Genomic DNA, 144,179 nt, shown 5'->3' with positions numbered 1-144,179 from the left:
TCACGGGGAGGAGAGAGAGCAGAGGAGAGCGGGTGTGTGAGCGTGGCGCCCCTGGCCCTGGCTGCAGCATCCTGCCACCACACTGTGGGAGTGCCATTATAGAGGGAAAGTTTGGCAGCACGTTCCTGAGCAACGACAGATGTGGAGGGAGCCACTAATACACAGCTACACTGGGGTGTCATTAACACACACACACACACACACACACACACACACACACACACACACACACACACACACACACACACACACACACACACACACACACACACACACACACACACACACACACACACACACACACACACACACACACACAGGTAACCAGGATGTTACACACAGTAGCAGACTAGCACACAAATACACATCCACGCATTTAAAAGAGTAGGCTACAAATGCTGTAAATAGGGAAAGAAATCCATAAACAGTAGCTAACCCAATGCTGGCAGAATTATATGCACAATTGTTTGCATTTAATAATCAGCTCAAAGCACATACATAGGGTTTTGTAGTAGTCAACACAGTTCATAGGTGGGATGAGGAATATTTTATACAATCCTATTTTTAAGCCCTGAGCCTAAGTGTCTGTGGGACTGCTATGTTCCAGGCAGCACAGCAGAGGCACATTCCCCAGGGTTTTAAATGTCAATGACCTGAGGGCACAGCCACCGCATCCCAAACACATATCAGTCATTCAACTAGACGCCTCCCTCTCAGTGACAACATTACCATAGGCCCCCCAAACCAAATCTGTTTTGGGCCATAAATTATGTTGTCGAGTAATTGTAATTCTGGTACAGCTCTGTGAGCTGGCTGCTGTCATGTGGAAGACCCGTGTGAGATGATGTCCATACGACAGTATTCAGCTCATTGTCAGGACAATGTCAGAACGACAGTGAGAGGCTATTTCTCTCTATGTATTTATTTATTTCTCCACCTTATCCACCTGTCTGGGTACTAGTTGTGCAGGAAATGCCACATGTCCTGAACCTCGGGTCAAATTCTATGCTATGAGTCTTCTGGTAATCTTTGTGGTACCTATCACCTCTTACAAGTTTCCCTCTGCTGACATGCCCTGTTATCTAATGAGCATACTCTGAAGTGTGCGTATGTGGGGGGGGGGGTGCCACAGAGTCTATGTATTCCACTCAATCCTGCAAAGCACCAACAATCTGTCTGGCGAAGAAGGCAAAGGAAGCAAAACTCTCCCTGTTGTACAAAAAAACACACAAAAAAACGAGATGAGGCCTTGCAAATTAGGGGAGGGGAGAGACATGAAACAGCATGTGCGCTCTGTTGGTGACGACATCATAGCAGGGGTTAAACAGCCCCCGTTTACCTTGATTTATAATCCTCCACCGACCTAAAGGGCTGCTTCAAAGCGAGAGAGAGTGGGAGAGAGAAAAAGAGAGACAGAGAGAGAGAGAGAATGGGAGAATGGGAGAAAGACAGAGGGAGAGAGAGTGAGAGTGAGAGAGAAAGACAGAGAGAGAGAGAGAAAGACAGAGAGAGACAGACAGAGAGGGAGACAGAGAGAGAGAGAGAGAGAGAGAGAGAGATAGAGAGATGTAGAGAGAGAGAGCCAGAGAGAGACAGAGACAGAGACAGAGACAGAGACAGAGACAGAGACAGAGACAGAGACAGAGAGAGAGAGAGAGAGAGAGAGAGAGAGAGAGAGAGAGAGAGAGAGAGAGAGAGAGAGAGAGAGAGAGAGAGAGAGAGAGAGAGAGAGAGAGAGAGAGAGAGAGAGAGAGAGAGAGAGAGAGAGATAGATAGATAGATAGATAGATAGATAGATAGATAGATAGAGAGTTATAAAACAGAGGCAAACAGAAACAGAAAAGATGGCCAGATGTATGTAGAGCAAGAGGGAGCTGCCGATACAAAAAGGGGATTTTTTTATTTTATTAGGCAAGTCAGTTAAGAACAAATTCTTATTTTCAATGATGGCCTAGGAACAGTGGGTTAACTGCCTTCTTCAGGGGCAGAACGACAGATTTTTACCTTGTCAGCTCAGGGATTCGATCTGGCAACCTTTCGGTTACTAGTCCAATGCTCTAACCACTAGGCTGCAGAGGATGGGACAGACAGATTAAAACACTCCATCTTGACAACAGAGCAGTGACATAAAATGGGGTAAAGGAAGTCACAGAGGGGCTGGCCTGTCCATGTCTGTCTCTGTCCCATCTCTGGTGTGTCTGTGTGAGAGGAAAGCAGTCCCAGTCCAGTTAGCCTGAGGGGGGTTCTGTCTGTTTCCATTCTCCCAGGCAGAGGGAAGCGAGGCAGAGGCCCAAATTCCTCATGTCTACGACAGAACAGGCCGGCATTCCTCCACCCAACCAGCACTGTGGCACCGTACCGCCACCACACAAAGGAACCATTCAGCCGGCTCTGGATTAAAAGTTGAAGAGTATGACTAATTTTGGTCAAAGTTCGTTAGGGAACACAAAAGTGGGAGCTTGCTCAGAACATGAGGACAGTGACAGAGGCAAGCGCTTCATGCCAGAGCTGATAAGGAGAGACAGAGACTACAAAGCGCTCCTTAAGAAGGAGACCAAGAAGACCGAGAATAAGAGGAAAGGGGAAAACATTTAAAGAGAGACAAAATTCTTGGATTGGAATGTGCCATGATTTTAATGCATGCATGTCAATGTTTATTAATGTGACCAGCTAACCTTTCAAAGAGCAGTATTTGAATTTAATTTTGAGCCGCCCCCAAAAAACTAATAGAGTAAAATAATGAATAAAAATAATTGCACTGCATGTATTCTTTTGAAGTGTTAATGTGTAAGAAAGCCTATACTACTATGTGACTTTATGTCAATGTACAGGTTCTATCATGCGTCCTATTTTCAATATTTTCTTATAATAGAATATCAACAGAATCTTTATTGAAAGTGTTTCAGGATCATTTCTACAGGGTATAAAGGAAAACGTACCGGTGGTACGGGTCTATAATTGCTAAAGCGTGCCCCAGTGTTGTAAATGGATATTTGAGATTAGATCTCCCAACTGGAGAGGCATGTCATTTTCCTATTTTTCCTTCATATTGATTTTGCATCCTTTCATTCGGTCATGACCAAACCAGTTAACCCATTCTTAACAGTGGCCCATTCTATCAACACCACACCTGGCTTGAAAATGTGACCCGTTTCAGGAATCTAGGCGTATGTTGCATGTCACTACTTCACAGGAGAGGCATTTGAAAGTTTTTTGGGGGAAGAAATTAGTTCTGGAACATATTAACTTTCATGTGCCTTGATAACAAACTTGTATGTCATCTGTAAATACGAATTCAATTGTTAAAGACTAGTTGGTTTAGCCATGGAAAATGACAGGAACATTCCTGCTAGCCATGATTGGCTGAGATTATGGATGGGCTGGACATGCTGAGAGATACATTATGATTGGTCTGCCATGTAGCATGCTTCTGTCTATGACATGAGCTGCTCAGTATGCATAGATAATCTTGCTAACGTGGCTATAGTAGCCATGGAGAACTGCAAAAGTATTGGTACTGCTCTCAACAATATTACTGCCCTGAATTTAGCAGGCAATGTCGATAAAGATCAGTAGAAAAATGAATCAGACAATGAGGAAATCACTGACTCATGTAAAAACATTTTAATTGAACAATACATTGTGGAGTCTTCTGATGACAGTGATGGGGAGGAAACAGCGATCAACAGTGTTGTTGTCAAGGACAAAGTTGACCGAGTTTTAAAATCAGTGGAATGCCCAGTGGAAGCAGAGTATGAGAAGGAGTTTAAGAAAATTATGGAGTATGATTGCATCCATGACAGAGAGGGAGAAAGATATGATGCATGGCACCTATAATGAAAAAGGTGATGTCGGATATTATTCATCCTGATCAGACAGGTTATTTTTTTAACCCCTCCACCCACCCCCCAATTCGGAGGACAAATATCTTCGTTTTTTACAGCTTTTTTGCTACATATACATACACTTTACCTATACATTTTACATACACATTTTATATACACATTTTACATATACATTTTACTTTTACATATAACAACAATACATTACCAAACAAACTCTTTAATCCCAACCCTCAGCCACTCTCAGCCCTTCCCACCTATCATCATAGACCGCCCTTGTTTGGTTTCCATGTGCCATATATTTTTCAATTGTGCTGTGATGTTTTACAACATTTTTGTATCTTTCTAATCGTATATTATCCACAGATTGTGAGCTAAAGATGAAAACCTTTCCTACGAGTATAATTATATTATTTATTGATTGGCTATGGCTTTCCACATTGCCCAACACTGCTATTTTTAAGGTTAATTTTAAGTGCATGTTGTTATTTTTTAACCATTCCTGAACCTGAGACCAGAAACAAGCTACATTGGGGCAATACCAGAATAAGAGATCTATTGATTCTGTCTCTTCGCAACAAAATCTACAGAGCTGAGATTGTTGTATGTCCCATATACAGTGGGGAGAACAAGTATTTGATACACTGCCGATTTTGCAGGTTTTCCTACTTACAAAGCATGTAGAGGTCTGTAATTTTTATCATAGGTACACTTCAACTATGAGAGACGGAATCTAAAACAAAAATCCAGAAAATCACATTGTATGATTTTTAAGTAATTAATTTGCATTTTATTGCATGACATAAGTATTTGATACATCAGAAAAGCAGAACTTAATATTTGGTACAGAAACCTTTGTTTGCAATTACAGAGATCATACGTTTCCTGTAGTTCTTGACTAGGTTTGCACACACTGCAGCAGGGATTTTGGCCCACTCCTCCCTACAGATCTTCTCCAGATCCTTCAGGTTTCGGGGCTGTCGCTGGGCAATACGGACTTTCAGCTCCCTCCAAAGATTTTCTATTGGGTTCAGGTCTGGAGACTGGCTAGGCCACTCCAGGACCTTGAGATGCTTCTTACGGAGCCACTCCTTAGTTGCCATGGCTGTGTGTTTCGTGTCGTTGTCATGCTGGAAGACCCAGCCACGACCCATCTTCAATGCTCTTACTGAGGGAAGGAGGTTGTTGGCCAAGATCTCGCGATACATGGCCCCATCCATCCTCCCCTCAATACGGTGCAGTCGTCCTGTCCCCTTTGCAGAAAAGCATCCCCAAAGAATGATGTTTCCACCTCCATGCTTCACGGTTGGGATGGTGTTCTTGGGGTTGTACTCATACTTCTTCTTCCTCCAAACACGGCGAGTGGAGTTAGACCAATAAGCTCTATTTTTGTCTCATCAGACCACATGACCTTCTCCCATTCCTCCTCTGGATCATCCAGATGGTCATTGGCAAACTTCAGACAGGCCTGGACATGCACTGGCTTAAGCAGGGGGACCTTGCGTGCGCTGCAGGATTTTAATCCATGACGGCGTAGTGTGTTACTAATGGTTTTCTTTGAGACTGTGGTCCCAGCTCTCTTCAGGTCATTGACCAGGTCCTGCCGTGTAGTTCTGGGCTGATCCCTCACCTTCCTCATGATCATTGATGCCCCACGAGGTGAAATCTTGCATGGAGCCCCAGACCGAGGGTGATTGACCGTCATCTTGAACTTCTTCCATTTTCTAATAATTGCGCCAACAGTTGTTTCCTTCTCACCAAGCTGCTTGCCTATTGTCCTGTAGCCCACCCCAGCCTTGTGCAGGTCTACAATTTTATCCCTGATGTCCTTACACAGCTCTCTGGTCTTGGCCATTGTGGAGAGGTTGGAATCTGTTTGATTGAGTGTGTGGACAGGTGTCTTTTATACAGGTAACGAGTTCAAACAGGTGCAGTTAATACAGGTAATGAGTGGAGAACAGGAGGGCTTCTTAAAGAAAAACTAACAGGTCTGTGAGAGCCGGAATTCTTACTGGTTGGTAGGTGATCAAATACTTATGTCATGCAATAAAATGCAAATTAATTATTTTAAAATCATACAATGTGATTTTCTGGATTTTTGTTTTAGATTCCGTCTCTCACAGTTGAAGTGTACCTATGATAAAAATTACAGACCTCTACATGCTTTGTAAGTAGGAAAACCTGCAAAATCGGCAGTGTATCAAATACTTGTTCTCCCCACTGTATATAGCATTCTGTTGGTGGGAAGAATTTTATTGTGTTGAGTGTTGAGTCAAGTGTAGTTTTTTTGCAGCAGTTCATAAACCATGTGCCATGGAATTGGTACATCGAAAATCTCCTCCCATTTATTTTGCAACCTGTATGGCACAGCTGTCAACATTTTTGTCCTCAGATGAAACTGGTATATTTTTCTATTTATGCCAGTTCCTTTCAGCCAATTTGCATCTTTAATATAGGGCAGGCAAACAAATTCCCTACCTTCTCCCTTTTCCTCTTGCCTCCTCCATTTTTGTGGTAGTGCTGCAATCAGTTGGTTGTAAGATTGGCTTGAGCAGATTGTCACGCCCTGACCGTAGAGATCCTTTTTCTCTATTTTGGTTGGTCAGGGCGTGAGTTTGGGTGGGCATTCTATGTCTGGTGTTCTATGTTGTCCTTGTTTTTATTTCTATGTGTTTGGCCTGGTATGGTTCTCAATCAGAGGCAGCTGTCTATCGTTGACTCTGATTGAGAATCATACTTAGGTAGCCTGTTCCCACCTGTGTTTGTGGGTGGTTGTTTTCTGTTTTGTGTGTTCACCTTACAGGACTGTTCGTTTATCGTTTTTTGTTGTTTTGTCAAGTGTTTCATATTTTAATTAAAATAATGAACACTTACCACGCTGCACCTTGGTCCTCCTCTCCTTCTCCAGACGACGTGCGTGACACAGATATTCCCATATATTTTCGATAACTGCATATGTGACATAACTCCTCCATTTCTATTCATAATATCATTAATAAATATAATTAAAAAACAAAAAACAAATCCATAAATCCAGAATGTTTTTTTATTAATCAATATATTTGAGTTTAACCATAACATTTGTTGAAATATTTGTTCTATCTTTTCTGGAGGATAAAACTGAAATTGTAACCAGCTTTTGTATGGCTTCTTTAAGAAAGGGCGATACTTTAAACAAAATTTAATTTTCAAATAGTCGGAAATGAGAAGTATGAGAATCTATATGAAGGCAAACAAGCCATTTTTGAACAAAGGATGAGCTTTTCTTAATAATCTACTGGAGAACCATTTTGGGTTTAAGTATAACTTATGTATGAGTGAAGCTTTTAGTGAGAGGTTTAAAGCTTTAATATTTAATAATTTTAGCCCCCAAAACTCATATTCATTATATAAATAGGCACGTTTAATTTTGTCTGGCTTGGCATTCCAAATAAAATGAAATATTTTTTGCTCATATGATTTTAAAAACGAATCATCTGGAGAAGGCAATGCCATTAGTAAGTAATTAAACTGTGATAGGACCAAAGAGTTAATCAATGTAATTTTGCCATAAATAGACAAGTATTTACCTCTCCATTGTTGCAAAATCTTATCTATTTTTTCTAACTTTCTATTGAAATTAATTGTGGTAAGTTAATTTATATTTTTTGAGATGTGAATGCCAAGTATGTCTACTTCACCATCCGCCCATTTTATTGGTAAACTACAAGGTAGTGTAAACACTATTTTTTAATGTTCCAATACGTAATATGGTACATTTGTCATAATTAGGTTTTAATCCAGAGAGGCTAGAAAAGTGATCAAGATCTTCAATGAGACTGTGCAGGGATCCAGACACTTGTTTTTATCCCTTGGATTTATAACCCCTTGATGTTCTTGTTGGATCTAATTTTATTAGCAAGCATTTCAATGGCCATAATAAATAGATATGGAGACAACGGACAGCCTTGTTTTACTCCTCTTAAAAGCTCAATACTTTCTGAGAAGTAACCATTGTTTACCATTTTACATCTGGGGTTGCTCTACATAACTTTAACCCAATGTATAAGACATTCACCAAAATTAAAGTATTCCAGGCATTTATATATGAATTCTAATCGTACTTTATCAAACGCCTTTTCAAAATCTGCTATGAAGACCAGACCTGGTATCTTCAATGTTTCATAATGTTCAATTGTGTCAAGTATCACGAACCGGCTCAAAGCCCGTAACAAAAGGGAGACAACGTGGAGATAAGGAATAACAAAATATATTTATTAACTAAGTACAATATACAATGGTGTGTGTAATCAGTAATCAGTAGTGTAAGTGAGTGTTTTGCATGCATGAATGTGATAATGCAGGGTGTTGAAAGGTGCTAAAGCAAACAACCAAAAACCACCAAGATACACAACAAAATCTGTAAAGGTGTCTGCATGGAGAGAGTCTCTTCCATGAATGGGGAAGTGGTGTATTTATCCTATGACACAGCGGGCCCAGGTGTTTCCCATGTAGCTGACGACCCTCCCAATTCCGCCCACCGGGATCCTAATAAGGAAACAAGAACAAAGAGAGAATACGGCAGACAGAGTGGGAGGGTCGTCACACAAGTAATTGACGTATATTATCTCCAATATATCCTCCATGTAAAAAACCTGTCTGATCAGGAAGAACAATATCTGGTATAACCTTTTTTATTCTATATGCTATGCATTTCGCCAGGATTTTCGCATCACAACATTGAAGTGTTAGAGGTTTTTTAAATGGATTGGATCTTTATACTTACAACCTGGGTCCTGTTTAAGTAGTAATGAAATCAGACCTTCTTGTTGAGTACCTGAAAGTCTACCATTTGTATACGAATAATTAAAACATGTTAATAATGGATCTTTGAGTACATCAAAAAAGGTCTGATATACCTCTACTGGTATACCGTCAAGCCCTGGTGTTTTCCCAGACTGAAAAGATTTTATTGCCTCAAAAAGTTCCTCTTCTGTAAGTTGGCCTTCACACCGGTCTTTCTGTAAATTTGTTAATTTTACATTATTATTATTATTAGGAAAGAAATCCTTACAGTTAACATCATTCAGTGGAAATGGAGGAGACTGAAAAGAAAACATACGCTTAAAATATTTTGCTTCCTCTTTCAAAATCTAATTTGGGGAATCATGGATAACTCCATCATTTGTAACGAGTTTCTGCAAATTCTTTTTGGTTGAATTTCTGTGTTGAATTTCTGTATTTTTGTAATACATTGCACTTGATCATTCTTGAATAAGTACCTCCATTTTTTGTACTCTAACCTATTTTGTGCCTCTATAATACAGTTTCCATTACCATCTACCTGCGCTGTTACTTCCTCTATTTCCTTTATTAGTCTAATCTCTTTTGACCTATACTGCTTTTGTTTTAATGATGAGTATTATATTGAATGGCCTCTAAAAGTACATTTGAAAGTGTCCCATAAAATAAGGGGATCTGCTGTACCTATGTTGTACAAAAAAAGGAAATTATGATTTATTTTGTCTTAGTTAAGAACAAACTGTCATCTAATAGGCTTTGATTAAATTTCCAATATCCCCGTACATGTGGAAATTCTGTAAGAGTTACATGGAGGCCAATTAGATGGTGGTCCGATCGCAGTCGGTCTCCTATTAATACTTTTTTAAACTTTTGATGCTAGCAGGAACGAGATTAGGAAGTAATCAAGACGGCTAGCTTGATTAAGCCTCCTCCATGTATATCTCACTAGGTCGAGGTTTTTCAACCTCCATATATCCACTATTTCTAATGTATCCATGATCTTTGTAATCTCCTTAATAACTTCTTTGGGATAGGGAGCGCTGTTTTCACTTTGGGGAAAAATCGTGCCCAATTTAAACGGCCTCGTACTCTATTCTAGATCGTACAATATGCATATTATTATTACTATTGGATAGAAAACACTCAAGTTTCTAAAACCGTTTGAATTATATCTGTGAGTAAAACAGAACTCATTTTGCAGCAAACTTCCTGTCAGGAAGTGAAAAATCTGAAATCGAGACTCTGTTCCAGGGCCTTCCTATTCATTTGCTTGAAGTCTATGGATATACATGCACTTCATACGCCTTCCACTAGATGTCAAGGGGCAGTGAGAGGTGGAATGGGGTGTCTAGCTTGATCTGAGGTCGAATAAGAGCTCTTGGAATGACGTGACCACTATTTCCTTTGTTCAGCAAGGCGCGGGAAGGAACCCTGGATTGCCTTCTGAAAATCTTTCGTTATAGACGGCTTATATCTCCAGCTTTGATTTTATTTGATACATGTGATAATATCATCGTAAAGTATGTTTTTTCAATATAGTTTTATCAGATTATTGAAAGTTTATCGGGAGTTTTGGCTTTTTCCGTTCTCTGCGTTTGGTGATGATGGACAGCTTCGCGCCACTTGGCTAGCTTTGGTTGCTATGAATGAACACCAAAAAACAATAAATATAAACGAACGTAAAGCTCTGTAGCGCTAAACAGCAACTATAAAAAGACAAGATCCCACAAACTAACTTTTCTGTACTCCCTGACGAAGGCCATGCAGCCGAAACGCGTCGGTTTTTAAACAACTTTGTTTCTATTGAACATGCCATACTAATAAAGGCATTTTAATTAATTATATGAAGAGTGCCTTGGTCCTCCTTTCTTTTTGATGACCAATTTACACCTTTTACCAAAGAGCACCTTCTATCTACCAAAATATACTATAGTGTACCTTAGTAGCGCTTCCCTTCCTCCTCTTTCTATCCCACAAACTAGGGTGGAAAACAGGCTGCCTAAGTATGATTCCCAATCAGAGACAACGATAGACAGCTGCCTCTGATTGGGAACCCTACCCGGCCAACAAAGAAATAGAAAACTAGAATGCCCACCCAAATCACACCCTGACCTAACCAAATAGAGAAATAAAAAGGCTCTCTAAGGTCAGGGCGTGACAGTTGCACACTGAGTAGTTTAATTGAAGTTCAGTTTAAGAACATTGAGAACAAAATTCTCGTAACATAACCCCAGGTGTAAAATAGTAAATAACAGCTACATCTCAGAAAGTATTAAAATGTCAAGAGGTGTAAAACAAGGTTGTCCACTGTCGGCATATCTCTTTATGGCCATTTAAATGTTAGATGTTAAAATCATATCCAACAATAATATAGATGGGCTAGATTTCCAGGGCTTAAAAACAAAGGTGTCATTGTATGCTGTCGACTCAAATTTCCCCTTAAATCTGCAATTCAGATCCCTGTACAGCCTCATAAAGGATCTATATAATTGTTTTACAACCAAATTATGATAAGTGCCGCATATTATGTATTGGATCGCTAAAAAATACTACTTTTACATTACTGTGCAGTTTACCAATAAAATGGTCTGACGGTGAAGTGGACATACTCGGTATTCATATCCCTAAAGAAAGAAAGGAACTGTATGTATATGGGGCATACAACCATCTCAGCTCTGCAGATTTTGCTATGAAGAGACAAAATCATTAGATCACTTATTTTGGTATTGCCCCTATGTAGCTTGTTTCTGGTCACAGGTTCAGGAATGGCGGAAAAATCACAACATTTATCTAGAATTAACCCTTCAAATAGCACTGTTGGGAGATTTGGAAAGCCATAGTCAATCAATCAACAATATAATAAAACTTTTAGTAAAAATATTTATCTTTAAATTACAATCTGTATATACTATGCGATTACAGGTTCAGAATTTATATGAAACATCATAGCACAGTTGAAAAATATATGGCACATGGAAATCATAAGATGGCGGTTTACGGAGATAGGTGGGATGGACTGAGAGTAGCTGAGGGGTGGGTTAAAAGCTCATGTTCTATAATAGTTATGAATGAAAATATGATTTATAGTGTATAAGTACTATCTATCGAGATGTAATGCATAGCAAAATATCAAATTACTTTATTCTTTCTATGTAACTACTGTAAAAAAAAAAGTTTGATAAAAAATGTTGCATGTGTGTAAAACGTGTGTAGAATGTACATGTAAACTATTTTTAAAAATACCCTGAAGAAACAGCGATGCCGAAACACTGGTGATTTACCCAATAAATTACTGGGAGGTTATATATGGAGTGTGTGACTCTCTTTATTTTTATAGTTTATAGTTTATTTGCCGTTAGTCAGCACTTCCACCCAAAATAATTTTTCTGGGTGTGCGCCAGGTCATATTTTTTATTCTAGAATGTACATGTATACATACACCTCTGCTGTCTATAACCAGGATCTCAGCGATCACTGCCTCATTGCCTGCATACGTACTGGGTCCACGGTAAAACGACCACCCCTCATCACTGTCAAACACTCCCTAAAACACTTCAGCGAGCAGGTCTTTCTAATCGACCTGGCCCGGGTATCCTAGAAGGATATTGACCTCATCCCGTAAGTAGAGGATGCCTGGTTGCTCTTCAAAAGTGCTTTCCTCTCCATCTTAAATAAGCATGATCCATTCAAAAAATGTTGAACTAAGAACAGATATAGCCCTTGGTTCACCCCAGACTTGACTGCCCTTGACCAGCACAAAAACATCTGGTGGCATTCTGCATTAGCATCGAATAGCCCCCACAATATGCAACTTTTCAGGGAAGTCAGGAACCAATATACTCAGTCAGTTAGGAAAGCAAAGGCTAGCTTTTTCAAACAGAAATTTGCTTCCTGTAGCACTAATTCCAAAATGTTTTGGGACACTGTAAAGTCCATGGAGAATAAGAGCACCTCCTCCCAGCTGCCCACTGCACTGAGGATAGGAAACACTGTCACCACCGATAAATCTATGATAATCGATAATTTCAACAAGCATCTCTCCACGGCTGGCCATGCTTTCCACCTGGCTACCCCTACCCTGGCCAACATCTCAGCACCCCTGCAGCAACTGCAGGGCTGAGAAATAGGCAGTTTCAAATGGGTACGTTTTTTAGCTAAAAACGAAAATTACCGCCCCCTAGTCTTTTAAGCATCTCCAATCAAAAAATAAATCTAGAATCGGCATCCTATTTCGCAACAAAGCCTCCTTCACTCATGCCGCCAAACATACCCTCGTAAAACTGACTATCCTACCGATCCTTGACTTTGGCGATGTCATTTACAAAATAGCCCCCAACACTCTACTCAGCAAACTGGATGTAGTCTATCACAGTGCCATACTTTTTATTACCAAAGCCCCATATACTACCCACCACTGTGACCTGTATACTCTGGTTGGCTGGCCCTCACTACATATCCGTCGCCAAACCCACTGGCTCCAGGTCATCTATAAGTCTTTGCTAGGTAAAGTCCCGCCTTATCTCAGTTCACTGGTCACCATAGCACCACCCACCCCTGTAGCATGTGCTCCAGCAGGTACACTTCCTTTGGCCACCTTTCCTTCCAGTTCTCTGTTGCCAATGACTGGAACGAATTGCAAAAATCTCTGAAGCTAGAGTCTTATATCTCCCTCTCTAACTTTAAGCATCATCTGTCTGAGAAGCTTACCGATCACTGTACCTGTACACAGCCAATCTGTAAATAGCACACCCGACTACCTCATCCCCATAGTATTACTTACCCTTGTGCTCTTTTGCACTCCAGTATCTCTACTTAAATCATCATCTGCACATCTATCACTCCAGTATTAATGCTAAATTGTAATTATTTTCGCCTCTAGGGCCTATTTAATGCCTATCTCCCTACTCTTCTACATTTGCACACACTGTACATAGATTTTTCAATTTTTATTTTCTTTTGTGTTATTGACTGTACGTATGTTTATGTGTAACACTGTGTTGTTGTTTTTGTCGCACTGCTTTGCTTTATCTTTGCCAGGTCACAGTTGTAAATGAGAACATGTTCTCAACTGGCCTACCTGGTTAAATAAAGGTGAAATAAAATAAATGAAATAAAAAATGTAACAACAAAAGAAAAAGCTGTAAAACATAATTTCAAAACGTTTATAAAATTATAATAAAAATAAATCAATAAAAAAGATCTGATGATTATTATGGCTTTGTACACAGACAGTGTGAACAGGAGCGACTTGACACAACAGGCCAAGCAAGCTGTACAAACAAAACGGAAACGACACAGGACGTCTTACTTAGTTAAAGGGGTTCCAGTCTGTCGTGAAGCATTAATCCATGTATACGAGTAAGGGTCTAGCTATATTTTCAAGATATTATTAATTTCAAATTTGGTCAGAAAGTTGTTTTCATTGCAAGTTAAAGCATACTGTTAGCTAGCTAGCTAATGTTAGCTGGCTGGCTTGCTAGCTAACGCTATGTGTATGATCTGTGTAGTAATATTACAGTATTAGTATCTCAGAAAGTCATGTGCATTGCTAGTTATAACCTAATGTTAGCTAGCTAGCTAACATTGAACCTAGTTGGTTATCTTTAGCTACCTGCAGATTCATTCTACAGCATTTCATGCATGGTGGCTAGCTATGACAATCCATTTGTATTTCTAGTACTGTATGGGTTGGGAATATGGTTCATTGTTTAGCTAGATAGCTAGCTACATGTTTAAACAAAAGACTCCTCTTCGCCAGATGATAACATGACTCACCGAGCTAGCCAGTTGTGTCTGGTGGTGATTACGGCCATCTACTGTATTTCATGAGCATGTGAACTACACTACCTTACTCACTCTGTTTAGCACATGGCCTCACATGAATCATTAAAAAGATGGGTGGGGCTTAAGAGGGTGTGAACGATGCTGAAAGGGTGTAGACAAAGAAGAGCTCTCCAGTAGGTGTACCAAAATATTCAACAGCCATCTTCTCAGAAGTGGGGTTAAAAGTTGATTAACTTTCAAAGCAGAATTACTTCCCCATTGTTCCTCATCTGCAGTGTATGATTTACCATTTTGTAGCTCTGGGTCTGTACTTTCATCCCATGTAAAAAAAATAATAATAATTTTAAATGTTGCAACATAAGACTGAAAATGGTGTTCAGTCACATATATCATTGTCCTAATAAGCTCTCGGATATTCCCTGAGACCATTATACTGTATCTGAAGACAATTTACCCACTTATCAATATCATAATCATCCTCGTCCTCATACAGTAGATCCCTCATAGTATCTTCTCTAGGAGAGCTACCAGATACAGTAGAGTAGGCCTAATCGTCTATCCTAATCCACAGTGAAAGCCACCAATTAGACAGGCCCTAGAGGTCTTCTATGGTCTACATGGTCCTAAGGCACTGGATCCACAGCTCTAGCCCCATCTCCATCCTCAGCTCCATCTGTCTCGCTGTGCCGTACAGCTCACACACACATGCATGCACACCCACACACACATATTGTATAGGCTACTCACAGTCTCTAACCCTTTATTTAAGTGACTGAGTACCACAGGCTCATCTTGAATCGTATAGATATCCTTCCCTAGAGTAAGGCAATGGGGTACATTAGTCTGGTGTCAGAGGATGGTGGCTGTCACTACTGCGTTTGGGTTGGACGGGAAGGAAGAAGGAAACTGTACTGACTTCAACACCACAGAGAAAAGGGGTTTCCTCCTATGAGAGCAGTGTAGAAATGCCTCACCCAATGCCATCCCCAACAACACACCACTAGCCAAATCCATACAGGAGCAACAGAAGCTGAGGTAAAAGGTGTGGTACTGAACTCACACAAAGACTGCACTTAAACGTTGCCTTGTGCTCCAAGACACTGACACTCAGACAGTGGTGAAAGTTTGGAGACTTACCAGTTCTACCAAACACCTCCCCTCCTCCACTCGCCGTTATTTCTACATCTCCGTTGCACTCTGAGATAACGTGTTGTCAATATTTAATGGACATACTCCAATGAGAGCGGAGCGGTGACACAGAGTGAATGATATTTGACTGTCACCCTGTTTCTCTCCAAGGCCTGTCTGATTCACCCCTGGACCCAGGAGGAAGGCCACCGGGGGGTTGGAGAAGCCAGGATAAGGATGCTAGGCTAATTCTGTTAGCAGGCCCATCTCTCTGCCCCCTACACTCAGCTACCCACCCCATTCCCCCTCTGAAGGCTTAGACTAGCATCAGGCTAATGAAAACAAATGGCTTATCAACCTCCAGACAAACCTATTTCAAGCATTCATCATCGGCCTCATAGATTTCTGAAATCCCATCAAGTCCGTCCCTATTCTATTCTCACACCAGCTCTGGATCCCACACTGCAGCTGCAAACTATGCTCTGGTTCCAGACGTCGTTTATTCAAACCCCGTGAAGAGTTAGCCATATGACAGTTATCCATATGTCAACACACTAATGACAGATAGATGTGGACAACACAATACAATCTCCGCTAGATGGAATGGATGGGATTTTACCGCTAACTTCCCCCCCAATAAACATTGTTTCAGCACAGCCCCGGGGAGTCGCCTTGTTATACCAAACAATGAATACAATCTCATTTGAAATGAACATTGACCTCAGACACTGCAGTATATGAAGCCTTCGCTATAAATACATAAAGCTATGCTGTTTTAAGTCCAGTAGTTACGCTGCATCATATATCTCAGAACTGGAGCGGTGGTTGCCGTGGCAGCAGATTGAGTGACGGGTGAGAGGACGTGTAGAGGGGGTGAGAGCCCCCCCTCTGAAGTCATCATCCAGTGTCAGTCCTCATCAGGGGCGGTGGATCTCTGCCAGGTTCCGGGTGGTCAGGCCTAACAGATGCACCGTCGCCGATGGAGATCGACATGGCAACGCCACCATTCAGCCCAGCGTAGTCACAATGATGGAACATGACAGGCAGATAAACAGGTGCATCCAGCGGAGGTATTGGAGGGGGTGGGGTGCATCTATGACAGATAGTGGCAGCACCGACACACACACGCACACGCAAGAGCAGGTTCATCTCGACACCCAGCTGTGTACAACCACACATAACATGAAAATACAGAGAGCAGGGAAAAAAACAAATAAGACTTAGACAGGCTTCCCCTTGATATCTCTCTTTGAAAACTAAGGCAATAACAGTCAACGTGTCGGAGGACTTATTATTATTTATCTTCACTACTCCTCTAATCCCAAAGGGTGCTGCTGCTGTCGCTGGGTGTGGAAGTGACATCCCCGTTTTCTAGGTCAGCTGTACCCAGAACTCGAGAAAGTTCCTGACCCAAGAGAGACTGGAAAAGTAGGGTGCTCTCTCTCTCTCATCCGTCATCATTAATACAAGAGGACTGCCATACAGGAGCTGCCACTGGATCTCACAGGCTGGTGAATGGGAACCTAAGTGAGTTACTGAGCCAGGGTCTGCCATTCAGAGCCCTGATACCCACGCTCCACACACCCACTCTGCTGCCACACCTTGGACCCACCAAGCCACCACACAGCCCTGAACACTCCCCAAAGACGACAGATACAACTGGCATCCTAAGCAGCCTTGAACTTGACAATCATCCTTTCCATAAATGCTACAATTTGTTTAAAATACAGACACAATATGTTCTGATAAAAGCATATGTAACACGTTAAAAAGTGGTGAGAAAGTGGTGTTAATGGGAAGCATGCTGGGGTGGATGCTTGTCATTTTAACCAGAGAGCCAGACTGGGCAGAGTAGAGGAGGGAAGCAGAGGAGAGAGGGACTGTCACTACTGTGTATGGGAAGTAGGGTGGAGTGGTGGGATTGGAGAGGGGGGTTAGGACTCCAAGCCAGAGAGCCAGACTGGGAAGAAAAGAGGAGGGAAGCAGGGGAGACAGGGACTGTGACACCAGTGTCACTATGGGGCGGTGCTGGGAAGGAGCCCCAGTCTAAATGGTGTTCCACCTCCAGGTGGCATGGCCAGAATGTTAGGAGAAAACAAAGACTAATTACAGAATAAGGTTAGTGAGAATGGGACGTCTGGGACCCCCCCTTCTCTCCTCTTAATGAGCTCTGTGTCTGACCTTGTGAATCTTTTCCAACACGCCTCTCTCTCTCTCTCTCTCTCTCTCTCTCTCTCTCTCTCTCTCTCTCTCTCTCTCTCTCTCTCTCTCTCTCTCTCTCTCTCTCTCTCTCTCTCTCTCTCTCTCTCTCTCTCTCTCTCTCTCTCTCTCTCTCTCTCTCTCTCATCCTCACTCTCTCTCTCTCGCGCTCTCTCTCTCTCTCGCTCTCTCTCTCTCTCATCCTCATTCTCTTTCTCCGTCTCGCTCTCTTTCTCTCTCTCTCTGTCTCTCTCTCCGTCTCTCTTTCTCTCTCATTCTCATTCCATCTCTCTCTCTCATCCTCATTCTCTCTCTCCGTCTCGCTCTCTTTCTCTCTCTCTCATTGTCTCTCTCTCCATCTCTCCGTCTTTCTCTCCATCTCTCCGTCTCTCTTTCTCTCTCATTCTCATTCCGTCTCTCTCTCTCTCTCTCTCTATATATATATATATATATCAGCAGTGCAGTGAGCCACACACACACACACACACACACACACACACACACACACACACACACACACACACACACACACACACACACACGCACACGCACACGCACACGCACACGCACACTTATCACTAGGAGAAAACGGCTGTGTACTTCTGCACCCTCTAAACAAGCTTGGAGATCATGGGGACCCATCACTCCAGACACAGTTGGGGGGGTCGAAGACAACTGTCTGTCCTAATGCCTGGGAAGACCAACCTCTAGGCTGTTATTGTTAACCAGTTTGAAAAGCTGTATTGTCATCTTATTCTGATACACCTTGCAAAAAGATGTGTGGCCTGATAAGTCATATTACACAGAAAGGACTGGTCATCATTCATGCTGCATCTACCTGATTAATTCACCTTGATCAATCACATGATGTATTAGATTAAACCAGATGGATCACCTGCCTTGATATCAGTGCACAAGGCTATACAGTCATGGGTTAAATGTTTCCCCACTAGCCAATAGTATACTATTATATCCTGAGAGAGCAATGGAAGACAGCTACGGTTGTACAACTTCAATTGGTTCTCTTCCTCCAACATAATCTATACCAGGCCGTAAGAAATGACTACACCGAGGATTGGAACGTATTAGGGGAGAGTAGGGTATGTTCGGCATCACCACGTCAAGGTAAATACAGTATTATTTCAACAAAGACATCTACATATACTGTATTTCAGAATGTTGTGTATCCCTGGAAATAATCAGAATGCATGTAAACATTTTGAAAACATAGCTTGTGCAAAAACAAAAAGTGGTATCTTGGCACAACTTATGGGGTAAATTGAGTACAGGGACAGGGTAAGTTGAGTCGCCTTGGGGTAAGTAAGTGATGGTGTCCTGTGACTGTAGGTGATGATGCTGGTGGATCAAAGCTTAATTCATGGGATGTGGATGTCTTCGATGTCTTAGATAAGATCTCGTGTGTAGCATAGGTTCTCTTTCGCACATGTACATGTTTGCATTCTTTTTTTGTCATTCAGTCTATTTTCTCATCCCTTGCTGCTGCTCGAATGGACTTCTTCCCTTCTCTCACGTCCTTGGCTGCTCTCTCAAGAACCTCAAGGGGGGCCAATGACTGTATATATGAATGGACAAAGCCATCGCTCACGGGACACCATACATTCCTATGTGAAGACACAATAGCGCCTTGGAGCCAAATGAAGTCGGGTTAAGATAGCGGCTCATGGAGACATAACATGCTCAGTTTGAGCTACTCCAGGAAATGACGTTGCAGGCTAGCTCAGTGCTGCCCCCTCTCATTGGGTAACTCAAGTTGAAGGCAGAGCGTACTAAATTATTTTTCTAACTTATTTTGTGTGCGATTTTAAAATAACCGGTTTAAATACATACACTGAGTGTACAAAACATTAGGAACAACTTTCTAATATTGAGTTGCACCCCCTTTTGCCCTCAGAACAGCCTCAATTTGTCAAGGCATGGACTCGACAAGGAGTCGAAAGTGTTCTAAAGGGATGCTAGGCCACTGTTGTGTTAAGTTGCCTGGATGTTCTTTGGATGGTGGACCATTCTTAATACTCACAGGAAACTATTGAGTGTGAAAAAACTCAGCAGCGTTGCAGTTCTTAACACACTCAACCTGGTGCACCTGGCACCTACTACCATACCCCGTTCAAAGACAATTAAATATTTTGTGTTGCCCATTCACCCACTGAACGGCACACATCCACAATCCATGTCTCAATTGTCTGACATACCCAAATCTAGCTGCCTGTAGCTGAGGACCTGAAGCAAGGACATGCATATTCTTGATACCATTTGAAAGGAAACACTTTGAAGTTTGTGGAAATGTGAAATTAATGTAGGAGAATATAACACATTAGATCTGGTAAAAGATAATATAAACAAAACACATATGTTTTTTTATTCTTCTTTTTTTATCATCTTTGAAATGCAAGAGAAAGGCCATTCATTCAGATAGGAGTGTAGGTGTAATTTAGATTTTGGCCATCCGATGGCAGCATTGTGTGTGCAAATTTTCAGACTGATCCAGTGAAGAATTGCATTACTACACAATATTTTGTATCAAGTCTGCTAGGAGTTTGCCCAAATGTGCTGAACTGGTCAACTGATACATTTTTAAAAGTACATAACTAATAGAGAACATACAAAAATGCTATGGTAATAAAAAAATTATGTTTACACACTCCCAGGATTGTCATACATGATGGATCATTAGCTTCCCTACAGAAAAGACACATCTAGATGAATGGGCGGGGTGGGTGTAGAGCCAGAGACAGCAGTGGGGTCAAACTGTAGACCCCAGTTCCTACATTTGAACATAGAAATGTATTTTATCAAACAAAAATATGCTACATTTTATCTCTGGGACCCTCAGGATGACAAATCAGAACAAGATTACTGAATGTAAGTACATTATTTACCTTCAGAGGTGAATGTATCAAACCAGCTGCCGTGATAAAAGTTTTTTTGTTGTTGTGCACTCTCCTCAAACAATAGCATGGTATTTTTTTTCACTGTAACAACTACTGTAAATTGGACACTGCAGTTAGATTAACAAGAATGTAAGCTTTCTGCCCATATAAGATATGTCTATGTCCCGGAAAGTTGGCTGTTGTATACAACGTCATTCTAGTCACATTAGCGCACATTAGCAACAACCGTCCCGGTTTAAGGACACCCATCCCATAGAGGTTAAAAATCCCTCTTTAACTAGTTTCCTCCCCTTCATCTACACAGATGAAGTGGATTTAACAAGAGACATCAATAAGGGATCATAGCTTTTACCTGGATTCACCTGGTCAGTCTATGTCATGGAAAGAACACTCAGTGTACATCTGGTGTATTAGAAGCAATTATTGGTACCATGATTAACTTAGAAAAAAAAGCATTTACAGGAAGATTGACCACATTAGATTTAGATTGTCATTTTTCCATTCACTATAATAGGGGATCCTGTTTTCTGCAAACAACAGTACTGCAGGCAGCCTTGAACTTCCGTGGCTTCAATGAGAGGGGCAGTCATTCTACCCTGGGCTAGACCCCTGCTGGTTTTACATTTGTATACATGGGGCATGATGATGTCTTCTCTGTAACAATAAAAATGCACTATATTGAGTTCAAATGTATGACACGTTGCAAAAATACTATGCATGTTATGCATGAAACGGACTAGATGTAATAATAATTTGTATGGGGTCAATCAAATGTATTTATAAAGCCCTTCTTACATCAGCTGATGTCACAAAGTGCTGTACAGAAACCCAGCCTAAAACCCTGTACTGTACGCTCGCAAAATACTGTACACACAAATTGCCAAATGCTTTTGGGAACTTGGGCAGAAAATGTTCACGTGGATCCACTGAGGCAAAAAGGACAATTTCAGAGTTTAATTCAATAAGAGAAAAGCTGTGAAATTGAGATTTTAAAATAAAGAGAAGGGATGGCCAGAACAGTAGCCTAATGTTTGGGAAGGATTTGGTGAAGTGAGGCACTAAACAAATTCGACATTCACAAGACAGGGACTTCAAAATGCAGGCCCACTGTTAAGATGGGTTAATGGACAATGACAGTAGGTCTATAACCTTTCGCATAGCCTAATATAATATTAACTCCTGCAGAATTAAGCATTTCTTGCAGTAAAGTTATAAACCAAATGTACATTTTGACTTAGGAACAGGAGTGGAGAAATATGATTTAGAGAGAATGAATGTGTGGTTAGGGACCATCTGTAAAGGTGCTATCTTTATCAGCATCAGCTGAAAGTATTTCAACCACATAAAATCAACTCAGCAAAAAAAGAAACGTCCTCTTACTGTTAACTACGTTTATTTTCAGCAAACTTAACATGTGTAAATATTTGTATGAACATAACAAGATTCAACAACAGAGACATAAGCTGAACAAGTTCCACAGACATGTGACTAACAGAAATGGAATAATGTGTCCCTGAACAAAGGGGGGGGGGGGGGGGGGGTCAAAATCAAAAGTAACGGTCAGTATCTGGTGTGGCCACCAGCTGCATTAAGTGCTTCAGTGCATCTCCTCCTCATGGATCGCACCAGATATGCCAGTTCTTGCTGTGAGATGTTACCCCACTCTTCCACCAAGGCACCTGCAAGTTCCCGGACATTTCTGGGGGGAATAGCCCTAGCCCTCACCCTCCGATCCAACAGGTCCCAGACGTGCTCAATGGGATTGAGATCCGAGCTCTTCGCTGGCCATGGCAGAACACTGACATTCCTGTCTTGCAGGAAATCCCACACAGAACGAGCAGCATGGCTGGTGGCATTGTCATGCTGGAGGGTCATATCAGGATGAGCCTGCAGGAAGGGTACCACATAAGGGAGGAGGATGTCTTCCCAGTAACGCACAGCGTTGAGATTGCCTGCAATGTCAACAAGCTCAGTCCGATGATGCTGTGACACACCGCCCAGACCATGACGGACCCTCCACCTCCAAATTGATGCCGCTCCAGAATACAGGCCTCGGTGTAATGCTCATTCCTTCGACGATAAACGCGAATCCGACCATCACCCTGGTGAGACAAAACTGCGACTCGTCAGTGAAGAGCACTATTTGCCCGTCTTTAGTGTCCTAAGTTTTCATAACTATGACCTTAATTGCCTACCGTCTGTAAGCTGTTAGTGTCTTAAAGACCGTTCCACAGGTGCATGTTCATAATTTTTTTATGGTTAATTGAACAAGCATGGGAAACAGTGTTTAAACCCTTTACAATGAAGATCTGTGAAGTTATTTGGATTTTTACGAATTATCTTTGAAAGACAGGGTCCTGAAAAAGGGACGTTTCTTTTTTTTATGTATCTAAGCCGAACTGAAATCAGAAACGTGTTGGGTAGTTTCACGGCTTTAAAGTTCCTTAAATCCAGTCAAACTGAGGTCATTTGGAAATGTTGTACAAAAAATTGCATTTTCTCCCTGTTCCCTAAACATCTTTGCTGTGTGAGAGAAGTAGTGATGAAAGAGAACTTTACTGGTGACTAGATTGAAGCATTCATTCTATCAATTCAAAACATTATACTGTTGAGCACGTTTATTATATACAGTACAGTCAAAAGTTCAGACACACCTACTCATTCAAGGGTTTTTCTTTATTTTGACTGGTTTCTACATTGTAGAATAATAGTGAAGACATCAACACTATGAAATAACACATATTGAATCATGTAGTAACCAAAAAAGTGCTAAACCGATCAAAATATATTTTATATTTGAGATTCTTCAAAGTAGCCACCCTTTGACTCTTGGCACTCTCTCAACCAGCTTCATGAGGTAGTCACCTGGAATGCATTTCAATTCACAGATGTGCCTTGTTAAAAGTTAATTTGTGGAATTTCTTTCCTTCTTAATGCGTTTGAGCCAATCAGTTGTGTTGTGACAAGGTAGGGGTGGTATACAGAAGATAGCCCTATTTGGTAAAAGACCAAGTCCATATTATGGCAAGAACAGCTCAAATAAGCAAAGAGAAATGACAGTCCATCATTACTTTAAGACATGAAGGTCAGTCAATCCGGAACATTTCAAGAACTTTAAAAGTGTATTCGCAAAAACCATCAAACGCTATGATGAAACTGGCTCTCATGAGGACCGCCACAGGAAAGACCCAGAGGATACTCTGCTGAAGACTCTGCTGAAGAGGATAAGTTCATTAGAGTTAACAGCCTCAGAAAGTGCAGCCCAAATAATACTTCACAGAGTTCAAGTAACAGACACAACTCAACATCAACTGTTCAGAGGAGACTGCGTGAATCAGGCCTTCATTGACGATTTGCTGCAAATTACTAAAGGACACCAATAATAAGAAGAGACTTGCTCGGGCCAAGAAACACAAGCAATGGACATTAGACCAGTGGAAATCTATCTTTTGGTCTGATGGGTCCAAATCTGAGATTTTTGGTTCCAACCGCCGTGTCTTTGTGAGACGCAGAGTAGGTGAACGGATGATCTCTGCATGTGTGGTTCCCACCGTGAAGCATGAAGAAGGAGGTGTGATGGTGGGGGGGAGCTTTGCTGGTGACACTATCGGTGACTTATTTAGAATTCAAGGCACACTTAACCAGCATGGCTACCACAGCATTCTGCAGCGATGAGCCATCCCATCTGGTTTGCGCTTAGTGGGACTATCATTTGTTTTCAACAGGACAATGACCCAACACACCTCCAGGCTGTGTAAGGCCTATTTGACCAAGGAGAGTGATGGAGTGCTGCATCAGATGACCTGGCCTCCGCAATCACCCAACCTCAACCCAACTGAGATGGTTTGGGATGAGTTGGACCGCAGAGTAAAGGAAAAGCAGCCAACAAGTGCTCAGCATATGTGGGAACTCCTTCAAGACTGTTGTAAAAGCACTCCAGGTGAAGCTGGTTGAGAGAATGACAAGAGTGTGTAAAACTGTCATCAAGGCAAAGGGTGGCTAATTTGAAAAATCTAAAATATATTTTGATTTGTTTAACACTTTTTTGGGTTACTACATGATTCCATATGTTTTATTTCATAGTTTTGATGCCTTCACTATTATTCTACAATGTAGAAAATAGTACAAATAAAGAAAAACCCTGGAATGAGTAGGTGTGTCGAAACTTTTGACTGGTACTGTATATATTCTAGGGCAACAAGTAATGACAGAAGAGAAGCTGCATGGATACTAATAATAGACAAGTTGACTAACAAAAAGTCTACCAAAATGTTGGAAATGATATGCAGAAACATAGACCTATCTAAAGAGTCCTGTCAAAAAATTGCTCCACCGTCTCTGACTGTACAGCGCATTTTCTATATTTGCAGGTTAGGGTTGGGTGCGGGCCTCAGATTTTCACTTTATCACATATAGTTGGGCGGTTGCGGATGGGTTATTATTATTGTGGCGGGTGCGGGTGAACAAACAACTGACCCGCTTACCCCATTACCATTGGCTCAACTTACCCCAAGGCAAACATTTGGACTATATTAGCCCACACAGCTACAAGGATGCACTTTCATGCTAGGTTTAGGACCTCATATTGAAGCTTATATAGATCCCAATCTTGAAACCATGTACTTTGGTTTCGATAAAAGCATCATGAAACCTATAACACAATAATTCATTTGACTGTGTGAAAAAAAACATTTTGGGACCTAACTTGCTTTTTCTATGTGGTTTCTTGCTTCACAGACTCCATGAAAAGATGACCTATTCCTAAATATTTGATCACATGATTCATTTTGTGTATAGATTCCTAGAAACAAGGAGTGGCTCATCTAACCCTTTGGCTCAACTACCCCCACTCTCCCACACATAAAAAACACCACAGAAAATACAAATCAAAATAGCAATTTTATACTTAAATTAATCTGTTTTCTCTGTATCAAATCAGCGATGTGTTCAATTTGCCGTTTTCTTTTTTCTCCGGCGGTGCCTGGTGTATAGAGGTAAAAACCTCAGCGGAACTGGCGAACAGTTAATAGTAGCACTGCAATAACAATAAAATGTCATCAATCTGCGGTGCCTCCTGCTTCTGTCACACCAAGTTTGTACAGATTAATGACATTAGGCCCGAGTAGCAGGCAGCGCTCTTAAAGGCACAGCGTCCCTCACAAACAAACAATTCTCACGGATGGTACATAGGGAGGGAGGGAGGGAGGGGGCAGGGGAGGAGGGGATGGAAGGGAGGAGAGAAGGGAAGAGAAGGGAGAAAAGGATGGCAAGGCCCTCATCAGCCCCAGCACTACAAGCAGATGGCAGCGTGGAAGAAGAGGGAGAGGGCTGGAGCCATCGGATGGACGCTTCCCCGGATATCAGGGAGGGGTGTGGGGGGAGAAAAACAGCCGACAGATGACTGTTCAATTAAAGAGGGCACTTCAGGGTTGAAGAGAGGGAGAGAAAAGGAGGTAGAGTGAAAAACAGAGAGATATGGAAAGAGAGGGGGAGCGAGACAGAGAGGCAGAAGAGGAGACACTTGAGGATTTTGTGTGACACATTAGTGGAAAAATATCCCAGCAACACACAACACAAACATCCAGAAGCCCTGACATTGCAACCTGATACACTACCAAACACAGCCACACACGTTAGCCTTCCACCGGGTGCCAAAGGTGCTCATTGGAGTGTGTTTACTTGCATCCATCTGTGTGCCTGTTGGTGACAGATCAGCCAAGTGCCTCAATCAATGACAGACTCCGGGGGGGGGCTCGATGGAGAGAAAGAGCACCCCAGCAGGTTTTAACCCTGTGTGGCACGAGGCGAGGAGAGCAGAGCTATGGATCCAGTTACTAATTCAATCCAAGAGCCACTAATGCCAGCCACTACCAACGCCACACAATCTGCTCTGCTCTGGGAGAACCTCACACAGCATCTCATCTGAAACCATTCATCCACTGAGCGCATTGGTGTTACTTACTACCAGTCTCTAACGTGCATAAACACAAGTCATGTGTATTGTGGGTTTTGTATTGCTTATATGTATATATATTTGGGATATTGTACAGGCCAATAACAGTGGATTCTGTAACGTATCAAGATGGTCTGTTCGGAGGGAATTGTTTAGCGTTCAATAGTCAAAGGTTCTTTCTTTCCCCCATTTGGCTTTCTTTGAATATCCTACAGTGTGTGCGGTTCTCTATCTCCCAACACAAGTAGACAGAGGTTTAGATGGGTAAAGCAGGGGATGTGAACTTGAATTCTCTCCTCCTGCTCTTTAATATTCCTATTGCTCTTTATTTCTTACCTCCCCTTGATCCCTCCATTTTGTGCAGCCACAAAAAAAGAGAATTAACGAACACTTGAGCGCTAGCCTGCTGGGTTTAATGGCACACGCCGTACAGCGTTTCCCCTTTGTTTAGCCTCAACATGCCTATTGCTCCAACAGAAAGACCATTAGATTTTTATGATAAGAAATTAGGGCTGTCTTATAATTGCAGCTGGGGGTTTATGCAAGGCCCAAGAGGATGTCAGAGTGGAGGTGAAAAGGGGAGGAACGTCCAATCCTGTGCCACCACACCACCAGACGAACAGACGATAATAAAGAGAGAGAGTAGAAAATGTTATTAAATCCATTCTACACACTGCCTGAAACCATTATCCATCACATATCTACACACACACATGCTTTCTACAAACAAATCACCTTCAAACCAAAAACAGGTAGGCTACACATTGTTTGAGTGTTACTTGGTGGTACAACAGCAGTGAAGGCCTATAAGACAATGCTGACAGTTGCAGTCTGTGTGTGCTCATAGACCAGCCATAGTATCATAGTATTCTACCATATGTGCTAAAGCTAACCTCCCTCCCAGAGCAGCAGTGGCAACAGTAACAGAGGCCTGTGCTCCCCTGATCCAGCCATGTCATGCTACACAGACACTCTCCCCACGAGAGCTTCAATGGGGGAAAAAATGATGGTTGCCTTGGAAACACTTCAGTCCTGATAATTATTACTGTAACTATCTCTGCACATCCCACCTATAATAGAAATGGATCATAAATTATAATCAGTGACTGGCAGCCTTCTGTTGACGCTTCTGCTCACTGCTGCTACCTCCTGGTTGCCAGTGGTACTTGCTGTTATTGTAGAATTCACACTGCTGGCTTTTGGGGCTGCTATTTAATTTCTGTCTCCCTGTCTGAACTGCATCATAAATACAGTTCTCTTTTTAGTCATTTTCAGTCTGAATTCTGAGACTAATAATAATAATTTAAAAACATTAATGGAAAACGGAAATATGGCATCATTCTAAATCTCTTTGAATTTTTATGACAGCAAATTCCCCTGGTTATATCCTAAGTAATCAAAAATCAATTAAATATTCTTCCAGTGTAAAGTCGCTTTTTTGTTTGTTTATTTTAAAAATAATTCAGTAATTCAGTTGTTTGGGGTTGAGTAATAATTGCTAAGTGAGCGCCCTACTTTTCATTCTTCCCAAGAAGTCGAAGGCAAGTAACTAAGAAAAAAAAGAGAGTAAAAAGAAAAATAAACAAATAAATAAATCCATCATTAAGTATGCACACTACCATTCAAAGGAAATAAGATAATTACCAGAATGGGTATCAACTTCTTTGTTTAGAAACATATTTCACATAATTCAGAATTTCTGACTCTGATTGTGATAGATAAGGGGGAACATCTAAATGGCTAGAAGACAGTCCAACATTCAGACTTTCAAAATTATTTTGTGAAAGTGACTTGGACAGCAAACCAGGTCTGGCAAACAGACGCTCAACTTGAGGTTAAAGCCATCTTATATGTGACTCAATGTAAAAGAAAACGGCCTTAAATCAACTACATACAGCTGATTTCAATTCCGCTTTCTCCTCTGAAGTGGAAACGCGTTTTTGAGTGTGCAACAAAGGTCTTAACCGCTGTGCCAGCTTTCCCAATTATTGGCAAACCACAACATCTTAAACCAGCTATCACATGTAAACATTTTTCACCACCCCCCTCCTTATCTGTGCCTGGGTTCTGGCGAGCTCTACATTATGTTAACTGCTGGTCAAAACCATCTGGTCTAGAGGTCTAACCTCAGCAGAGATGGTTGGGAAGTCGAAAACTCCACTAACCTCAGATATTCACTGGAGTAATTGAACCACGGCACTATTGCTAATCTTGCCTTTATAAAGTTTTCACTGTCAGAATTACGCTAATGTCACCATTACAAATCTGTCAAACTCTAAGGATAGAACCTTGGTATCAAAACATTTTGTTCATCTCAATCTCAGTCCATGTCATATCAAAGCAGACTGCAGTTTCTAGACTCTCAGAAATTAGTTTTACTATCTTTTTATTTTCTACACTGTGCAACTTTAATTTTCAACATTTCATAACTTTCAAACAGAATAGGTACGCATTTCAGGAGGCAGCCTTATGAAAAAGTTTCCATCATGTTAGAACTATATGGAGTTCATACAAGACAATGCAAAATTCTCATTAGTTGCTATTGACAAGGCACATTAAAGAGGTTTTTCTGGCTCTACCAGCAACTCAACACAACAGCGTCTATCCGCCTCGCCTCTCCTCTCCTCTTCTCTCCAGCTCCCCCCTCCCTCCACTGTGCATATTTCAGATCAGCTTGACAGACAGTGGAAATTATTTATCCCAGGTTCTGAACTTGTGGCGAGCTGTTTAAGTATTCACACTAACAAAGGGCAGCAGAGCCACGAATAGGCTGACAAGGCCTCTCTTTTACATCTCTCTCTCTCTGCAACACACACACACACACACACACACACACACACACACACACACACACACACACACACACACACACACACACACACACACACACACACACACACACACACACACACACACACACACACATGCGCGCACGAATACGCACGCACGCACGCACACAGGAGCACCTTTTTTTCCCTCTGACCTTTGAAGCAGCTTAAGTTCACAAAACACTTCCAAACAGTTCTCTCTAATGGCCCCCTACTCAAACAATCGGCAGAATGCTCTGACGAAGATGATTGATCTCCGACAAGCGGCTCGATGCAGCCCCGTGAATCATTAGATCAGCTCGGATGGAGAAGAGAGAAACAGGCCAGACGGGTGGGCAAAGGTAACATTAAAACAGGGAGAGACCTATCGGAGAAATCTTACGATTGTGCTTACACCCGATCAGGCATTTATCTAAAGACCAAGATGTGCAGACAACCTTTGATGTTGGAACTGTTATGGAATGACAACCACACGCATGCACAGACCAAACTAGAAAACACACACACAAGTAGCCTACATATAGGATAAACCCATGCACTAATGCTCAATATACAAACAAGGGTAGTTCAGTGGTACACAGAAAACGGTATGCTTTTGAGATATTCTTGTTTTGGAGGATTAAGCAGGGCAGGGCTCTAAGCTGAGACATGCTAACATGCTGTTCAAATCAAATCAACGTTTATTGGTCGCAAACACAGTTTAGCAGATGTTCTAGCGGGTGCAGAGAAATGCTTATGTTACTAGCTCCTAAAAGTGCAGCAGAAATGTCAAACAAGTACACTATTAATAATCAAAAACTAGAAACAAGAAATCACGAATGTCAGAACGAATCCAGTTACCAACCCAAATAACACTGTATCAGTAATCCAAATGCAATCTATGCGTATATACACCAAACAGATATACTAAGAATGACATGTACGTCAGTAGATACAGATAACTGCCAAAATAATGGAAACACTTAAGTAAACAAGGGATACAAAGTATATTAAAAGCATGTGCTTCCACACAGGTGTGGTTCCTGAGTTAATTAAGCAATTAACATCCCATAATGCTTAGGGTCATATAAAATGCTGGGCAGGCCATTATTTAGGCCATTATTTTGGCTACCATGGCTATGCCCCCAAGTGGTCACTGAATGGTTTGATGAACATGAAAACAACGTAAACCATACGCCATGGCCGTCTCAGTCACCAGATCTCAACCCAATTGAATACTTATGGGAGATTCTGGAGTCACGCCCGAGACAGTGTTTTTCACCACCACCAACAAAATACCAAATTATGTCATTTCTCATGGAAGAATGGTGTCGCATCCCTCCAATAGAGTTCCAGACACTTGTAGAATCTATGCCAATGTGCATTTAAGTTGTTCTGACTCGTGGTGCCCCAACACCCTATTAAGACACTTATTGTTGGTGTTTCCTTTATTTTGGCAGTTACCTGCATATTACAGTGAGCTATATCAAATCAAATCCAATGTATTTATATAGCCCTTCTTACATCAGCTGATATCTCAAAGTGCTGTACAGAAACCCAGCCTAAAACCCCAAACAGCAAGCAATGCAGGTGTAGAAGCACGGTGGCTAGGAAAAACTCCCTAGAAAGGCCAAAACCTAGGAAGAAACCTAGAGAGGAACCAGGCTATGAGGGGTGGCCAGTCCTCTTCTGGCTGTGCCGGGTGGAGATTATAACAGAACATGGCCAAGATGTTCAAATCTTCATAAATGACCAGCATGGTCAAATAATAATAATCACAGTAGTTGTCGAGGGTGCAACAAGTCAGCACCTCAGGAGTAAATGTCAGTTGGCTTTTCATAGCCGATCATTGAGAGTATCTCTACCGCTCCTGCTGTCTCAAGAGAGTTGAAAACAGCAGGTCTGGAACAGGTAGCACGTCCGGTGAACAGGTCAGGGTTCCATAGCCGCAGGCAGAACCGTTGAAACTGGAGCAGCAGCACGGCCAGGTGGACTGGGGACAGCAAGGGGTCATCATGCCGGGTAGTCCTGAGGCATGGTCCTAGGGCTCAGGTCCTCCGAGAGAGAGAAAGAAAGAGCGAAAGAGAGAATTAGAGAGAGCATAATTAAATTCACACAGGACACCGGATAAGACAGGAGAAGTACTCCAGATATAACAGACTGACCCTAGCCCCCGACACATAAACTACTGCAGCATAAATACTGGAGGCTGAGACAGTAGGGGTCAGGAGACACTGTGGCCCCAACCGATGAGCACTTGTTGGCTGCTTTTCCTTCACTCTGCGGTCCAACTCATCCCAAACCATCTCAATTGGGTTGAGGTCGGGTGATTGCGGAGGCCAGGTCATCTGATGCAGCACTCCATTACTCTCCTTCTTGGTCAAATAGGCCTTACACAGCCTGTTGGGTCATTGTGCTGTTGAAAAACAAATGATAGTCCCACTAAGCGCAAACCAGATGGGATGGCGCATCGCTGCAGAATGCTGTGGTAGCCATGCTGGTTAAGTGTGCCTTGAATTCTAAATAAATTACCTCCATGCTTCACAGTGGCAACCACACATGCAGAGATCATCCATTCACCTACTCTGCGTCTCACAAAGACACAGCAGTTGGAGACAAAAATCTCAAATTGGACTCATCAGACCAAAGGACAGATTTCCACTGGTCTTATGTCCATTGCTTGTGTTTCTTAGCCCAAGCAAGTCTCTTCTTCTCATTGGATTCCTTTAGTAGTGGTTTCTTTGCAGCAATTTGACCATGAAGGCTTGATTCACGTAGACTCCTCTGAACAGTTGATGTTGAGATGTGTCTATTACTTAAACTCTGTTAAACAGTTATTTGGGCTGCAATTTGAGGTGCAGTTAACGCTAATGAACTTGTCCTCTGCAGCAGAGGTAACTCTGGGTCTTCCTTTCCTGTGGCGGGCCTCATGAGAGCCAGTTTCATCATAGCGCTAGATGGTTTTTGCGACTGCACTTGAAGAAACTTTCAAAGTTCTTGAAATGTTCCGGAATGACTAACCTTCATGTCTTAAAGTAATGATGGACTGTCATTTCTCTTTTCTTATTTGAGCTGTTCTTGCCATCATATGGACTTGGTCTTTTACCAAATAGGGCTATCTTCTGTATACCACCCCTACCTTGTTACAACACAACTGATTGGCTCAAACGCATAAGAAGGAAAGAAATTCCACAAATTAACTTTTAACAAGGCACACCTGTTAATTCAAATGCATTCCAGGTGACTACCTCAGGAAGCTGGTTGAGAGAAAGCCAAGCGTGTGCAAAGCTGTCATCAAGGCAAAGGGTGGCTACTTTGAAGAATTATGTTTACTGAATTACTTATATGTGCTGTTTCATAGTTTGGATGTCTTCACTATTATTCCACATTGTAGAAAATAGTAAAAATAAAGAAAAACCCTGGAATGACTAGGTGTGACCAAACTTTTGACTGGTACTACATGTGTGTGTGTGTGTTTCGTGTGAGTGAGTCTATCTTTATCTCTTACTACAGGAGATGGTGTGATGGCTGTTGAACATGAAGAAAGCACCAGGATGGCTGTCCCAGTCCCAGTCCACTCACCACTGAGAGATTGGGGACAGACAGATGTGTGGTCTGGGTGTGTGGGCTGGGTGTACTTCAGAATCTCACACACAGCCACTGTCTTATATCCAACAGAGAGACAATGTGAGGGATACACTGTAAAGTGAGAGTGAGAGAGAGAGAGAGAGAGAGAGAGAGAGAGAGAGAGAGAGAGAGAGAGTGCGTCAGTGAGGGGTCAGTCAGTGATAACACTTCTCCTTTGTTCCTTTACTCCAGTAGTATTGGACACCATCACTACTCTGTGCAGCTCTCATGCCAACAAGGTCCACCTTCCTTTAATGTGCCACCCTGGTGTGACCACTCGTCATGAAGGACATGGACAATGCAGTACACTAGGACATGGCCAGTACAACATAGCCATTTTCTGATCATATAGGCCTATGGGACAAATGCACAGCACAATTAGACAAAGCAAGTGATCTCTGGCATGTTCCATATGTCGCCATTTCCCCCCCAGCCTAACTGGATCTGAAAGGGATATCAAAGCCAAAACATGACGACACAGTAGAGGTCTTGTCTATTACAAGCAGATGCAGGGAACCAGAAAATGAACAAAAGCTGGCCTTGTCCCTGACGGGGTAGCGTCACCACAGCATCGCGCCGCCTGCCTCCATAATAACCATGCTTCACCCAGGCAGATATGACGAGGGCTTTACACATGCCATTTTACAGACTAAAGCCTGATACAGATGGACAGAGTGTATCGTCGCTCTTGGTCCCGGTCCAGTCACTCTCCCCATGCGTTCACTTTTTCCGTTGATGGTTATCAGCGGGACTCTAGGGCGTTTTTTTGATCACTTTATGGCCGTCTGTCTCTCGTTAAGCTCAAGTTAAGGCTTGAAACATAACCAGACAGATGAAAACACAAAGAACACACAAATAATCTTAGATCTGGAGCATGCGAGTGATTTGGGGGATAGGACGTTCGCCCTTCAGACGATGGGCAGGTGCATGGAGGCAAAGCCAGGACAGACTACCTCCTATGTCACTGATGATGTCACTGCCATGGTTTTCCTCCATTCCTCCCTGGTCAGGGGCTGCCCTGTGCTGCAGACTCCTCTCCCTGTACAGTAGCCACATGGTGGTAACTCCACGACCCAGAACATCAAAGCCTACACATACCCACAATCCCCCCAACTACACACACTCCATGGGAACGAGGTAGAGGATTCAGAGGTCACCAAATCATGTTCCACCTCATTTTCTGAGTGCTTGAGTTTAACCCTCTCCTTTGATATGTCACCCATCCACACCACTGCGGTTTAGACAGGCTAAATAGTCTGTTTTACAGCTTTCCCTGAAATGAGAAGGAACTTTAATCCCTAGCACATTTAGTGGAAAGGGGCATCCTGTAAAACTGTTCAAATCTTACCCTTCAACAAATATCCTGTGAAGTAAATGAGAAATAAATCAAATAAAGACACTACAGAGGAAGCATCTGTAGGACAAGCAAAAAGTCTCTACAGGGTGGGCGGTACAGGACTGATATAATCAGCTAGTCTCAGGGGGGAGAAAGAGAAAGAGTAGAAAAATAGAGAGTAGAAAAATTGAAACGAGGGTGGTGCAGGGAGAGGAAGACGAAGGAGAGAGAAGGGAAAAGAAACTGATAGAGGAGAAAGAGGAAAGAAAGACAGTGGATAAATTAGGGTGAGGAGACGAGTAAATCATGGTGTGAAAGGGAGAGAATGGGGTGAAAAGAGGTGGAGAAGAGGGACTAAGGATAGGGAAAGAGAGAGCAACTCGGAGGCAGTTTCCCAGTGAGCTGTGTGATGAGGCTGTGCCTTGACAGTGGGTGGGTCCCCTTTAAGACCTGGCGAGAAGGGGTGTTGGAGAGGGGTGCAGGGGGGTGAACAGCTCCTACCCCCTCCAGCTGAGAGCCAAGGCAGCACAGATGCAAACTCTCCCCTGACCGAACGCTTGCCAAGACGCGCTTCCGAGCCCTCACCAGCTGGGAGCCCGCTGATGAGGCCAACACATCCATTTCCGTGGTAACCGTGTAGCCCCCCACACACTATCCCATCTAACCCCCAAACTGCCCCCCCTCCTCCTCGCCCATTTGCCAGCCTTATTATCACGCTACAGGGGCTGTACCACAACAGCACAAAGCTAACCACACCACGCTCACAGGTAATACATCTATAGCTAATACAAGCTAGCCGGCCACACTTAATAACATCTAGTAACAACTTAGAAATGTTCCATATGGAACTACCTTTACTTGATTTAGGAATATAGATAAACTAGAATGTTCAATTCCATCATACTCATACTCTGCCAACCCGATGACACCAAATGTCTCTGTCAATAGTAGACTGAACATATTCATATCATGCTGAAACTTCACAGTAGTTGAATCTATTCAAACCCTCTGCAAGTTCATCCCATCAAAGCCCAGTGATTGAAACCTACTGACCCTGCAATGGTATAAACAGTCACAGTCACACGCACACACCAAAAACTATGGGTGTGTGTTAGTCAAAGCTGTTCACAGCCTCTGTCTCTGACTCATCCATCCACAGTGTAATCCAGTAGAGGAGACGAACAGAGAGAGATTGAATAATGGTGCTTTGTAGTGGAAGAGAGAGACAAGACAGTGCTTATCCAGAGGAGTCGGTAAATATATAATCTCCACAAACAGCCAAGGTCAGAAAAACAGCACCTGTTTCAGGCATGCAGGCGAGGAATGGCATGGCATGGAATGAGACGGAACCGAGAGGAATGCAGCTCCTGGAAGGGGATCAGTGACTTCCTGGTAACCTTGGGGTCTTTGTATTGGAGAGAGAGGGCACTCAGCTACTCTCACACATTTACACACAAAGAGCCAAGGGTCTGTGCTCGCAGCCCCTCTCAGAAAGAGTTCAGTGATGTTAATATCGCCAGCGCCTCAAAGCTTTTTCATGTCCCGTGTCTTTTGAGTACACCAGAGAAAGCTGAGAGCGGGCGGGCGAGTTTGAATGCGGTGCCAAAAACAACAAGCAAGAAAGCAGCTGTGTGCAAGAGAGGCAGATCACCCGAGGAATCAAAGATGGCCGACGAAGAAAGGAAAATAGCATATCAAAGTAGGGTCCTACGTAATTTGAGTTACTCAATGTCTTTAAATAAATTAGCTTGGGTGGAGGCCGTGAAGAGTGTACACATGACCATTTTTGCCAATGTAACCATGACTTAAATGTTTTCTCATTCATTTCAAGACAAAAAAAATTGTACATTTCAAATATTTTCAAATGCACATAAATAAATAGTGTCTATGGCTTGTAGCCTTTAGACTAATGTAGTGTTTTCCTGTTCATTGACTCTCTTACTTTACTGGAGGATATGGCTACTAAATATATACAGAATTGCAGTGGGGGTGCAGCTTTTTTCAAAGGTTAAACCTCTCTTTCAGATTTGTCCCTAGGTTAAACAGAGAAAGAGCTGGTTTCTACCGTGGCCATGAGAAAATGGCTGTGGGCCTTCATCCAATCGCCTCTCAATCTCTGTCTCTACTGCAGAAACAATCCACTAAAGTAAACTGAAAGTAAAGAGTACTTAGTGCAGCAAACAATGCAGTGTTCTGTGTTCTACAACTCCATTACTGCAGGAGGGAGAGGCCGCTTAAGAGCAATCCAGACATTTCCTGAGGCTTCATCCCTAGGGCTTCCCTCTCCCTATCGTGGAGGAATCAACAATATCACCATTCTCTTTTCCCACAGCTACCCTGACAATACATGCCTATTGCCTGGGAATCGCATTTCCTCCATCACTTTACACCATCAATTGTTAAAAGCATTTTTTTCACCAACTTTAAGAGAAATAAAAAGATAAAGACAATGGGGAAAATACTAAAATCATTTAGTCAAGACTCCTTATAGTGCTCCATCCTGGGAAAAGAAATGCAATCTTCTACCTCTGTTTGCCCATGTCCGTATGTGGCAAGTGGTAGAAATAGGTACTGAAGCAGACAAAGTTAGTGTGTATATGCCTCAGTGTGTCTGTCTGACACACCCTGGGGAAGAGTTTGGCCTTCAAAACCAGTAGAAAGAAGGGAGGGATGGCAGTTATCAGAGCATCTGTCTGCTCCCCAGCCCTCTGAGGGGACAGGGTGAGGGGAGAGGGCGCCCACGCCATGCCACGCAGCAGCACCCCTCTCTGATCAGCCTGCAACAGGCCGTCGCCACAGGGGCCAGGGCAGCACCTCGGCTCTCATCTCCTGTTACCACAGGACAAAAGGAGTCCTCAACTCCCCTCCACCCAACCAATTACTGGGCCCTGGGGATCTGCTCTCTGTCATCCCCGACACTCTGACTCGTTTTATCTCACTCCTCTGTGACGTGGTGGGTGTAGGAGCAGAATAAGCAGAATGAGGAAACTCCTGCTGCTACTTCCACTGACTGCTGGTTCTGCTTTTACTGCCGGTACTGCTTTTACTGCTGGTACTGCTTTTACTGCTGGTACCACTGGTACTACTGGTACTGCTTTTACTGCTGGTACTGCTGGTACTACTGGTACTGCTTTTACTGCTGGTACTGCTTTTACTGCTGGTACTACTGGTACTGCTTTTACTGCTTTTACTACTGGTACTGCTTTTACTGCTGGTCTACTGGTACTACTGGTACTGCTTTTACTGCTGGTACTGCTTTTACTGCTGGTACCACTGGTACTACTGGTACTGCTTTTACTGCTGGTACCACTGGTACTGCTTTTACTGCTGGTACTACTGGTACTGCTTTTACTGCTGGTACTGCTTTTACTGCTGGTACTACTGGTACTGCTTTTACTGCTTTTACTACTGGTACTGCTTTTACTGCTGGTCTACTGGTACTACTGGTACTGCTTTTACTGCTGGTACTACTGGTACTGCTTTTACTGCTGGTACTGCTTTTACTGCTGGTACTACTGGTACTGCTTTTACTGCTGGTACTACTGGTACTGCTTTTACTGCTGGTACTGCTTTTACTGCTGGTACCACTGGTACTGCTGGTACTGCTTTTACTGCTTGTACTACTGGTACTGTTTTTACTACTGGTACTGCTTTTACTACTGGTACTGTTTTTACTACTGGTACTGCTTTTACTACTGGTACTGCTTTTACTGCCGGTACTGCTTTTACTGCCGGTACTGCCGGTACTGCTTTTACTGCCGGTACTGCTTTTACTGCCGGTACTGCTTTTACTGCCGGTACTGCTTTTACTGCCGGTACTGCTTTTACTGCCGGTACTGCTTTTACTGCCGGTACTGCTTTTACTGCCGGTACTGCTTCTACTACTGGTACTGCTTTTACTACTGGTACTGCTTTTACTACTGGTACTGCTTTTACTTCTACTACTGCTTTTACTACTGGTACTGCTTTTACTGCTACTACTGGTACTGCTTTTACTACTGGTACTGCTTTTAATACTACTACTGCTTTTACTACAAGTAATGCTTTTACAACTAGTACTGCTTTTACTACTGGTACTGCTTTTACTACTGGTACCATTGGAACTGCTTTTACTACTGGTACTGCTTTTACCACTGGTACTGCTTTTCCTACTACTACTGCTTTTACTACTAGTACTGCTTTTTACTGCTAGTACTGCTTTTACTACAAGTAATGCTTTTACTACTGGTACTGCTTTTACTACTAGTACTGCTTTTTACTGCTAGTACTGCTTTTACTACAAGTAATGCTTTTTACTGCTAGTACTGCTTTTACTACAAGTAATGCTTTTACTACTGGTACTGCTTTTACTACTAGTACTGCTTTTTACTGTTAGTACTGCTTTTTACTACAAGTAATGCTTTTACTACTGGTACTGCTTTTACAACTAGTACTGCTTTTAGTACTGGTACTGCTTTTACTGATTGTACTACTGGTACTGCTGGTACTGTTTTTACTACAGGTACTGCTGGTACTACTGGTACTGCTTTTACTGCTTTTACTACTGGTTCTGCTTTTACTGTTGGTACTGCTTTTACTGCCGGTACTGCTTTTACTACTGGTACTGCTTTTACTACTGGTACTGCTTTTACTACTTCTGCTTTTACTGCTACTACTGGTACTAATTTTACTACTGGTACTGCTTTTACTACTGGTACTGTTTTACTGCTACTCCTGCTTGTAATACTAGTACTGCTGGTAGTACTGGTACTGCTTTTAATATTGGTACTTATTTTACTACTGGCACTGCTTTTAATACTGGTACTTATTTTACTACTAGTACTGCTTTTACTACTGGTACTACTTTTACTACTGGTACTGCTTTTAATACTGGTACTGATTTTAATACTAGTACTGCTTTTACTACAATTACCGCTTTTACTGCTGGTATTGCTTGTACTACTGGTACTGCTTTTACTGCTACTACTGCTTTTACTACAAGTAATGATTTTACTACTGGTACTGCTTTTACAACTACTACTGCTTTTACAACTGGTACTGCGTTTACTACTGTTACTGCTTTTACTACTGGTACCACTGGTACTGCTTTTACTACTGGTATAGCTGGTACTACTGGTACTGCTTTTACTGCTACTACTGGTACTGATTTTACTACTGGTACTGTTTTTACTGCTACTACTGCTTTTACTACTGGTACTGCTTTTACTACTGGTACTGCTTTTACTACTAGTACTGATTTTACTACTGGTACTGCTTTGACTACTGGTACTGCTTTTACTGCTGGTACTGCTTTTACTACTTCTGCTTTTACTGCTACTACTGCTTTTACTACTGGTACTGCTTTTACTAATGGTACTGTTTTTACTGCTGGTAATGCTTTTACTACTGGTACTGCTTTTACTAATGGTACTGCTTTTACTACTGGTACTGTTTTTACAACGGTTACTGCTTTTACTGCTGGTACTGCTTTTACTACTGGTACTGCTTTTACTGCTACTACTGGTACTGCTTTTACTGCTCCTACTGGTACTGCTTTTACTACTGGTACTGCTTTTAATACTGGTACTTATTTTACTACTAGTACTGCTTTTAATACTAGTACCGCTTTTACTACTGGTACTACTTTTACTACTGGTACTGCTTTTAATACTACTACTGCTTTTACTACTGGTACTGCTTTTACTACTGGTACTGATTTTAATACTAGTACTGCTTTTAATACAATTACCGCTTTTACTACTGGTACTGCTTTTACTACTGGTACTGCTTTTACTACTGGTACTGCTTTTTACTGTTAGTACTGCCTTTACTATAAGTAATGATTTTACTACTGGTACTGCTTTTTACTGTTAGTACTGCTTTTACTACAAGTAATGATTTTACTACTGGTACTGCTTTTACAACTACTACTGCTTTTACAACTGGTACTGCTTTTATTACTGGTACCACTGGTACTGCTTTTACTGCTGGTATTGCTGGTACTACTGGTACTGCTTTTACTGCTACTACTGGTACTGCTTTTACTACTGGTACTGATTTTACTACTACTACTGCTTTTACTACTGGTACTGATTTTACTACTACTACTGCTTTTACTACTAGTACTGCTTTTACTAATGGTACTGCTTTGACTACTGGTACTGCTTTTACTGCTGGTAATGCTTTTACTACTGGTACTGCTTTTACTAATGGTACTGCTTTTACTACTGGTACTGCTTTTACTGCTACTACTGCTTTTACTACAAGTAATGATTTTACTACTGGTACTGCTTTTACAACTACTACTGCTTTTACAACTGGTACTGCGTTTACTACTGTTACTGCTTTTACTACTGGTACCACTGGTACTGCTTTTACTACTGGTATTGCTGGTACTACTGGTACTGCTTTTACTGCTACTACTGGTACTGATTTTACTACTGGTACTGTTTTTACTGCTACTACTGCTTTTACTACTGGTACTGCTTTTACTACTGGTACTGCTTTTACTACTAGTACTGATTTTACTACTGGTACTGCTTTGACTACTGGTACTGCTTTTACTGCTGGTACTGCTTTTACCACTTCTGCTTTTACTGCTACTACTGCTTTTACTACTGGTACTGCTTTTACTAATGGTACTGTTTTTACTGCTGGTAATGCTTTTACTACTGGTACTGCTTTTACTAATGGTACTGCTTTTACTACTGGTACTGCTTTTACAACGGGTACTGCTTTTACTGCTGGTACTGCTTTTACTACTGGTACTGCTTTTACTGCTACTACTGGTACTGCTTTTACTGCTCCTACTGGTACTGCTTTTACTACTGGTACTGCTTTTAATACTGGTACTTATTTTACTACTAGTACTGCTTTTAATACTAGTACCGCTTTTACTACTGGTACTACTTTTACTACTGGTACTGCTTTTAATACTACTACTGCTTTTACTACTGGTACTGCTTTTACTACTGGTACTGATTTTAATACTAGTACTGCTTTTAATACAATTACCGCTTTTACTACTGGTACTGCTTTTACTACTGGTACTGCTTTTACTACTGGTACTGCTTTTTACTGTTAGTACTGCCTTTACTATAAGTAATGATTTTACTACTGGTACTGCTTTTTACTGTTAGTACTGCTTTTACTACAAGTAATGATTTTACTACTGGTACTGCTTTTACAACTACTACTGCTTTTACAACTGGTACTGCTTTTATTACTGGTACCACTGGTACTGCTTTTACTGCTGGTATTGCTGGTACTACTGGTACTGCTTTTACTGCTACTACTGGTACTGCTTTTACTACTGGTACTGATTTTACTACTACTACTGCTTTTACTACTGGTACTGCTTTTACTAATGGTACTGCTTTTACTACTAGTACTGCTTTTACTACTGGTACTGCTTTGACTACTGGTACTGCTTTTACTGCTGGTAATGCTTTTACTACTGGTACTGCTTTTACTAATGGTACTGCTTTTACTACTGGTACTGCTTTTACAACTGATACTGCTTTTACTGCTGGTAGTGCTTTTACTACTGGTACTGCTTTTACTGCTGGTACTGCTTTTACTACTTCTGCTTTTACTGTTACTACTACTTTTACTGCTACTACTGCTTTTACTACTGGTACTGCTTTTACTACTAGTACTGCTTTTACTACTGGTACTGCTTTTACTGATGGTACTGATTTTACTACTGGTGCTGGTTTTACTACGAGTACTGCTTTTACTGCTGGTACTACTTCTACTACTGGTACTGCTTCTACTGCTGGTACTGCTTTTACTACTGGTACTGCTTTTACTACTGGTACTGCTTTTACTACTGGTACTGCTTTTACTACTGGTACTGTTTTTACTACTGGTACTGCTTTTACTACTGGTACTGCTAGTACTGCTTTTCTCTGCTGGTACTGCTTTTACTACTGGTACTGCTTTTACTACTGGTACTGTTTTTATTAATGGTACTGATACTGATTTTACTACTAGTACTGATTTTACTACTGGTACTGCTTTTACTACTAGTACTGATTTTACTACTGGTACTGCTTTTACTACTGGTACTGCTTTTACTACTAGTACTGATTTTACTACTGGTACTGCTTTTACTACTGGTACTGCTTTTACTACTAGTACTGATTTTACTACTGGTACTACTTTTACTACTGGTACTGTTTTACTGCTGTTACTGATTTTAATACTGGTACTGCTTTTACTGCTTTTACTGATAGTACTGCTCTGATACTGCTGGTACTACTGACTGGTACTGCTAGTACTGCTTTGTACGCATCTGGTACTGCTGGTACTGGTCTGGTATTGTGGGTACTGCTGCTACTGCTGCTAGTATTGCCAGTACTGCCACGGCTGAAATCTAACCCTGTCGGCTCAACCCAACAACGGATGCTGAGATCTCATGATATCACAGCTCTCGCACAGGAGGTTCAGCACAGTCCAGGGTTTTGACTGGTGACAGACAAACTCCTCACTCATTTGACACCTGTTCAACTTAGAAAGTGAGGTAGCGACTTTGACAGCACAAGTACAGCTCTTTGGAGACTCAAGTTCATGCTAAATATACACTTGCAGCAGCATCCAGCACAGTTTGAGAAAAAAAGTGTATTAATTAAACACTTCCTAACTAAAGAGGAGAGGAAGATGATGTAATGAAAAGGGGATAGGGAATGGACAGGTAGGGGCAGGGGGATTTGGGCATTGAATATTGATTATGGACCTAATGCCAGAGAAAGAATACTGTCATTAAAGTTAAAATGTTTATAATACATCTGTTATGAAGTCCTTCACTCATCATCACGTGTGCTGAATTTCAAATTATTTGCAAGTAGTAAGAATTTGGCAAAAACTGTTTTAGCACTTTTTATGCTTACAAAGGCCTGATGAAGAATGAAATGGAGAGAGTATACAAAAGTGATAATGAGTCCTTTTCAGTGATGAGAACTCATTTGAAATCGCCCAGATTTCCTCTACAAAGACTACACTAGGCTGCATGTCCACGCAGTCTCTGCAGAATGTGCTTTCACAGTATCCTCTCCATCATTCCCAGAATTAGTCCTTTCTTCTCTGTAATTCTTACTGCTGTGTCCACCAGTTAGGCTCCAACTGAAGCCTGTTCAATCACAGCCTAGCGGCCTTCATGGAGGATCTCACAGAATCGTCATACAGACCATCGGTTTGTTCAAATGACAGTCAGCAGTGTGGTGTTGCGATGTGACGCATTTTCATACCAAAAATTCAATTTGAAATAAAAATATGTCGGTTACTTGTCGTAAACACTGTCATTTTGAAAAAGAGTTAAGCCCTACAAGGCTTTTCCGCCTAAAGGCTCCACTTAAAGCAAATTATCATTTACCTTTCGAGGCGTGCCAGATCATTAGGCAGGGACATTAAAACCAGCCACCACAGCACCAGAGGGGGCCCAAGTGAACCCGTGCCTGGTACATAGCTGCATATGAGTGTGTGTCTGTGTGCATGTGTTTGTGTGTGTTCAATGACATCAAAGAGCCCGGCAGCCCAGAGTTTGCCATGTGTCCAGAATCATTTGACATGAGCAGATGCATCATTAAAACACTGCCATACTTGCTGGCTGGGCGAGAGACGAGGCAGGCTTTCACACTCCCGGCTATTTGCATTTCCACCCCCCCTATAAACAGTTACAAATTCTACAAATATGTGAAAATCCAAAAAGGTGAGAAAACCACAAGGGTATACTCTTTTCCATTTTAATTTTTCAGCCTTGACTTTTCCGGAGTCATGTGACTTTCCACACATACTTGTAAGGTTGGCTGGGTTTGGATGGGTGTGATGGCAGTGCTGAATAGGCTGGGCGTGTGAGTGACTCTCTGCCGTCTCTGGCCATGGCACCCCAGCTCGACTCATTAAATCAAACGGAGCAGCTCGGGTCGGGCTGGACGCAGCAGGGCCAACGGAGGCTTTCTGATGTGGGGCCAGAGGGGATGTGGACAGACCTCACCTTATTCTGCTTCACAGTGTGAGGCAAGCAGATGGCTGGAGCACAACTGCCTTTCTCCTCTACTCCTCCTCTGGGTCTCTATCATGGTCACACTGAGACTTCAGACAACACCTCAAAACACACAAACACACACGTCCTGGCAGTCCGTAGTTGGAAAGGGGGCCATGCAGCTAGACATCCATGCGGTCACCATGATCTTTCTCTTCGTCGGAGGAAGAGGATGTTGTGTCTTTACAGTCATGTCTGCACTCTGAACGGCTAAAAAAAGAATAACCTAGACTTTTCCAGGTGAAAGCACAGAGCAAACACCACATAGTCGAAAGACAATGAAAATAAAAAGTCATTCAGCTCAACAATGTGTCTATAAAAATGTACGGTGGTAGGCTCCAACAATGCTGTAGGAAGAGCTTCGGGTAAATACTGCCTGGGAGAGAGAACTTGGCTTCATCATCAAAGCTCTGGCACGTACACAGCATTGTCTTTAAATTCACAGTACTGTCTTTAAACACAACACATATGCCTCAACACGTCGGAGGAGATGATGAAGCTGGATATTTTGGGGGCGAAAACTTTTTGTTTTATCACTCAGGCTTCAGACACTGCTGGTGAAGCATTGACGCAGACAGCCCTGTCGATCTGCTTCATCTAGATATTGGGTAAAATGTCAAAAGTGAATTCGAGTTTCCTATTAATGTCCGCTGAAATGTAATCAGTCCTTCTAGTCTGACTGGAGGATGAATGAGTAGCCATTGAACAGAAGCCATTATGATACAGGGCATAACAGGAGGAAATGTAATGATTGCAACAAAGATCATCCTAGTAAAGTTGACCTACACTCTGTGTATTGTAATGTTTTACTGCTGACTGGTAAACTGCTAGATTCAGGATCATCTCAAGGGAAATGGCCAAGCCCCTGCTGTAGATCAATCCATCAGCATATCCACCAGTCATGATGATGGGGCTCTACAGAGGAACAACGCCAGAGAAGCTATCCGTCTCTGCAACAAAGACTCTTCAAAAGTTAAGTGTCACCCTTCTTGAGATTTGTCAATTGAAGAGATGAACTTCCAAGTTCCAAATGCAATTAATAAGCACAAAGAGATGTGCAAAGAGTCTCTCGGCAGCAAAACAAGACACATTGAGCGTTTGAAAAGGCATGGGCTCTTGCTAACCATACAGAATGTTCACAACATACTTAACATGACACATGAGCCTCTGTTACGCATCTTTCAATTGCGCTGGTAATAAAGCACAGATTTATGGGGAATGTTCACATCGCTTCGCCTCTATCAATGTGCTGGCTTCAAATTAACTATTGATTAATCACTTTCTTTTTAAGCAAAAATGCAGACCAGCAATATCAAACTATCACAGAAAAAAAAGATTATGGCCCCAATTCATGTTTATCTGAATCATTCATTATTATTGTATTGACAAGTCCCAACTTGCTAATCACTAAGCCAAAGAAATGAAAACGGTCAGCATTTCCCCTGATCGTACTAAAGCTGAAATATATGGGATGTCTGTTAATGGATAGATCAAACCCAGGCCCAGTGATGGGGACATTAACTGACAAGTTATGGGGGAGGGGAGGGGTGGGTTTCTCTATGCCTAATCCTCAGTTTGTTTAAGTGTTAACTCCAGAGCTGAGCAGTCAGACAGGCGTGAGGACACAGTGTGTATCTACAAATGAACACACAGCATCATGCTAGCAGAGCCGGCCAGTGGGAAAAGGTCAAGGCAAAGTTTAGAGCACATGTGCAGGGCCATAAGATATTCACGGCCAGCTTTTAACCACAAACCGGTGCTCAAAAAGTAATGAGATGGAACTGGTAAATATTTGCTGATGGCCTGAAAAATTCCCATGCTGCGGAACCTATTTTGAATACAAAAGATGTTGGGGAGGATGATAAGGGGGGCACCTGATATCTAATTGGTACATTTGCCCAAATAATTAGAATGAATGCTCATGACTGATATCACACAGGACACTGTGTACGGCATTCCGAATAGGACAATCTGCATTTAAGAAGCTGTTCGCTGGTTTAATCCCTCCCTCTGCGGCCACTAATGGACATATTTACCTCTGTTCCATTCCAGTTAGCCCTGATTAAGACTGACAGGCCGACGGACCAATCACAGTGCACCTATTACCCGTATACCAACACTCCCTGACGTCTACCTTAATCTGATGAATAACTAGACAGGACTGAGGGAAGGCTATGCATTTGTGTAGTAAAAGACCGATATAACAAGCTGAAGATAGATACAGTACATTAAGGCTCTCTCATCTGCACTGCTCACTCATCTACCTCTGAGCACTGTAATGCAAATCCAGTCTTTCCCCTCCTCTCCTGTTCAGACTTTATCCTGCTGGAGGAGAATGTCTACTAGAAGACGTTTGAGTCTCTTAGCGCTGGCTGGAACACACACATTACGCTGTGCAAATAGATATTCCGTCTCATTATCCTGTCTTTTAAAGAAAGGGAGAGGCAAGGTGCTTGTGGTGCCCGCGCATAATTTCCCCTTCACTTATAATTCAAATATGGACAGTCAGGCAATAGAGAGACAGAGAGAAGCAGGGTAGGGGATAGAGTTGATTGCTCTATCGGCTGCTATAGCAGGCAGTCAGACGGAGGTGGGGCTGGGGCTGGGGCTTCTTATGAAAGGGTTATTATTGAGTTACTGTAACTTACACCTGAAAGTTTTTCAAGGTCTTCTGCGAATCCGACTCTGACTTCGAAATTCTTCACCACTTTGTACAAGTCATCAAGTACGTTTTTTTTTTATTTATTTTTTTTTTTTTACATCTTGAGCCAAGACCAGTAGAGAGGAGGGAGCAGAAGGATAAAGAGGGGGGTGGGGGTGAAGTCAACATACTGTAACTGAAATAGAGATCTGAATTAAAAGAGGAGAAGATCCAAACGTAATCCTTCTTAGGGACATGCTTTAGAAGGCAGGATTACGCGATACCTACCATATCTTTACAATTTGTTTCTGCCAGCGAACTTCACATTCACATTGAACAACTCCCTAACAGGGTCAAGGAAAAGATGATTTAAACGTCTATATTTATGTGAGGGCTAAAACAACATTGTGCAATTTGTCTCCGTCTCACTATATTCTAGCAACATCTGGCGCAGGGAGATTTAGGTTAGACAAGTAATTAGTGCCACATATTTGTCATAAAGACGGGTGTATTTTCATTTAACAATCACTTCATCACTTTTCTGGATGTAAGCCTGTTTGTTGCACACACTACAGATGCACGCAGGTGCATTTCGGTGGGTCTACATTCAATGTCAAACCTTACAGTAACCTTGGGTCACCCAGAAAATAATACTTTGTTACCAAATCACTTGTGTGAACTTTTTGGTTGAGAAATGTGGCCACATTGCCATGTCAAAGGGAGGTAGTATTGCTCGTGTACTCTAGCAAAACAACATTTTCCTCATAAAACCCTCACATGATTGCAAAGTTTGGCCTTGAGTGCTCCAAATGTTTTCCCCCCTTAAATCTGCCATCTTACATACTGTATGGTAAGAACTGCACCCAGGATTAAATATTAAACATCAATGTCCCTTCTACAAACACAGTCTCTCTCTCCATCTCTCCCTCTTCTCTACACCTGGCCTATTTCACAACTCATCTAAGTCAGCCCGAGTCTCCTTTGCTCTAGCTTTGGAGCGGCCCCTCCCCTCCTCTGGCTGAGTTGTTTCTGCTTCTTAACTTTTCCAGATAGAGCTGTAAAGTCCTTTAAAATGGAAATGTACTTCATCATGGTCATTTGGCACACGGTGCTAATAAATCAAGGCCTGGCCGCCACTCCAGCAACTTAACGCAAAACAAACAGAGCTGGACGGCTCTACTTTCCCTGGACCTAATGGGGGTCACATTTAGAGAGACTCATTTACCCAACACACACACACATGATTGAATATTCTCAGGCAGGAAAAGGGACAAAGCCTTAATTTATTTGTTCAAAGACAGATATGGATAGGGAGAGAACATAATATGTTTTAGGACCGTCTGACTATATTTGGAAAATTCTGATTGATGTATATGAGGATGTGATGTGTGCATAAACAAAAACTCGAGAGTGATTACATTTTCAAGTGAATCAAACAGTTATCAAATATGTACATACTGTATAAACCTATAATAGCCTGGCCATGCAAAATATGTTCTTTCACATTTGATTGTGAGAGAAAAAAGAAAACAATGAGATCAATTGTGATTCAACTCATTCCTCTGAATGGAATTATCTTCACACAAAAAGAAAATTCAAAATGTCTTCGCTGTATGGGCTCAATCAAAATATTCTGATCCTTGTTACCAAAACTGAATATGTATGAACATCTCAAATATGCTGAATTTATTTTGAATATTTAATGAGATATAAAATATAAGTCTATTTAGGCAAATAATAAAATCAGTCTCGTATGAATGTGCCATAGATTGAAAATGAATGGTGAGCGGAAGAGAGACGAAGGGTGGGGGAGGGAAAGGGGAAAAAAACAGGGTGTCTGAGGTTCATCAACATTCTATAACAGAACGCCACAGCCATATTCTCCAGCATCACGCACAGTCAAAATACCAATGTACAAATCTAAGCATCTCCAACACCCCCTCCATCTCTATCCCCCTCTCTCTCTCTCCCGCTCTGTCCAATCACACACCAGTCCTTCTCAATAAAACAAATTAACTGATTAGACATTTTAATCTCAGTTGTCTTTGACCTTGTAGAATATATTACTGATGTCTACATCGTTGAGGCGATAATGTTGCTGGTTTTTCTTAAAGACAGAAGTGCCCTTTTTTTAAAGGCGCCAGACATGCAAACAGGTTGAGGCAGATTGCTCACACAGACAGCAGCAGCAGCAGAGAGCCCCCTCTCCTCCCTTCAGGCATCCAGCAGGGAAAGGGTTAAACTGGAATGCATTAACAAAAGAAAATTATAGCGTAAACAGTTCATAAAATCTCACAGCCCCTGATGTCGCGCTAGATCATTAAATTTCTGCAACAATTAGACCTTTTCTCACGGCGGCAAATTGGACCCGTTGCCATGGCAAATCTGAGCCCTTAAGTCATATATCTTTGATTGCGGAAAGGTCAGACGCAGACAGCCTAATAACTCAGGGAGCTGTTTGACAGATTTCATCCAAGCATGATCACATAACAGTGCAAAACTATGTCGGCAGTTGTTAAAAGCAGGGAGGGGTCAGGGAGAAGGTTGAGGTTATGGAATGTTTTTGCTTCACTGAGCCCAGCCTGATAATGTGCCTGACTGAGTTTAAATCCGGTGGAATAGCATTTTTAAGGGCATATTTGTTACACAGATCAATGGGGGGGTGGGTCTTTTGGTTGAACAAATCTGGATTAGCCTATATAATGTTTTTAAGGATGGGTAATTTAATACACACATGCTAAAATATATACTCATTACACAATAGAATAGACTGAAAGGAATGGCAGTGTTTTGAGACCACAATGATTCATCATGATTTATTTAGATGATGCCTTACCCCCTGATCAAACACATATGTTCAGGGAATTGAGATGAATGTCTAATCATGTCTTTTAGTTACAATGGCAACACAATTACATCTCACCGTTTGACTCACTAATGACCTTGACGTCACAACATTGAATAACAATAAGCTTTCTTTACTCCGTTAATTCCAAATGTCTGATGTGTTTTTTGTGTGTGCCTTCTTTCTCCATTCTGTAGACAGTAGTGGCATTTCAACTCTCTATCCCACAGGTGCTTGGTAAACCAATTGCAACACCCCCCCCTGCTGGACAAAACAGGAATCGCTCTGATAGGAGGGACAGGTCCCCTCTGCCATGTGAGACATTATCAGTAATGTAGCCCTGTGGGAACATGTGAGAGTATGACAGAGAGTGTGATAGACAGGCTTTCTGTCGGTCCACATCCTGCTTCTCCCCTTCAGCAGAGAGACACTGAAGACGCAATGCCTCTTGGGAGTTATTCTATGACAATGAGGGGGTGTGCTGGAGGCTGAAGGGGAGTAGACAAGGCTCAGCTGGACAGCAGACGCCTACCTTCTAGTCTCCTATACCCTCCCCATCTCAGACTGCCTCAGTGATCTTCCCCCTAAGTCTCTGTTAATGACACAGTCGAAGTCTCTCTCACTGACCCCATCTTTGAAGGCCGGATTCTTAACTTAGTTAAGTGAAGGACTTATGATGTGCTATACATCAAATAGAAATGTGGGCCCTCTGTAACAGTCTCCCTCTATGGGTGCCTCCTGCTCCTCTGACCTCCTGTTTTCCTCTCCTGTCTGTGGCCCAACCCCTGGATCTAACACCACCTTCATGGAGTAAGAGGGAAAATTACATCTTCAAATCGCCAGCCTTTTGGCCCTTGTAACATTGTGGATGTACAAAGCCATGAGGAGTGCCCTTGGGGCAGCCATAATAAAGTCAAACGTCTGTAAGAACTAAAACTGCTGAACTGGAACATTACAGGACTAAGGATCCATGATTCAAGAACAACAAAGTAAAGTGACACTGTGTACAACAGGGAGCTAGTGAGGGTGGGGGGGGGGGGTTAATTAATACAAAGCATTTTAAAGCAAACCCACCGCTTCCCCATTCGGAAACAGCAGGAATCCATGATAAGCGGCTCATCACACACACAAGGAGAAGGTGTTTCACCGCCAACACTCTCAGATTAATAGTGCCTCAGGTCCTGTGGCCTCCCGTTGCTCCCCAGCACTCCAGACTTCTTAACCAAGATAATTCACTGACACAATGTCACTTCTGATAATTGGGGCGCGTCACTGAGCTCGCTCACCTGTCTCTTCACAGGTGCAGAGGTGTCATCGCTGGAGGAGCAGGATATCTAGTCTTTCACTCCTACCCTCTGAGCAAAGAACAGCTGCTGCAGGGCCAGAAAGAAGAGGAGGAAGAGGAAGACTAAGAAGTTCCTCAAACAGTATAACAGTGTTATATACCATCATAATGACACGCTAAAAGGTGTCAGAGAAGGAGAGAATCGAGGAAATAAAGAGAAGCAAATGGAGGGAAAGAAATTAAAGAGGTAAAAACCACATCACTTGGGATTAATTGCCTCAGAATATTTCCACTGTGGCTCATGAACACTAAAGGCCAGGGGTCTCACTTGTTGTTGGGGCGGGGGTCATGAGCGGGTCGGTTATAATGGCGTCGCCCGGCACGGTCGCGATTCCACATTCATTACACAATTTACAATTACTGCTACCTATTTCCCCGAGAGGGGTGGGCGAACCATTACCACGACGACTCAAATGAAGTGGATAATTGTGTCTCTCTGCGGCATATTGGGAGACAAGAGAAAGTGGGAGAAAGAGACACAGACCGAAGAGAGACAGAGCGAGAGGGGGACAGTGATGTCGTCGGACAAAAGCACACCACGTCAGGGATCCTGAAACCTTGACTGAGAAGAGGACTGAGTTATCTGGCCTGTTACTTCCCCATGCAGACGGACTCAGCTTAGACACAGTCTAAACAGAAATAAAAGTGATGGGTCTCAGATCTAAATAGGCCACAAACTGCTATCCAATCCAAATGTAGGATCGAGCAGTCGAGCACGGGAAAGACTAGGCTATAATTCAGAATGTAAGGACGTGTATATGTTTGCATGAAAGTCAGAAAACAAAAACAGAATACATAAATAGAAAACGAACAAAAATAGAGATTTGCCATTGACATCTCTTGAATGATAAATTTATGATGAAGGCCAATGATTTTAGAACAAGCCTACACAGACTTGTCAAACTTTGTGCCATTACTATCCTTTGTCTTAGTACAGTTGTCATGTAAGGCTTGTACCCGTATGAAATATTAATTCTGCATAATAACTTTCAAAGGGGAATAAAGTATGGAGTTAATTATTAATAATATGTATATTCAAGGCATCTCTTTTTTTCAGATGCACAAAAATATTCCCAGACAGTTGCCACTCGAGGAGGAAAAAGAATCCCTGTGACACTAAATCCAAGGAAGGATGTTAACTAAGTACTGATAGTACTTCTAGAAAATGTACCTACTTACAACATCATTTCGCAGGCATGAGGGTCTATGTAGTTCAAACAATGTGCCTAAGTACAGCAAATGCTGGCAAACACACATTAAACCCATAGTTTTGACCAACAACACAATGTAGGCTAGTCCGAGAGGACAGTGCAACAAGGTCAGCTAATTGGCCTACGTCATAACCCATCAACGGTAGTGGGGAAATAAAGCAACACTGATGAGGGGAAGTACTCATCATGGAAACGATGAATATCTCATTTACTGCATTCTGTCCCATTTCAACACAATTTGCGATGAGACAGTTAATATGCATGTTATCCGTTTGAGAGGTCATTTGAGAGGGTGCGAGACGAACCATTTCAGTGTCAATTTACAGAAATCCTCATTGTCAAATAGAGGGAAAGTGAGTACTTCCCAGTCCCATTCTTCAGAGCTCTTTAGTTTAATTCAATTTTACCTTCCAATACCTTATGACATGCAGGAAGTCTTCCCCATATCGCATTGAGAGTGAAAAGACATCAAGCTGATTCTGTAGGCTTTAGTATGCTTTTATGCATGTAAAAAAAGAAGGTTAATTTTTCACCTTGTTCTTTAAGTGTGGAGTAGTGAAGATGATCCTTTCTGAGTGATTCAAACGACTCTCAACACTGTCTGAGAGGTCACTCCCAGCTATAGAATACACCAGACAGACGTTACTTAGTCTTGCTCGCCAGCCGTGTGCGCCTTGGACACAATCTTATATATAAAAGACTTGCAAGCGACTCCAGACAGAACTGAACTTCACCTAGTAGGAGAGTTTTGTGTTCTCATTTACGGAGAGAAGCCACAGCAAATATTGAGAGACTACATTATATACAAGTCTGTAAGTCCACAGAAACCTTGGGAATGCTAGCAAAAGATGTCTGTGGAGACATAGGGAAAATTATGACATTGATTTAGAAGTAAATACCATGGGCCAGAAAACGTTGGCCATTGGTGATAAAACAAATTTACTTAAGCCATTTCTTAGATCGGGGGGTGTGTCTGGCTCACAAGAAATGCAACTTTTCTACAACACATTATGGGTAACAACAGGTTAAACCAAAGACTAATAAAGGGAGAGAAATCATTTTGGAACAGACACGGGTAACATATTTCTCCTGCCTTTGAGACAGAGCAATAAAACAAAGAGACATGGCCACCCACTGGTAGTGTTTGGTGGAGCATATGGAGCTATGAATCAGAGTCATCCTGCATAGTGCTAAAATACCCATTCTCTAATTCCCTCAAATCTTATGCTTTATATGTTAGCCATGCAGGACCACTGTCTCTGATATCAACTGTGGTCCTTTCCGACAGACACAGATGCTTGCTTTGCCTCAACAAGCCCTTTAACAGAAGAAAACAACCAACGGAAGAAGAACTAGGCTAAACGTTCCAAATGCAAGTTCCTCAACCAATAAACCAGTAGTCTTCCCTCCATTCTAAGATCACAAAACGCAAGTCTTGAAAAATCATTCACCCGCTTCCCATGGTGGTATTTGGAGACTGTTGATGAGTGATCCATGAGACGCGAGGTGAATCTTAACGAGGCTAAAGCAGCAACTCTGTCCTTCTCCCAATTATGTTCAAACTTCTCTCCCCTCTCCATCTTTCCCCCCCCCCCTTTTCTTTTACCACATGAATAATAGGTCAGATGTGATCGAACTACACCAGACAGCTCTTCCCGGATTCACAATCAATACTGGTCACTAATGTCTGAGACGCTTGATTCCATATTTAAATAACAGGAAATGTGATGGCATTGTGGCACGTATCATGTCCCCAAAGTCATATACGATTAGACACGACTGTTTCATCCACTGCCGAGCAGGGGGGGGAAATACATTCAACTAATTAACAGGGGCTCTAACCATTGCACTGCATGTCTTATGAAACGTTTAAAGCACATAACACATGCAGGCACACCAGATACATATAGAACTGGAAAAGACACTGCACGGGAGTTGACAGATATAGAATAATAAAATAAAACAGTTTCTGAACACGTTTCCTTGCTCAGTACATTATGATGGCTGCAGGCGCTACCTTTGTCTCCATCCCAGCATTGACTAAAACGGTGTATTGTAACACGACACCCCTGATTTCATGCAATATGGAGGATTATGGAATTGAATTGAACGCTCAGCTTTTTTGTTCACATTTCTAAATTAGGATTTTCTGCCTCCATAATGACATAGAGTAGTCTCTTTTTTGTCAAATCAATGGCAGCTATTTATGTGAGCAATAATCCCTCACCCAGCACTGAACTGCCAAAAGAGTGATGGTTTAAAGTAATGCCTAAAAACACAAAAAAAGGCAGTAAATGAATGCAAATTGGTTTCTCTCCATTTAGAACGTCCATCTTTGAGAACATATCCAGTGGAAACAAATCATAGCACTTGAAATAATTAAAAGGAAAAGAAGCTCACTTTGATTTGCGAAAGAAGAGAATGGACCCCTGTGTTCAGTACAGTAAGGTTATGATAGAACGTTCAGAAACCCTCGTGTCTCAAAAGAACATGAATGCCTTACAAGTACGCTATCATCCAAGAGATCATTAAGCAAAAGGGTTGAAGTGCCATCTCCAATGTGTGGGGGATGCCATGGCAACAGGGTTCGCCCTGCTTGAGAGACAAGATAAAAACAATGAGGCAGGGTGCAGGCAGGGCGCTGAACGATTGGCACTGATCGATGGATTCTCTCCTCTCTGTTATCCCCCCTTCAGAGAGGAGGGAGGGAGGGAGGGAGGGAGGGAGGGAGGGAGGGAGGGAGGGAGGGAAAGGCCAACCTGCTTTAGGCTTCATAGGTGCAGCAGGAATAGTGGGAACCTTCTTCAAAGCCCTAATTGTTTCCTCACAAGGGTCCAATTGAACATGCTATACAGTGTATTTGCATATAAGCAATTTCACACCATTACTTCATACAAAGGCTAGAGAACATCATGTCAACAAAACTGGACTGAACGACCTGTGAGGAGGCTTCCAGCTATTTTACATTCTGCAATCATCCTGCCTCTTTGACTACAGGAAAAAATAATATTATGCATACATACTGTATACTTCTGTGTAGTTACTGCACTTTGAGTTTGAGTGAGGTGAGCCTTGAGTCTCTTTTCTGCATTATCTTTTGCAGATGTCAGCACAGTTAGAGTGTTGTGCTAAACCCCAGCAGGATGCCAGCTAAATGCCATCATGTTACGGCTGTGGTTGTTTGCTTCTTTTAATTTTCAGAATGATAAGCACCCCATGTCCCCCCCTCTCTCAAAGGCGCTCGTGCACACACACACACACACACACACACACACACACACACACACACACACACACACACACACACACACACACACACACACACACACACACACACAGAGTTCACTTACTAACAACATGTGCTAATCAATCTGGTGAAAGCAATCTGTCAGGAAATCTTTAGCATTAAGAAACCCTCCTTGAATAAGGATAAGGCCCATCCACAGGGCAGGGCACGGCAGGGATTTAGAAATAGCTGTCTTTACGCATCCCTCTTGTCAATAAGGATTATGAGCAAGCTTTTATCTATTCAACCACACATACCAGCCACTCACTTAAATGGATGAATAGTTTAGTTATAAAATAAAAAAAATACTCACATAAATACATTCAAATCCTAACCCAATTCAAATTCCAACACCATATGCCTAATGTGAGATCAAATCTTTCTTTTTATTCCTCGGTAATTCACTGAAGGCAATCTTTTAACATACTTATTTAAGACCTCAAAGGATAAACATAGCCCACCTATTGTTGACGGCACAGCACCTTATTGCTCAATTTAAGACCGACAATTCCTTTGAGAATATGCCATTCAGCGACCGACAGAAGCCGCATGCAAAGCAGGAGTATTGAAGAAGGATGCCGAACAAAAGAGACATTATTATGATCTACCAAAATACTGCTGAATATTAAAAAACGAACTGTGTTTACAGATATTTCAATAGAGCAGAAATGGCCTCATTTATATCTACGCCATCAAATAAATAAAACCAAGAACAAATAGTGAAGAACAAATAAAAGCAAATTTTGACATTTTGCATTCAACGCCTTCATTTATAGGTCAGAGGGAACAGCAGCCGACCTCACATTGTTTCTAAATGCCATTTTGTTAAACAGGGACACTGGAATTAATTAATGCGCGGGTAGCTGCCACTGTCAAGAGGCGCGCATTAAAATCAATGATTAATAAATTCTAAACACACAACAAACTCAGAGGGGAGATGAAAATAGTATTGTGCTCCCTAGGAAGCAGCCCCAGTGCGGGTCCTCCAACCAACGAGGCGGCCACTCAGATGCCTAATGGAAAGTAGCCGACGCCAGCTGTGTGCCTGTGAATAAAATCACTTTAATTAAAGGAATTACAATGGAAAGAAACCGGGAATATGTGGAACAGAATTGACAGGAAGCGGCCCTCGTGTTCGACACACACTCCCTCCAAAAACATAAAGACTTAAAGGAACAAGAGGGCCTTTGTGTTGCCCTTTTCAAATAAGCCTATAATTCCCTCATGCTTTATTATACACAGCACTGTACAGTCTGCTTTCAGATTTGATCATATCTGTCCTCTTCAATTTAAAACACTAGGCCAAAGACTGGTACTATGGCAACTACAGATATAATGTTAAAATAAGACAAATGAAATGTTTGTTTTTCATTATTAACAAGGATGATGCAATTGATAACCCTGCTGGTTTGTTTGTGAAATGACAGCAAATAAGAATAAAAGGGTCATAGGAGATTTTTTTTTTTCTGACATTGAATCAACACTTCGTTAGGTTACACATCATAGCAAGATTTCAAATCACAAATTACACTACTGGCAGTTGTGAGAGCTATTGTCGTCCAAACACTATGGAGGCAGAATATGGGCCTACTAAGAAAATATGGATCATATTAGACTTTCATTAAATATATAATCACAAGAGAGGAGAATATTTAACTCCAAATGTGCAGATGGAGCAAAGAATAGGGGAAATAGTCACAATTTCCCTCCCAAACTGCTTTTTGTAGAACGCCATGGCTTCACTGACCCTGTAGCTAATATGAGAGGCCACAAGGGGGTGACAGATGCACACTTAAACAGCATGACAAAACCTGAGCGATGTTCAATCTCTCTGCTCCAGTGTCTGTTCAACAGAGATTTCACATAAAGGAAGAGCACTAGATGAACTAGATCAGATCTCTAGTGCTCACAGCTGTTGATCACACCACGAGAGCTTAACAGTGGCCATAAGGATATTCAGAACTACATGTACCAAATGCAAAACATCCGGATTCTTTCCTGAATATAGTCCATATTCATCCATATTGCCTTCCTCTAGAAAACCAAATGAATAGGGAGTAATAAAATAGCGAATACACTCAAACTAATACAGTTGCAGCAGTGCAATTCTACTATTGCATTATAATACTGAGACCTCACTGACATTTTACTGTGCGTTAATCTCCTTTATCAACACAGTCGTTATTGTCATTAATAACAATTACCACTATGATAAGGTTCATTTTACCATGCCACGCTCCTTAATGTTTCCCTCAATATATCAGTGAGATAAGCCTTCACAAGATGTATAGCAACATCATAACCAAATCAAGATTTGTGTCCTGACAAAAATGATGTTGACGGCATTCTGTATTATGTTGACGGGCAAATGCTATCTTGTTCTGACTACGTTATTTGAGGGAGAAGTGAAGTGAACTGATTATAATGAACCAAATTAACAAATTAGCAAAAATGAAGTGTATTATACTGTAATTTAGTTGCAATAAGCTGCCATGGCTTTGATGCAAATAGCACAAATGGAACTTGTATTCAAGTATTCAAGTAGTAGGAACCATGCTTGGCTAAGAGCATGGTTCCACTTCCATAACCTAAATATAAGCTGAACTGTTGGCTAGCTGAGGCGTTACATTTATTTAATATCTTCATGAGCATTGCTTTATATCGTAATGATGAATATAGTTAATAAAATATTGAAGCGTAAGAGAAGATACTAAATCAGTGACATCAAAGCATATATACACACTGTAGCAACTTGTTTACAAGAGCTAATGTGTCCCTGAAGGGAATAGCCTGGTTATTAGCAACCAAAAACAAGTGCTGTGAACAGCCTCTCGCTGTGGGAAGTATGAAATACCAGCAGAGAGAACGGCGGTGTTTTCTAGGACGTATCATACCCACCTCCACCCTCAACCCACTTCTGACAGTTCTGGGCAACATGTAACATAGCAGTAAAAAGTTGTAGCCACTTGCAGTTGCCATGCAGATGGTGGAAGATGGATAAAGGCTATACAGTAAATATGCATTGAGTTATGAGGGATACTGAAACCAGTTTAGATAAATAAGTGAATAAGATTATGCTTAGAACATTTTGAGGTGATATCTGTGGCACAGTTACAATAATACTGCATCTAAAATCTGTTGGTTTTCCATGATCAGTTTTACCAGTATTTCCATCCTAACTTCCTGTGGCTCCATTGTGGCTGAGATCAGTATAAAATCACCTCATAGTATGTAAATGTATAGTAGAATATCTTCAAATATTCATATTTTCACAGTAGAGTATATCACGAACCTCTTATCCGATGGGTAGGGCTTCATCAGGTGTCTTTGATGAATGCTTCAAGATCAACTGTAATCACACACCAAACACAAATCTAGCTTACTGTCTTTGCATGGGCTAGAACACAACAAACACTTTTGTTGACACTATTTATATGTCATAGGCCTATGGGTCTACAAATAGACAATTTAAAGTGTATACTTTTAATAATCCACAACATATAAAAGTATATACATATGTAAGTTAACAAAAACCAGTCTGTAGGAATATAGGCTAATTTGAATTATAAAGTGGTTTATAAATAAATAGTTTGCACATCTATATGTAGATAAAAATACACTTCCCTATTGGACAGTGAATCTAAACCTTTAAATTTGGCAAAAAAACGTAAGCATTTTTTTATGTTTCAAATGTTTCAAATAAACACCACCTCTTCAAAGAGTATCTTAAATAAGATGTCTCGAGATTGAAATGTTGTGTTTGTCAGCAGTCTACCGGTATAATGTTTGTAGGCCTACATAGGCTCTTTGACTGTATTTATTTGTCACTTGCAAGTGCAACCAACAACATATGTGTTTGACTTGTGAAAAACATATATATTTTTTTGATTCGGCGGCACTACCTTGGCGACTGACTTCCTTCTTGCTATGCTGTCTCAAAAATGACTCCACTTCCCTCTCTCAACTGCTACCGGGCGGGAAAATTGAACGTTTGCCGTTCAGTATAATAAAAGGTTGCAAATCCATTCACTTTACATTTAACGCGTGACACAACTCTATCTTCAATTGTAATCGACTTCTGGACACAACACATTTTCTAAATTAAATGGACAAGGACAGCGTCAGCCCAAGATTTCGTTCTGCTCAGTGCTCAGGGACGTTTTGCTCATTCTAAATTGGGGTGTAGTTTATTTAAATACAGTTTCCCCGCCCCTCCCTTTTGTGGGCGTGAGGAGAATTAGAGGGCGTGTTTCGTCTAGTCGCATGTGTAAACACTGGCATGCCGTCTCAAAGCCACGTGGTCCCTTATTGACAGCTCCTGTGACAGTGACAGATACTGTAGCTCTCTCTCTCTCATCTATTTGTTTTGCTTGATTATCAGGATTTTTAAAAACTTTTTGGCATTATGTCGTTTCCACCCGTTCTACTATTTTCATATTTTTGTGGGAGTTGATGATTTAAAGCTATAATCCTTTATTGAATGATAACAAAGCTTTCTACCTGCCCCTTTTCGCTAAAAAACTAAGGGATGGGGCTGGAGAAATGTAACCACTCTCAAATTTATACACATGGCTATGGATGCAAAGGCTGACCATCCATGATATCAAATGTATGCTTTGAGGCTATACAGTGTTTGTTTCCATTTATGTTGTTTACAAACATTGGAGCTTATATTTTGGGTTCTGATGGGGTACGACCGTTGAACTAAACTCATCAGCTATTTCTAAGTTATATTCTTCAAGAATCAATGGGTATACATGATTAATGCATAAGTCAAATCATTTATGTAGCAACTAAAGATTCTTGCTTTAAACTGTGGTATCATAGCTTATCGAGTGAACTAGTATACTGTTATAGGCTGAAATGTAAATACTGGCCTTGAGGTCAGAACTGTAGCTCTTGTCTTTGTAGTTAATTGATTGACTAATATTACTGATTAGCCAATGGGGTCCCAGGACCCAATCAGTCCTAGAGGGGAAGGATGAAAACCAGCAGTGCTACGAACCTTGACGCCTGGATTTGAATATATCATGCAAAATAGCATCTAAGCCCTTCTATAGCGTGTCCCAAATTAGTATAACATTGTACTGCATTACTGTAATAACGATATCATTTTTGTTTCATTTGCATGAGAGTAGGACAACATGTACTGTATAGACCTATGTGAACAGCTAGACAGGTCACCCCCAGAGACCGCTCACAGCACTTTATCCTGTTCACTAAAGGTGCACTGACTGAATGAAAGTTCCTGTGGAATGTGGTTCATTAGCACCACCTCCTAAAAAGACAGCAGGGGGGGGGGGGGCTTTGGTGAGGTTGGCCTGCTAACAACAGCCTGATCTGAGGGCCTACCCTATAGGGTACAACGAAGTGGGCCTACAGTATAAATCAACCTTCCCCTCACCCCTCTGTGCTGTTAACTTTCTAAAAACAATTGCAAAATGAATTGAGTGCACATAGATAGAATACTTCCATATCTTTCTCTTCATGTCTCCCTCTCTCTCAACCGCACAGTGCAACTATGTAGACTTACAGTACCAGTCAAAAGTTTGGACACAGCTACTCATATATTTTATATTTGAGATATTTCAAAGTAGCCACCCTTTGCCTTAGATGACAGCTTTGCACACTCTTGGCATTCTCCCAACCAACTTCATGAGGTAGTCACCTGGAATGCATTTCAATTCACAGGTAAATGCTAAATGTTAATTTGTTGAATTTTGTTCGTTCTTAATGCATTTGAGCCAATCAGTTGTGTTGTGACAAGGTAGGGGTGGTATACAGAAGATAGCCCTATTTGGTAAAAGACCAAGTCCATATAATGGGAAGAACAGCTCAAATAAGCAAAGAGAAACGACAGTCCATCATTACTTTAAGACATGAAGGTCAGTCAATTCTGAACATTTTAAGAACTTTGAATGTTTCTTCAAGTGCAGTCGCAAAAACCATCAAGCGCTATGATGAAACTGGCTCTCATGAGGGCCGCCACATGAAAGGAAGACCCAGAGTTACCTCTGCTGCAGAGGATACGTTCATTAGAGTTGACTTCACCTCAGTATTGCAGTCCAAATAAATGCTTCACAGAGTTTAAGTAATAGACACATTTCAACATCAACTGTTCAGGGGAGACTGTGTGAATCAGGCCTTCATGGTCGAATTGCTGCAAAGAAACCACTACTAAAGGACACCAAAAAGAAGAAGAGCCTTGCTTGGGCCAAGAAACACGAGCAATGGACATTAGACCTGAGGAAATCTTTCCTTTGGTCTGATGAGTCCAAATTTGAGATTTTTGGTTTCAACCTGTCAGGACCCGGTGCTAGAAACAGTCACTAAATCGGCAGAACCCAGAAGATGAGGCAGACACAGCAGTACTAGAGATGGTGGTTTAATAAAAAAATAGATAACTTCCAAAATACAAAGAAAATCCACAAAGTGGTAAAAACAGCAAGGGAAAAAACAAACCTAAAAGACTAATCCAAAATACAAAAGAACAAAACCAGAGAACCTCTGGAAAATCCAACAAGAGAAAAATATATGTTCACAACAAGGCTTGGGCTGGGGCTGGGTGCTAACATACAAACACTGAGCAAGGAACTAAGGAACACACAGGGATTAAATACTAACAAGGGAACGACATACAGGTGCAAACAATAATAGAGCAAGGGAAAAACAAAACGTACAAAAAAGGTGCAATGGGGACATCTAGTGACAAAAAACCAGAACAGTCCTGGCCAAAACCTGACACAACCGCCGTATCTTTGTGATCTCCGCTTGTGTGGTTCCCACCGTGAAGCATGAAGGAAAGGTGTGATGGTGTGGGGGTGTTTTGCTGGTGACACCGTCAGTGATTTATTTAGAATTCAAGGCACACTTAACCAGCATGGCTACCACAGCATTCTGCAATGATACGCCATCTTGTCTCGTTTGCACTTAGTGGGACTATTATTTGTTTTCAACAGGACAATAACCCAACACACCTCTAGGCTGTGTAAGGGCTATTTGACCAAGAAGGAGAGTGATGGAGTGCTGCATCAGATGACCTGGCCTCCACAATCTCCCAACCTCAAGCCAATTGAGATGGTTTGGGATGAGTTGGACCGCAGAGTGAAGAAAAAGCAGCCAACAAGTGCTCTGCATATGTGGGAACTCCTCCAAGACTGTTGGAAAAGCATTCCAGGTGAAGCTGGTTGAGAGAATGCCAAGAGTGTGCAAAGCTGTCATTAAGGCAAAGGGTGGCTACTTTGAGGAATCTAAAATATATTTTGATTTGTTTTCATTTTTTGGTTACTACATGATTCCATATGTTTAATTTCATAGTTTTGATGTCTTCACTATTATTATACAATGTAGAAAATAGTAAAAATAAAGAAAAACCCATGAATGAGTAGGTGTGTCCAGACTTTTGACTGGTACTGTAGGTCACATAGTTTTGTTCATTCCCTCCATTCTCTCTAGCTCCTTGAAGAACAGAAACTCACCATCCAGTCCAGATAGGCAACATGGGTATGTATGGCTGTTGTGTATGTCATCTCTGTGAGTCCTTTGAAGGTCTTCAGGGTTGAACTGCCCACTTCTCTGATGGACATAGCAAGGGCAACCATCCACCTCACACACACTCTTCAACATCGGACCACTTCAGAGCTGCACAGATCAAGAGGGTCTGGTTAGGGGCCAAAACTGACTAAATAACCTAGGTAGATATAGATTATTCGTATAGGTATGTATTGCAAACCAATAGAGCTTAACTTATAGACTCATTGTATTGAATATGTTGATTGATATTAACAATTTAAAAATTAAATACTGCATGTGGGTCTATGGGAAACTTGAATACATGATGAATATCAGTGCTATATTACTGCTATCGTCCCTCTGCTGCCCCCTGCCTTGCCTCAGGGAAAGAATGTCACCAAGTGACCTATTTGACATGACAAAACATGTTTCCATCGACCCTAAAGTGTCACAGTCAGACTCCCAATTGAAAAATATGTAAGCAAATGTTTTCCCTTTTGCACCTTTGACCAAATTTGTATTATTAAACATGTACCCTTTTCTTGATCAAAGCAGAATCCTTACATCAATTTAGTCATTCCGATGTTGACACATTCTGCCATTTTAATTGTAATTTTGAATGATATAAAACACAAACGCTGGTCTATGACTGTTACTATGTAGGTGGAAACCCCTTTAGCATTTTCAGTGATTGGTGTCTACTGTACCCCCTATCTAGGTGTGAACTCTGGTGGTGGCTGGTGGTTCAGCCAATGGGCACCTGCTGCTGCCACAAGCGTCTGAGCTGCGAGAACAAAGGGGCCATTGAGTGCATAACAGCTGTTGTGCTGTTGCCTGCCTGCCTGAGGGCCCTATGCCCCAAGAGCCTGTCTGATGGGTGAAGCCCCCCTCTCTTTAAAGAGACAGCAAGGGCCCCTGCTGCTTTAATGCAGCGTTAATTACTGAACATTGATGCAGAACAGTCGATGGGTGTGTAGAGTACCAGAGCAGAAAAGGAACAGTCCATATTTTTTAAACAATGGTTTGAAATGGTTGAGAAGGAATATAGGGCATAACTTAAGATGGCATGGTTCGTCCATATTCTTGCAGAATTGATGTAGACAATATCCAAATGATTTAGTAAGACAATACTATCAATCCATTTGAAATATGCATCTGAAAAATTCAGCTGGCCGAAGAAAAACAAACCCTTAGGTGATCCAATCTGGTTTGTGACAAAGTGAAGGACAAGAGAATTAGACAAGTCCAAGAATTACTCCCAGCAGCATCTGTCGAGTAGTCCCCCACAAGTCTTAGGAGAGAGCAGCTTTGACAGTGGAAGCGTCATACTGACATCTAGTGGATTAGTCCTGTGTATCTTTAAGCACACACTCCTTGACTGCAAGCAGAGGGCACTGTCTGTCAGTGAATGCATGAAAGAGACAGCCATTATAGAGACCATCCCTATGCTCCATTTTGTTTTCATTCAGATGACTTTCATTTCCCCCCCCTTTGATTGCCCATTATGGCAAGTTACAGTGAACACAAACATATGACATTGAATATGTTTACATCTACACCTTTCACATCTCTCCTGTTTTCTGTACTTTACATTAGCCCAATGCAACACTTCAGATGTCACCTTTATGGCCAATCCATTACCTTTCTACAATATTTTGTGAGTTTAAAGAAAAGCAGCCGTTTCTAGCGATTTATATTTTATAGAAACGTGTGCTTATAAATTACTGTTAAAACATTAAGTCTTATGTTATGCACTTGAATAACTTTCAGTATAAACTTTAGTTTTGCAAGAGGCAAGTATAAAATTGGGAAGGCTTAGGGCACCCCCCCCAGAGTGGAGCAGCAGTCTAAGACACTGCATTGAAGTGCTAGAGCCTTCTCCACAGACTTGGGTTCGATCCCGGGCTGTATCACAACCAGCTTTGATCGGGAGAGTCCCATAGGGCAATGCACAATTGGCCCAACGTTGTCTGGGTTTGGCCGGGTGGGCTTTACTTGGCTCATCGCGCTCTAGTGACTTCTTGTATCACCGGGCAGCTGCAGGCTGACCTCTGTAGTCCGTTGAAAGGGGTTTCCGCAGACACACTTGTGCGGGTGTTAAGAAGCACATGTTTCAGAGGACACATGACTCGACCTTCACCACCCGAGACCGTTGGGAGAGTTGCACCGATGAGACAAGCTCAAAAAACAAGGGGGGGGTAATCTGTTATTTTTTTAAGGCGTTAAAAAGGAGCACCTACGGGTACGGCCACATTGAGAAGCATGAACACTAATGAAGTCGTAGATGCACATCATTGCCTGTGAAACATCCAACTCCTCTCTATATATTTTTGTATGAGTTACACCTACAAAAGTCATATTGTGCATGCGTCTCTAATCCAGCAAAGAGATTTGACAATTTCAAAATACAACCACATGGATCACGCATTTAAAGGTGATGACAAAAGTTCTTATTTCATTTCCATTGTGGTACTATTAAAACAAAAATGTTTGAGATGGTAGACCTATGCCTAGTAGTCTACTGATTACACATACACTGTAACACATGACAAAAATAATATGACATCGATGGCATGCTACAGCAGGACTTCCACAGTAGATCTGTGATCTCAGGCTCCCAAATGGAGTCAGACGGTTAAGCTGTTGGTTTGCCAGCTGCTTTCATTGGCCTCTAGCACGTGATGCCTTACTGAAACCATTGGCTCCATGCAGAATTCAAGACAAATCGCAAACGTGGCCACACCCGAAACATTCACCAACCAGCCGATGATCTACTGCGCACGACCGACATGCATGTTGACCCATCCCTGTAGCTTGGTGGAACCAGCCTGATCATTGAGGTCACCAAACCATTTCACTTGCATTAAAACAATAGTGAGCACAACAGTCAGGCTTGTTCAACCAGGCTACAATCCCAGTCCATGGCCAAAGCAAAGACCAACAACATTGTAAAACATAAAAGCTGTCTGCGACAGTGACTTTATTTAAAAAAATAAGATATAAAGTAGCAGCATCTCATTTCACAAATGTATGACTGTTTTGAAAACTCAAACGTGAGAAAAGAACTGGAGATAAAATCTTAAATACAATCCATATTTCTGCTTCTGATGCAGGCTGTTCCACTTGTCCAATTTGGCAGCAGAGTTACTGGTCCCACAAGCAAACCTCAAAATGGCAAGCATTAGCAGCACACACACACCCATCCACTGTTCCGTCAAGCCAAGTCCACCTTTTTTAGCAGCACTCAGAGCCAGTGACAGCTCTGGGTTTTTGGCAGGTGGTCCAGCTTGGCATCACTCCAATTAAAAACTGTCACTCACTCAAAAAGGCAGACATCCAAAAACGGCCATTCACCTTTGCACCAAAACAACTCATGGAATAAAACATGCGCACGCACATAGAAAAATCATGTGAGCGTGTGAAAGGCCATGGATTTCTCCCAAACCTACAATATCTTGGTCCCGTCTTGAGACTTCCTCAGCCCGTGCCCATACTAACCCAATGGAAATCAAGAGACTGTGCCCTCTGGTTTCTCGCTGCTAGGGGGCGGAGTGAGCACTCCGGACGGTATAGGTGAACTCTGGCTGCGATCTACATCCACTTGTGGGTAGGAGCATGCCTTCGCCTAAAGAAGAAACCAACAGAGCTCTCAATACAGGCTGCAATTGCACACAAGAAACAATGCCACACATAGGTATAGAACATTGATTGAAAACCATACAAACAAATGCCCTCACCATCCAGTCCAGATAGGCAGCATGGGTCTGGATGTTATGCATGTCGTCTGCTGGGATTCCTTTGAAGGTCCTCAGGGCTGAGCTGCCCACTTCTCTGATGGACATGGCAAAGGGGACCATCCACCTCACACACTCCTCAACATCAGACCACTTCAGAGCTGCACAGACCAAGACAAAAGAGATCTGGTTAGGGCTAAAGACGCCTTCGGCAAGTCTACCAAACCACTATAACTCAGTGGTTGGAATGAAGATGTTGATTGACCTGAACAGCTTCAGAATGAAACGCCCTACCTGAGACTTTCTCCACCAGCTCCAGCGAGGAGAAATGGAACAGGGCAGAGGCAGCTAGCACCCCGTAGGAGAACTCCAGACATTTCACATCCAATACACAGAGGTCCAGGAGCTATAGAGAGAGCACAACACCACATATGTACTTCCACAACAGAGGCAATGAGCCATTCTAAGGGGAGGAAATGGGAAACCATTGTCTCACAAATTCAACTTGTATAAGCAATAACAGTCAACTGAGAATTAACATGATATTTTGCCTCGTTGATCTTGTGCATTTTGTTTCAAGACAAACATGAATCACATGCAAGTGGCGGGAAAACTCAGTTGTAACCTTACCTCGGCAATCTGCACAAACGTAGTTTGCGGGTACTGTGGGATGAGAACCTCTTCGGACTCTTTCAGGTAGGCAACCTGCATGTAGATGTTTAGCCAGGACACAGGCGTCAGGGGACTCAAACGCCACTTCAGCTCCTGAGCAAAGGGGGACAGTAGAAACAAGAGCCACATGATGATTTCATTCCACAGTGAAGTGTTCCCCAGATCAGATATTAGGAGACAAAAGAAACATGCGTCCTATCAAGTTAGACAGAAACTACCATTAGGAATATGTAGTAATTTTTACTAGTAATGGCTAAATGTTGCTCATGGCTCAACAAGCTTCAGACAACAGTAAGGATTTGTGACCAATCCGTAGTGAAAACCACTGGGACGTAAAGTGTTTGAGGGGCATACCTTCATAATGATTAGCTCCATACATAGGATATCATTCTCAGTGCAGGCACCATCAGTAACATAGGCAAATTGATGCACCTTTGGAGGGTAGATTTCCTGGGGGGAAAAAGCAGTAGTAAACATGTTTTAAAAAACTTGCGCTGCAATATGGAAAATGAAGAAACCTTAACGCAGGTCGTAGAAGAGGCTTCTTCCTACCTCCATCTTGGCAGCTATAAACAGAGAAGAGATGCCGATGAGTTGTAGTGTGCACTTGAAAACATTGGTCTGTGTGGCCATGAACCGATCAAAGTAATCCTGAGCCAGGTAGAAGGTTTCTCTGTGTAGCTTGTACACCTCGCACACCTGAGAGAGAGAAAACAGTTGAGAACACAACTCCAAGGCAATATCACAGAGTAGCTATGGAAGATTTCCCCGTGTAAGAGCATTGATCATAGTTCCCTATACCATAGGTTTGAAACGATCCAACTAAGATCAATGCTGAGTCAGAGGAGTTGGGTTAAATGCTAAAGACATTTTGGTTGAATGCACAGTTGTGCAGCAGACTATGCTTCCCGTTAGAATCTGTTAGAGCTCAGCTAATACACATCACCTGACAGCCATTTCCCCAATAGGTTATGCTAATATTGTACAAACTACAGTTAACTGGGGTCATACATCTACTGTTAAAACTAATCCACTCACCACCTTAAGATAAACATGGACGACACTCATCAAGTAACATGAGGGATTTGATCAAAGTAGCAGATACTGTGGGAAAGGAATTTAGTCTAGGACTTTGATACAGAGGGCGCTACAAACCTCCATTAGCCAGTCGAGAAGAATAGCCCTCATCTTGGGTTGGAGGTGTGGGTGTTTCTTCATGACGTGGATGTCTCGAGAATAGGTCTCGTCTTTCTTCAACAGGTTGTTCCATACGTCGTCTCCGCTTGCCCAGCTACAGAGAAACATATCCAGATGGTTGGCGTCTAGTTCATTTGTATTTATCAAATCAATGGGATAAACAAAGAATCCCGCAACTAGAGAGAGTGCAAACACAGAACTTTAAGATGAAACAGTATACAGGTACACATAATATGAGTGTCAAGGAGGGATATATAGCCGTTGTTATAACAGCAGATCACACTGAGACGATAGTGGTAAGGACTACATTGTGTGTGTTACATTCAAATGAAACAGATGAACACATTGGTCATCATAATGCTTGGCCTTAGACCGCGCAAGTGCAGAGCTCAAGGTATGAGTTCAAGTCATCTCCCAATAAAAAGCATACATAAAATGTGGCAAGTAACCACTCCTGTTACTTAGCAGCGTCATTGCATCTTGCCCACGTTGTCCCAGATACCAGAAGTGACTCACCATAGAACAGGAAGAGGGGAAGACCTGGTGGGGGTGACAAATATGTTTTTGAAGGTGTACTGAGTAGAAAACCCAGTGGCATTCAAAGCAACTGGTTGATCGACTTCATTGTCAGGCGTGGGGATCCGCCTGCACGGGATCGTGTGAACCGACTCAGGATTCCAGCACGCCTGCACAGAAGAGGGATAAGAAGAGGGGAGGATAAGAAAGTTGACCAACTGATAAAAATAAACAGCATGAAGAGGATTCTGAGACAGTGCCACTGATAGCAACTGATTAAACAATTGTCATTTATTGAGCAGTCCTGATTAACCGGTGTAGGTCACTGCCTGGTGTGTGTAAGCTAAATCCAACAAATGCATGGTCTGCAAGGGAATGCCACGGAATAGTAAAATGCATATAGTCACCAAAGTTCCACACTGGTTCTTTTTCGTCATCTCTGCCACTTCATCTGGGTCTTGTAAATACTGAGGATTTAATAATGAGAATGTTCATTATGATAAACCATTTAAAAGACAGCCATGCAACCATCTCGTTACAGTAGCAAAACGCAGATCGCAAGAACTTACAACGGCAACGTCTGATTTTCTTTTATTGGATCTCACTGCAGTTTCCTTGGGCATCTCATGATGAATTGTCCTGGATTCCACATTTTCCCTGAAATTACAGTAAATATTGAATTATGATATGCGTGTTACTGAAATGGTAAGAAACGTTAGTTATTGCAGGCTAACTAGCTAAGTTGCGGCTAGTTAGCCAGCTATCTGTTAACGTGACAACTTTTTTTCCCGTCACCTAGCTAGCGACATTGACAAGACTAGGTCAAACTGCAAAACTGAAACTTACCCTTTGCTTGGCATTATATCCCACGTGTATCCCTCCAATATATAGAGCCTGGAAACATGAAATATGCATTTTATTTGTTTAGCTAATAACCACAACCAACCCCCCACGTAAGTCTCACAAAGCCAACTCGTCAAAAGATCTGGGCGCGGGCAAATGGAAGTGGGACAATGTTAAAGGACGACAAACAATATGAAATACTGCAATAATTGTCACAAAACCACGCATATTGACACCGGATTCCACACTATCACCTAAACCTAACAGTTTGACATACAGTCGATGGAAACTAGTTAAATTTCTTCTAAATTAGAGAGAAGCTGGCCAGAAAATGGCCGAGCCATCAAGTATGCCATTTTCCATTCACCCGCTCTAATAAGCTTTCTCACAAAAACAACTAGCCAGCCAATGTTGTCCGTCGTCTTTCAAATTCAGAATATTTACAATCTTCTCACTAACACGTTCATTTCGAATCACGTTGAGGGAGTTTGATTGAAAAGTTGCACGACTGCTAGTTAACAAGAGATGTTTCAATTTCTTGCCAGCTTACCTAAAAATATTCCCCCGCGAAGAAGTCCACACTTGGTTGAAAGGATCAGAGAAAATATGGCTAAAGTTACTAGTCAGCTATTCAATTGTTATTCGATTCGTGGCCTCTGTTTGTCATCAAAAATTGAGCTGAGAGTTCGGCTAGCTACTTGTTCTATACTGGCGCAATGAGTTTTGCGCCTTGGCTTATAAACTGCTTGCAGTCTACATATCGTAAGGGGCGGTCCGAGCGGGTGATTTAAATACTTGACACTGTTCATTAATCCTTTGCAGTTACATTTCAACGAACATTATTATTAGTCATTAATTGTTCAGACGTGAAGAGTTAAATCATCTGAAATATTATGTTGTGTGAGAAATATACAGTAAAATGGTGTGAGAAATATTGCATTTTGCCGGCAAAAGGGAGGCGTGGCCGGCGCGGCGACAGCTCAGGGGCGGTGCTTAGAATCCGGAACCACAAAGTACCGCGTGGCTAGGGAAGACGGATGTAAACAAAGACTGTGTCCCTTTCAAAAACCTGCAAATCCGGACGTTATGCCGATTTTGACAGAAATATTTTAAAATGTTTCTCTATCAAGCCGACATAATGGACTTTCACTGTCCATAATTCAAGAGGTATGTCATTATTTTTTTAATCAAATTAATGCCGCGCAATTTGTTCAACGAGAATGGTGATGGCGCGCGGCTCTGCACTGGTGCATTAGCTACGTTTAGTGGCTTCCTCCTCGTCTCCTTCCTCTTGTCTACACAAATTATTTGTTGGAGAAAAAAACAGTGCAGGTTTAGTAAAATACATTTTAGGCACCATCTAATGCTTTCATATATAATTCTTATCAGAAGATAAAGGAAATGTAGACAAGGTGGAGGCTAATCTGCAACCTATGTGTCTTGTCTCAGTCGTAACTGTTAAAATTGTGTTTTGATATGTTTCATGCGCCACACGAAAAAAACACTGGATTGGGTGATCATCACTCAGAGATCTCGAAACCTGTATTAACCTACACTTTGACCAGGCACGTGATCAAGCTAGCAGCTGCACGGGAACGAGTCTCATTTCAAAGCTACTTTTGCCTCCACATTGCAACTGGTTTGAAACAACAACAAAAATGAAGTTTCTGAAACTCTTTGGACGTGCTAAATCTGTGGTTATTGGAATGATTCATGTTCAAGCCTTGCCAGGTAAAGATTATTGGGACGCATATGTCGTTTTTTACTCTCTTTTTGTTTTTAACTTTGATTTATGTTTTTCAGGCACCCCTTTAGGAAACATGGCCATTCCTCAAATTGTTGAGGAGGCATGCCATGAGGCAGAAATCTATCACAATGCGGGTATTGTAAGTATAAGCAAAAACACAAGAACTCCTTACTTTTTGATGTTACTAATACTGTAGCCTCTGACTATGTAAACCACAATATTCATCCTCAAGGGTGACTGGAAATTAATTGTTTGTTGTCTGTTGATCTTTTGAACAGGATGGGCTGATCATTGAGAACATGCATGACATTCCATACACATTCTCAATTGGACCAGAGGTGTGTGCCTCTATGACCGCGGTGTGTGCAGCGGTGAGGGGGATCTGTCCGTCTCTGCCTCTTGGAGTTCAGATCCTGTCTGCAGCAAACAGCTCAGCTCTTGCTGTTGCACTGGCTTCAGGTTGATACAGCTGGCATTGCTTATTACTGATTAATACATGTATGCAAGAGTGCTTCAGGCTAGCCTTTAGTTTAATCGAAAGATCCGTATTAAGAGGTTGGGAAAAGCAAATGTTTAGCTACCTATTCCATTGTTGTCTTTTTCCAAGGTATGGATTTTATCAGGGCAGAGGGATACGTCTTCTCACATGTTGCTGATGAAGGCCTTTTGAATGCCTGTGCCGGAGACCTTTTGCGATACCGCAAGCAAATTAAGGCTGAACATGTGCAGGTCTTCACTGATATAAAAAAGAAGCACAGGTGAGCAATTGCTCAAAACACTCCAGTCAGACAACCCCACTGGCTAGCCTAGATGTCCTGTTATGGTATTTCAGAAGGTTTTCAACATGCAGGTAATGCGGCTAATATTATCCATAAACGATACTGCAAGGAGATGAAAGTAACCTTTCTGACTTGTAGTAAGTGTAATTGGATGTTTTCTGATTTGTGTTTGTGTTCCTAGCTCCCATGCCCTGACTTCAGATGTGAGCATAGTGGAGACGGCCAGAGCAGCTGAGTTTTTCCTCTCTGACGGGCTCATCATCACTGGAACAGCCACAGGGGTTCAGGCAGATCCAATGGAGCTCAGAGGTGTGTCCTGTCTCTGAATTCTCTGGCACATACAGACCTGTATGACACATACGCACAAAGTATGTTCCGTCACTTCACTCAATTTCATACCACTCCCACTGCATACCAGTCTATTGCATACGTCCTACATTTGCAAGGGAATATAGTTCCTGGCATTAGTTTTTCATGTAGCCCAGAGGTTAAGCTGCCCTAAAGCCCATGGAGCCTCTGAGCCTCGTTGCTGGCCTTATAAAGAGCAGCCTCGTCTGGGGAGAGGATGGCAGCCTCATAGTCCCCCGAGTCTGGATCGTGCTGACCATGGGCACACAGCCCGGTCCTGCCCTTGCCTGCCACAGCCCTGCTTGGCGTAATATAGACACCAACATCGTCTGCTATTTTTAAGCACAGCCTACAGATGGCTGACTTACACAGAAGGCTGTAAACACAGGCAGGCTCAGGCCAGACTGCTACACAACCCTGCTGCCTAGTTTGGAGGTGCTCCTACAGTCTCCCAGTACGATTCCATTGGGCTGGCTCTGTTGTCAGATGGGTAAATGGAGCTGCCAGAGTCTGGATTTATCTCTTCATGTGTTTTTCTCATATCATCTCTGGACCTACGTTCACCATTTACTTATCAGAGATGATGCATGACACTTGCAATGCATTCCTAAATCCAACCATTTAGGTATTCGTTTCATATAAGCTCACGCATAATGTAGCATCACAAAACATTTACTCAACAATCCTTTCTTTTCTATTTGCAGATGTTGCAGGGTCTGTAAGACTCCCAGTTCTTATTGGCTCAGGAGTGACCTATGACAACGTGGAACACTACCTTGATGCTAGTGCAATGATAATTGGCTCTCATTTCAAGAGGGGAGGAGTTTGGGCAAATGCTGTTTATCCAGAAAGCGTTAAGAAGTTCATGGGGAAGGTGCATTTGCTTCGAAAATGAAATCCACCAATTTGCTGCTAAAATAATTGAATGCAGAACAATGACATTTTGTGGTAATAATACATGTAATTACTGAAGTTATGTCTCATGCTATTTAATAAAACACAAATAATACCTAAACAAAACCGATTTATTTAACATCTTTTAACATTTAAATATACACCAAAATACCAAATAAATCTGAATATATTTACAAACCGGGCTTGTAGCAGTACAACAAACATAATAACACACTGGGAATAAATGTATAAAAACAAAGTGAATCACTAAGTACACTAAGTACAAAACATACATTAGTAACAGTGTTTCATCATTATTTGGTAATCCTTACCAAATATAGCGAAAGAGGTCCAATTACTCAAGAGTGATGTTTTGTGTCATCAAATATATACAAATTAGCTTTTCATAGCTATGAAACATTTCAACTTTCCTTAAAGCAATATACCCACAACGTATCTAAATCTAAGGCACGCAAAGTAATACAAAAAAAGTATTCTATATACAATAGAATTCATATTTGCAAGTGCTAAAACCTTTAGCATTTTATACACTACATAAAAGTTTTCATCAGAGCCATAAGCCTTAACCGTTACAAGCCAGTTATAATACTTTTCACATGCACACACATCTACTCAAGGCTATTTCACTCTCAAACTGGGCTCGGTATGTTAATAACATACTCAGCAAAGGGGGTTCCCTTGATCAGGGTAAAGAGATTCACAGGGTCATAGGTCTACGGTCTGTGTGTTAAGTGGGTTCAGACAGGGGCGTGGTTACTCAGTAGACACTCAGTAGTTGTACAGACGCTGGCAGGGTTGTTTGAAGTGACCAAAGCGTCTGTCAGAGGGGGAGAAGCGCATCTTGGCAAGGTTCTGTCTCTGGAGAGCACTCCTGGTCAGCTTCTTGCACTCCACGTGAGTCCTGGCTCGCTGTATGGCAAGCAGTTGGACATTGCATGGAAGCGGGCTGCCCCAGGCAGCTAGCCTCCAGGACACATGCTGTTTGACTGGCACAGGCCTGCAGGGGGGGGGGGGGGGGGCAGAATAACTTTAAAATGTGACACTCCTTTCTCTAGGATAATGGTTGTGTTATCACACTGACTACAGTAGATGGATCCCCTGGATGAAAACTGACCTGGGAGAAGCATCCTCTTCATCTGAGTGTTCCTCATCGCTAGGCTGGTGTCTGATCTGGTATACAGACATACTGGGATGCTCAATCAGCAGGTTTTCCAAAGGGTCTTCCTCAGGGGGATTCAGGGAGTTGTTCTCTGGAAACATCAGACCACAAATGTACTAAACCGAGACCAAAAAGGAAAAACACCAGTGAGACCTCTAATAGTGACCATTAGATCTACTATCCAAATAACTACAATACTACCATTTACAAAACAAGTAACTGCAGACAACAATGCCCATACCAGTTTAACAACTAACTTGTGATTTCAACTTTCTGTGAACAAAATTATCGGCTTACCTTGAATGTTGATAACGACCCATCCTCCCTCCTCAAACTCAATGAGCTCCTCATAGGTTTCATTGTCATCTGTGGGAAAATCGCCATCTGTGCTACCAAGGAAATGGGCAAGTATCTTTCCAATCATTGTGTATATGTTTTGCCTCCCTTGGCCCTCTTATTGCAGTCTGCAAAGAAAATGAGTTAACATAGTGTTATAGTATGTTGCCCCCATAAGGAAAATGTGCAAACCAGCTACAATTACTGCTAAACTGGTAAAATTGCAAAACTGATCATAGTAAAACATTGCATCAAATGCAAGAAAACAGCAGAACCTGAAAAGGCATGTGTAGTTTAATATCCACATTGACAGAAGATAGATCTGAAATTATTTCCGGAAAGCAGACTCTGAACAACACCTTACATTATGACCTTTAGTTTTTAACATTGTGTCCTTGGTTAATGACCCTGCCAGCACAGCAGAATCAGGAACAGCATGCCCCTTGGAAGCTATTTGCAGACTGAAGGTCATGGCATCCTTTTTAGACCAGCAACTCATTTCAAGCCTGTGTCTGAATTTTAAGATGTGTTATGAATAAACGAATGTGGTGAATATGAAGCCAATCGGCCAAACTATGGTGAAAACAAATGGTTTGTAAAAATATATATATATATATATGTATACATTTTAGTGTATATAATTGTATTTTGACATTTCTGGTCAAATAGGCCTATTAAAAATAGAATCAGGTATAAACAGTATTGGTATGTCTTTCAGGCTAAAGGTGTCATAGACTAGACAGAATACCACAGCATCCACTTTTAGACTTGGACAGCCACGGTCTTTGAATGCCTCGGTGTACTTGTCAACCTATACTGTCAATATACAGCTACACCCCAGCTTGCCAGCAAGGGAAGATCGAATAGTGTCCCGACAGAATTAGCTCATAAGGTGCAAAATGCAGAGATTACATATACACTTGCATATCTTTTCTGGTGGGCCATCAAAAAGTCCAGAAGTTGGAAGTTTAAAGACATGTAAGACAATCCTTACATTAGCCCTATTCAATATATAATAAATGTGTGATAGAAACAATCAAATCCTTAAAAAACACAGGAAGGTAGTTTGGGTGAACTTGATATGGCATTAATTGGGTTTAAACTTCTTCAATAAATAAGTTAATAATTAAGAACCTGCATTTATGTAATTCACTGACAATCAAACAAATAACCCAACCTACTTACAAAATGACACATGACATGGTTACAATTACATGGTAGTCTACAAAACTAAAAAGTTGGCCTAATAGGACACTTTTGGGATGTAGAAATCAATAAAAACATGCAATGGATAGATAAGTTAGTAGGCTAAAGAAAAGTGTCTATGCTATACACATGAACTAAGGCTAAAAATACAACCTCTCGCACAATGTTGAAGGCTACAATGTATTTTTTTCTTACCTCACAAATGTATATTTAACAGGTGGTGGCCGACGGTTAGCTTGAAACTATAACTGATCTGTAATTGTTTTGATACAGACTTGTTTATGAACACCAACTCTTTTGCTATGGTGGGTGGTGAACGTAAATAAAAATCCCAACTCGAAGGCGGGGCTTCGGGAGGTTGCGCACAACTAACCTTTGTCCTCATAACTAGCTGTCAAGTGAATAAATGTGTCCTTACTTGAAACATACTTAAATACCTGGTTTCAACCGACGTCCAAATATATTAGAGTGGAAGATTATTATAATTTTTTTTAAATGTACAACGGTTTGCATTTCACAACAGTGGTCGACTTCGTTTTGCATGGCCCGGTGGTCCGTGTGAGCGGAGTTTGTTATTTTTAGATAATTCTATTGATTCTTAAGGGAAATCTCCACCCACCCCGGGCACCGGGCCCTGCAAAACGAGCCCCACCAATGTTATGAAAAGGGGGGGGTTTGTATTAATGACTTTTCTTGAAACATTGTTGCAAATATTTGCCGAGTAAATGACAATTATGCCAGGTTGCCCCACTGAGATCTATTTATTAGGCTATGTTTGTTTTATTGTGCATCTAAAAACAACCGCGAATCGTTTTAACAGGATGTGGGATTGTTCTAAACGAATGTCCCGTCATTCACCGCGGTCATAGTTTTTACCAACACTCAATATACACAGACATTAACACATCATCGAAGTGCGAGATCTGACGGTAGGGATTCGCCACCAATTTGTACTTTAGGCTATTTTCATGTAGGCCAACGTCAGAGTCCGTCCTGTGGGATGGGGACAACTATGTCGTTATGTAAAGGTGATTGACACACTTTTAACGTAGAGAGAATTCTGATGGCCACATGATGACACACTAACACTATCTTCTATTTTTCGATGTCGTCTTACGCCATTATAAAAGGCCTACATATCAGAAGGGAAGTATAATTATCATTATTATTAGCTGCGGTCGTTATTATTGTGGTTATAACATAAATCCGAGGGAAGCATTTCGAATCTCTTGTGTGAGAAGTTTTTGACTAATGACAATGGTCTGCATTAAGTCATCAGTTATTTTCCCAGTCTCTGTCTGCTAAATATGATAACTGAATTGATTACTATAATATAGTTTCCTGGTTTTGTCAACATTTGGAGTAAAAAGGGCCTATAACATTATTTGAACAATAGTTTATTTTACTTTTGGTAGAGGCTACTCTCAGCAGTGTAATGCAGTTCATTACCAGAAGATGGCTTACTCCTCCTAGTCTTCAGGATATCTGACAGAAGTCAAGTCATACATCTCTTCTAGTATTAAATTGGTAGTGGCTATTTGTACTTGCAATGTATACTAGAGATCGATGAGTTGGCTTGGTTGCAAACTGATCTTCAGTGTGTCTCTTATCATCACACCAGGGAGAGCAGCTACGATGGCTCCACGTATGGATGATGTCATGCAACTATGCTGTAACTTGTCTGAAAATCAGCAGATAAAAGCAGCAGTGAAGAATTCTGGGAAAGGATCAGCAGTGGCAGGAGGGACTGCATTTTTAGGGGGTCTTCTAGGTGGTCCCCCAGGGATTGCTGTTGGTAAGGATCCTATCAATTTAGTAAGCGAAATTATGATCATCATCTGCTCTTCCCTACTTCAACCACAAGGTGGAGCCATATCCTTTCTCAAACCTATTGTATTGAGTGCAGCTATGAGATTTTTAGTGTATATGTGGTAGGCCTATAAAGTATGGCGTTAGGGTAGAATAATTCTCAGCCAATGTTGTCTTATGAGTGGGGAGGTCGATTTTGATAAATATGGCTGTTTATTTCTATTTGTAGTTATTATGGATCCCCATTAGCTGCTGCCTTGCTCTTCCTGCGGTCCAGCAAAATTAAGGCCATTCTACATTTTAAAAACATTACAATACATTCATAACAGATTTCACAACATATTAAATGTCTGCCCTCAGGCCTCTACTCTACTAATATTTTTGCTGGTATGTCATGCATAAGTTTGCTAATATTGCCAATGAAAAAATTATTAAAGTAGTTGGCAATATCAGTTGGTTTTGTGATGAATGAGCCATCTGATTCAATGAATGATGGAGCGGAGTTTGCCTTTTTGCCCAAAATTGAATTGAAGGTGCTCCAAATCTTATTAATATCATTCTTTGTCATTTATTTTTGTTTCATAGTGTAGTTTCGTCTTTGTTTTATTCAGTTTAGTCACGATTTCTCAATTTGCAGTACATTTGCCAATCGGTTATACAGCCAGACCTATTTGCCATCTCTTTTGCCTCTTCCCTCTCAACCATACAATTTTTCAATTCCTCATCAATCCACACTTATTAGTAACTGAGATAAGCAATTTCATAAATGTGTCAAGTGCAGCGTCTGGTTGCTCGTCATTACAAACTGCGTACCAACAAATATTCTTCACATCAAGAACATAGGAATCACTACGAAACTTATTGTATCACCTCTTATACACAATATTATGCCCAGCGTTTGGAACTTTGGTTTTCCTAGATATGGATACTATATTGTGATCACTACATCCAATGTATTTGGATACTGCTTTGAAACAAATTTCTGCAGCATTAGTAAAGAAATGATCAATACATGTTGATGATTTCATTCCTGTACTGTTTGTAACTCTCTGGTAGGTTGATTGATAACCTGAACCAGGTTGCAGGCACTAGTTACAGTTTTTGAGCATTCTCTTGAGTGGGCAGCTTGATGAAAGCTAGTCAATATTTAAATCACCCAGAAAGTATACCTCTCTATCGATATCACATTCATTATCAAGCATTTCACACATGTTATCCAGATACTGACTGTTAGCAATTGGTGGTCTATAGCAGCTTCCCACCAGAATGGGCTTTAGGTGAGGCAGATTAACCTGTAGCCATATTTCTTCAACAGCTTTACAGGAATGTGGTTCTGAATATAAACAGCCACACCTCCACTTTTGGCATTTCTGTCTTTTCTGTAGATCTTATAACCATGAGTGTTTTAAATCTGTGAGCTCTTCTCCCCTCTTGATCTTCTGACACAGATCTTGTTTGTGTTGCTCTTTAGGTGGTGCAGTAGGTGGCCTGTTGGGATGGTGGATGACCAGTGGACAGTTCAGACCTCTCCCTCAGATCATCATGGAGCTGCCCCCCCACCAGCAGCAGAGGCTCTATGCTGATATCATGGGCGTTTTGGGCTCACTGAACTGGACAGACCTGGCCCAGCTGACCGCCCTGGTCATGGGGAATGCTACTCTCCAGCAGCAGGTCACTGCTGCCCTACTCCGTTATATCACAAAGGAACTGAGAGCAGAGGTGAGATATGGGGACTGATCTACACAGACTGAATATCTGGAGATACTCCTTAGAACACACATTTGTACTCAAATTCAACTCCAGCTTATTTCTGGAGACTGAAAGAACCTTTTATACTGTAGGTTCACGGAAAGAGGCCTTATGAGGGTTACATTGAGACTCATGTCAGACCTGTCATGTTACCGAATATCTGATCATGTCCATTTAATATCCTTTGATAAAGCGCTTAAATGACAATTACGCCACTTTTTAAAAAACGTAATTTTCATCTTCTCCAGCACAACACCAGTGTCTACATATGTGAAAATGGCACATTTCTACGTTTTGTAGAAACAAATATGAAGTTAAAAGTTCTACCCAATGACATCATCAAAAGTAAAACGTATTTAAAAACAGTGATTTTCAGGCACTAGGAGATTCACAGTGATGGGAGGAGCAAGAAAATACCCTCCCTCTGGCTAGAAACTTGTTGAAAATCACTGTTTTGAAAATCACTGTTTTGAAAATCACTGTTTTGTTACTTTTAATGCTACCATGTGATGTTACAGAGAAGCATTTGTTTAGCACCTTCTTATCTTTTTAACCACAGATCATAGAAATGCGCTGTTTTCACATACTGTATGTAGACACTGTTATGGTTTTGGAGATGATGAATATGAGGTGGAAAAGTGTCGGAATTGCACTTTAATGTACACATTTGTTTTGTTTTAGATGAGAAATTGTTATCTCTGAATGTTATCTCTGAATTATATTGTAGTGGATAATTTGTTGCTGATATTTTGCACTGAAATGTACACATTGAATATTGTTGGGCATTTATAATTTACATTATTTGCAACAAATGCAAGATGATGAAAAAAGGACCCTGATCACTCCTCTTGTAAGTTTGCCTGGGATCTCAAGCGATTCATGCAATGTGAATACTCAAATGCAAGACAATGAAAAAAGGACCCTGATCACTCCTCTTGTAAGTGTGCCTGGGATCTCAAGTGATTCATGCAATGTGAATATTGTAAGAGATGAGTACTTCTGAGAAACCGGCCTTGATACTTCTGGCGCATAATGGTGATAAGTCCCACCTAGTCCTATAATTAACTAATTGGGAAAATCTTGTAGTGCTCTGTACAAAAGTGTTTATATGAAAATCATGATAAATGAAATAAAGGATAAAGGTGACTTGTATGATCACCACATGCTTTTAGTATGACATCATTAAGCCAGAAAACATGTTGTTTCAGTGAATCGACTGACATTTTCATGAGGAGAATTCAACCACTTAACACATTCTTTGTAAGAGAAGGAAGACAATGCTACGCAATGTTATCTCCTGGACAGATGCATGCACGTAACATATCTCATCTGACGCAATTTCGCAAGATTTTTTTGTTCTGGGTTTGCGAGACTATACGGGATGTAATATAGTTCCTCAATGTTTCAAATGTAGACTTTTGAATAATACTAGAATCTTATTAAGATATCAGAGCTCTTTTTGAAGTATTTGCAAAGGTTGTTATGACACCACTGTGATTTCTTTGCCCATTAGTTTTTCTAGATGTTTCCTTGTTCCTTCTTTGCAAGCAAGTTTGGACCTGCGGGTTGTCATAACATCAGACAGCGAAAGATAGATTGTTAATCTTGAGGGGAAATTTCATTAGAAGTTATGTCATTCGTTTCTGAGAGATGGTTGTCAGTCTTGTACCTATGGCTTACTAAGAAACAGTGTCTTAGCAGCTTTTTCAAATTCAAATGGATTGAAGTCACAAGATATCATATTCCATCACCACTTTATTGGTAGTCTGGGATGTGAGAGCAGTCTTATATCTTCATAGAAAAACTGTTTTAGACCGTTCTTTTCAGAAACCAGAGAGCACGATTTAAACTGATTTTGTTTCAAATGCCTATAAAATGTTAATGATTGACATGTTGCATTTGACTATGTTCTTTTTAAAAATGCCATTGGCAGTTGGCCTGAGTGTTGCCATTGACAACACTAGAGTTAGGAAAATCAAGTGACGCAAGAACTTTCTCTAAAGGCTTATTTACTGCACCTGTTGCCTCAGGACTGGTTCATGTGTCTGCCGGACTTTGTAACACCTAAGCACTGAATAGTTTGATTACAGCTGTTTTGGGGGTCAATAAGCAGTCTTACCAGGTGTTCAGGACAAGGTTGACAAAAGGTTGCTATCAAAATATTTCATTTCAAGATAAATGGTTGATGTGAATGTGATAAATAAAGAGGTATAGTTATTGCTGCCATATTAGAGTTATAATTACAGGTACACTTAATATAGGCACATTATCGTAGTCAACATGCCTTTTTTTAAACAAGATAAGTACAGGACGAATATAAAAGTATTCAGTGCGAAATGTGTTTCATGTAAAATAAGATGCTCCGTGTGTGCATAATGGCCAGTCAACAATGAATACTACAGGTTAACCTTTATCAGAAGGATAACAAAAATAAGCCCCCCAAAACACTCAAAGGTATATATTATTAACAGGAATATATTGATCCAATGCATACATTATATGAATAGGATTAGTGTTCATATTTGTGCAACATTTATGATTACATGTGATCATGTATCGTCTTGATTTGGCACTCTTCACCACATACTCATTCAGTAAATACTTTTCAGGATCCTCTCACATTGTCCAATTGTCAACCAAGTCAAGTCAAGTGACTTGACAATCCAGTGAGATTGAGACTTTGATGGTCCGGCTTTAAATAGTTATATGGGGACCAAGAGTTGTGACACTCAACCCAGTTGCTTGATGCGTGGTGTTGTACCCGCTCATCCGCCTCATCGTCGCTAGTCGCCTCGTACTCGGGCATGACCAGGTCAGATTCATCAGAGCAGTTCCTCCCATCACTGTCCCCCCGTAGATGCACCTCATCCTGAGTCAGCTCCCCATGGTCCTGGAGACTGAGGTGACACAGTCGACACACCCTCACAGGCTTAGTAGAGATGTGGCAGATCACGGCCCGGTTCTTGGAGCAGGCGTTGCAGACGACAAAGCCGCAGCGACGACAGTGGTGGCGACGTTTGTTGACCCGAAATATTTTAGAGCAGCGCATGCAGATGGCGGACACCCGGTCAGGGATCCAGGTGGTGGCGAAGGTGCACCCGGGCTGGCAGCCGGCATGCTGCAGCTGCTTGGACCTGCAGTCCTCAATGTGCTTCATCCAGGCACGCTTCTCCTCAGCGGAGGCAGCTGCCACATAGAAGGACTTCTGTGGTGTGCGGATCAGCCACTGGTTCTCCATGATGACCCCGTCCTCCAGGTCCTCTAGCTGGATATCCTCCAGGGAGATTACATGCTGATTCTTGTGCCAGCGTCCATGAAGGATGATGCTACCGTACACCAAAATGTCATTAAACAAGAAAAATACTTTAGGCTGGGGGTGGCGTCGACACAGCTTCATCAGCCGCCCCTCGCCTATCAAGACCCGGTCAGGTCTGTACAGGGACTTCCCAGAGGGACCAAAGGAGTTCTCCACTGCCCGGATCCGCTCTCTGTTCTCTTGCGTGAAAGCCAGCTGGTCCACCATGATGAGCTAGATTACAACACTACAGGAAATTAACAAAATTGAAATAACAAAAAATATATATTTCTATTTACATTGAGACGAAACGGTAGGCCTATGTCACTAATGATCAAATAAATGGCTAGTGAAAAATAGTTAATTTGACCTTTTACTCTGTTTTGTGATTTCTATCTTGTTTACGCTGCAACAGTCTGTGTCTTGGTAGTAAGTCGCTTAGTTCCCGTCTGACCACCATATGTTTTGTCAGTGTCAAATAGTAGTTTCTGTATTGAAGAGTGAGTTGCCACGAGAGGTCCTTTAGATGTGCAAATCACATTTCCTGTTGAGCCGCATTGCATGGGGAGTTCCAAAACAACTTGATGGGGAAAGAGAGAGAGAGAGAGAGCAAATAGAAAGAGGGAAAACGGGCAATACCAGTTTGCCAAACATGATGGGATGTGACTCAGAGCGTAGAGATCCTATTAAATTACTGTAAACAAAACTATTGCTAATTCTAGGACTATTAATACATCACAGAAAAAAACTGTTGGACAGTTTTGGTAAAAAGCTGAGGGACGGGCCTTGGAGAAATGTAAACACTCTCAAATTCATAGACAGAGTTATGGATGCAAGGACTGACCATCCATGCTATCAAAATTATAGTTTTAACCATGTTTTGAGGCTACACAGCGTTTGTTTACATTTACGTTGTTTACAAACGTTGGAATACAAAACAACAGTTGAACTAAGCTCATGTGGAATTTCTAAGTTATATTCTTCAATAATCAATGGGTATAAGTGTACAAAACATTAACACCTGTTCTTTCCATGACATAGACTGACCAGGTAAATCCAGGTGAAAGCTATGATCCTTTATTGATCTCACTTGTTAAATCCACTTCAATCAGTGTAGATGAAGGGGAGGAGACAGATTAAAGAAGGGGTTTTAAGCCTTGAGACATGGAGTGTGTATGTGTGCCATTCAGAGGGTGAATGGGAAAGACAAGATTTAAGTGCCTTTGAACGCTGCTGGGTTTTTCAGACTCAACAGTTTTCCGTGTGTATCAAGAATGGTCCACCACCCAAAGAACATCCAGCCAATGTTACACAACTGTGGGAAGTATTGGAGTCAACATGGGCCAGCACCTTATGGAACGCTTGACACCTTGTAGAGTCCATGCCCTGACGAATTGAGGCTGAGTGTACAAAACATTAAGAACACCTCCCTATATTGAGTTGCACCCCCTTTTAATGGACCATTCTTTATATAGATGGGAAACTGTTGAGAGTGAAAAACCCAGCAGCATTGCAGTTCTTGACACACTTAAACCGGTGTACCTGGCACCTACTACCAGTGGTGTAAAAAGTACTCAATTGTCATACTTGAGTTAAAGTAAAGATAACTTAATAGAAAATGACTCAAGTAAAAGTGAAAGTCACCCAGTAAAATCCTACTTGAGTAAAAGTCAAAGTATTTGTTTTTAAATATACTTATGTATCAAAAGTAAATGGAATTGCTAAAATGTACTTAAGTATATAAAGTATAAATCATTCCTTATATTAAACAAACCAGATGGCAAAATTGAATTACATTTTTTATTGATGGATAGCCGGGAGCACACTCTAACACTCAGACATAATTTACAAACAAGCATTTGTGTATAATGAGTCTAACTGATCAGAAGCAGTAGGGATGACCAGTGATGTTTTCTAGATAAGTGTGAATTGGACCATTTTCCTGTCAAAATGTAACGAGCATTTTTGGGTGTCAGGGAAAATGTATGGAGTAAAAGTATATTATTTTCTTTAGGAATGTAGTAAGTAAGAGTAAAAGTTGGCAAAAATATAAATAGTGCAGTACAGATACCCCCCCAAAATATTTAAATAGTACTTTAAATTAGTTTTACTTAAATACTTTACACCACTGCCTACTACCATACCCCGTTCAAAGTATATAATTAATTTATAGGTTCAAACATTTATGTAGCAGTTTAGGATTCCAGCTTTAGACAGAAATATTAATAACAATGTAACGATAGGAAATAAACCACATGGCTATAAATTAGAGGAGTATAATTATGATGGTTCGTGATACTAGATAATGGTTGCAACTGAAAAACAAAAAAATGTACTTGCTATAATTGACAAGAAGCATTGAATGGAAAAATACAAATGATAGTTGCTGTATGTTGATCAGATTTTCGCTCCAGGGAAAACCACAAATATTCTTAAACAGAGTATCAGGTTTCAGGTAGTATGAGAAAGTATTCTCTTGATTGATCACTCTTATGGAATGTTGTTTAAACTAGGTTATACAATGGGTGGGTCTAATCCTGAATGCTGATTGGTTAAAACCACATTCCAGCCGGTGCCTTTTTTCACAAGTTACCACCGCTAAATCTATGCCTGTTTACTCTGTTCCATCTGACCGCACAATCCACTGTCTCATCCGCCCAGCCAGTCAATTTATAAACTTGATCTCCACTCTAAAAAGCATCTAGACATTATCTCACATTTCTTTTAGACTAACATTTAGTTTTCAGCAGCAGAGATTTATATAAACCTTGCTGTCTGTCTCTCCGACATTCGCAACATTGTTTCAATATTCAAATTCGATCTCCTGCTGTCCCATAGTAAGGAACATGTCTGGACGAGACAGACAGGCAGGCAGTGTTTCTCAGCCAGTCGAAATCATGAATCAGCTGGCATCATTTTTATGGATATATACAAAACAATGTCAATTGAAAAAAGGTCAAACTGAACAAAATGCAGCTAGTTTGCAGTCTTTCCAGCTTCCGTTTGAAGTGATTGTGTTACTGTAGCTGTGTTGTTGGCTAGCTCCTCTGAACAACAGTATCCTGACCAGTGAGTACATTTTCTATGAGGTGAAATTGCGCCTCTGTAGCTCATTGTTATGGATGTATCCAAATAAATGTCACTAGAAAACAGCTTTAACAAATGCAAATGCAGCTACTTTGCTGTTATTCTGTTGCAATGTGTGATGTGACTGTAAGTTAGCCGTAGTTGGCTAGCTAGCAAGCAAGGGATAAGAACATTGCCAGCCAGTATGGCAATCGAACATTTATAACGAAGGACTGGGTCGCGTCCATAGATACAGAACAAAAAGACTGAACGACTGGGTCGCTTCTCTGGCACCCGAACCGATAGAACAATTGACCAGCCAGCGTGGGTAGCCACCCTAGATTTGTGTTGGGACTATTTATTGTGGAAGAAATAAATACAATGAATAAATTAATCAAAATAATGTTTTTAATGAAAATATGTAAATCATTATTTTAATATGTTGGTAACCTGTTGTATGAAGGTAATAAAGCCGTCGAAGCCGGTGTCTTTGTAGGAAATATTGGCACGGCTTGCCTCGACTTTGTCTCAGGCCTAACAGCACGTGCCAATATATTAACACCGCTTCTCGGGCATTACACTTAAATATTGGCCTACACGAAGACCAACTTCTGATGCGGAAGCAATAATGCCTGAAAAATGTAATGTCATCACAATTTAAACAATCATAAGGGATTTCCTTCAGTAGGGGTGTCTTCTCAGGCCACGTTATGATGGAACAAGCAGATTAAAAAAGCCAACGCACAAACTTGCCATTTAAACACAACCATCTCCATCTCACCAAAATAATGAACAATGTAATTGTGATGTGTATCATTGAACTAGGTGCTAAGAGTTATTACAGCTAATAAGGTTGTATTTTTTTCAGTAGAAAAAAACACGACATGAATGTACAGTTTGTTTCAAGGAATACTATTACTGACCATTATACCATGACAAAGACGACAGCTTTCCAACAAGCATTGCCCTTTACAAGAATACAGATGTAGAATTTTTTTTATTGTGAAATCTGGTTACTGTGCATCCTGTGGTTTTTATGAGGGAAAAGAATATGTCGCAGTATGGGTATTCTTTAGCGTAGAATGCCAAGTCACCAGGGCTGTACAAATCGACATAGCACGTGCATGCAAGAAACATTGGACTTGAATATTAAACATACGGGGGTTTAATTATATGTATGCTTTTTGCAGCATCAAACATGGTCATAGACGTACATGTTGCATTGTATGGACTGATACACCAGCCCCTTTGACCAAGACCTTACACCTTGTGAAAAGAAAGAACAGAAAGCATATTTGAAGTCCCAGTGAAGAAGTGATGACGTTTAGCAGGGGGGGGGGGGGGGGGTCTCATACCCCCCCCCTGCCCAATCAATGAAATATCTCATGCATCAGCACACTACTTAGAACAGTGATAGGTTTTTTACTGGGAAAATGTATAGGGAAATAAAATGTGAAAATATTTTACAAAACAGACAGCAAATGCTGTCTTTTAAATTGATAAAAAAAATATAAAAAAATCACTCTATTTTCATTATTTTTAAAACATAAAAAGTTCTTATTCACAAAATCACTCATGGTTAATAAAAAAAATTAATATGAGCTATCCAAAAGCCAACAATAAAAGAGACCTACTTGTCAATGCAACTCAACTACCAATTGAAAAATTCAGGTCAGCAATGTTACCAGTACCTATGTCACTTCAATTGACAAACCAACAATATACAACAGCTACCTCAGAAAATGTTGGCCAACTAGGAAATTCCCAAATGACTGAGAAATTAAGCATCTTTTATACCAAAGACAGGCACATTTTCAGATTCCACATAGCAGTATCATTATATTGTAACTCATTGTGTTACTTCAAACTATGTAATCAAGAAAATGTAACCTGTAATTTGACAAAAATGCAAGGAGATAGATACGTTTTTTGTACATACATTAAGGAAGCAGATTGATTTAGTGCCACCTTGTGGACATAGGCAGTGTTGCTCAAAACTGAAGACAGATCATAATGTATTTACAATTATGTAAAATCATTGACCCATCAATGGATACGTTTACAAAAAAGGAAAATACCAACACAAATGCTCTCTAATCACAACTCTTTTTTGATTGCTTTGAGTCTGTCAGGTCTCCTGTCTTTGCCACAGTACGAAATACTATAGAACAGGGCTTGCATCCAAAACAGATGCTGAGGTTCCCGTATGACTTGAAAATAAGAATTGAAGATGGTGAGAGTCCTTATTATAGATCCTGACAGGAGCTGTTTACTTCTCTGTACATTGAGTCTCTGAGTTCAGTCTAATTTCTCCACCTGCAGGTCAGGTCGTCACTCATCATTGTCATTTGCACAGGCGGTACTGTACTCCATCAACACCATCATAGGTCTATGATTCCTTTAACTTTAAATTCCTTTGCTGATTGTTCGCTTGAGCGGAGTTTAAACTTGCTGCCGTAGATATGGGAGACAAAGCCATCAATCTTCACGGAAAACACGCTGTTTCGCTTGGTATGACTGCAGAAAAAGGAGAGATAAGACAGTAAATTGAATGTCAGTTTGGCAGTTGAAAAACAGTTCAATAACAGCAGACTGAACGGGTACCAAAACAAAGTTACTGAAATGTGGCGTACAAACATTTCAGTTTGTCCTCCTTTGTGATGATTTTGAAGACGTTTTATCTCCTGCACTAGGATTCCTGTGGTGCCTACATACAAGGGGCATTTGGACCTGGCCACTGTTTCACACACGCAAAAACATTGGTGATGATTACATCAACAGGATTATGTACAGTGGGGAGAACAAGTATTTGATACACTGCCGATTTTGCCGATTTTCCTACTTACAAAGCATGTAGAGGTCTGTAATTTTTATCATAGGTACACTTCAACTGTGAGAGACGGAATCTAAAACAAAAATCCCGAAAATCACATTGTATGATTTTTAAGTAATTAATTCGCATTTTATTGCATGACATAAGTATTTGATACATCAGAAAAGCAGAACTTAATATTTGGTACAGAATCCTTTGTTTGCAATTACAGAGATCATACGTTTCCTGTAGTTCTTGACCAGGTTTGCACACACTGCAGCAGGGATTTTGGCCCACTCCTCCATACAGACCTTCTCCAGATCCTTCAGGTTTCGGGGCTGTCGCTGGGCAATACGGACTTTCAGCTCCCTCCAAAGATTTTCTATTGGGTTCAGGTCTGGAGACTGGCTAGGCCACTCCAGGACCTTGAGATACTTCTTACGGAGCCACTCCTTAGTTGCCCTGGCTGTGTGTTTCGGGTCGTTGTCATGCTGGAAGACCCAGCCACGACCCATCATCAATGCTCTTACTGAGGGAAGGAGGTTGTTGGCTAAGATCTCGCAATACATGGCCCCATCCATCCTCCCCTCAATACGGTGCAGTCGTCCTGTCCCCTTTGCAGAAAAGCATCCCCAAAGAATGATGTTTCCACCTCCATGCTTCACGGTTGGGATGGTGTTCTTGGGGTTGTACTCATCCTTCTTCTTCCTCCAAACACGGCGAGTGGAGTTTAGACCAAAAAGCTCTATTTTTGAATCATCAGACCACATGACCTTCTCCCATTCCTCCTCTGGATCATCCAGATGGTCATTGGCAAACTTCAGACGGGCCTGGACATGCGCCTGCTTGAGCAGGGGGACCTTGTGTGCGCTGCAGGATTTTAATCCATGACGGCGTAGTGTGTTACTAATGGTTTTCTTTGAGACTGTGGTCCCAGCTCTCTTCAGGTCATTGACCAGGTCCTGCCGTGTAGTTCTGGGCTGATCCCTCACCTTCCTCATGATCATTGATGCCCCACGAGGTGAGATCTTGCATGGAGCCCCAGACCGAGGGTGATTGACCATCATCTTGAACTTCTTCTATTTTCTTCTATTTTCTAATAATTGCGCCAACAGTTGTTGCCTTCTCACCAAGCTGCTTGCCTATTGTCCTGTAGCCCATCCCAGCCTTGTGCAGGTCTACAATTTTATCCCTGATGTCCTTACACAGCTCTCTGGTCTTGGCCATTGTGGAGAGGTTGGAGTCTGTTTGATTGAGTGTGTGGACAGGTGTCTTTTATACAGGTAACGAGTTCAAACAGGTGCAGTTAATACAGGTAATGAGTGGAGAACAGGAGGGCTTCTTAAAGAAAAACTAACAGGTCTGTGAGAGCCGGAATTCTTACTGGTTGGTAGGTGATCAAATACTTATGTCATGCAATAAAATGCAAATGAATTACTTAAAAATCATACAATGTGATTTTCTGGATTTTTGTTTTAGATTCCGTCTCTCACAGTTGAAGTGTACCTATGATAAAAATTACAGACCTCTACATGCTTTGTAAGTAGGACAACCTGCAAAATCGGCAGTGTATCAAATACTTGTTCTCCCCACTGTATATTGTGCCATAGAAGTGCTAATTAAGGTCCTGAAGATTGGCATCGATTAGTGACAGTAACAGCAAAAGTGTTTTGACCAAATAAACAAGCTCTCACCCACCAGGTACAACCCGTGAGGTATAAATCCGTGAACATGGGCACCCTCATAGATGTTATCCTGACCAACTTGCCATCCAAATACACCTCTGCTGTTTTCAATCAGGATCTCAGCGATCACTGCCTCATTGCCTGCATCCGCTATGGGTCCGCGGTCAAACGACCACCCCTCATCACTGTCAAACGCTCCCTAAAACACTTCTGCGAGCAGGCCTTTCTAATCGACCTGGCCCGGGTATCCTGGAAGGATATTGACCTATTCCCATCAGTCGAGGATGCCTGGTCATTCTTTAAAAGTAATTTCCTCACCATCTTAAATAAGCACGCCCCTTTTAAAAAATGTAGAACTAAGAACAGATATAGCCCTTGGTTCACTCCAGACCTGACTGCCCTCGACCAGCACAAAAACATCCCGTGGCGGACTGCACTAGCATCGAATAGTCCCCACGATATGCAACTTTTCAGGGAAGTCAGGAACCAATACACGCAGTCAGTCAGGAAAGCAAAGGCTAGCTGTTTCAAACAGAAATTTGCGTCCTGTAGCTCTAACTCCAAAATGTTTCAGAACACTGTAAAGTCCATGGAGAATAAGAGCACCTCCTCCCAGCTGCCAACTGCATTGAGGCTAGGTAACACTGTCACCACCGATAATCGAGAATTTCAATAAGCATTTCTCTACGGCTGGCCATGCTTTCCTCCTGGCTACGCACCCCCTGCAGCAACGTACCCAAGCCTCCCCAGCTTCTCCTTCACCCAAATCCAGATGCAGATGTTCTGAAAGAGCTGCACAACCTGGACCCGTACAAATCAGCTGGGCTAGACAACCTGGACCCTCTCTTTCTAAAATTATCCACCGGCGTTGTTGCAACCTCTATTACCAGTCTATTCAACCTCTCTTTCGTATCGTCCGAGATCCCTAAAGATTGGAAAGCTGCCGCGGTCATCCCCCTCTTCAAAGAGGGTGATCCTCTAGACCCAAACTGTTACAGAACTATATCCATCCTGCCCTGCCTTTCTAAAGTCTTCGAAAGCCAAGTCAATAAACAGATCACTGACCATTTCGAATCCCACCGTACCTTCTCCGCTGTGCAATCCGGTTTCTGAGCTGGTCACGGGTGCACCTCAGCCACGCTCAAGGTACTAAACGATATCATAACCGCCATCGATAAAAGACAGTACTGTGCAGCCGTCTTCATCGACCTGGCCAAGGCTTTCGACTCTGTCAATCACCACATTCTCATCGGCAGACTCAACAGCATTGGTTTCTCAAATGACTGCCTTGCCTGGTTCACCAACTACTTATCAGATAGAGTTCAGTGTGTCAAATCGGAGGGCCTGTTGTCCGGACCTCTGGCATTCTCTATGGGGGTACCACAGTGTTCAATTCTCGGGCCGACTCTTTTCTGTCTCTATATCAACGATGTCGCTCTTGCTGCGGGTGATTCCCTGATCTACCTCTACACAGACGACACCATTCTGTATACATCTGGCCCTTCTTTGGACACTGTGTTAACCAACCTCCAAACGAGCTTCAATGCCATACAACACTCCTTCCGTGGCCTCCAACTGCTCTTAAACGCTAGTAAAACTAAATGCATGCTTTTCAACCGTTCTCTACCCACACCCATCCGCCCGACTAGCATCACTACTCTGGACGGTTCCGACTTAGAATATGTGGACAACTACAAATACCTAGGTGTCTGGCTAGACTGTAAACTCTCCTTCCAGACTCATATTAAACATCTCCAATCCAAAATTAAATCTAGAATTGGCTTCCTATTTCGCAACAAAGCCTCCTTCACTCACACCGCCAAACATACCCTCGTAAAACTGATTATCCTACCGATCCTCGACTTCGGCGAACACTCTACTCTGCAGTCTATCACTGTGCCATCCGTTTTGTCACCAAAGCCCCATACACCACCCACCACTGCGACCTGTATGCTTTCGTCGGCTGGCCCTCACACATATTCGTCGCCAGACCCACTGGCTCCAGGTCATCTATAAGTCTTTGCTAGGTAAAGTCCCACCTTATCTCAGCTCACTGGTCACGATAACAACACCCACCCGTAGCACGCGTTCCAGCAGGTATATCTCACTTGTCATCCCCAAAGCCAACACCTCCTCCTTGCCAATGACTGGAACGAATTGCAAAAATCACTGAAGCTGGAGACTTATATTTCCGTCACTAACTTTAAACATCAGCTATCTGAGCAGCTAACCGATCGCTGCAGCTGTACATAGCCCATCTGTAAATTGCCCATCCAATCTACCTACCTCATCCCATATTGTTTTATTTACTTTTCTGCTCTTTTGCACACCAGTATGTCTACTTGCACATCATCATCTGCACATCTATCACTTGTAATTACTTCGCTACTATGGCCTATTTATTGCCTTACCTCCTTACGCCATTTTCACACACTGTATATAGACGTTCTTTTTTCTATTGTGTTATTGACTGTACGCTTGTTTATTTCATGTGTAACTCTGTGTTGTTGTTTGTGTCGCACTGCTTTGCTTTATCTTTGCCAGATTGCAGTTGTAAATGAGAACTTGTTCTCAACTAGCTTACCTGGTTAAATAAAGGTGAAATACTTTTATTCTATTTATTTAAGAATGGCACCATGTAAATCAGCCTTCAAAAGCCTCTGCTGAATTGTCTGTGGGTTGCTTCAACATAGATATCATTTAATTTGGATCTAACATTCTAGCCAAACAAAAGGCAGAACATACAAAAAGCTTTGTCTTACATGAGCCAAATACAATGCATTTCTTACCTCTGGTTTCAATCCGTGACACAGATCTCTGACATACTGTCTCCATAGCTCATGCAATGGCAAGAAAAGCTCATATCTACAGGGATAAAATATAATAACCGTGTAAAAAAAAAAAAAAGGCCTTATGTAAACCTCTTACATGACAGAGCAGTAGATGTTAAACAAGATATTTAGTCCTACTACAAGGACAAAGTATGAACAACTTTTGATGCTCTGGTTTCAGCTGAAAGACCTGTTTTGCATTGAGACCCTTGGCTCTCTTTGTCTTCTCCTTTTTAGCATACTTTAGAACCACAGCCTCGCGATGCATGAAGTCGCCTATTTCCTTCTCGCTCATACCCGGTAAACTGTTCTTCAGAAAGCCATTTGTGAACGTCTCCGCCTGCTTATCACTCTGAGGCTGTATGTGCACCTGAACAGACATATCCCATCATGAGACAACTATAACTAACAGGCTAGTTAGGCTATGCCGCTAGCTTGTCTGCACAACTGAAAACAGTTAGGCAATGTGGCGGCATATTTAAGTGATAATGCCTTCGAAGCCGGTGTTTAGAGGATATATTCGTCAAACACCCGCATTGAGGGCATTATCACTTTTATACAACGGGTTACCAACATATTCAAATAATGACTGACATATTTTCATTAAAAACTTTATTTTTATGAATTTAATAATACTATTACATCCTTCCACAAGATATAGTCCCAACACAAATCTAGGGTTGCTACCCAAGCCGGCTGGTATTTCGTTCGGTCGGTTCGGTTGCCAAAGAAAGCGTGCCAGTCGTTCAGTCTTTTTGTTCTGTAGCTATGGACGCGACCCAGTCGTTCATTCTAAATGTTCCGTTGCCATACTGGTTGGCAACGTTTTTATCCCTTGCTTGCTAGCTAGCCAACTATGGCTAACTCACGGTCACGTCAAAAATTGCAGCCAGAATAACAGCAAAGTAGCTACATTTGCATTTGTTTAAGCTGTTTTCCAGTGACATTTATTTGGATACATCCATAAAAATGAGCTAATGAGGCTCAATTTCATCTGGCATAGAAAATGTGCTCACTAGTCAGGACCCTGTTGTTCAGAGGAGCTTGCCAACAACACAGCTAACACAATCACTTCAAACTGAAAGTGGAAAACCTGTAAACTAGCTGCACTTTCTTTTTAAAAACCTTTTTTCAATTGATATTTCTTTGTTTATATCCATAATAATGATGCCAGCTGATTCATGATTTCGACTGACTGAGAAACACTGCCTGCCTGTCTGTCTCGTCCCTACTCATGACATGTTCATTACTATGCTGGAGATCGAATTTGAATATTGAAACAATGTTGCAAATGTCGAAGAGATAGACAGCAAGGTTTATACAAATCCCGCTGTTGAAAACTAAATGTTAGTTTAAAAGAAATGTGAGATAATGTCTAGATGTTTTTTTGATTGTGGAGATCAAGTTTATAAATTGCCTGGCTGGGCTGATAAGACAGTGGATTGCGCAATCAGATGGAACAGAGTAAATAGGCATTTTAATGTTATAGATTTAGCCGGTGGTAATTTGTGGAATAGACACCGGCTGAAATGTGGTTTTAACCAGTCAGCTTTCAGGATTAGACCCACCCATTGTATATTTAATCAATAAGGCCCAAGGGGGTGGTGGTATATGGCCAGTATACCATGGCTAAGGGCTGCAACACTGACGTATCCCAGAGAGAGGCTATGGTTCGTGCTATCTGGGATCCTTGAGACATCCCTACCCTAAACCTTGTCCTTGATCATTACTATTTGTTCCATTACATTACACATAAGAGTCATTGGAGGAGGCATCTTCTGCATGGGGGCGTTTTACGAGATCGGTGACTGAAAAATCAGAATATAAAAAATATATGTGTAACAGGTGTAAAATATACTTTATGAATTTCAGCGAAAATCCCTCATGATTATTTTGATGTATTATTTTAAGATGTATTACACTACTTTCAAGAGTTCACTATTTTAGTGTATTTATTTTCTAAATTGTGTCAATGTTGTGATGTCATCAACGGGAGCCATGCTTTTACTCCTCAGTGTGCTCAAAGCGTGATGAGGAGAGGTATGTGTTTATGTATGCTCCGGTCTTTTGAATGCAGATGTTCACAAATGCACAAAAAAGACAAGCAAAAATTATTTCATCATTGATTTAGTGTTGTTGCACTGCTGTTTGTAGGAATATAGATTAGCGTGAATGGGGATTATTTTCAAATGTAACTTTGATTGCAACTTTGCAAGGCTAGCCCAGCTACCTTTGGGGTTAGGGTTAGGGTTAGGGTTAGGGTGAGGGTGAGGGTGAGGGTGAGGGTCTCTTTCAGGTACAGACAGCGTGAGTTTTCTGACGATTTTCTCACTGGAATTCTGCACTGCCTTTTGTCTTTTATTAGGCAAATATACTGGTGTATGAGAGTCGAGACGGCGGCATTAAAGTTTGCCTTGCGTTTGTATCCATTCCATGCAATCATTAAAAGAGCGACAACCGGCAGAATTTTGTCCAGAGCCTTCCTTTCCACCTACACCTCACCAGAACACAACGCAGAAAGGTACCGGTGCAGAACCAATTACATATACACTACCGTTCAAAGGTTTGGGGTCACATAGAAATGTCCTTGAACAAAAAAAGAAAAGAAAAGTGTTTGTCCATTAAAATAACATCAAATTGATCAGAAATACAGTGTAGACATTGTTAATGTTGTAAATGACTATTGTAGCTGGAAGCGGAGGATTTATTATTGAATATCTACATAGGCGTATAGAGGCCCATTATCAGCAACCATCACTCCTGTGATGGCACGTTGTGTTAGCTAATCCAAGTTGATCATTTTAAAAACCCTTTGCAATTATGTTGGCACAGCTGAAAACTGGTGTGCTGATTAAAGAAGGAATACAACTGGCCTTCTTTAGACTAGTTGAGTATCTGGAGCATCAGCATTTGTAGGTTTGATTACAGGTTCAAAATGGTTAGAAACAAATAACTTTCTTCTGAAACTCGTCAGTGTATTCTTGTTCTGAGAAATGAAGGCTATTCCATGCGAGAAATTGGCAAGAAACTGAAGACCTCGTAAAACACTGTGTACTACTCCCTTCACAGAACAACAACTGTCTCTAACCAGAATAGAAAGGGGTGTGGGAGGCCCCAGTGCACAATTGAGCAAGAGGACAAGTACACTAGAGTCTAGTTTGAGAAACAGATGCCTCTCAAGTACTTAACTGGCAGCTTCATTAAATAGTACCTGCAAAACACCAGTCTCAACGTCAACAGTGAAGAGGCGACTCCGGGATGCTGGCCTTCTACCGTTCACTCATGACTACACACCCAGGCATGACTCTAACACCATCATTAAGTTTGCCGATGACACATTAGTGGTAGGCCTGATCACAACGAAACAGCCTATAGGGAGGAGGTCAGAGACCTGGCTGTGTGGTGCCAGGACAACAACCTCTCTCTCAACGCGATCAAGACAAAGGAGATGATTGTGGACTACAGGAGAAGGAGAACCGAGCACGCCCACATTCTCATTGACTGGGGCTGTAGTGGAACAGGTTGAGAGCTTCAAGTTCTTGGTGTCCACATCACCAACAAACTAACATGGGTCAAGCGCACCAAGATAGTTATGAAGAGGGCACGACAAAACCTATTCCCCCGCAGGAGACTGAAAAGATTTGGCATGGGTCCTCAGATCCTCAAAAGGTTATACAGCTGCACCATCGAGAGCGTCCTGACTGGTTGCATCACTGCCTGGTATGGCAACTGCTCGGCCTCTGACCGCAAGGCACTACAGAGGGTATTGCGTACTGCCCAGTACATCACTGGGGCCAAGCTTCCTGCCATCCAGGACCTCTAAACCAGGCGGTGTCAGATGAAGGCCCTAAAAATTGTCAAAGACTCCAGTCACCCAGGTCATAGAATGTTCTCTCTGCTACCACATGGCAAGCGGTACTGGAGCACCAAGTCTATGTCCAAGAGGCTGCTAAACAGCTTTTACCCCCAAACCATAAGACTCCTCAACATCTAATCAAATGGCTACCCAGACTATTTGCATTGCCCCATCGGTGTAAAAGAGTGGGGCCCTCTTTTACATTGATGCTACTCTGTTGTTATCATCTATGCATAATCCCTTTAATAACTCTACCTACATGTACATATTACCTCAATTACCTCGACTAACCGGTGCCCCCGCACATTGACTCTGTACCGGTACCCCCCTGTATATAGTCTCGCTATTGTTATTTTACTGCTGCTCTTTAATTACTTGTTACTTGTATTTCTTATTCTTATGTGTACTGCATTGTTGGTTGGGCTCATCAGTAAGCATTTCACTGTGTATTCGGCGCATGTGACTAATAAAATTGGATTTGATTTGAGCATACAAGACATTTTTGGACTCACCTTGTTGTGCTGTGCTCACTTGAACAGGAAGATGGCGCGGCGGTCATTCGTGGGCAAATTTTGTCATCAAAGTCTGGCATTCTCTGGATTTATGGTGCTTTCAAAACAACTGGAAACTTGGGAAAAATACAAGGTTGAATCATGATGACGTCATTGATCTTCAGGTTGTAGCTCTAGAAAGAGGCCGGATTTACCATTCTGAGTTGGATGACCGTTCGAAATGTATTTTCCCGGTCGGGAAAAGTCGACTTGTCTTGAACTCACTGAAGTTTTATCAGTTCCGAGTTAACAGTAGTTTTGAGCACGGCACAAATCATGCTTCATTGACAGCATGGCCAATGTTGAATGTTTATAATTTTAAACTTGGAAAAAAGCCCCTTAATCCCAGATTTTGGACCACACAGCCACTCCACTGAATAGCAGGCTAGTGATTGCTTTGCAATGCTTGCAGTCAGCCACTGGCACTTATTCCTTCCAAACCACTCATTGTCGAATTTGCGATTTCCATCTTGTTGCGTCATTTTTATGTCCAGTGGCCGATGAGCACGATACATTTTATCTATAATTTCTCTTCATTATTTCTCTTCATATGACAAAGATTAAAAAGGATTTGCCAGTAGATTGTCGACTTGATTCATGATGATGACTGCTAGCTAAGATTTTGAAAGTATGATGTTGACATGATCAGTATAATCAAAGCTACTGTACGTGATTTGATGTCCTTTTATCTGTGGCCAATGATCTTGAGCCTTCTTAGATGGGCACTTCTAATGTAACTCTATGGCAGCACCCAAGGGGCTAGAATTTTCTAGCTCCACCTTTAGACTTGGCGGTGACGTAGTGTCCCCATGAGTGACAGAACACTGAGCCAATCACGGCACAACGCTCCGTATTTTCTGCCGGCTTGCCCCACCACCATAGAAAGCACTGAGCTAGGCTGAAACACCTGCATTTTGGCGCTGCCTTACTCAAGAAACCAAAAAAGAGACCATGTGTGTATGCGTCCTTATCTAACTCAATTATATATATATTTTTACATTGTTTGCAAATTGATTTGTGATATACATTTTCTTCTTGCTAAAAATGTGTGGCTCAAAACGGGTCGGGCTCTGCCCAACCTCGCCACTGTACCAGTAGATGATGTAGTATAGGCTTGGACCTTCAACAAATGACTGATGACAAATGACAAATGACTGTGTGAGAATGATAAAGACACAGAAGAGCCTTGTCAAGAATAACTGTGTGAGCTGCAAAATAGAAAGTAAATATGATTTAGGCTAGGCCTATTCCGCTATCCAAATATGCTATACTGTTGTCTGTTATTTAATGGCAATAGAATTGCTAAATTTATTTTTACAGCCACATGGGGCTATTGTGGTGATCATGTAACCTAATGAATCACACTTTTTACAATATTTGGGAGCACGGATTCTAGGCCTTATATTAGGCATTTTGGCCCAGAGTGAACTCCACTCTGTATGTAGGCTTGTTATATCCATTTGCATTGCAGAACCCCATCACACAGAGGCTATATCCATATCAATAAATGAGACAAAACAAAATATTGATTAAGTCTTGGCTATAACCTGTCCTGAGCGAAATAGCCAAGGGGTCCCAAATGGTCAAGACTATCTATAGTCAATTTCTATTGGGTGTCATGTAGCCTAGTGTTTAAGAGCGTTGGGCCAGTGTCCAAAAGTTTGCTGGTTCAAATCCCCAATGTGAAAAATCTGCCTATGTGCCTTTGAGCAAGGCACTTAATCCCAATTGCCCCTGTAAATCGCTCTGGTTAAGGGCGTCTAATAAATTACTTTAAATATTGCCAGATCTGTTTTCCCTATCAGCCATTGCACGTGCTTCTTCAACTATTTTGTTTAAAATGTATTTAGAGGCCTGTGAGCTAGGGTCACTTTTTAAGGAGGAGCCCTATAATATTCACATTTATAAAACACAAATAGAGTTCTAAAATTATTCCTCAAGACACCAGTACCAAAAATGATAGCCTAAATTGCAATGCCTACAAGTTGAAGGCCTGATTTCTATTTGGGATAAGCCTAAATTAAACATTGAATTTTTAAAGTGATTGGCTAAATAACTTTGGAGAATTTAGATTCGTTTAGTTCCTATTGCAACTCAGACAAATGACTGAATGGATGACATGCTGACTGACTGAACTGAATGAAGGATTCATTTAATGTTCAAGTACTGCCTGCACAAGTACTGCCTGCACTTTATTTGGCTAATAGGCAAATAGGCCTACTTTAGGGTATAATGACTTTATGACTGCATGCCTCCGGAAGGCCATCTTCTGAGGCTGAGGGGTGCTTTTCCGAAGGCACATGGTGCTGTGGTGCTGCATGAAGATCACAAGCTCTTCAACTGTGCAGGCAGTGTTGCGATGGAGGGAATAGCCTATACGGAGACTACCTAAAACCAATGCAACAGAGTTAATGTAAAGTGTGGGAATAATTTTATGCCAGACTTAGCCTTTGTTTAACCTCTCCCTTGTTCTTTTCAAAGTCCACATGTTCATGACCCGATTCATATAAATCAGGTCAAATTATTTTTAATTCATATCAACCCCTCCTACAGAATATGCTTTGGTAAGATTTTGAGTGATGAAATAAATCTCCAAAATATTCTATAAAAATAGATTTGGAGGTATAAAGACTCGTGGTCATAACTAATTCATAGATTCACCAAACATCTATTATTCTTCTGTTTCATTATTCCTGGTAGATACTACTGGTTATGATTCATTATTCCTGGTAGATACTACTGGTTATGTTTCATTATTCCTGGTAGATACTACTAGTTATGATTCATTATTCCTGGTAGATACTACTGGTTATGGTTCATTATTCCTGGTAGATACTACTGGTTATGAACCATTATTCCTGGTAGATACTACTGGTTATGATTCATTATTCCTGGTAGATACTACTGGTTATGTTTAATTATTCCTGGTAGATACTACTGGTTATGGTTCATTATTCCTGGTAGATACTACTGGTTATGATTCATTATTCCTGGTAGATACTACTGGTTATGTTTCATTATTCCTGGTAGATACTACTAGTTATGAACCATTATTCCTGGTAGATACTACTGGTTATGTTTCATTATTCCTGGTAGATACTACTAGTTATGAACCATTATTCTTGGTAGATACTACTGGTTATGTTTCATTATTCCTGGTAGATACTACTGGTTATGATTCATTATTCCTGGTAGATACTACCGGTTATGAACCATTATTCCTGGTAGATACTACTGGTTATGTTTCATTATTCCTGGTAGATACTACTGGTTATGATTCATTATTCCTGGTAGATACTACCGGTTATGAACCATTATTCCTGGTAGATATTACTGGTTATGAACCATTATTCCTGGTAGATACTACTGGTTATGGTTCATTATTCCTGGTAGATACTACTGGTTATGTTTCATTATTCCTGGTAGATACTACTGGTTATGGTTCATTATTCCTGGTAGATACTACTGGTTATGATTCATTATTCCTGGTAGATACTACCGGTTATGTTTCATTATTCCTGGTAGATACTACTGGTTATGATTCATTATTCCTGGTAGATACTACTGGTTATGAACCATTATTCCTGGTAGATACTACTGGTTATGTTTATTTATTCCTGGTAGATACTACTGGTTATGGTTCATTATTCCTGGTAGATACTACTGGTTATGGTTCATTATTCCTGGTAGATACGACTGGTTATGAACCATTATTCCTGGTAGATACTACTGGTTATGTTTCATTATTCCTGGTAGATACTACTGGTTATGAACCATTATTCTTGGTAGATACTACTGGTTATGTTTCATTATTCCTGGTAGATACTACTGGTTATGAACCATTATTCTTGGTAGATACTACTGGTTATGTTTCATTATTCCTGGTAGATACTACTGGTTATGAACCATTATTCCTGGTAGTTACGACTGGTTATGAACCATTATTCCTGGTAGATACTACTGGTTATGATTCATTATTCCTGGTAGATACTACCGGTTATGTTTCATTATTCCTGGTAGATACTACTGGTTATGATTCATTATTCCTGGTAGATACTACTGGTTATGAACCATTATTCCTGGTAGATACTACTGGTTATGTTTATTTATTCCTGGTAGATACTACTGGTTATGGTTCATTATTCCTGGTAGATACTACTGGTTATGGTTCATTATTCCTGGTAGATACGACTGGTTATGAACCATTATTCCTGGTAGATACTACTGGTTATGTTTCATTATTCCTGGTAGATACTACTGGTTATGAACCATTATTCTTGGTAGATACTACTGGTTATGTTTCATTATTCCTGGTAGATACTACTGGTTATGAACCATTATTCTTGGTAGATACTACTGGTTATGTTTCATTATTCCTGGTAGATACTACTGGTTATGTTTCATTATTCCTGGTAGATACTACTAGTTATGATTCATTATTCCTGGTAGATACTACTGGTTATGAACCATTATTCCTGGTAGATACTACTGGTTATGGTTCATTATTCCTGGTAGATACTACTGGTTATGATTCATTATTCCTGGTAGATACTACCGGTTATGTTTCATTATTCCTGGTAGATACTACTGGTTATGATTCATTATTCCTGGTAGATACTACTGGTTATGGTTCATTATTCCTGGTAGATACGACTGGTTATGAACCATTATTCCTGGTAGATACTACTGGTTATGTTTCATTATTCCTGGTAGATACTACTGGTTATGAACCATTATTCTTGGTAGATACTACTGGTTATGTTTCATTATTCCTGGTAGATACTACTGGTTATGAACCATTATTCTTGGTAGATACTACTGGTTATGTTTCATTATTCCTGGTAGATACTACTGGTTATGAACCATTATTCCTGGTAGTTACGACTGGTTATGAACCATTATTCCTGGTAGATACTACTGGTTATGATTCATTATTCCTGGTAGATACTACCGGTTATGTTTCATTATTCCTGGTAGATACTACTGGTTATGATTCATTATTCCTGGTAGATACTACTGGTTATGAACCATTATTCCTGGTAGATACTACTGGTTATGTTTATTTATTCCTGGTAGATACTACTGGTTATGGTTCATTATTCCTGGTAGATACTACTGGTTATGGTTCATTATTCCTGGTAGATACGACTGGTTATGAACCATTATTCCTGGTAGATACTACTGGTTATGTTTCATTATTCCTGGTAGATACTACTGGTTATGAACCATTATTCTTGGTAGATACTACTGGTTATGTTTCATTATTCCTGGTAGATACTACTGGTTATGAACCATTATTCTTGGTAGATACTACTGGTTATGTTTCATTATTCCTGGTAGATACTACTGGTTATGTTTCATTATTCCTGGTAGATACTACTAGTTATGATTCATTATTCCTGGTAGATACTACTGGTTATGAACCATTATTCCTGGTAGATACTACTGGTTATGGTTCATTATTCCTGGTAGATACTACTGGTTATGATTCATTATTCCTGGTAGATACTACCGGTTATGTTTCATTATTCCTGGTAGATACTACTGGTTATGATTCATTATTCCTGGTAGATACTACTGGTTATGAACCATTATTCCTGGTAGATACTACTGGTTATGTTTCATTATTCCTGGTAGATACTACTGGTTATGGTTCATTATTCCTGGTAGATACTACTGGTTATGGTTCATTATTCCTGGTAGATACGACTGGTTATGAACCATTATTCCTGGTAGATACTACTGGTTATGTTTCATTATTCCTGGTAGATACTACTGGTTATGAACCATTATTCTTGGTAGATACTACTGGTTATGTTTCATTATTCCTGGTAGATACTACTGGTTATGAACCATTATTCTTGGTAGATACTACTGGTTATGTTTCATTATTCCTGGTAGATACTACTGGTTATGAACCATTATTCCTGGTAGTTACGACTGGTTATGAACCATTATTCCTGGTAGATACTACTGGTTATGGTTCATTATTCCTGGTAGATACTACTGGTTATGATTCATTATTCCTGCTAGATACTACCGGTTATGGTTCATTATTCCTGGTAGATACTACTGGTTATGATTCATTATTCCTGGTAGATAATACTGTTTATGATTCATTATTCCTGGTAGATACTACCGGTTATGGTTCATTATTCCTGGTAGATACTACTAGTTATGAACCATTATTCCTGGTAGATACTACTGGTTATGTTTCAATATTCCTGGTAGATACTACTGGTTATGATTCATTATTCCTGGTAGATACTACTGGTTATGAACCATTATTCCTGGTAGATACTACTGGTTATGATTCATTATTCCTGGTAGATACTACTAGTTATGATTCATTATTCCTGGTAGATACTACTGGGTATGTTTCATTATTCCTGGTAGATACTACTGGTTATGATTCATTATTCCTGGTAGATACTACTGGTTATGAACCATTATTCCTGGTAGATACTACTGGTTATGTTTCATTATTCCTGGTAGATACTACTGGTTATGAACCATTATTCCTGGTAGATACTACTGGTTACGATTCATTATTCCTGGTAGATACTACTGGTTATGTTTCATTATTCCTGGTAGATACTACTGGTTATGGTTCATTATTCCTGGTAGATACTACTGGTTATGATTCATTATTCCTGGTAGATACTACTGGTTATGTTTCATTATTCCTGGTAGATACTACTGGTTATGGTTCATTATTCCTGGTAGATACTACTGGTTATGTTTCATTATTCCTGGTAGATACTACTGGTTATGTTTCATTATTCCTGGTAGATACTACTAGTTATGAACCATTATTCTTGGTAGATACTACTAGTTATGTTTCATTATTCCTGGTAGATACTACTAGTTATGAACCATTATTCTTGGTAGATATTACTGGTTATGAACCATTATTCCTGGTAGATACTACTGGTTATGATTCATTATTCCTGGTAGATACTACCGGTTATGGTTCATTATTCCTGGTAGATACTACTAGTTATGAACCATTATTCCTGGTAGATACTACTGGTTATGTTTCATTATTGCTGGTAGATACTACTAGTTATGTTTCATTATTCCTGGTAGATACTACTAGTTATGAACCATTATTCTTGGTAGATACTACTGGTTATGATTCATTATTCCTGGTAGATACTACTAGTTATGAACCATTATTCTTGGTAGATACTACTGGTTATGTTTCATTATTCCTGGTAGATACTACTGGTTATGATTCATTATTCCTGGTAGATACTACCGGTTATGGTTCATTATTCCTGGTAGATACTACTGGTTATGATTCATTATTCCTGGTAGATACTACTGGTTATGATTCATTATTCCTGGTAGATACTACCGGTTATGGTTCATTATTCCTGGTAGATACTACTAGTTATGAACCATTATTCCTGGTAGATACTACTGGTTATGTTTCATTATTCCTGGTAGATACTACTGGTTATGATTCATTATTCCTGGTAGATACTACTGGTTATGAACCATTATTCCTGGTAGATACTACTGGTTATGATTCATTATTCCTGGTAGATACTACTGGTTATGATTCATTATTCCTGGTAGATACTACTGGGTATGTTTCATTATTCCTGGTAGATACTAACGGTTATGATTCATTATTCCTGGTAGATACTACTGGTTATGAACCATTATTCCTGGTAGATACTACTGGTTATGTTTCATTATTCCTGGTAGATACTACTGGTTATGAACCATTATTCCTGGTAGATACTACTGGTTACGATTCATTATTCCTGGTAGATACTACTGGTTATGTTTCATTATTCCTGGTAGATACTACTGGTTATGGTTCATTATTCCTGGTAGATACTACTGGTTATGATTCATTATTCCTGGTAGATACTACTGGTTATGTTTCATTATTCCTGGTAGATACTACTGGTTATGGTTCATTATTCCTGGTAGATACTACTGGTTATGTTTCATTATTCCTGGTAGATACTACTGGTTATGTTTCATTATTCCTGGTAGATACTACTAGTTATGAACCATTATTCTTGGTAGATACTACTAGTTATGTTTCATTATTCCTGGTAGATACTACTAGTTATGAACCATTATTCTTGGTAGATACTACTGGTTATGAACCATTATTCCTGGTAGATACTACTGGTTATGATTCATTATTCCTGGTAGATACTACCGGTTATGGTTCATTATTCCTGGTAGATACTACTAGTTATGAACCATTATTCCTGGTAGATACTACTGGTTATGTTTCATTATTCCTGGTAGATACTACTAGTTATGTTTCATTATTCCTGGTAGATACTACTAGTTATGTTTCATTATTCCTGGTAGATACTACTAGTTATGAACCATTATTCTTGGTAGATACTACTGGTTATGATTCATTATTCCTGGTAGATACTACTAGTTATGAACCATTATTCTTGGTAGATACTACTGGTTATGTTTCATTATTCCTGGTAGATACTACTGGTTATGATTCATTATTCCTGGTAGATACTACCGGTTATGGTTCATTATTCCTGGTAGATACTACTAGTTATGAACCATTATTCCTGGTAGATACTACTGGTTATGTTTCATTATTCCTGGTAGATACTACTAGTTATGTTTCATTATTCCTGGTAGATACTACTAGTTATGAACCATTATTCCTGGTAGATACTACTAGTTATGTTTCATTATTCCTGGTAGATACTACTAGTTATGAACCATTATTCTTGGTAGATACTACTGGTTATGATTCATTATTCCTGGTAGATACTACTGGTTATGATTCATTATTCCTGGTAGATACTACTGGTTATGATTCATTATTCCTGGTATATACTACTGGTTATGATTCATTATTCCTGGTAGATACTACTGGTTATGATTCATTATTCCTGGTAGATACTACTGGTTATGAACCATTATTCCTGGTAGATACTACTAGTTATGAACCATTATTCCTGGTAGATACTACTGGTTATGATTCATTATTCATTACATTTACATTTAAGTCATTTAGCAGACGCTCTTATCCAGAGCGACTTATTCCTGGTAGATACTACTGAGTTCAAACTCAACGGACACTATGAAAGCTTAAACCAAGTTTATTCTTCCCAGAGGGTCATTAAAGCTGCATTAGACAAAGACATGGTTTCACCAGTGGTAGTATACACACCACTTTGGGTGGAGTCTCCTCCTTATTGCTAAACATTGCATCATTATTGCTAGGCAGGGAGCTGAGTGATATGGGCCTTAAACGGTTCCTCCCCTTATCAGTACTGCTACATGTGACCATTTTCCCTGCATTCAGCCCCTCCCAAGCTTCATTGTGGCACCCTTCATGTCTCTTTTATAACTAATGATTAATAATAGTTCAAGCTCAGAAACCAAACCTATCACTACTCACCACAATGCTAGGTATCATATTTTCATGGAATCCAATTAAAGAAGAAGATCTGAAGCGAAAAGGATAACTGGGCCCAAAATCTTCCTCAGCAGGTGGCGTTATTTCATTTATTTCGCTCACCAAGCGAGGAGTTTGTATGGAGTTCAATGAGAGTGTTGAATTTGGTCAACAGAAAATGTAATCGCTTATTTGCTACGTGAGGTTTATTTGATCTAATAGAAGTTTTGCAATGCTTAGGTTGTTACGAGTGTAACATCCCGGCAACTTTGAGAAAAAACACTTCATATCGGAGTTGTCTCGATGGCTATGCATATTCATGACATGAGGCTAGTAGCATAGTATCTCTCTCCATTGAATACAGACAGTTGACGTCAACATCCTACATCGAATATTAAAAAAAGTTTTATCCACCAATCCAAAGAGAGGAACAGGCATGAGCTTCCCATACTAGTCGCCGCTCATCTTCATGGTAAATTGCGGAGTTGAGTAGTCAGCTACCGTACAACTAGAATAATGCGTGAAGAGGCTTAATATGAATGGTTTTCACGTTATTTAGCTGATACTCGAGTGAGTCATTTACTGAATGTTTAGCTAGCTAGTTATTCCCCATAAGTCATGCACAGTCAGAGCATGCATCCAGCTCCTAAAATAGCATAGGTATAGCATTTTCAAAAGATAGAAAAATGGCATCCAGACAAATGTTACAATTACAGTCACCTTTTTTGCTGGCGATACATTCTCTTTGTAGTCAGTCTGCACCAACAATGATAACCCCCTCCTCAACAAGCATGCTGTTTTAGTTTCAGAGTGACAGATCAATTTAGCGCCAGAACAGTTACATAACGTTTTTCTTTTAAAAACTTGTTTTCAGTGAATTATCGAAAGGCTGTTGTTGGGCAATAAAGTACACTAAGCCAATGTTATGCCCACCAGCTTTCTGCTCCCCTGATACCTGCTCTCCTTTGTTAAATGCACTTGTGTGTTTCTTCTAGTTTAGGAAGTCTCAATGTACTCCAGCAAATATTATTAAGGAGGCCCTCAAAAGATGATCAGCGTCTTCACTCAACCCCTGTTTTGCTTATCTAGCTGACTGACTCGTGTTCTTATGTCTTTCTTTTTTACCTTAAATACTTGATTATTGTACTCTGGTTTATGCCATAGGAAGTGAGAATTAAGTCTTGATTTGACTATTGATTTCACTGTTCTTAAAATTCACATTGGCCCTTTTTGCCTACTGCCACAGTATCTAGGCTACCCAGCGGATACCTGGGAGATTAGAGCTCTCCTTTACTGTTGTGCTCTGATGTGTTTTTGTGAAGGTCACACATCAGTTTTAATTCACTTGATATGTACTGGCCCTCAGCCTCTGCAGCTCTGCTGGGCTTCACTGACCTTTACTCTTCTTTAGACTTAGTTGCTCTGTCCTCCAGGTTTTTACACTTGCTTAGGGGAGAGGTAGCTCAGTTGGTTAGAACAGACAGCTAATAATACCACCGTTGGGGTTTGATCATTGAATGGGCAATACACAGCTGTAGGGACTGCAATTCTGTAGGAATAATTGTGTCTACTAAATTAAAAAGGAACGTGTGTGCACGTAGCACCTTTTTTTAAGAGTGTATCTCGAACCTAAAAGGGTTCTTTCTACCTGGAACCAAAAAGGGTTCTCCTATTGGGACAGCCGAATAACAATTTTGGGAATAGAGGGAATAGCCTATACGGAGACTACCTAAGACCAATGCAACAGAGTTAATGTAAAGTGTGGGAATCATTTTATGCCAGACTTAGCCTCTGTTTAACCTCTCCCTTGTTCTTTTCAAAGTCCATATGTTCATGACCCGATTCATCTAAATCAGGTCAAATTATTTTTTATTCATATCAACCCCTCCTACAGAATACACTTTGGTAAGATTTTGAGTGATGAAATAAATCTCCAAAATATTCTATAAAAATAGATTTGGAGGTATAAAGACTCCGGTGGTCATACCTAATTCATAGACTCACCAAACATCTATTATTCTTCTGTTTCATTATTCCTGGTAGATACTACTGGTTATGATTCATTATTCCTGGTAGATACTACGGGTTATGATCCATTATTCCTGGTAGATACTACTGGTTATGATTCATTATTCCTGGTAGATACTACCGGTTATGATTCATTATTCCTGGTAGATACTACTGGTTATGATTCATTATTCCTGGTAGATACTACCGGTTATGGTTCATTATTCCTGGTAGATACTACCGGTTATGATTCATTATTCCTGGTAGATACTACCGGTTATGATTCATTATTCTTGGTAGATACTACTTGTTATGATTCATTATTCCTGGTAGATACTACTGGTTATGATTCATTATTCCTGGTAGATACTACTGGTTTTGATTCATTATTCCTGGTAGATACTACTGGTTTTGATTCATTATTCCTGGTAGATACGACTGGTTATGATTCATTATTCCTGGTAGATACGACTGGTTATGAACCATTATTCCTGGTAGATATGACTGGTTATGAACCATTATTCCTGGTAGATACTACTGGTTATGATTCATTATTCCTGGTAGATACGACTGGTTATGAACCATTATTCCTGGTATATACGACTGGTTATGATTCATTATTCCTGGTAGATACTACTGGTTATGATTCATTATTCCTGGTAGATACTACTGGTTATGAACCATTATTCCTGGTAAATACTACTGGTTATGATTCATTATTCCTGGTAGATACTACTGGTTATGGTTCATTATTCCTGGTAGATACTACTGGTTATGAACCATTATTCCTGGTAAATACTACTGGTTATGATTCATTATTCCTGGTAGATACTACTGGTTATGATTCATTATTCCTGGTAGATATTACTGATTATGACTCATTATTCCTGGTAGATACTACTGGTTATGATTCATTATTCCTGGTAGATACTACTGGTTATGATTCATTATTCCTGGTAGATACTACTGGGTATGTTTCATTATTCCTGGTGGATACTACTGGTTATGGTTCATTATTCCTGGTAGATACTACTGGTTATGAACCATTATTCCTGGTATATACGACTGGTTATGATTCATTATTCCTAGTAGATACTACTGGTTATGAACCATTATTCCTGGTATATATGACTGGTTATGATTCATTATTCCTGGTAGATACTACTGGTTATGATTCATTATTCCTGGTAGATACTACTGGTTATGAACCATTATTCCTGGTAGATACTACGGGTTATGATCCATTATTCCTGGTAGATACTACTGGTTATGATTCATTATTCCTGGTAGATACTACTGGTTATGATTCATTATTCCTGGTAGATACTACTGGTTATGATTGCAGCCAGAGCCCAGAGAATGGGATGGTGTACTACTGAATTAGTCATATTTTGATAAGATGCATGCATGGGTATGTCCACTTCACCCAGAGATATGCCCATGCTGTAGAGATGCACCTAGCGGACTGAAACTTCACTGTTGTAGGCATAATACAGCTAATGCTGTCTAGACTTGTGCCGGCAAACAAATCCACAACATTTGCGACCTAAATGTGAACTCAGCTGAGGAGTAATAGAGACTTTTAACTTGAAAACGTGCAGGATACCTTTTTCCTGTTTTCCCAACTTCAGTTTTTTTTATACTCTGTTATGCTTGTTCGGGTAGCACTCCTCACAGGCCATTTGGTGTATATATTTTTTGCTGGTGATATGAAACTGACAAAGCTCCAATTTTGGAACCCTAGCCATAGGGTTCCAGACAGTATCCCAAGAACTATGGTAGAACTAAGAGCAGAATGTAATTTGAAGCTAATAAAAATTGAATCTCTGTATACTGAATAGTGCCGTAATTAACACTATTAATCACATATAAAAATGTATAAATAATTTAAAGCTTGATATCTAAGGTCCTCGATGATTTAGGAGGACTCAAAATGTCTGTCACAATGAATGACCAGAATAAATCTCCCTGACAAGCAAAATAAAAGCTTATAACCGTGTGTCTGGCTATAAAAGTCAGTGGTTTTGTCTTTGAGCAATTATTCACATGTAGCACCAAGTAGAGGGTGTTCTGTTATTAACTACCTGCTCACATAAAAATTCCCATTGGTTCATTTCAGAGCCCTGCATTTCTGTGACAGCAATACGATGAAGAAGTGATGCAACATACAGTGCCTTCAAAAATTATTCATACCCCTTGACTTATTCCACATTTTGTTGTTACAGTCTGAATTCAAAATGGATAAAAAAATGTTTTAACTCACCCCTTTACACACGTTACCCCATAATGACAAAGTGAAAACATGGTTTTAGAAATTTTGTGCAAATTTAAAAAATAATAATAATTCAGAAACATCTCAATTACACAAGTCTTCACACCACTGAGACAATTCTTTATAGATGCACCTTTGGCAGTGATGACAGATTTGAGTCATATTGGGTATGTCTGTATCAGCTTTGCATATCTGGATTCGGGGATTTTCTCCCATTCTTCCTTGCAGATTTTCTCAAGCACTGTTAAGTTATGAAGCCAAGATCAATTATATAAAGAATGATGGGGGGGAAAAAATCTGTACTTTAAATTAAATTATGGGCAGAAAGACAAATTCAATTCCATCTTTCATCGAATCAGATGGCTTATTTATCACAAAACCATTTGATGTTGCCAATTATTTGAATGATTACTTCATTGGCAAAGTGGGCAAACTTAGAAAGGAATTTCCAACAACGAACAGTGAGCCATCCTACTCATGCATAACAAAAACTAATAATGAACGCATTGTAAGTTTGAATTTTGTAAAGTTAGTGTGGAAGAGGTGGGGAAATGTTTGTTATCGATCAATACTGAACTTGAAAGGACTGCCCGTTCCATGATCTCGCCATCACGGTTGACAACTCCATTGTGTCCTCCTCCCAGAGTGCTAAGAACCTTGGCGTGATCCTGGACAACACCCTGTCGTTCTCAACTAACATCAAGGCGGTGACCCGTTCCTGTAGGTTCATGCTCTACAACATTCGCAGAGTACGACCCTGCCTCACGCAGGAAGCGGCGCAGGTCCTAATCCAGGCACTTGTCATCTCCCGTCTGGATTACTGCAACTCGCTGTTGGCTGGGCTCCCTGCCTGTGCCATTAAACCCCTACAACTCATCCAGAACGCCGCAGCCCGTCTGGTGTTCAACTTTCCCAAGTTCTCTCACGTCACCCCGCTCCTCCGCTCTCTCCACTGGCTTCCAGTTGAAGCTCGCATCCGCTACAAGACCATGGTGCTTGCCTACGGAGCTGTGAGGGGAACGGCACCTCCGTACCTTCAGGCTCTGATCAGGCCCTACACCCAAACAAGGGCACTGCGTTCATCCACCTCTGGCCTGCTCGCCTCCCTACCTCTGAGGAAGTACAGTTCCCGCTCAGCCCAGTCAAAACTGTTCGCTGCTCTGGCACCCCAATGGTGGAACAAACTCCCTCACGACGCCAGGTCAGCGGAGTCAATCACCACCTTCCGGAGACACCTGAAACCCCACCTCTTTAAGGAATACCTAGGATAGGATAAAGTAATCCTTCTAACCCCCCCCCCCCCCCTTAAAAGAGTTAGATGCACTATTGTAAAGTGGTTGTTCCACTGGATATCATAAGGTGAATGCACCAATTTGTAAGAGCGTCTGCTAAATGACTTAAATGTAAATGTAAATGTACTGACAAACCTCCTGGCATTGACAACCTAGATGGAAAGGTACTGAGGATGGTAGATGACTCTATAGCCACTCCTATCTGTGATATCTTTAATCTGAGTCTAAAGGAAAGTCTTTGTCCTCAGGCCTGGAGGGAAGCCAAGGTCATTTCGCTATCCAGGAGTGGTAAAGCGGCCTTTGATGGTTCTAACAGCAGACCTATCAGCTTGCTGCCAGCTCTTAGCACACTGTTGGAATTTTTTTGGGACCAAATACAATGCTATTTCTCTGTAAACAAATTAACTGTGGACTTTCATCATGCTTATAGAGAAGGGCACTCAACATGTACTGTACTGACACAAATGACTGATGAGTGGTTGAAAGAAATTGATAATAAGAAGATTGTGGGAGCTGCACTGGAGTGCAGCCTTTGATATTATTAACCATAACCTGTTGTTGAGAAAATGTATGTGTTATGGATTTTCAACCTCTGCCATATCGTGGATTCAGAGCTATCTATCTAATATAACTTAGAGGGTTTTCTTGAATGGAAGCTTGTCTAATGTCAAACATGTAAAGTGTGGTATACCACAGGGCAGCTTTCTAGGCCCTCTACTATTTCAATTTTTACCAATTATGTACCACTGGCATTCAACAAAGCATGTGTGTCCATATACTGTATGCTGATGATTCAACCATATATGCATCAGGAACCACAGGTAATGAAGTCACTGAAAGCCTTAACAAAGAGTTGCAGTCAGTTTTGGAATGGGTGGCCAGCAATAAACTGATCCTGAACATCTCTAAAAGTAGGAGCATTGAATTTTGTACAAATCATTCCCGAAGTTCTAGACCTTAGCTTAATCTGGTAATGAATGGTGTGGCTGTTGAACACGTTGGGGAGATTAAATTACTTGGTGTTACCTTAGATTGTACACTTTTCATGGTCAAACCATATAGATTCAATAGTTGTAAAAATTGGGAGAGGTCTGTTCGTAATAAAAGAGATGCTCTGCTTTTTTGACACCATACTTCACAAAGCAAGTCCTGCAGGCTCTAGTTTTATCTTATCTTGATTATTGTCCAGTCTTATGGTAAAATGCTGCAAATGAAGACCTAGTTAAGCTGCAGCTGACCCAGAACTGAGCGGCATGTCTCGCTCTTCATTGTAATCAGAGGGATAATATTAATACTATGCATGCCAGTCTCTCTTGGCTAAGAGTTGAGGAAAGACTGACTGCGTCACTTCTTGTTTTTGTAAGAACATTAATGTGTTGGAAATTCCAAATAGTTTGCATAGTCAACTTATATACACAACACTGACACACACACTGACCCCATCAGACATGCGACCAGGGTTATTTTCACAGTCCCCAGGTCCAGAACAAATTCAAGGAAACATACAGTATTATACATAGCCATGAGTGCATGGAACTCCCTTCCATCTTATTTGGCGTAAGTGAACATCAAACCTTGTTTCAAAAAACAAATAAAGCAACAACTCATGGCACAACGCCTCTCCCCCATGTGATCTACTTGTTGTGTGTATGTACTGACATGTATGTGTATAGATGCACACACACACACACGCTACATGTTAATGTTTTTAAATGTATCTAAATTGTAAAGTATGTTGTATGTAATATATTTTTGTTATGTGTCAGACCCAGTGAGACTAGCTGTCGCCATTGGTCTTGGCTAATGGGGAGCCTAATTAAAAGACTGAGAAAATGGCAAGTTCGTCCACTGAACAATTCAAGAGGGGACAATGGAGAATACACGTCTCTTGTCCAACCTATGCAAACCACTGATGAGGAAAGGCATTTTCAATATTTTCGGATGTTGGTTGGCAGATTTTACAACTTGTTTCAGCGGCTTGCCCCTCACATCTCGCACAAGAGAACTCACAGCTTTCCCGTAAGTGCTGCAGAAAGGCTGTCTGTGACCCTTCGGTTTTTGGCGAGTGGCAGCGCACATCAAAGTACCGCTGCGAGTTATAACATAAGCTAGGAATCTCAACAGTTTGTACCATCGTCACAGAAGTGTGCCAGGCTATTTGGCATGTCCTAAAAAAGGAATTCGTTGCTTATCCCTCCGTGGCACAATGGGCAGAAATCGCCAGAGATTTTGTGGATCGTTGGAATTATCAGTTTTGTGCAGAAGCTGTCGATGGGCAGTGATTACTACAACTACAAGAGCTTTTTCTCAATGATCCTGATGGCAGTCTGCGATGCAAGGCACCTACCATATCCAGGTAAGATATGCTAAATACATGTGACTACATACATATGATGGGAAAATTATACCAATATAGACGTTGTAATGATATGCCTCACATAAAAGTGATCTGGCATCCCAATAAGAGAATGGGGGCCTATGTCCAAAGCATAGACAGTTGTTACAGTACATATTTGATAGCCTATATGTTCCTGTTCAATAGTAATTGAAACACTTATTTTAGTCAATGGTTTGTCTGGCCTTGAAGAGGCCAAGAAGAGCTACAACTACTTCCACTCAAGAGCCAGAAGAGTTTCAGAGAACTGCTTTGGTGTCATTGCTGCAAGATGGAGGATCCTGGGTTGAGCCCTTGAGGTTGCCCCAGAGAAAGCTGAGACCATTGTGAAGGCCTGCGTGGCCTTCCATAACTACATTTGCACCACAGACACTGACAACACAGATTCATCAACCCCATATTTGTTGACCACTCCACACCCACTGGGGACCTGCTTCCAGGAGAGTGGAGACAGGTGCTACAAGGGGACACCAGCTTCCAGGTTCCAAGAAACAGGTCGACAGAAAGGGCAATCAGAGTTGCTATAGACGTGCGCAACAACCTCAAGGACTACTTACTCACATCAGCAGGTCAAGTGTCTTTCTAGGATGCTGTTATCACGTGTGGCACCCTACAGTAAATGTTGGAGTGTGGTTTGAAAAACGTGCACATACCTTCTCTTCTTCTGGTTGATGACTGTTTGTGTCATGTTGTGAGTGACACCCTTGCTTTTGCTGTTTGGATCTTGTTTTTCTTACTCACACTTTACAAATCACAATAAAGAGTACTATAATGACAAATCAAACTTTGTCACTTGCGCCGAATACAACAAGTTTAGACCTTACCGTGAAATGCTTACTTAAAAGCCCTTACCCAACAGTGCAGTTCAAGAAGATTACAAAATAAATAATTAAAATAATAAAAAGTAGCACAATAACATAACAATAACGAGGCTATATACAGGGGGTACCGGTACTGAGTCAGTGTACGTGGGTACAGGTTAGAGGTAATTTGTACATGTAGGTAGGGGTGAAGTGACTATGCATAGATAATAAACAGCGAGTAGCAGCAGTGTACAAAACAAATGGGGGGGGGGGGGTCAATGTAATAGTCCGGTGGCCATTTCATTCATTTTTCCGCAGTCTTGGGGGTAGCAGCTGATAAGGAGCCTTTTGGTACTAGACTTGGCGCTCCGGTACAGCTTGCCATGTGGTAGCAGAGAAAACGGTCTATGACTTGGCTGACTTGAGTCTCTGATAATTTCATCCTTGTTTTCTTTTTTGGAGGCTAGACCCTCAACATTTACCAAACCTTGTGTTATGTGTAGTGGCCTTTCAATGAGAATTTTCCTGCTATGGGTGAGAATGGCTGTTCCAGCTGTACGCAATAAGGCTAGACCCTCAATACATTAACTTCATCTACATAACACAGGGTTGTACATGGTAATGTGTAGTGGCCTTTCAATGGAGACCTTCCTGCTTTGGTACATGGGCGAGTGTCCAGCTGTAGACAATAAGGACAGACCCCCCCCCCCCCCCCCAAGACATTAACCTCATCTACATAGTAAAGTTGTACTGCTGTGTACATGAGCTGAGTGACTGATTCAAAACAGTAATATTTTCTGCCACAAGTACAAATAACCAAACAAATAGACTTGCAGACCTTTTAGATATTTAATTACTATCACAGGTGATAAGTGTGATGAAAGTGGAAATAAGGGAACAATCTAAGTAAAACACCAGTAACGTGAATGAGGAAATAAGTATAAAAAACATGCAAAAAAATATGACTAAATTACCCACCACCCTAATGTATGAATAAGAAAACTGTTGTTGTGTGCTTTGTTTGGTGAGACAAGCGGGAGACTTTGATCAGCAGGAATAGACACCATCCATGGTGCCATGATGTCGTAGACAGCCTTTGCTTGACACTGCTTCTGTTTCTGTGCCTCCCGTTTCTTTAAGTCATCTATAATGTCAGTGTCCAAGGGATCCTCAGCTGTCTTCCTCTTCCGGCCATTGGAGCTGGGTCGAGAAGATGGGTTGGAGGTTGATGGAGTTGTAGGGCAATGAGCATGGGTGCGCCTGGATCCTAGGTTGGCTGTTGGTAAGAAGGGCCTGGGCGTTGGGGAGGCTGGGGAGATGATGAATCAAGGGGCGATGAACCACCTGTAGATGGGCCCTCTCTGGCCTGTCCAATACACCACCCCCATCCAACACCTAAAAGCAGCTGGTAAATATATTACAATAGAATGGAAGCAATCTTAAAACATCTCCATGGGCTCCTTTGAGTTAAAATGTTTACCCAAAATAACAGATGCCATAAATATCTCAATCTAATTTACACACACAAACACACAACACATTGTCTGTTTTCTGATGTTCTGAAATATTCAGACCCCTTGACTTTTTCCATAATTTGTTATGTTACAGCCTTATTCTAAAATGGATTAAATAGTCTTTTCCCCCTCAATCTACACAGCAAAAACAGGTTTTTAGGCATTTTTTGAAAAAAATAAAAAATAAAAGAAATATCACATTTATATAAGTAATCAGACCCTTTACTCAGCACTTTGTTGAAGCCCCTTTGGCAGTGATTTCAGCCTCGAGTCTTCTTCTCTGCAGATCCTCTCAAGCTCTGTCAGGTTGGATGGGGAGCGTCGCTGAATTTATTTTCACATGTCTCCAGAGATGTTTGACCGGGTTCAAGTCCGGGCTCTTGCTGTGACTCTCAAGGAGATTGAGACTTGTCCTGAAGCCACCCCTGCGTTGTCTTGTCTGTATGCTTAGGGTCATTGTCCTGTTGGAAAATGAACCTTCACCCCAGTCTGAGGTCCTGAGTGCTCTGGAGCAGGTTTTCATCAAGAATCTCTCTGTACTTTGCTCAGTCCCTGACCAAGGCCCTCTCCCCCAATTGCTCAGTTTGGCCGGCCAGCCAGCTCTAGGAAGAGTATTGGTGGTTCCAAACTTCTTTCATTTAAGAATGATGGAGGCCACCTTGTTCTTGGGGACCTTCAATGCTGCAGAAATGTTTTGGTACCCTTCCCCAGATCTGTGCCTCCACACAATCCTGTCTCGGAGCTCTACGGACAATTCCTTCGACCTCATGGATTGGTTTTTGCTCTGACATGCACTATCAACTGTGGGACCTTATGTGGGACTCACAACCTGGATTCGGTTTTATATAGCAAAATTTGAATTTCTGTTTTCTAAATTGGATAAAAGTAGAGACTCCGAGCTACAACATGGTATATCATACACTGCATTTGAGGAAACAATGGGAAAGTAATTCTGCTTTGAAAGTTGATCAACTTGTAAACTCACTTTTGAGAAATCAGTCTTTCAATGTTTTGGTATTACTATTGGAGAGCCATCTTTGTTTACACCCATTCAGCATTGTTCACACCCTCTTAAGCCTTAGCCCACCCATCTTTTTAAGGGTTGATCCGAGCGTTCTGTACTAACTTGCCAGCTACTTCCAGACATCCAAGAGAGAGAGAACACCCCACTCTGACCATTTTACTCACCCTAGCAGAGCTGGTTAGGCTGTTTTCATGTTATTCAGAGCATTGGTGACTGTAACTGTGCGTGGCAGCAATTGAATTACACTTTGTTGCCGACGTTTACTGACACGGGCATATTCAACGGGTGTTGAGCGTTCAAAAATGAATCAGATATTTTGCACTCGATAGCTATCTAGGTAAACAATGAATCCCAATACATTACACTAGTGTAATGTGTACTAATGTGTACTAGTGTACACATTACACAGTACACTAACTTAAAATGAAAAATACTTTGTCAAAATTAGAAATGCATATCTGAAAATGTAGCCAGCTAGACTATCTTACCCGTTTATATATGTTTTGACACTTGTCTCTCTTATCGCTTATCATTGTAATGTATTTTTCTTCTTCGCTTTTGAATATAAAATATAGCTCTCTCTCTCATACACACATATATATATACAGTATATATATATATATATATATACAGTATATATATATATATATATACAGTATATATATATATATTGGGGTGATCAGTCCTTGGTTCCAAATATTGGGGAAGATGCCAGAGCTAAGGATGATGTTAAAGAGTTTAAGTATAGCCAATTGGAATTTGTTGTCTGTATATTTTATCATTTCATTGAGGATACCATCAACACCACAGGCCTTTTTGGGTTGGAAGGTTTTTATTTTGTCCTGTAGTTCATTCAAAGGTAATTGGATAATCCAGTGGGTTCTGGAAGTCTTTAATAGTTGATTCTACGATTTGTATTTGATCATGTATATGTGTTTGCTGTTAGTTCTTTGTTATAGAGCCAAAAAGATTGGAGAAGTGGTTTACCCATACATCTCCATTTTGAATAGATAATTATTTGTGTTGTCGTTTCTTTAGTGTTTTCCAATTTTCCCAGAAGTGGTTAGAGTCTATGGATTCTTCACTTACATTGATCTGATTTCTGACGTGCTGTTCCTTCTTTTTCCGTAGTGTATTTCTGTATTGTTTTAGTGATTCACCATAGTGAAGGTGTAGACTCAGGTTTTCTGGGTCTCTATGTTTTTGGTTGGACAGGTTTCTTAATTTCTTTCTTAAGTTTTTGCATTCTTCATCAAACCATTTGTCTTTGTTGTTCATTTTCTTTGGTCTTATGTTTGACATTTTTAGATTTGATAGGAAAGCTGAGAGGTCAAATATACTGTTAAGATGTTCTACTGCGAAGTTTACACCTTCACTATTACAGTGGAACGTTTTGTCGAGGAAGTTGTCTAAAAGGGATTGAATTTGTTGTTGCCTAATTGTTTTTTGGTAGGTTTCCACACTACATTCCTTCCATCTATAGCATTTCTTAATATTACTAAGTTCCTTTGGCTTTGATGCCCCATGATTGAGTATTACCCTGTTCAAGTAGACTGTGATTTTGCTATGATCTGATAGGGGTGTCAGTGGGCTGACTGTGAACGCTCTGAGAGACTGGGTTGAGGTCAGTGATAAAGTAGTCTACAGTACTGCTGCCAAGAGATAAGCTATAGGTGTACCTACCATAGGAGTCCCCTCGAAACCTACCATTGACTATGTATATACCCAGCATGCGACAGAGCCGCAGGAGTTGTGACACGTTTTTGTTGGTTATGTTGTCGTAGTTGTGCCTAGGGGGCATATGGGGGAGGGAATGCTGTCACCTCCAGGCAGGTGTTTGTCCCCCTGTGTGCTGAGGGTGTCAGGTTCTTGTCCGGTTCTGGAATTTAGGTCGCCACAGTCTAGTACTATGTCCCTGGGCTTGGAAATGATTGATTTCCCCCTCTAGGATGGAGAAGCTGTCTTCGTTAAAGTATGGGGATTCTAGTGGGGGGGATATAGGTAGCACACAGGAGGACATTTCTCTCTGTTAAGATCATTTCTTTTTGAATTTCTAGCCAAATGTAAAATGTTCCTGTTTTGATTCATTTAACAGAGTGAGTTAGGTCAGCTCTATACCAAATTAGCATACCCCTGAGTCCCTTCCCTGTTTCACACCTGGTAGTTTGGTGGATGGGACTACCAGCTCTCTGTAACCTAGAGGGCAAGGGACGCTATACCATGTTTCTTGTAGGATGACAATGATTTGTACTTACGATTTCTTTGATGAAGTCCAGGTTCCTGCTCTTTAGGCCAAAGGCAGATGACCCTGTGGCCTTGGATATTCCAGGTTGAGATAGTGAAGGCTTTGTGTTCCATAAAGTGTCCAATGTTGTTGGTCGTGTTGTTTGGCCTCAGGCCAGTAAGTGTGAGCAGAGCCTGCTGAGCATCTGGTACATTCCATTGGCTTGGGCTAGTGTAAGAGTGGGGTTGGGCCTGTTTGCCCGCTCACGGCCTGGGCGTATGTGTGACTTCCATGTTGAGAGCATCTCGCTGGTCTGGGCAGGGTGTCTATTGATCTGTTGCTCTTGTGTGAAGTGTTGTGGCTGCGTTTGAGAGCGATGTTCTTTAGGGTCCGGGCGAAGATGGGCACTGCTGCCTTGTATAGGTGGACCTGGTCGTAAAGGCTGTTCAAGTCCAGGTTGAAGTGGTGGGCCAGGAAAACATTTGGTTTAGAGAGTTTAGACACTGTGTTTGGGAAAAAGTTTTTCTTCTTGTATATATTTCCCGTTTGAGTCCATAAGGAGTACAATCTGTGTCTTGTGTATGTCCTCAGTGGGTGTGGGGGGGGGTTGTCAGGAGGGCTATCAGGGTGGCTGACAGGGGGGGTGCTCAGAGGGGGTGAGATCCCCTGGGCTTGGGGTTCTTCATTTGTCTGTCCCGCCGTGATTTCAACACTATGGTCAGGGGTGGACTGTTCTGCTGTGGTGTCAAGATTTTTGGCGGGAGCTGAGGTGGGCTGTTCTGCTAGCTTCTCTGTGGGGGTGGCCACCTCTCTAGTAGGTTGTTCTCTGTCACACGCCATCCGCCTCATTTTCCACAAGAAGCTTCATTTTGCAATCTTTTCTTGCCTTATAATTTTTTACATACAGAGGGTACTGTATTTTAATTACCTCTGAACTGCGGGAGGCAGCTTCAAAGCCCTCTGCATTTGGTTGGGGTAGCCTGTTTGATTCTCCTGCCATTGTTGGGCTAAAAGTCTTTGACACCTCTCACTTGACACGTCAGTGCTAATTGAAGTCGTATCTCTTTGTCCTAGCAAGCTTGGTAGCCTATCTTAGCATTCAGTCCATATAAATTAAAATATATTGTTGTAATGTATTTTTCTTCTTAGCTTTTGAATATAAAATATAGCTTCAGACTTAACATTACTCACTCAGTTCCAGATTGGATGGTGTTTTCAGGTTTAAGAACATGCTGAAAAATGCAGGAGCTCATCTGCTCTCTCTCTCTTGGAAAGAAACCACCTTTTTCCAAAGTCACTTTGTATTTATTCTTGATTGTCCTCCAGGGGGCAGTCTGACATCACATTTGATAGTCTGTCTAGCCTTGTAGGAATGCCTTAACGTCTGAAATATGCATAGAAATGCCTGATTTATTTTGATAGGCGAACAGAGGCCAGAAAATAAACAACATCTTTATCGCTTCATTGTTAATGGATTACACACAAAATCATAGTGATTGATTCATAGATAGAACCCACATTGTTTGCAATATTCTTTTTGCTGATATGCATTTGTAACTCAACACTTTTAAGGTGTTTTTTGGCAACAAATACATGTCTTGCAGAGATCAAGAATCAATTAATCATTGGTTTTTATTTTGTATTCATTTGAATGGAGCCTCATGCACTTACCTCCTATTCTACATTATGTCTCTGACACTGCTTCTGAGCCTTAGCCATAGAGGAAGACACAGGCACAAACACACACACCTAACCTTACCCCCTAAACCCAACCCTAAGTGTACCACTAAACTTAACCCCTAAGCCTAAACAGCCTTTGTCCTCATGGGGACCTGGGAAATGTCCCCAGAATTTCCCATGTTTTACTGTCCTTGTGGGGACTTTTGGGCAGGATAGAAATACAAGTCCACACACACATATACAGACATAGCGGGGGCTGGCTGATAATGGCTCTTGTGCTTGCAGCCAGCCGACAGCCTGACAGCCTCTGCTTAGTGGAAACAAATTCAGACTCAGTAGGGCAGTAAACACATACAGGAATATGCCCTCCGCCTACCTTTAAAAGAGCACCTGCATATCCAACCCACATGCATACACAAACAGCCAATATATCAACACACATTAGCCTGAAGAGGCACGCACAGAGCACCACACTCAGCTCAAGATGACAATACCTTACATCAGCACACATTACCCGTGAGAGCAATTGAAAACAGCTTTCCACTTGATTCCAGAAAACCATTGCAAATATGTATTGTACAAACATGACAAAGTCCATGTGTAACTTGGTAAAGATGACATTGACCACAGACTGACTCACTAAGGTCAACAGTGCAGTCTGAGAGCCACAGGCACTGTAGCCATGAAAAGGAATGTTTCGGAAATGTGACTATAGGAAAACATGCTGCTCGTAAGTAAAGGGTTCAACCTCTGATAACCAGGTGGTGAATCGCATCTCTGCATGTCTGGCAGACATATCAGTGTGGATGACGGATCACCACCTCAAGCTGAACCTCGGCAAGACGGAGCTGCTCTTCCTCCCGGGGAAGGACTGCCCGTTCCATGATCTCGCCATCACGGTTGACAACTCCATTGTGTCCTCCTCCCAGAGTGCTAAGAACCTTGGCGTGATCCTGGACAACACCCTGTCGTTCTCAACTAACATCAAGGCGGTGACCCGTTCCTGTAGGTTCATGCTCTACAACATTCGCAGAGTACGACCCTGCCTCACGCAGGAAGCGGCGCAGGTCCTAATCCAGGCACTTGTCATCTCCCGTCTGGATTACTGCAACTCGCTGTTGGCTGGGCTCCCTGCCTGTGCCATTAAACCCCTACAACTCATCCAGAACGCCGCAGCCCGTCTGGTGTTCAACTTTCCCAAGTTCTCTCACGTCACCCCGCTCCTCCGCTCTCTCCACTGGCTTCCAGTTGAAGCTCGCATCCGCTACAAGACCATGGTGCTTGCCTACGGAGCTGTGAGGGGAACGGCACCTCCGTACCTTCAGGCTCTGATCAGGCCCTACACCCAAACAAGGGCACTGCGTTCATCCACCTCTGGCCTGCTCGCCTCCCTACCTCTGAGGAAGTACAGTTCCCGCTCAGCCCAGTCAAAACTGTTCGCTGCTCTGGCACCCCAATGGTGGAACAAACTCCCTCACGACGCCAGGTCAGCGGAGTCAATCACCACCTTCCGGAGACACCTGAAACCCCACCTCTTTAAGGAATACCTAGGATAGGATAAAGTAATCCTTCTAACCCCCCCCCCCCTTAAAAGAGTTAGATGCACTATTGTAAAGTGGTTGTTCCACTGGATATCATAAGGTGAATGCACCAATTTGTAAGTCGCTCTGGATAAGAGCGTCTGCTAAATGACTTAAATGTAAATGTAAATGTAAGTCAGTACATTTGTGGATCACGTGTGTGATAAAGGTCAGTAGGACCATGTGAGTAATATGTAAATGTGACCAGATACCAGCTCATGTAACGGAGATGAAAACACGAGGAGACACTTGAAAAGTGTCTATTACCAAACACTTGAGTGGAATTTATCTAGCTATCTGTCTCACATATGTTTTCTGAGCGTGTTTAACTCGAGAGGGCGAGAGTGTGTGTCTGGTGTGTTTATGGACGCTCCTAAGGTTACAGAGATGTGGTGTGCCACGGTGGGTATTTAGTTCTATGTGCTTGGCACTGACAGCTCCTCATGTTCAGGACGTCATGTTCCCTCCAGATGCCTGGGTTAACGTGCCGGGTTATCCACAGGGCAGAGCACACTGAAGATAATTACCTCTGAGGTTAATTCATATACCAGCATGTAACTTAGCTAAAAGCAACTAAAAGTAAACTAAACAAAGTAGTCAAGTAAATATGAATACACCCAGCTTTATTGCGACATCCAGCAACAAAGCAATAGATGTTGAGCAGAATGCTTTCCTGAGATTGGTATTACTGTCATTTTTTTATTGTTTATGTACTGTATGTGTTACTTCACAGAATACTCCTTCACAGAATACTCTGCCAGCATTAGACTCTAGAGCAGGGTTCCCTAACTGGCAGCATAAGGGCCTGGTTTTATTTGGCCCCTCAAGTTTTCTGAGCAAAAAACAAATCATGGTTGGACATAAAAGACTAAAAACACCAGGAAATCAGCCCCAAGTTATTTGAATTTTGGAAATCTGTTCCCAAGTATTCCCACACATAATCACATGTAAATCTAAGCAAGGTTTGAAATTATGTTTTAGTCAAATATTATATCTGTTTGGGATTCTTGCTGTCAATTTGCAGTCTACAAATTATTTATAATTATATTCTGCCACCCCCCCTGACCATCCGCTCAAGAAAAAAACAGCCCGTGGCTCAATCTAGTTGATGATCCCTGCTCTAGAGTTTGTCGTTGTAATAATAGCTATTGTGCTGTTTGGGATTGAGTGGCCCAGTGCTCACAAATGACACGAATATGATTCTGTTTCTTTTAATGTAATGTCACGGGTCAGGGTCAGGTCATGTAGCTTAGTGAACACAATGTCATATTGATATTGCATTACATTTTTAAAGAAGAGAATGAGTCCTCAAGCTACTTAAGGCCTAGTGTTGCTTGATACTGCAAGTGTACAGTCTATACTAGACATAGGGTTATAGGCTACAGTTATTGTTTATATTAATTGTATTCAGTGATTTATGAATTATTAAATACATGGTCATTACTAAATGTGTGGTGTATTGAGAAATATATTATGTGTTAATGAGTTTAGATGTAAAATGGTCGCAAATAGCCAATGGGATTTGTATGCAGGGGTTGAGTTATTTGAATTAACAAATGATAATGGGGTTTCCGTTCTCGCATTGAAGTTGATTGGATTACCAGATGCAAGGGCAGTAAAAGTTCAATGATGTATTGGAGAGTTGGGCTGAAGACACTGTAGAGAGTAGTCGACTGTAATGTGTTAAGGAGAACATTAAATAAACCACTTCCGTTTATTGTAAGTACGCTTCGGAGTCTTCAGTAAAATAACCCAGTATCTTAGGATGCAGCAGAATGTACAGTAGGCACTAGTTGAGTTTTTGAAACGTAGCCTACCTGGTGCCAGTTCAGTAAAGAAGCATGGACTGCTACTTCCCTTTCTTTTCGTTTAAGGCCCCATTCTGAGGCTTGAAAGATTTGCATATTGAAATAAAATCTGCCATTGAACTTCAGAGGCATTTGGAAATGATTTATGCCATTTTCACTCAAAGGATTGAAGATATATGGCAGAATTCACTCACACTAAGATGACAGTTGTTTCTGTCTTCTCAAGCTGCCCTTGCGTATGGACAGATTGACAGGGAAGGAAGCTTTCTCTGCGTTTCACTCTGCATTTGTCACATCCTACAGACATGTCTACACGCACAGCTACATAAACACAGACACATGCATGTATACTCTCACAGGACACATGAACAGACGCATGCAGGGTTGGGTAGATTGTTTTCTAAATGTCACTAGTTACCTGTCCACATTTTTTAGCAGTAACGTAACTTTTGGATTACCCAAACTCAGTAACGTAATCTGATTGCTTTTAGATTACTTTCCCCTTAAGAGGCACAGGATAGTAGCTGGCACAGCCACAAAGTCATACAATCAGATTTTAAACCTAACCCTAACCTTAACTCTAACCTTAACCACAATGCTAACCATAATGCCTAACCCTAACCTTAAATTAAGACCAAAAAGCACATTTTAGTTTTCATACATTTTTACAATATAGCCAATTTTGACTTTTCAGCTGTCCCATCTAGTGGAAATCACTGTTTTGCCTCAAGTACAAGACTCACCCCAATAAACGGAGGCATTAAAAGAGGACAAAAATGAATATTACCAATTGAACAATTGCAGGCTAAATTAATGTTAGAGTCGACCATAAATGCATCTTGCATTTTACTTTATGGGTTGGTTAAGTAGGGTTCTTCTAACCCATTGCTTTCTACTTCAGATAATAATATGATTAAGCTATATCTTTACATAAAACAACAACAGAGTCTATCAGATTTCCAGTCATTCCAATTAATTTAATACCCCTTGATCTCCAAGAAAAGGACGTGGAAATATGGAAAGATAGATTCATCAAATGTGTTTAGCTGAGCATAACCCAAAAACTAAGGACTAATTAGCTGTTTTGGAGGACTGATTGGGCTCATTGCTTCGAGTTGAAAAATAAATGATGCTCTTGAAATGGCATGCTTTGAGCACTACCGAAAAGTGCTATTTGTATGTGAAAAAACTATATTGTTAATTTTCCATGAAGAAAATTAAAAGCCTCTCTCATGGTCGTCTTAAATTAAACTAGTTTTGACAGTATGGAGCATAATTCCACGGGAGAGTTTAGAAGGGATGAACTTACACTTATCCCATAGGCTGGGATCTGCACTATGTAGCTGTTGCAAGAGCGCATTTTCACTGTCTGTCCACTGGGGCGTATTCATAACGCTGATTCTGTTCCAAAACGTTTCTTAAACGGAACAAAACGAGGAGGGACCTACCTGTATTTTTTGTCCAATAGAGCAAAACAAGAGTTTCTGTTTGCTTCCGTTTGGTTCTTAAACGGTAAACGGTTTCTGTAATGAATACACCCCTGGTCACAAAAACAATGATTGATAGGCAGCTTAAACTTCCTTAATTCAACCATTAGGCTATCGTGTTAAAATACATGTGAACAGCCATCCACAACAACCACAAGCCGTAAGGCGCAAATGTTGAGTACTTGTTTCTGATTGGTTAGAAGGGCATTCTAGAATAAAGCAATTGTACATGAAGGCGTGCTAAACCACTTTTTTTTATCAAAGTTGTGCTGCGGTCATAGCTATGAGGCAGAGCCGAGTATCATAGATCAGCACAACTGTGATAAAAAAAAGTTCCTCGAGTGTACAATTGCTTTTCTACATCCGGTTACCAATTAAATAAATACAAATATTTTGATAAATGTATTCATAGGCTACTATTTCATCCCTTAACAAAAATATAGGCCGGATACCGACTCATCTATGGTTGCTAGACAAGCCGGACGTTCAGTCTATCGGTTAGGTTACCAGAGAGGCAACCAAGTCATGAAGTCTTTTTGTTCTATATCTACGCAACCCTGTCGTTCGTTCTAAATATTCCGTTGCCATGCTGTCTGAAAACACTGTTATCCCTTGCTTGCTAGCTAGTCAACTACGGCTAGCATAGTCAGGTCAAACCGTGCAGCTAGACTAACAGCAAAGTAGTTGCATTTGCGTTTGTTTAAGCTGTTTTGGATACATCCATGACAATGAGCTAATGATGCGGGATTTTGCCTGGCATAGAAAATGTGCTCTCTCGTCAGGACACTGTTAAGTGGAGCTAGTCAACTACACAGCTAACAGACAGCAACGTTTGTACAAACCCCCATTGTTGCAAAAAAATGTTAGGCTAGAAGCAAGGAGAAGTAATGTCTAAATGCTGATAGGACAGTGGATGTGCAGGGATTTCTCCAATAGAACAGAAAACAAGATGCCAATTTTTGTGTCATAGGGTTACCTGTGCTAAATGTTTTGTTTAATATGGCTTAGAATGCTTCTAAACCAAACACAAAGCTTGTTTTGACCAACCCATTAGATGGACATTGGACATTAAAACCAGATAATGGGACAGTTGGAAAAGATATTGGGACAGCTTGCAATCATGACGCAATATGCAAACCTTACTTGCTACAAAGTTATACAAAGCTAAACCAACAACCACACAAACCGACATTGGATACATTGTAAACACAGGTCCAACGAGGAAAAATAAAGTTAGCTAACTAGCTGATTTGTTTTTGCAAATACGTATTTTATGTAGCATCTGATAACCTAATGTGGTGAGTGAGGAACATGAATTTCTCCGGCCCCTATGTTGTAGTCATGATGCAAGTGATGCTAAACTGTCAAATCCTGGTATTTTTGAATTCCGTTGTCGTATTGGCAGGTTTGCTAGCAACAAACTATTTAGCTATCTTCTAGCCAATTGCGTTTGAAATGGAATGCGATCTCCTAGTAATGAACAGTGTTGAGTGTTCCTCTTCTAGTTACGCCAGGCAAAATCGGGCATCATCATTTCAATGTAATGGATGTATCCAAATGAATGTCAATAAAGAAATGCAAATGCAGCTTCTTTGCTGTTATTCTGGCTGCAGAGGTCGTCGTGACTGTGTTAGCCGTAGCTACCTAGCAACCAAGGGACAAGAACGTTGCCATGCACATATAGAATGATCAACTGGGGCGCGTCCATAAATATCGAACTAATCAAACAAATAACTGCTTTGCTTCTCTTTTTTTACAAGCATTTCGCAACACCCGCAATAACATCTTCTAAATATGTGTATGTGACCCATAACATTTTATTTTATTTGAGCAAACGAAAGATAATAATAGGAATTATCTTATAAAGATTAAAATAAAAATATGTTTAGTATTATTTTCTTTGGTAACTGTGGTATAAGCAGGATAAACACCTCCGTTCCTTACATTACCTTGGAAAAGTGAACTCCACACAGGGACTCGGCGGGCTGTGTCGTCCATTATTTCCAAGGTAATATACACAACGCCGGCTTTTACCCCTTACATTTTCATATTTTATTCGTAGGCTACACCACTGCTGTCATCCTTACCTCCAAACGTTTATTCAAGTTGGATTATCTTTAGATGCCAACAGCAGTTGCACCATGGGAAGACATAGTTTGGACTGTAGTCTACAAAAGCCTATGATAAAATAGCGCCGGAATAAATGGCAGCAGTTTTCAAGGGTGCCCAACCAATTGTGCTATTATGTGTTTTTTTTCGCGCTTTTTCTAACTTATTTTGTACATAATGTTTCTGCAACCGTATTTTATGGCAAAAAAGAGCTTCTTGATATCAGGACAGCGATCATTCACCTTGGATTAGACAAAGATTTTTCTTCAACAAGCAAGATGCACAGGACATTCTCCAAACACCCGACAGGGTGCAAGAGGAAGCGACGCAGGTACAGAGGACAAAGAGCCGGATGCCAGGTCAGGACCCGGAAAAGGCGAGTGGGAAGCTGCCGTTACCGTCAATACTACTCGCCAACGTGCAGTCATTGGACAATAAACTAGACCAGGTACGATCACAAATATCCTACCAACAGGACATCAAAAACTGTAATATCCTATGTTTCACGGAACTATGGGTGAATGACGACATGGATATTCAGCTAGCGGGATATACGCTGCACCGGTAAGATAGAACAGCACACTCCGGTAAGACAACAAAGGAAGTCTCTAGATTTTGCTCGCCTGAAGTAGAGTATATTGTGATAAATTGCAGGCCACACTACTTGCCTAGAGAGTTTTCAGCAATACTTTTCGTGGCTGTTTTTTTACCACCACAGACAGATGCTGGCACTAAGACCGCACTCATTCAGCTGTATAAGGAAATAAGAACACAGGACACCACTCACCCAGAGGCGGCGCTCCTAGCGGCCGGAGACTTTAATGCAGGGAAACTTAAATCACTTCTACCAAATTTCCATCAACATGTTAAATGTGCAACCAGAGGGAAAAAAATACTAGATCACCTGTACTCAACACACAGAGACGCGTACAAAGCTCTCCCTCGCTCTCCATTTGGTAAATCCGACCACAACTCTATCCTCCTGATTCCTGCTTACAAGCAATAATTAAAGCAGGAAGCACCAGTGACTCGGTCTATAAAAAAGTGGTCAGATGAAGCAGATGCTAAACTACAGGACTGTTTTGCTATCACAGACTGGAACATGTTCCGGGATTCTTCAAATGGCATTGAGGAGTACACCACATCAGTCACTGGCTTTATCAATAAGTGCATCGAGGACGTCGTGCCCACAGTGACTGTACGTACATACCCCAACCAGAAGCCATGGATTACAGGCAACATTCGCACTGAGCTAAAGGGTAGAGCTGCCACTTTCAAGGTGCGGGACTCAACCCGGAAGCTTACAAGAAATCCTGCTATGTCCTGCGACGAACCATCAAACAGGCAAAGCGTCAATACAGGGCTAAGATTGAATCATACTACACCGGCTCCGACGCTCGTCTTATGTGGCAGGGCTTGCAAACTATTACAGACTACAAAGGAAAGCACAGTCGTGAGCTGCCCAGTGACACGAGCCTACCAGACGAGCTAAATCACTTCTATGCTCGCTTCGAGGCAAGCAACACTGAGGCATGCATGAGAGCATCAGTTGTTCCGGACGACTGTGTGATCACGCTCTCCGTAGCCGACGTGAGTAAGACCTTTAAACAGGTCAACATACACAAGGCTGCGGGGCCAGACAGATTACCAGGACTTGTGCTCCGGGCATGTGCTGACCAACTGGCAGGTGTCTTCACTGACATTTTCAACATGTCCCTGATTGAGTCTGTAATACCAACATGTTTCAAGCAGACCACCATAGTCCCTGTGCCCAAGAACACAAAGGCAACCTGCCTAAATGACTACAGACCCGTAGCACTCACGTCCGTAGCCATGAAGTGCTTTGAAAGGTTGGTAATGGCTCACATCAACACCATTATCCCAGAAAACCTAGACCCACTCCAATTTGCATACCGCCCAAACAGACTCCACACTGCCCTTTCCCACCTGGACAAAATGAACACTTATGTGAGAATGCTATTCATTGACTCCAGCTCAGCGTTCAACACCATAGTACCCTCAAAGCTCATCACTAAGCTAAGGACGCTGGGACTAAACACCTCCCTCTGCAACTGGATCCTGGACTTCCTGACGGGCCGCCCCCCAGGTGGTGAGGGTAGGTAGCAACACATCTGCCATGCTGATTCTCAACACTGGAGCCCCCCAGGGGTGCGTGCTCAGTCCCCTCCTGTACTCCCTCTTCACCCACAACTGCATGGCCAGGCACGACTCCAACACCATCATTACGTTTGCAGACGACACAACAGTGCTAGTAGGCCTGATCACCGACAACGACGAGACAGCCTATAGGGAGGAGGTCAGAGACCTGGCCGTGTGGTGCCAGAATAACAACCTATCCCTCAACGTAACCAAGACTAAGGAGATGATTGTGGACTACAGGAAATGTAGGACCGAGCACGCTCCCATTCTCATTGGTGTCACATGTTCATTGGTGTCCACATCAATAGTTCAAAGTTCACCTAATACCTTTTTTGCACTATTGGTTAGAGCCTGTAAGTAAGCATTTCACTGTAAGGTCTACACCTGTTGTATTCGGCGCACGAGACAAATACACTTTGATTTGATTTGATTCCTGCTCTTTTCCCATGATCCATCAAACGCATTTGGTGTGTCATCATAGTGGTCTCTGATTTGTGGTCAGACTCGCTCAAGCGGAACAAACTTAAACTTTGAAGGTCATTGAGAAAACGGAAAGGATTCAAATAATTGTTTCACAAAAATCCTTTCTGAATTTAAAAGCAATCCTAGTTTTTAATCTTCTAGTTTTTCAAAAGTATCTGTAATCTGATTCAGTGGCGACCCGTCATCCTGTTTTGTTGCCTGTTTGCATGTTATTTTGTACATTTCAAAAGTGCTAAACAAATAGTTATATTGACTACGTCCGTCCTAGCTCGCTCATTAATGTCTTAATTGAAATTACGGATTGCCTCTGATCCGCTCGACGTTCCCTTATGCCATAGTTTGTACATCTCAATTGTCAGTAGAAACCACATTTGTTTAAGCAAGTCAACCATATCATCTATGCTTTTTTAAAAGGCAGTAAATGAGGCTGAATGAATTGTTTTGCTGCCAGACAAGGCTCCGCTGATAGCCAGGTGTAGCAGTGGTAAGGATTCACTCCATGGTGCTGAAAAGAAAGCTCTGCTGTTGGGACAGCTTTATGTAGGACCTAACAGTTTGTGGGCACTGTATGTCACCGTTATTGTGCAATTAATGTATTGTTTAGTGTTGTGTGGTGGCTTTGCCCCAACAAGATTTTTGCTTATAACTTAATGGGTTACAGTTTTTTTTGTAATCTATGACATGTAATCCATTACTCCCCAACCCTGCATGCATTTATACACTCACAGACACATGAACACAGCCATATGCATGTACACTTAGACATACAGTACACAGACACAATAATGCATTGCATTCCATTATTCCACATGCCTACTTAACGCAGTGATGTGAATGCAGTTTGATCTCACCTGGAGAGAAAGGATGAATGCATTAGCAACGACAGATCCCTTCCATTGTGAGAAATGACGTGTGCCTGTTTGCTGTGAAAATCTGGAGCGCAGTAGGTTTAGGTTTGTTTTGTTCTAACAAATCTGGAAATTGTCAATTGTGAATGTCAAAGTGAGTGGACCTCTTTTTATACCAAAAGTATAGAGACATAGTTAGATTATCCGATTAAGCTGGGTTCGTTTTTTTTAATGCAAAATGTCTTCCACTGCTGGTAGGATTTGAGATCATGGTTTAAGGTTTTCCAAACAATATAATTGGATTTGTAGTGTAGCTGTCATTGATTTGGTCTCTGTGTCAGTGGACCACTGAAAGATAATATTACCTTACCCTAGGGTGAAAGTAGATAATAATATTTCTGTCACACTAGGCATGGCCCGGTGACCACTCAATACCACAATAATGTTGCTGCTTCAGGGAACATGGAGTTCAGATCTGTGGAGTTCAGATCAATTACTTTCGTTCTGCATGGCCTATTTGCTTATACGGTGCTCTGTATTGTTCAAGTAATGATGATGACAATATTTGCCAATACACTGAGGCTACAAAACATTAGGAACACCTTCCTAATATTGAGTACGTAATGTCTCCACCATCATTTCCTGAGACCGAAAACATATTCTGGATATCAGAACAGTGATCACTAATCTCGATTTGGATGAAAATGTCTACCTCAACGAGTCGGCAGCTCTGGACGATCTGCTTACTCCAGACCAGGCCGTAATCCCTCGGACTCGAAAGAGGAAGTGTCGACAAAAAAGAGGTGTCATCCTGACGAGACTACGTCGGTGAACAAATAGACCCCATTGCCCTCTGTTCTGTTGGCGAACGTGCAGTCACTGGAGAACAAACTGGATGAGCTCCGTTCGAGACTGTCCTGTCAACGGGACCTGAAAAACAGTAATATCCTGAGTTTCTCAGAGTCGTCGCTGAACGAGGACATGAATATAGACTGAGTGTACAAAACATTAAGAACACCTTCCTAATATTGTGTTGCACCCCCTCCCCCTTTTACCCTCAGAACAGCCTCAATTCGATGGGGCATGGACTCTACAAGGTGTCGAAAGCGTTCCACAGGCATGCTGGCCCATGTTGACTCCAATGCTTCCCACAGTTTTGTCAAGTTGGCTGGATGTCCTTTGGGTGGTGGACCATTTTTGATACACACAGGTAACAGTTGAGTGTGAAAAACACAGCCGCGTTGAGTTCTTAACACAAACCGGTGCACCTGGCACCTACTACCATACCCTGTTCAAAGGCACTTACATTTTTTTGTCTTGCCCATTCACCCTCTGAATGGCACACAATCCATGTCTCAGTTTTGTCAAGGCTTAAAAATCCTTCTTTAACCTGTCTCTTCCCCTTCATCTACACTGATTGAAGTGGATTTAACAAGTGACATCAATAAGGGATCATAGCGTTCACCTGGATTTACCTGGTCAATCTATGTCATGGAAAGAGCAGATGTTCCTAATGTTTTGTACACTTAGTGTAGTTAGTACATTGGAACAAAGTATTATTTTACCTCAGGACAATACTGTTTTATTTCACTCTCCTTTGCTGAGGGATGTATCTATGGGATACATCAGCTATTTGGGGTTTGATCTGATAATCTAATTGACCAAATCGAGATTTCCGTTGTTTTTTCCATTTCTCCCGACCCAATGAAATTCCAAATGGCCATCATGCAGTGCTCATTTTAATTGAAGTCCATTTTTATAACTTTAATGAATTCAGTGTTTCTTTTCTTTTTCATTAGAGAAGGGAAAGGTCAGCTCACAGACGGTAAGGAAGAACGACATCTCCGAACAAAATTCAGGATCGTTAAAGTTTAAATTTCTTAATGTTTTGTGTACTCGGTGTACGTTAACAATGGCAACAAAACTGTACCATAAGTTGACATTGCTTGTTACTACAATCTCATCAACAAAGTATTAGCATAATGGGTAGGCTATCGAAAACGTGTGTCAGGGCACTCAAAGGCGTTACTCTGAAGAAGGCGAAGAAGAAATGTTGTTAAACACAAGGGCGGTGTTCTGCAGAGATGGAAAACCTTGACTGCTGCAGCAACACAAACTAGAAAACAAAATAATGAAAACCAGAGATAGTGGGACATTTCAGAAGGTTTCTGGGATGTTGACAAAAAATATATTATTCTAGACAGGCTGCTTAACAATCTTCAAGGGCAAAACCTCCTGCAACTCCTGGAGAAGGTGAATTGACTCTGTGTATTTTGATTTTGATGTCTCCGTTCAGCCTTGACTCTTATGTGAAACAATAGGCCTATACTGTTCCATTGAGTTAGAACAGAAATGACATGGAGAAAGGAGGTTCATTCGACAGCCTACAGTATCCATACAGACGGAACCATACTAGCTCATACAACATTCTCTAGTACATGGAAAGATACAAATGTGAACTTTTGACGGGGCATAATGGGTCCCGCAGTCTTCACACATGGGCACACACTCACTCACAATGCAGACTGCCCGTGCTTCATTTCACTTCACTCTGTGTAGTTGGTCGGTATAACGTTGATTAAATCACACAGGGCAGTGGGCACCCGTCACACACTCTTAACTCAACACTGGCTTTTGAACACTCCAGCTGGGCTTCTGAGCGTCCGATGTAGACACGGATAAGTCTACGGATTACCATATTTCAGACAAACGAATAGCTTGTGGAGTGAGCTTAGAGCTTAAGCTCCTCCATAGAGCACTACAAAGCCATCACAAAGAGGGCCTGTCTGAAAGAGTAAGAATACAAACCAGAGGTATTTATAATTTTCAGGTTTGCCGGGATTGCTACCCTTTTGCTTCCAGACCCTCTCTAAATATTGGTGGTGGAAGCAAGAACAGAGGAGAAGAAAAGGTCTGTCTACATCATTCACATACTGTGAGTATGTGGCAATACCTCTCCGCGCTGAACACCTAGTCTGCCATTAGGAATGACCTGCTTTCAATCACCCCCAGGCAAAAGAGTTGGATCTCATCCACTGCTCTTCTTACAGGTTTCGAAAATAATTGAGGTTTATTGAATCAACCCATTACTTTGTACCAAATTCACTTTTCTAAATCCACTTGGGGGAGGAGATGAAAATGGTAGAGCACAAAATTGAACGGCTCTTGTCTGCTCGTTTGTTATGGAAGCCTCGCTGTGTCAAAATTAAATTCATTATTTTTCCCCCGCCTCTTCACTTTCCCTTAAGTCGTGGACTCGTGGTCTCTCTAATTCCTGTGTCTGAGCGGGAGGTGTATGGCCAACCATAATGCTTTTGTTGTGTACCCCCACTCGCGGTCCTCCCAACCTAATCATCTAGATATGATTATACACACAAACAGACCACAGAGAGACAGAAAGAGGAGAGGGGGGGGGGTGATGATTCCTCCAAACCATAATGGATGTGTTAAATAAAATGAGAGGCGTAGTTGGGATGCCTAACACTAGGCAATAAATAAGATCAAATCAACAATGCAATGTCCCTTGAGAGCACAGGCATTTTAAATGGACGGAAGAGGGGGGGACGTGGTGATTGGTAGCTAGTGGGTGGGTGTGTTTGTGTATTTATCATATGGGCCTGCATATAAAACTGGAGAAGGATTTATTGTGAAAGACAGTGAGAATAAATTTGACGTTGTAGCAGTGTAGACCGTAACATTCCCAAAACCATGAGTTTCAGCTAAAATAGACTAGTCTAATTACAGTAGTAATGCTTCCTCTGCCGTTGTTATTATTCTCTCACACATCCTCTAGCCATCCACCAAACCACTCACCTTTTAAAATAAAAATGATGAGCCCTCAGATTAAATCTGGTGTTCTCCTTTGGTCACGGGACATAGCTGGGTACACTGACAATGGGATTTGTTCTCCCTCGAGAGCTACAGGTGGAAATACCCAGCTCGTCTTTGCGTTGCACTGATGATACAATAGAAAGTGCTGCTTACAGGGCCTGCTAGTGAAAGGCTCAGATAAAGAGGGTTGATAATGAGAGCTAAAGGGATTATATTCCTGCAGAGGCCAGAGACTCCAGGCAGGCACAACAGGGTAATGACAGGAAATGGGATTACTATCTGAATAGCTACTCCCTCTCATCTCTCTCTCAATTCACAACTGCCCTGTGGTCATGACTAGGATTCAGTCACCACCACCAGCCTCCTTAGGCAGAATTCAGTAACTTCCCAAAACAATATGACAAAAAAAGAAACAGAATACTTGAACATACACTGGTTTCTTCAGGTGAATGTGTCTTACACGATCTAATGCGGTGAGGACCTACACTGAGGTCATGAACATCACAAAAGCAAAGTGCCACTTGAGCAAATAAACCTATGTTTTCTTGACCTTTAAGTGATGTAGGACAGGCCAATTTCATTTTGAGTGTCCACCTGTCAAGCTGGTCGCCTCTTGGTCCATTGTCTCAGTCAATCTGTAGGGTCATTTTCTCCATGTCCTCTCTCGGCAGCAGTTTCCAGGTTGTACTTGATGTAAAGTGGACAGCAATTCAACTGGAAATGAGTGAAACCCGGGCCTCTGAATGGCTTCAGCAGAAAATAGCCGTAGGGGACAGTTTGGAGTGTCCGTTTTGCAAATCTCCAGCTAATTTACTGCATCCTTTCTCCCATCAATCCGCACGGTGTCGGCATACAGTATGGATTTGCTTTGTGTGACAGTGTGTGAGTGCAGTGTGTGAGTGCAGTGTGCGCGTGTAGATCTATTCATTGGAGTTAATGACATTTTCATGGTGTATTTATGCAATACATTTCTATATTCTTGTACGTTGGTGTTGTGGATACATCTGTGTGTTGGTGTGATTGTGTGTCTTCTCAGTGCTATCCTTTTGGCGCTAACACTATCATATTGTGAAGGTCTTAAGGATGACCCACTTGAAGGTATGGATCCAGACAATGATATGGCTCTATGTGAGGAAAGGACATTTTTAAAGATTGGAAATTTCACTCATCATAAAATCAATGTGTTATGGAGTACTCCGAGAGTTTCTTCCAGAAGCTCTGACAGTCTTGTGATTGGTGGACACTGCAAGGACTAAATTCGCACCTGTGAATGTATGGCTCAGCAACTGGCCCTGTCACTGTCATACTCACAGTAAAGGGCAAGCTGATAGCTAATCGAAAATCCTTTGGGCTGGTCGCCCACCGGGCAGCGCTGAATGCCTCTGTTGTTCCACTGGCATTGCTCTAACAAGAAGAAAAAACAGAAGGAATTATCACTTAGCGTGACTCAGAGAGGCATCCCAATGACACAGCTCTGTTAGTGGAGCTAAAACGCCTCCATCATTAGAACTGTGGGGCCATCTTGCCAAATGGGCTTTTAAATTGCTCGCTAGTAGCATCAGGGAAACAGAGGTTAGCCAGTCTGTCTCTCTCTCTCTCTCTCTCCTCTCTCTCTCTCTCTCTCTCTCTTTTTCTCTTCCTACTTATTTTCTCTCTTTCTTTCTTTCTTTCTTTCTCTCTCTCGCTCTCTCTTGCTCTCTCTCTCTTTCTCTCTCTCTCTCTCTCTCTCCCTCTCTCTTTCTTTCTTCCTATCTCTCTTTCTTTCTTTCTTTCATTTCTCTCTCTCTTTCTTTCATTATCTCTCTTTCTCTCTTTCTTTCTTTCATTATCTCTCTCTTTCTTTCATTATCTCTCTCTCTTTCATTCTCTCTCTCTCTTTCTTCCTCTCTCTCTTTCTTTCATTATCTCTCTCTCTCTCTCCCTCTCTCTTTTTTTCTTCCTCTCTCTCTTTCTTTCTTTCTTCTCCTCTTTCTTTCTTCCTCTCTTTCTTTCATTCTCTCTTTCTTTCTTTCTTTCTTTCTTTCTTTCTTTCTTTCTTTCTTTCTCTCTCTCTCTCTCTCTTTCTCTCTCTCTGGGAGTAAAGGGGCTGGCACAATTACACTGACTGTAGTGAGCGACACATGCCAGTGCTGCCCTGCGGGTGGACAGCGTTGGCATTATTCAAAACTTTATGGCTGCCAGATGGGGGAAACAAATGGAGGATGAGTTGATGCCCGGATAAATGTCCCTTTTGCATGACATGGTGCATCAAGTAAGAATAGATGTGGTCTGTTGTCCTTTTGAGTTCACCGTTCATTGATATCAAATAAAATGAAATCTAACCAAATAAAATTGTAAGACTTACTCTGACTTGCTCCCCGGACTTACTCTGACTTGCTCCCCGGACTTACTCTGACTTGCTCCCCGGACTTACTCTCACTTACTCCCCGGACTTACTCTCACTTACTCCCCGGACTTACTCTCACTTACTCCCCGGACTTACTCTGACTTACTCCCCAGACTTACTCTGACTTGCTCCCCGGACTTACTCTCACTTACTCTCACTTACTCCCCGGACTTACTCTGACTTACTCCCCGGACTTACTCTGACTTACTCCCCGGACTTACTCTCACTTACTCCCCGGACTTACTCTGACTTACTCCCCAGACTTACTCTGACTTGCTCCCCGGACTTACTCTCACTTACTCTCACTTACTCCCCGGACTTACTCTGACTTACTCCCCGGACTTACTCTGACTTAAGTGTCAGTAAGTCCGAGGAGTAAGTCCGGGGAGGTCCAATTGTTTCTGACATTCAGGTATTTGTTTAATGTATCCCCTGACATTGTCTGACCTACTCATTCATGAGATGAGAGTAGTGGAACAGTGGGTCTGCTCAGCACTAATTCTGTCTGAGAGATGAAACAAACTCAGCTTAGGGTCTAAACAAAATGAAAACAGGATTTGTTGAAAGCCTTCAGCCAGTTTACGATTTTAATAAATGCATACATATTGAAATAAATGAATGCCCTCTTAATTAAATACCTCATTAAATGCTTAGGTGGTTGGCATCAGGTTCCTTAGATAAGCAGCACTATTAGACTGGATGAGGAGGAGGAGACAGTGAGACGTCTGTCTGAGATGAGGTGGTGGAGGCAGGGCGTAAGGGTAAATGGGAGACGATGAGGCTAACAGGCATAGTTAGAGAGTGAGAGAGGGGGGTTTAGCAAGTTGATAGGGGAGAAGCCGAGGGAAAAGAATAAGACGTAAGTGAGCTCTAATGAACCTTTAACAGGTCTGAGATTGGGTTGCACTCCACAATCCCAGTACGATCTGGTTCTGTTTGAATCATGGGTTGTGTGGCTGAGTGCCGCTGGGAGCCAGTCTGCCATGCACATGCACAACCAGGCCAGTTAGTATGCAAAGCGACCTGTTGAAGTCATAAACGTGTGCTGCATGGCCCACAGCCCTCTCACAGGCTCTCTGAAATTGACTGCTTCAATTGTTTTCTGTAATTAATATTATCCTCCCCAATCACATGACAAGGCATATAAGCAGTCTGGTGTGTGTTAGAATGGTTCCTCTCTTCTCCATCCCAAACATTTGCAAAAACTTCACACAATGGTGAGCTGAAACCAATGAAACTTTGAAAATGTTGATAAACTGATTAAATGAAATGCAAATATTTGATTCAAATGATATGACGGTTACATAGATCCAAAGAGGAGATAAACCATCAACTACCACCTAGAGATATTTTCAGATAGAAAATTAAAACAATTTTTATCTGTGAACTACTGTAAGTGTCACGTTTACTCCATCTCCGGCGCTCGAGGTCACCAGGCTGCTCATTATTACGCACACCTGTCACCATCGTTACGCGCACCAGCACCTCATCAGACTCACCTGGACTGCATCACCTGCCTGATTACCTTCCCTACATATGTCACTCCCTTTGGTTCTTTCCCTAGGCGTTATTGTTTCTGTTCCAGTGTTCATGTCTGTACGCTACCGGTGTTTCTTGTTTTGGTCTATGTTCATTTAGTTATTGAATACACTCCCTGATCTTGCTTCCCGACTCCCAGTATACACGTAACAGTAAGAGAAAAGACTAGCTACAAGAGTATACATTCAAAAGGGAAAAGGAGGAGAGCATCTAGAAAGATTTGGACAAAGATAACTTTGCTGCGAGACATCCTTGTCCCCACGGACAGGGAGAGTGGGTCTGTTAAGGACTCATGGTGGAACCTGTCCCATTTGTCTGGCTATAATGACTCCAATGTCCTTCGGTGACATGTCTTCCTCCTCCTCCCTCCTTCTCTTCCTTCTCCTCCTTCTGCTCCTCCACCACCACCTCTTATCCTCCTCTCGCCGTTGTCCTCCTCCTTCTCCTCCTTCTGCTCCTCCACCACCACCTCTTATCCCCCTCTCGCTGTTGTCCTCCTCCTTCTCCTCCTTCTGCTCCTCCACCACCATCTCTTATCCCCCTCTCGCCGTTGTCCTCCTTCTCCTCCTCCACCATCACCTCTTATCCTCCTCTCGCCGTCGTCCTCCTCCTCCATCACCTCTTATCCTCCTCTTGCCGTTGTCCTCCTCCTTCTCCACCACCTCTTATCCTCATCTCGTCGTTGTCCTCCTCCTTCTCCTCATCATTCTCTAAGCTTTCACCTAGACTATTTACATTGTTATTTGGTAAATATTTTCTTAACTCTTTCTTGAACTGCATTGTTGGTTAAGGGCTTGTAAGTAAGCATTTCACGGTAAGGTTGCATTCGGCTCATGTGACAAATAAAGTTTGATTCGAACCTGAGTCTGCTTGATGGCAGTGGCCACCACAATGGCTGCATTTAGGAGAGAATGTTATTTTATAGCATTGGAGATAAAATTGACCCTCTTGATCATGTCTCCATTTTCAATATCTTCGATAATGTGAGTGGCAAACAGAATAGAACTTGCTGAAAAGCCTGTTATCATCTTAGGATGTTTGCAAAACAGCACTTAAAACCCAGACAGACCATAGGTCTCTCCAGATAACTTGGACATGCAATCATTTTCATATAGCATACAGCCTTCTTTATTTTCTTGGACTGACTCAAAAGCTTTCATTTCCTTATGCAATGCAGGTCACCAAGGTCTTCTTATAGCCCACTCTCAGAAAACCTATTGTTTCCTCGATAGACAGTTTATGGAAATTCGTGCACTTTACCATCCCATCCTGTACTTTGTCCCCCCACACAATAAAAAGGCCTGTTATGTTTAAGAGCTGAGGAGTGTAAAGTATATCTTGTAGCTATGCTGCGTCTGTCACTCTCAATCACTCCACCAAGCTCCTTCATAGTTCTCCCCCTCTCTCCACTGTTCTGTAGCTCCACAGGGATTTGCCTCATAAATCACCAATGTACTTTAGGTAAAACATCACTCAGCGAGTGACGGGAAGCTCTAAAAACCTTCTAACGATTGGGTAATAACAGTAGATCCTCAACAACCAATTAATGGTTTCATGTCGATCGTCATTAGTACGTATCTATATTTTATTATCACTTAGCAAAATATTGCTCGAGGGTAAAATGGAGAGCAAGCCAGGCAGTCTCTTTTTCTTTATAAAAGTGCTACTTTGTTTCATTCACAGCCGTTTCACTTTCACCTTGAAATTGGGGGTCTGGGAGACAAGTGTTGTATTTGAAATAATTTAAAACTCTACAGACCTGCCAGAATTGATGTCCTCGACTACATAGAGACAAAGCATTGCATAAACATAAATGCAGGGAAAGACATTGGTGCTGGAGATTGAGATTCGTGACCTAGCCTCCTTCAGTGGTGAGATTTGTCTTGGTTCGGTCATTTAATGTGACAGGCATTTGGGTGGTGTGTATGTGTACCTGACGGTGTGTCTACACGTTTGTGTGGTAATAAATGTGTTCTGGAATCCAGGGGTAGTGTGGGGGTTGAAATTGACGTTTGATACAGAATGTACCTTTCAACACTGGCAATCTCTAACGGCTAGGAATGCATAGCACAAAACAATCGTATACTGATCTTGCGTGCAAATCTACAAATCTCTCAGAAAATAGTTGAACGCTTGCAAATCTACTAAAACAAATCTGTGACAACTGTTGGGTTACAGCCATCCTGAATCTACACTTTACCTGCCAAGAGTTTAAGAGGATGAGTTTTTAAATGAGTCGCCAGAAAGAATATGTTTAGAAAAGGATAAAGTGTCGGTCTATAAATAGACCAGCCCTTATGGCTTAGCCACCATTGTGCAGCTGAGGTAGTGGCAGGAGAAATAGGGCAGCATGCACATTTGAGTTTAGCAGGAACATTTCTTATGGTTTTCCTCCACATGTTCAGGCCCACGGACAGCTGCGGTGAGAAACCACCGCTGCAGCAGCTCCCTCAACCTATTCAGCACCACGGACAGTGATCATTGACACGCACTCCTGCAGCAGTTCCCAGAACACGTGCAGGACCATGGACAGTTCCTAATCACACTCCTCAAACCACTCAGCAATCAAGAGGCTGCACAGTGGAGTCATCAGCTTGACAGGGATATAAGGCTTTCCTAGGTCTTTTGAGATTGATCTGTTTTTCAAAATCTGGATTAGAGTGCACATACTCGGTACACCATGTATTTATAGTATGTATGTAATGCCCCATGCTTGCCTTCTAATGGAATTACAATTACTTTCAAAACAATATTTCTAAATTATAGCTATTGTACAGGGATCTATTTTATTTGGTTCCAGTTTATATATTTCCACTGTAAATTCCAGGACAAATGCATGGGCCAAGAAACACAAGCAATGGACATTAGACTGGTGGAAATCTGTCTTGGGCAGTGGTTTACAGAAGGTAAATAATCAAATAATGACAAAAATTCCACTGTGCTACTCATGATAATAAAAGCCTACACACCATGCATCAGGCTTACGCCCCCTAT

The 144,179-nt window shown here is 41.4% G+C and overlaps 5 protein-coding genes, 1 long non-coding RNA gene and 1 pseudogene across 13 annotated transcripts; 3 read left to right on the top strand and 4 right to left on the bottom strand.

Annotated features, from left to right (window-relative positions):
• Positions 1–35,469: 35,469 nt before the first annotated feature.
• On the top strand, positions 35,470–36,289 carry LOC139562945 (uncharacterized). Its single transcript, XR_011672465.1, has 2 exons — positions 35,470–35,762; positions 35,935–36,289. It is a non-coding gene; the product is annotated as an uncharacterized lncRNA (long non-coding RNA).
• Positions 36,290–66,180: 29,891 nt separating this feature from the next.
• Positions 66,181–70,957, bottom strand: ccne1 (cyclin E1). Its single transcript, XM_071381299.1, has 12 exons — positions 70,744–70,957; positions 70,197–70,244; positions 69,920–70,007; positions 69,758–69,817; positions 69,351–69,520; positions 68,793–68,928; positions 68,190–68,336; positions 67,992–68,087; positions 67,596–67,730; positions 67,260–67,371; positions 66,969–67,126; positions 66,181–66,856 (listed from the first exon to the last, which is right to left on the bottom strand). The coding sequence occupies exons 2-12, from the start codon at positions 70,208–70,210 to the stop codon at positions 66,740–66,742; spliced, it is 1,233 nt and encodes a 410-aa protein (XP_071237400.1). The 5' UTR covers positions 70,211–70,244; positions 70,744–70,957; the 3' UTR covers positions 66,181–66,739.
• Positions 70,958–71,195: 238 nt separating this feature from the next.
• On the top strand, positions 71,196–74,087 carry LOC139563364 (uncharacterized protein F13E9.13, mitochondrial). Of its 3 annotated transcripts, none has more exons than XM_071382019.1 (7): positions 71,196–71,360; positions 71,722–71,924; positions 71,997–72,079; positions 72,219–72,399; positions 72,548–72,698; positions 72,901–73,028; positions 73,772–74,087. In XM_071382019.1, the coding sequence occupies exons 2-7, from the start codon at positions 71,852–71,854 to the stop codon at positions 73,960–73,962; spliced, it is 807 nt and encodes a 268-aa protein (XP_071238120.1). In that variant the 5' UTR covers positions 71,196–71,360; positions 71,722–71,851; the 3' UTR covers positions 73,963–74,087. The 3 variants fall into 3 exon arrangements, with proteins under 3 accessions (XP_071238120.1, XP_071238122.1, XP_071238121.1); XM_071382020.1 differs by having other exon boundaries at positions 71,222–71,360; positions 71,759–71,924; XM_071382021.1 differs by lacking the exon at positions 71,722–71,924 and having other exon boundaries at positions 71,198–71,360.
• Positions 74,075–77,032, bottom strand: LOC139563365 (tumor protein p53-inducible nuclear protein 2-like). Of its 2 annotated transcripts, none has more exons than XM_071382022.1 (4): positions 76,879–77,032; positions 75,439–75,605; positions 75,097–75,232; positions 74,075–74,979 (listed from the first exon to the last, which is right to left on the bottom strand). In XM_071382022.1, exons 2-4 carry the CDS (start codon positions 75,563–75,565, stop codon positions 74,751–74,753), a joined length of 492 nt encoding a protein of 163 aa, XP_071238123.1. In that variant the 5' UTR covers positions 75,566–75,605; positions 76,879–77,032; the 3' UTR covers positions 74,075–74,750. The 2 variants fall into 2 exon arrangements, with proteins under 2 accessions (XP_071238123.1, XP_071238124.1); XM_071382023.1 differs by having other exon boundaries at positions 75,097–75,257; positions 76,879–77,021.
• A 505-nt stretch (positions 77,033–77,537) lies between these two features.
• LOC139563366 (protein C19orf12 homolog) lies at positions 77,538–81,402 on the top strand. Of its 5 annotated transcripts, none has more exons than XM_071382025.1 (3): positions 77,538–77,612; positions 78,305–78,478; positions 79,964–81,402. In XM_071382025.1, the coding sequence occupies exons 2-3, from the start codon at positions 78,319–78,321 to the stop codon at positions 80,227–80,229; spliced, it is 426 nt and encodes a 141-aa protein (XP_071238126.1). In that variant the 5' UTR covers positions 77,538–77,612; positions 78,305–78,318; the 3' UTR covers positions 80,230–81,402. The 5 variants fall into 5 exon arrangements, with proteins under 5 accessions (XP_071238126.1, XP_071238128.1, XP_071238125.1 ...); XM_071382024.1 differs by having other exon boundaries at positions 77,558–77,711; XM_071382027.1 differs by lacking the exon at positions 78,305–78,478 and having other exon boundaries at positions 77,549–77,612.
• Positions 81,403–82,635: 1,233 nt separating this feature from the next.
• Positions 82,636–84,006, bottom strand: plekhf1 (pleckstrin homology domain containing, family F (with FYVE domain) member 1). The gene is made up of 2 exons (XM_071382017.1): positions 83,907–84,006; positions 82,636–83,783 (listed from the first exon to the last, which is right to left on the bottom strand). The coding sequence occupies exon 2, from the start codon at positions 83,762–83,764 to the stop codon at positions 82,883–82,885; it is 882 nt and encodes a 293-aa protein (XP_071238118.1). The 5' UTR covers positions 83,765–83,783; positions 83,907–84,006; the 3' UTR covers positions 82,636–82,882.
• Positions 84,007–87,944: 3,938 nt separating this feature from the next.
• On the bottom strand, positions 87,945–141,715 carry LOC139562857 (ribonuclease P protein subunit p29-like; annotated as a pseudogene).
• Between the last annotated feature and the right edge of the window lie 2,464 nt (positions 141,716–144,179).

The sequence above is a fragment of the Salvelinus alpinus genome, chromosome 33 (assembly GCF_045679555.1).
Source record: "Salvelinus alpinus chromosome 33, SLU_Salpinus.1, whole genome shotgun sequence".
In the NCBI taxonomy this organism is placed as follows: domain Eukaryota; kingdom Metazoa; phylum Chordata; class Actinopteri; order Salmoniformes; family Salmonidae; genus Salvelinus; species Salvelinus alpinus.
The sequence above is the reverse complement of the archived record's forward strand: the minus strand, read 5'-3'. Positions and strand labels throughout refer to the sequence as shown.

Coding starts and splice junctions, on each gene's coding strand:
- plekhf1 (XM_071382017.1), bottom strand. CDS start 83,764: ATGGTGGACCAGCTGGCTTTCACGCAAGAGAACAGAGAGCGGATCCGG.
- LOC139563364 (XM_071382019.1), top strand. CDS start 71,852: ATGAAGTTTCTGAAACTCTTTGGACGTGCTAAATCTGTGGTTATTGGA. Junction 71,925..71,996: donor TCATGTTCAAGCCTTGCCAG/GTAAAGATTATT, acceptor TATGTTTTTCAG/GCACCCCTTTAGGAAACATG. Junction 72,080..72,218: donor TCTATCACAATGCGGGTATT/GTAAGTATAAGC, acceptor TCTTTTGAACAG/GATGGGCTGATCATTGAGAA.
- LOC139563365 (XM_071382022.1), bottom strand. CDS start 75,565: ATGATTGGAAAGATACTTGCCCATTTCCTTGGTAGCACAGATGGCGAT. Junction 75,233..75,438: donor GGTCGTTATCAACATTCAAG/GTAAGCCGATAA, acceptor TGATGTTTCCAG/AGAACAACTCCCTGAATCCC. Junction 74,980..75,096: donor GAAGAGGATGCTTCTCCCAG/GTCAGTTTTCAT, acceptor CCCCCCCTGCAG/GCCTGTGCCAGTCAAACAGC.
- ccne1 (XM_071381299.1), bottom strand. Junction 69,521..69,757: donor AGAACCAGTGTGGAACTTTG/GTGACTATATGC, acceptor TCTTCTGTGCAG/GCGTGCTGGAATCCTGAGTC. Junction 67,127..67,259: donor GCTGGTGGAGAAAGTCTCAG/GTAGGGCGTTTC, acceptor TGGTCTGTGCAG/CTCTGAAGTGGTCTGATGTT.
- LOC139563366 (XM_071382024.1), top strand. CDS start 77,684: ATGGGGACAACTATGTCGTTATGTAAAG. Junction 77,712..78,304: donor AACTATGTCGTTATGTAAAG/GTGATTGACACA, acceptor TCATCACACCAG/GGAGAGCAGCTACGATGGCT. Junction 78,479..79,963: donor TCCCCCAGGGATTGCTGTTG/GTAAGGATCCTA, acceptor GTTGCTCTTTAG/GTGGTGCAGTAGGTGGCCTG.